The sequence below is a fragment of the Pelodiscus sinensis genome, chromosome 28 (genome assembly GCF_049634645.1).
Source record: "Pelodiscus sinensis isolate JC-2024 chromosome 28, ASM4963464v1, whole genome shotgun sequence".
Classification (NCBI taxonomy): Eukaryota; Metazoa; Chordata; order Testudines; family Trionychidae; genus Pelodiscus; species Pelodiscus sinensis.
Genome location: NC_134738.1, coordinates 14,363,989 through 14,508,167, shown reverse-complemented (window position 1 = coordinate 14,508,167; position 144,179 = coordinate 14,363,989). Strand labels below are relative to the sequence as shown.

Below are 144,179 nucleotides of genomic sequence, written 5' to 3'. Positions count from 1 at the left end.
CCTCGTGGGAGAGGGAGATGGAGGATGCGGGGCCCAGCACTGACCGTTTTGACCCAGTCCTACGGGAACTCAGGTTACACAGTGTCCTGGGCTGGCTGCGATAAGAATAAATCTTCCATGCCGCAGCGGGCTAGGCAGTCCAGGGGGTGGGGGTGGGGGACAGCTTAACTCATTCACTGCTCGCCCATGGCTCACTCATATTCTAATTCTATAGAATTCCTCCTCCAGCCCATTTCTGACATCCGGGGAGTGCTGCCGGATCGGGACCGATGGAGTTGCTTGGGATTTACACTGGTGTAAGCAGCATAATCCGGCTCACTCTGCTCAAGTGAGTGTAGTGACCACCGATTTACACTGGGGGATTATTTTCTGGGAAGGGGGAGGCAGAAAAAGCTACAAGTTAGATTTACACCCCCTCCCCCCCCCCCCCCCCCCGTGTCCTTCCCTACTGTATAATGTCAGTATACAGGCCAAGGTTCTTCTGTTAAATGTTCATTCCGGTCAGCGGCCCGAGTAGCCCCTCTGGTACAGTTATTAATGTCCCTGTCAGAACCGCTTCCATAGGATTTTCATTACACTCCGGGCTCCCAACATGCAGAAGGGCCAAAAGCTCCATCTTGGCACATTCCCCCCTTGCCTCCCTAGCGGGATGCGTATTGCAAAGGGACAGAATCGGGAGGGGCCAGTTTCTGACTGTTTCATGTCAGGAATTTTAAAAAATGATGCAAAAGGAGGAGGAGAGAGGAAAGGGAAGAAAATTCCCAAGTCTGACCAGATACCTTTTGTATCCTAGAATCCCAGGGCTGGCAGAGACCTCAGGAGTCATCAAGTCCAGCCCCTGCCCAAAGAAGGACCAACCCCAACTCAATCAACCCCGCCGGGCTGTGTCAAGCCGAGATTTAAACACCTCTAGGGATGGAGATTCCACCCCCTCCCTAGGGAACCCATCCCAGTGCTTCCCCACCCGCCTAGGGAAAGAGTTTTTCCTAATATCCAACCTAATTCCCTCCCTCTTCCCTGTAACTTGAGACCATTGCTCCTCGTTCTGCCATCCATCACTACTGTGAACAGCCTCTCTCCAGCCTCTTTGGAACCTCCCTTCAGGAAGTTGAAGGCTGCTATCAAATCCCACCTCACTCTTCTCTTCTGCAGACTAAATAAGCCCAAATCCCTCAGTCTCTCCTCATAAGTCATGTTCTCCAGGCCCCTCAGCATTTTTGTTGTCCTCTGCTAGACCCTCTCCAATGCACCCACATCCTTTCTGTAGTGGGGGGTTCGGGTTGTAGTACAGGTTGAACGTCTCTAGTCCAGAACTCTCCGATCCAGAAACATCTATGGTCTGGCATGATTTTAGTTCTCTGGGTGTTCACTTATCATGGGTGTGGCCAAATTTCCCACAGTCCCATAAAGTTTTACAGCCACCAGGCCTAGATCTCAGTGTCCTGTGCTGTGATTTAGCTTTAATTTACCCCTAAGTATCTTCTAAGAGCGCAGCAAGCGGCAGTGTTGGTGATGCTGCTCGACAATATTGATCTCCCACGGTTCGGCAAATTCTCTGGTTCGGCACCTGCCGAGGGGGCCGGATTCGAGAGGTTCAGTCTGTAGTTACTCCTCGGTTGCTGTGTTCCCCACTGCTCTGCTCCCCAGCTGGGCCCTGCCCAGAAGCCTGAGAGAGGTTTTCCTGCTCTCTCATCTCCTTGCTGTTCTAAGTCACATCTAACTTGCACTTCACAGGCACCGCTCTGGTCCTGCACCTCCCATCTCAGCTTTGCCTTGCCCTGTTCTCCTATTGTCCCTCTGGGCTCTGCTCCCCCCCAGTTAGGCCGAGTCCTGACTTCCAGGAGCTCCCACTATGAACCCCCGTGCTCAGCACCGGCACTCCTGGAACTCGGCCTCACTCACAGTTCTTCTCCCATGCTGCCTTTCTGCCGGTCGCTGCTTCCCCACGTGCTTCTGGGATCGGTGGAACACAAGCAAAAGGAATCTGGAGAAAACAGGCCCCGGGCCTCCCGCTCCCATCACACCCATCTCAGCGCCCTGAAGGCTCGTTAAAACAAAGCAATTGTGCTATTTAATTGTATTTCCTTTATTTGCAGGCTGACCAGGTGCTGGTTCTGATTAGCAACCTCGAGCAGAAATAATAATGGTAAATAAAAAACACGTTGCTCTTTGGGGGAAAAACCTCCAGCAATAACCCTTAATCTTTGTCCATGAAAGGGAGAGGCCCTGGCCTCATGGAAAAGGCTGCGTTCACCTGAGCAGGATCTTTCTGTTTTAATCTCAGAACTGTGTCCAGCTTTGGAGGAGATCGACTCTCCATTTGTGGATCAAGTAAGTTGGCTGGACAGTTCTCAAGAAAGAAACGGGCCCCGTTGAAGTCAAGGACAAAACTCTCCTTGACGTCCGGGAGGAAGGATTTCTTCCAAATAATTGCTGGGAAATCCAAACACAGGTATCAATTCAGAGCAGAATCTAAACTGATGTAATCGATTCCTTCTTCTGACTCCCTCCACACCAAATTGTGTTGTTCCTGGGACCAGGATAAATCCGAAGTCACTGCACCAATGCAGCACACTGGGCTGTTTAAACCACCGTGCAGCCAAAGTTACTCCATTGGGGCTAATTCCCTGCTGGAGCAAATAAGGCATAAATTCCTGGTGGTCAGTGGAACTGTGCCAATTTATACTGAGGACCATTTATCACAGCGGCGTTACTCCAGATTTGCCCCAGGGTAAATGAGAGCAAAGTTTGGCCTAGCGCCTCTGCAATTATACCTCTATCTACGTGAGATTAGAGGCAGCCTTCGACTTAATTTGGATTCATTTCAACATATCTGCTTACACCTCTGAATTGGTCCCACCGAATCTAACTGAGTAGGTGTAACTGACAAACCCAGGATCTGGAAGAGAGAGATGGCAAAATAACTAAGATGGATCTACCCCCAGGATTGGTGGTGACTTAGCAATTGGGGGCCAGCAAGAGACATAACTGCACTTATGCCGATTCTTAAGTGTAGACAAGGGCTTTCAGGTCGGTGCAATGATTAATCCCCATTTAGCTCGGTCAGGGCAAACCCCGGATTGCTTTTATCGGTGTAGAAGTTCAGGATGCACTGGTGGGACATCCACACAGCAGGGCCAAAGTCAAATTAAGCGACGCAACTTCAGCTACCTGAATTGCGTAGCTGAAGTCGAAATAGCTTCATTCGACTTGTGGCGCTGTCTGCACTGCAGGAAGTCGAAGGAAGCTCGCTCTTCCATCAACTTCCCTTACTCCTTGTGAAATGAGGGGTGCCGGGGTGGGAGTAAGAAGTCCCCCACCTTGACATTATTTTGAAATAACGGCTTGCAGTGTAGACGCACATTTTGTTATTTTGAAATAACATCAGTTATTCCGAAATGCTGCTTCTGTGTAGACGTACCCTCAGTGATAATCAACGTTCAGCTGTGTTTGTCATACGCTCCCTCTATCTGTCATACCAGCTCTGCACAGATAGCTAGCATAATGGACTTCAAGAGAGCCCCCAAGGACCGCAGCTCAGAGAAGATATGAAGGCACCCGAGTCAGGTTGATGATCCAAAGAAATACAGTAATAGTTGTCAGCAGACAGAACTCCTAGGCGTATGTACCCCCTGACAATGGACCCAGCTGTCAATAGTATGGATTTCACTATTGCCCCTTAGTCTATAAATACTTGGGTACCTTAACTCTTTGGCTGGCCTGAGACAAAAACCTAGGATAAGAACATAAAATCGGCCAGACTGGGTCAGACCAAAGGTCCCTTCAGCTCAGTGTCCTGTCTGCCAACAGTGGCCAGTGTCTGATGCCTCAGACAGAGGGAACACAATGGGTAATCCTCACGTGATCCCTCTCCTGTCATCTATTTCCAGACAAACAGAGGCCAGGGACACCATTCCTTTCCATCCTGTCTAATAGCCATTGATGGACCTAACCTCCATGAATCCATTGAGCTCTTTTTAGAACCCTGCTAAAGTCCTGGTCTTCACAACATCCTCTGGCAAGGAGTTCCACAGGTTGGCTGCACGCTGCGTGAAGAAAAACGTCCTTTTGTTTGTTTTAAACCTTACATCTCATCTCGTGCCGCAGTGACCCTCTTGGTACCTCCCCTTGTACTTTGTCACACTATTGTATCGTGTGTGAGGCTGGGGTGTCCTTGTGCTGTCCCGGTGGAAGGAATGTACACCTCCCATGTGTTTTAGCCGAGCTAACAGTACTGGTGCTGAGTCCATGTCCCAGACACTGACTTGCAGGCAAACATCTGCTTTTGACAGGGCTTGTCTCTTATTCATGGTACAACTCTTGCTTACTGTGGTTCAGTCCTCGGGCCTTACACTAAGCCTTCAAGCTCTTTGTTTCTCCTACAGTCAGCACTCGAGCTATTCCTCACAGCCGACAAGGCCCGACAGTTGTGGTGCTCTCCTCCAGCCCCTTCAGTGCGTAAGTCGCACGCAATCGCCCCCGCTTCCTCCCGTTAACCGTGAGGTAATCGATACCCCGTTACACACCGCCTCTGAGTTTGCCCCACCGTACTGAAGCAAGACGAGATGTTGCGTCCCCTCTCTGCTCCCCCAGAAAACCGTTTCCTGTTGGGTGTCCCACGGGAATGCCACAGTTGTGAATGTAAGCGCTACCAGAGCGACACATTGATTGCTGGGACGTTGAACGAGTTTAAGTGGGTGGTAAATTTGGCTCACGTGGGCCAGATCCTCCGCTGGTGTAAGGACCCAGTGCCGGACCAAGCCATACTTGCGCCCCTTACCACTTCAATCAGGCGCCCCCCATAGGTTGGCGCCCTGGGCAGCTGCCTGGTTAGCTCCCTCCTTAATCCGGCCCTGGCCACACCAATTTACACCGACGGAGGAGCGCTCGTGCACTTTATGTGTGCTGCCCCCATGAAGGGTGCCACTTCTGCCTACATTCCGAGCGCTGTTGAGGGAAAGTTCAAGGTCGTATTTTAATCGGACTCAATTTGGGCCCCAAACCAGCGCAGCGTCCTAACAGCACTTCACCATTTAAAGCAGCAGCTTCCGTCTCCGCCGGTGACTCAGCGCTGCCCAGTTCAATCGTCATGCTCCTCTGTCACGCTCGGTTTTACTTCTCCCCCCTCCCACACCTCGACTCCTTCGAAGGCCTCAAGGCCAGGCTGGGGCGCCTGGGCTTCGGGAAGGAGGCGCTTTTCCCCGGAGTCCCCGCACGAGTCTGGAAGCGGCAAAGGCTAATCAGAGAAGAACCTAATCAAGCCATTAAAAGAAACAGGAGCCCTCTGCCCTGTTTGATTTCTTTCCATTAGGACGTAAAGTGCAGTTTAATGAAGTCAAAGTGGTCCTGGGCCGCTCTTGTGAAAGCCGCTTTGAATCGTGTGAAAGCTATCGAATCCCACGGCTCGTGTTCATTACCTCCTTTCAGCTCCCTCCTCTCCCGCATTGCCGGGCAGCCTTTCCGGCATAGTTCTCTGCTGCATTTTGTCTACATAAATTAGACCTCGCGAAGCATATTGGCTTGTCAAGGGACTAGGAAGAAACTGTATATTGTTTCTGGCATTCCCGGGCCCTTCTTGCCCCTGACATCTGCTGTGTTTGTGACAGGGAATACATTCCTGACTCATTATCTTGGCAAGCGGAATCCTTGACAGCACCATTAATCAGAATCAAGCAGTCCGGCAACTAAAAAAAAATAATAATAATAAGGAAAGAAAAGGAAAGAAAAGGAGAGACTTTCTAACTTTCACTTTTGTGTCATGCCTGCGTCCGGACATGTAGCAATCTATCTTTGGGAGTGACAGCCGTGATGGATGGCATTATTTATGCTTTTGTGTATTCAACGACAGCTCTGGCATGGGCTTGTCACTCTCCTGGAGGGCTGCAAAAAATTGAAATTTAATTTGGAGCCAAAGGTGGCAGAGGTCTGAGGACGCTGGCAAGAACACATCACCAGAAAGGGACAGGGATGGCCCGGTGGGTGGGCGGACATGATACTTACATGGGCAGCTGCCCTTATGGTATGGAGATTTACATGAATCACTGGGTACCTCTTTGGGTGTCTTGTATGGGGGGAGGTGCAGATTTTGAAACAGAGAGGTGTGGTCTTTGAAGGGGGGAAATCAGTTAAATTCTGAACTAATTTACATACGGGTGTGTGCATGCGTGTGGAATTGTATGTGTGCCTCTCTATACACACACACATAAATAGACAAAGTATGATTGCATATTAGGGTGTGTCTAGACTACAGGGTTTTTTCCGAAAAAAGTAGCCTTTTGTCTAGACTGCAGCCGCAAGTAAATTGAAAGAACGTGGCAGTTTTTTCGATCGTGGTAAACCTCATTTTACGAGGAATAACGCCTTTTTTTGAAAGTACTCTTTCGAAAAAAGGCGCTATTGAATGCAAACTGTGCTTTTTCAAAAGAGCATCTAGCCTCTCTTTCAAAAAAGTGGCTTGCTTTTTCGAAAAATCTGCTTGTAGTCTAGATGCTCTTTTTCGAAAGAGGCTTGTAGTCTAGATGTACCTTTAGTGTTCCTATGTGTGTATGTAAATATGAGAGTGAATGTTTACATCTCCCGATGATTACATATGCACGTGTATTCATACACATATGCAAACTAACGCAGATGTAAAAAAGTCTTGAGGGGGTTGCCGTGTTAGTCGGTAACTTTAAAAACAATGAGTGGTCCTGTGGTACTTTAGAGACGAACAAAATACGTAAATAGGATCGCAAGCTTTCATGGGTAAGACCCACTTCATCAGATGCAGTGGGGTGGAAATAACAGAATCCAAGATATATATGAAGCTAATTAGGTGGGCTGGATGTGTCCTATTCATAGCTTTTGATGTGAAAATGCAAATGTCAAAGGGAGGGGAAGTTGGCTTTGTAATGTGTTAACATCTTTATTGAAGCCCAGGTTAACTGGTTAATGCACGACAAAGCCATTTCCCCTGTCTTTGACATCCGCACTTTCACATCAAAAGCTCTGAATGGGATACATCCAGCTGGCTTTTAGCTCAAACGAAGAGGCTCCTACACTAAGCTCCAGAGGTCCTAGGTTCAAGTCTGCCCCATGGCGGTTACACCTGGGTCTGGAGATATCTTGATGAAGGCTTGTGGCTCTCTGTAGAGTGTGAATTACAGCCCAGCAAGTTTGCGTGCATGTTTGTTTGAACAGGACCTGTCTCACGCCATGAGCCTTTCCAGTACTGGATGACACATGGCTCTGATCCGCGTAACATATATTTATTACCCTCATTATTTAGAACTTCATGCTCTTGGCTATTTTTACTAACATCTGCTTCAGAATTCACCAGCCAACAGGCAACATTTGTTTTTAATTAATCCAAAGTTTCTTCAGCTCTGAGTCCTGGTGATTTTTCTGCCTCCCAAACCCTGACTTCACCACCACAGTGACCATAACACCTTTAGAAGCTGTGACAACACCCAATCGTGGGACTATAAATCCCAGGGCACAATCCTAAAACTGCCAAAGCGTGATAATTGAGCCTTCAATAACGCCGAGTCTTGGGCCCAAATGGCTTGTAATCTGCCTTCTGAAGACTTTTTCCTTCCAGAAAATAAAACGTTTATAGAATACCTATCTTTTCCTTATCTACTGGGATTTTCCAAGTTGTTACAATTCTCTGGTGGGACAGCAGATTTCCAGCTCGTGACTTGAATGTCCATGTGACAAACAGACACGATAGTCATCCGTCCGCAGGAGCGCCCCCTGCTGGCATTCTGAACAAGGCTGGTCTCAAAAGCACTCCCCGCTTTTGCGTGTGGACCTCGCCCTAAGTAGCTGCCCATCTGGGGTGACATCACAGAATCACCAGCCAATCAGCAGTCTCTTTGTGCTGTCAGTTCATTTAGGAATTGGAGTTAAAACGTGAGTGGGAATTGGTTGCTTCACTCCCTTCAACTTCTTGGCCTACGTTCTTGGAGAAGAAGTCCTTTCCTTCACCCACCGCCTCACACGGTAGAAGACTCCTGATTGGTGAATGCTTCTGTGATGTCATGCATCAGAAGTTGGCTGGCATGTTGGGCAGGAGGCATGTCGGGAGGGACGGGGGAGGTCCTTCCCCCTGGTCCCTAGCAAAAGAAGTTTGCTGCCTAACGAATGTGAAACCAGAAATGCAACAATATTCCCAGCAAGAGAGAACAGTCAAAGATGGAACAGAGATAAATAGATAAATGCCACAAAAAACATTCTCGCCCATTTTGTCTAACCTTCTGCAACAGACGCAGCTACAGCCACACTGCCTAAAGACCAAACGGGGCAGAGACATCCTGGGGATGGGAGCAGGGAAAAGAGAATGAAGACAGTTAGCGAGCTAGAGCGTGCCAGTGGTCACGGGTGGGAAAGATTCTTACCTCTTAAACTAACCCTGTCAAATCCCACTTTATCTCATTTCTCAGTCTCATTATATCTGACTTCTTTCCGCTGTCCTCTGCGCCAGCTGTACCGGGTATGAAATAGGATAGGTCCACAGAAAACGGTGTGCTTGGTTAAGGCTCTGCGCCGTGATTTCAAAGCCCAGGGAAAATGGGCTCTTGCTTTTAAGCATGGTAGTTGGAATGTTTCATTCTCTGCAGTCATCCCTCTGAACTGCACTGGGGTCATGTGGAAACCAGGGTACAATGAGGAACGCAATTAAAACTTTGCATCTGGACATAAACCAGGGTAACAGAGAAATATGCAAAAAATCAGGCTTGGTTTTCAATACTGAAAACACCAGGCCCCTCTTGGCAGCCTGCAGAGGGGATATTACTCAGCTCCAGACAAGCCTTTCGTTGTTTTATTGAAAGATAAATACTGAGGTGCTGAGATGTTCCAGACCCATGCTAGCACTGGGTGGATAGGAAGGACTTAGCCTCGTTCCCAGTGAAGGGTGGGGGAACTCGGCGAAGATCTGGATGTTCACATCTTAGAGCCATCCAAATGTATCTGACACTCACATGTTTGGAAACTAAACCTCGCAAGAACATAAGGACACAAGAACGGCCGTACTGGGTCAGACCAAAGGTCCATCCAGCCCAGTATCCTGTCTGCGACAGTGGCCAGCACCAGGTGCCCCAGAGAGGGTGGACCGAAGATAATGATCAAGCCATTTGTCTCCTGCCATCCCTCTCCAGCCTCTGACAAACAGAGGCCAGGGACACCAATTCTATCCCCTGGCTAATAGCCTTTTATGGACCTAACCTCCAGGAAATTATCTAGCTTCTCTTTAAACTTCCGTGACAGTGCTGGGATTGAAGCCTAGCACATTACTCCAACATGTGTCCTGTGTTTCGCTTTCGTGGCTGGGACACATATAAGGATAATAGCCTACTCATGCTTCCAGCTCAAGAAGTGGCTCTAAGCTTCAATAGATGAGACTCCTGCTTTTAGTTCTTTCAAGATTTAGTCCATTGGCTATGTCTAGACTACGTTCTATTTTCAAAAGAGGATATGCAAATTCCATAGGAATTCGCATATCTTCCGTGGGAATTTGCATATCTTCTTCTGATCTCACTTGTGAAAGAGGATCTTTCAAAAATGAAAGTAGTCTGGATGCAGGTTTTTTCAGAAAAAAACCCTTTTTTGAAAAAAAAAAAAAAAAGCTCTTTCTTGAAAAATGAGGTTTACATTTTTTTTCAAAAAGGGTTTTTTTCCCCCCAAAAAATGTGTCCAGACTACTTGCACTTTTGAAAGATCCTCTTTCAAAAGTGAGATCAGAAGAAGATATGCAAATTCCCACGGAGGTGCACGAAAAATTAGGCGTAAACTGACTCTCGGGTGAAATGTTGACCATGCTAATTCACACAGCAAACCTCAGGGCAGGTTTTGCGTCTGATTCAAATTTGGGGCCAGTTCTAATTGTGAAAGGCTCATGAGCGTTCTTACGCCACCTGAAATAGAAGCGGCCGAATGAGCAGCAGTGTTGACCCACGGGTCCTGCCAAAGCCATTGCAACCTCGAGGTGTTCAGCACCTCTGGGAATGCGCCCGCTTCTTTAAGAGTTTAAGGTAAGTTGAGGCACCGAGGATTGGAAATGTTACTTGGCCCAAAATGACACAAGCTTTGGGCTCCACTAATCAGGTTACAAGGTTGCGTTAGGAGGCTCATGGTGTTGCCACCATTATTTCTGCGGGCAACAGGGGAGCGGTGGCTATAATGCTGCCCAGCTCGGAATGCAGCTGCCAACCAGCAGCAGTGCAGACGTCAGGGTGGCTGCTGAGCGAGGGCCCGGTGCATCAGGCAGCAGCACAGAAAGAAGGGAGGCAACATCATACCAGGACACCTTTCATCTGCACTGCTGCTGGCAGTAGCTTTACCTTCAGAGCTGGGCTCCCAGCCAGCAGCCGCTGCTCTCCAGGGGTACGTCTACACTGCATCGCTAGTTTGGACTAGGGATGCAAATGGAGACGACCGAAGTAGTTAATGAAGCGGGGATTTAAATATCCCGCACTTCATTAACATGATCTCGCCGACGCGCTAGTTCGAATCACAGTCTGAACTAACGCGTCCCGGCGCGCACTTCCTGGTTCGAATCAGCTGTGATTCAAACTAGCGCGCCGGCGAGATCATGTTAGTGACGCACGGGATATTTAAATCCCCGCTTTATTAACTACTTCGGTCGTCTCCATTTGCATGCCTAGTCCGAACTAGGGATGCCGTGTAGACGTACCCCAGCTGCCCAGCTCTGAAGACAATGCTGCTGCCAGCAGCTGTGCACAAGTCAGGGCAGCAATACCGCAACCCCCCTACAATAACCTTGCAACCACCCCTCCCACAGCTCCTTTTTGGGCAGGACCCCGACTGTTACACCACCGTGCAATTTCAGATTTAAGTAGCTGAAATCATAAAATTTCCCAATTAAGAAATCCGATGACAGTGAAATTGACCAGAACGGACCGTGAGTTTGGCAGGGCCCTAATAAGTGGTGAACCAGAAACATCGTACGCCATTCAGAAGCCTAATCTTAGCTAAGACGTTCAGCGAGCCTCCCGCCCCTCGCCGTGGGGGTGGAATCAACCGATCTCCTGTGCAGCGGGCTGGCATGCTGCGTGTGCACACTTGATCAGTCTCACGCTGATTGCATAGCCCTTTAATTTGCTCTCCTGCCAATGGCTGTTCAGGGTAAATGCTCTTCCGGCCAAAAACTCAGATAACTCGTAGCCCTGACTCAGTCTTCAATATATTTTTCAGCTAGAGACCATAATTCTGGCTCTGGGTTACTGGAAAATGCTCCGTTTTTCTTGGCTCTCTCTAGTTAACATGAAAAATTTAAGAAAGAGCAAGCGAGAGAAGGTCCTACCTAGATTAAACTGTTTGTCTTAAGCTCTCCCAGTGGACGGCACAGAAATCCCAACAGCAATATTGCGCTAATTTTGTCTGGACTAACGAACAGCCCCGGTGTCATAGCACGTGGTTAGAGAGAAAACATAAGGCCGCAGCCCCGTCCCATTTCTATCGCACGATTGTTACTCCCATTGGAATTGTGACCCTCGTTTTCTTGTGCGTTTGGACCACACGTCCTTAGGTTGTATGGGGCCCTACGCAGGCCTATTAAGCTGCTGCCCTTATGCCCGATGGCAGCCGGAAAGGGGATCCTGATTTTATCATCTTCTGCCACACACCGCTGAAAACGTTTTAAAGCAAATTTTAAACGAAGGCCCTGTTGACTCACACTGTCCACTCACAAAGCGATAGGGCGGCTGCAGCCCTGGAGCCGGGTGCACCAAAGCCAGGTGACTGGGGAAGGAACCCAGAAGGGAGGCGGGCCATGCCTGGTCCAGTGAACTCCCTCCTCCGAGGCCAGTCAGGTCCCGAGGGTGCCGGACCAGGGAGGCCCAACCTGTACCCCATTATCCTTGCTATTGACACTGTAAAGGGCAGCACCAGAATGGAACCACAGCCATGGCCCTCAGGGAGACAGAGGATGAGGAGACACTAATGCAGGCAGGCAGGCTACATATTGCAGGATGGCAATGGGCTTGGGTGAGTGGCTCTGACGTCTAGAACGCGAGCCAGATGTCCCCTTTCTTACCCATGGGAGGTAAACGAGAGATTTGAATTAATGTGTGTAGAAATGACGGCTGTTTGGTTATTGCGGGAACTCCGGGTAGCAAGCAGGGGGACAGTAGTTGAGGTCGGCTTTTTTTTCCCCTCAAAAGATTCTAGCTACAAACCTCCCCAGGTCTGTTGCTAACCAGTCTCTCCTCACGCCCAGCTTCACCCGCACTACTCCCCAGGAAATATTCTATTTCCTGGGACTTTTTAGGTTAGAAAACAGTAGACTAAGGGGGGGATACGATAGAGGGATATAAAATCATGACAGGTGTGGAGAAACAAGAGCTAAGGGGGGGTGTCAACAAATGAAATCAATAGGTAGCAGGTTTAAAACAAACAAAAGAAAGTTTTTCTTCATGCAGCGCACAGTCAACCCGTGGAACTCCTTGCCAGAGGATTTTGTGAAGATCAGGACTTTAACAGGGTTCAAAAAAGAGCTAGATAAATTAACGGAGGATAGGTCCAACAATGGCTTTTAGCAAGGCTAGGCAGGAATGGTGCCTCTGGCCTTTGTTTGCCAGAGGCTGGGAATGGGCGGAGGGATGACTTGATGATTCCCTGTTCTGTTCAGTCCCTCTGGGGCCCCTGGCATTGGCCACTGTGGGAAGACAGGACACTGGGCGAGATGGACTTTGGTCTGGCCGCTCTTATGTTCTTGTGATATTTAATTCTGCAGAATAACAAAGGGTGGAAAAATGTTATTTTCATTTTCACTGAACCTTTCCACACACATTTTCAGGTTTTCGTTGAGGCTTTGGTTTTCCAAAAGGCATCACGTTTTAGTTGTCAATAAACTGGCCAATGTGTGCGTGTGGTTGTTACAATGTAAACGCAAAAACTGCAGATGAAGACAGATTCTGTTTCATGCCAATTTTTTTTTGTCAACACTTTTAGCCATAATCCATCCAAAAAAAGTGTTCATAATTTTTTTTGACTATTCGATGGGGGAAACAACTAGGTCTAATGCTAGAGAAGAGGATGAAGAATCAGAGCTCCTGAATCTTACCTAGCCTTTGGCACTGACTCACCATGTGACCTTGAATAAATCACATCCCTTCTCTGAATCTCAATTTCCTGATGTGTAAAATGAGGATAACAAGATGTTAGGAAGGAAGGAAGATGACAAAGAATTATTATATTCTTGGCAGTTATGGTAGCACAAAGGATGAGGGATTTGGGGTCGATAAATGTTCATCGTGTCATGATTACCCATAATGCACTCCCTGCTGGCTTCTGAGCTCTAGAATAATTCCAGTGAGTGTGTTTGAGGTGGGATCCGTGGGATCTTCGCTGCTTTTCACGGTGAGACAAGTGACATTTTTTAACCGTGTGTGAGTGTCACAGACAGAGGGAGAGAGTTGCCGATTCTATGACATTAAGATGTTTTGCTAATTTTTGTGGACTGCATGGAGTTGTGTAATTTAACAAAAAGTAACCCCCCTCACGAAACTCTACAAAAAGTGTTTTATTTGAACATTTTTTTAAATCAAATAGTTAGATTTTTGGATGTGAAGTGACTTTGTCAATTTGGATTATTATTGTTGGAAACATTTTTCCATTGGTTTATGGGCTATGGTGAAATTGCCATTTACCAATAAAAATGTGATCATTTCAAGAAATAAACCAAAATGTTTGTTTGATCTGGAACATTTGTTTAATTCTAAATTTAAGGAAGCAAATTTCAAAACAGAGAGGCAAACAAGAAAAATGCGGCTTGAAAATGGTTTAGAATTCAGTTTATGGCTATTTATTTTGACAAGTGATGTTGACAATTTGGCTACGTTTAGACTGGCATGATTTTCCGCAAATGCTTTTAACGAAAAAGTTTTTCCGTTAAAAGCATTTGCGGAAAAGGGCGTCTAGATTGGCACGGACGCTTTTCCGCAAAAGCACTTTTTGCGGAAAAGCGTCCGTGCCAATCTAGACGCGGTTTTGCGCAAGAAAGCCCCGATCACCATTTTCGCCATTGGGGCTTTTTTGCGCAAAACAACACCGCATTGTCTACACTGGCCCTTTTGCGCAAAAGCATTTGCGCAAGAGGGCTTTTGCCCTAACGGGAGCAGCATAGTATTTCCGCAAGAACACTGACAATCTTACATGAGGTCGTCAGTGTTCTTGCGGAAATTCAAGCGGCCAGTGTAGACAGCTGCAAGTTTTTCTGCAAAAGCAGCTGCTTTAGCGGAAAAACTTGCCAGTCTAGACGCAGCCTTTGTGTTTTAGCTGTTATAAAGCTTTAATTTTTTGAATCTCAATGTCTACCATCATGAAATAATTATTGTCTGAGCCCTCAAATTCCCACAATTGTGAAAATTTAAATTGCAAAAAAAAGTTTTAAAACAATATTATAAACACATAAAATTAATTTTCCAACTAAGTATCCAGGACCAGAGGGAAAAAAAGCATCTCAGTCATTCAGCCTCTGCTCAGTCACATTTAGAGATGGTTGCAATTTCTTGACTTTTGAAATTCAAACTTTTCTTATTTTCTTTTAAATTTGATTTTTTTGGTTGGGGAGAAACCTCCCCATGAAATATCATTTAAAAAAATACCACAACTTCTTCCAGCCACTGAAAGAACTGGATGAAATTTTTTCACCCTTTTAAAAATATTGACATGATTCTGAAATTTAAAATGAGACAGGAAACATTTTTCAAAAAGTTGCGATGACATGGTTAATTCCTCTCACCTCCCCCAACTTGCTCTAGCACCCCCTTCCCCAAAGCACAGATATTTGGGGGGGCTGACTTTATTATCTGAATTCTAGTAGTGCCCAGAACCCAACCCCGGATCTCTAGCGCATTGTGTGAAGGCCTGTACATTAAAGAGCCTACAATCTAGACAGACCAAGGTTATGAAAAGTGTGATCATCCCTTATTTCATAAAGGAAATGCGTAGGCACTGTGTGTCACATCCAGGGCCTGTGGTCGGAGCAGGCATCAGAGAGGAGCTGGCAGAGCTGGCGTTGGAAGTCAGAGACCAGGGCAGGGAGGAAGAACAAGGTAGGAAACAAGACAAGGTGAAGAAGGCAGGAGGAAGGCAAGAAAGAAGAGTCCAATGAAGCAGCCAGCCAGGGACTCACCTAGTTCTAAGACAACTTCCTGTATCACCTCCTGCCTTTAATAGCGCAGCAGGACCAATTGCGGGTGCCAGGTGCTCCTCCAGTCAGGACACCCTCGGGTGATGCCTCTATGGGGCTGGGTTCCATTAGCCAGTAGGCCTACTAGTTACTGGCCAGCTGCTGGATGGCAGCTCGGATGTAACCATGGCCAGGAGACCTGCCAACCCCAGCACAAGACCTTGAGAGATTAAGTGACTTGCCAAAGGTGACAAATGGATTCTGGGAAACCAGAGCTCCTGAGGCCTACACTGGTTCCTTAGTTACGAGCCCATTCCGCCTTCTTTTGTAGGGACACGGTGGCTTTGGGGCACCACTCCAGCAACTTGCTTAGCTCCCCCGGATCCCCACGGACACTGGTGGGAACGGAGGGTGCTTAGCACTCGGCAGCATTGAGCCTTACACAGAAAGCACAAATGCCTCTTGCACGGGACAGCTCGCCAAGGCATTCTGGGCACCACCCCCCACGGAGCCCAGGCGACCACGGTCCGAAGACAACGTGGTCCACAGGATGCGGCCTGCTCTCTCGCCCTTCCCTTCCCCCTCACACAGCTGTTTTCCAGCACCTTCCCTGTGCCACGTGGCTTCCGTTGAACCCTCCATCGCCTGCCGTATCAAGTAGCCAACATTCGCTTTCGGTGCCGGCGCGGCAGGAGCAATGACGGGGTATGGAGGAAGAGAGGCCGGTGGGGAGACGCCTGCCCAAGACAGCACCCCGCCCAAGCACAAGCATTTTTTGCTTGAGCAGGCGGGGCCTGGCTGTGCTGAAGCCTCCATCACCGGGTAGCAGGCCCAAAGCCTCTCTGAATATGTACACAGAGCATTCCCGTGTACTGTCGCCAGCGTGACCAATTCGTCAGGCTTCTCCGAGGCCTGGAACTGGGCGTGCAGTGCTAAGCCAGCTTTTTAGCTAAGCGCACATACCTCCCTCTTCCTCCCCTGTGGAGGAGTGTTCTCCTTCCCCACCATTTCCCCTCCCCAACCCGAATGAGCCCTTCTTTCCATAATGGGTTTTTTCCACCTGGTTGGCTCGATGAAAGGTTTATGAGTTGACATTATGTGCGAGAAGAACAAAGCGAGCATGGGGACGCGGGCCGGCGCGGGGAGGGAGGGCTCGACAGAGCTGCTGAAAACTTTATTACAAACCAAGAGACGTTAGGAGCAATAAATCCGTCAGAGACTCGCTATTAGCCGGCAGAAAAAGCCGCTGCGGAATTGGATGGAAACTATGCAGGATCTTGAGTACACCAAAATTTCCATGGACTTAACGTACATCACCACCAGACAGTGCTAAGCTCCAGAGGTCCCAAGTTTGGTTCTGCCTGTCGGTGTTACGTTAGCGCCACGGAAGACGGGACCTATGTCACTGCAGGGTAGAGAGTCACCGGGCCTTGTCCCACATCTGCAGACGTGACTGTCAGCCAGCAGGTAGAATGGAAGGTTTATGAGATACAGTGTAGAACAGGAACCAGAAGCAATCATCATCCTCCATCTTGCAGAGAGGGGCTCAAAGCCCAGGGCCCTGCCCCCCATCTCTGCCCCCTCCCCTCAGCTAGTGAGACTGACACACCCAGCACACCCCCGCCTTGCGCCTTTGTCCAGCTTTCCGGGCAAAAGGTGTCACCTGGTCCCCCGCCCCTGCCTCCGTCCCTGCCGAAAGCATCAGCCATTGCGTATGTGGGGAAGGCTGTCACACTGAAATTCCCATGCCAGGGAAACTGAGGCACACACACACGGGGTTACTAGAGGCCGGTAGAAATCACCTGCACCAGGACAAAGCGAACAGAGCGAATACAATCCCCACTTCCGGTGAGATACAAGGTAAGGAGCAGAAACTGCTCAGCAGCCCTCCCTGGAAAGCAGAGCCTTTAAAGCCTCTGAACTGGCATATCCAGAATTGAGCCAACCAGAACCCCATTGCTGACTCCCGTTTGAAGATGTTAGGGTCCATATACCACAGTGGCAGGGGAGATCTTCAGAGCCCCCAACTGAAATTAAGCATCCGGCTCCTGCTGACTTTCAATGGGAGCTGAGCATTTATCTGCACTTTGAAAAACTTCCTGTCTCTCTCCATAGGAGTCTGGAACCAACCCTGCTTAGGAGCGTCCGGGACCCTTTTAAAGCTTGTTGTTAATGTTCATGTCTTTTGCTAGTTGCTCCTCAATTTGTTTTTTTGGCCGGGCTAATTGTCATAGAATCATAGAACCACAGAGCTGGAAGAGACCTCAGAAGGTCATCGAGTCCAACCCCCTGCTCTAGGCAGGACCAGTCCCAACTAAATCCACCCAGCCAGGGCTTTGTCAAGCCAAGACTTAAACACCTCTAGGGATGGAGACTCCACTACTTCCCTAGGGAACCCATCCCAGAGCTTCACCACCCTCCTAGGGAAATAGTTTTTCCTAATATCCAGCCTGGACCTCTCCCACCGCAACTTGAAACCATTGCTCCTTGTTCTGCATCTGTCACCACTGAGAACAGCCTCTCTCCAGCCTCTTTGGAACCTCCCTTCAGGAAGTTGCAGGCTGCTCTCAAATCCCCCCTCACTCTTCTCCTCTGCAGACTAAACAGACCCAACTCCCTTTGCCTCTCCTCGTAGGTCATGTGCTCCAGCCCCCTCATCATTTTGGTCGCCCTCCGCTGGACCCTCTCCAATGTGTCCACATCCTTTTTGTAGTGGGGGGCCCAGAACTGGACAATACTCCAGATGTGGCCTCACCAGAGCCGAATAAAGGGGAATAATCACTTCTCTGGATCTGCTGGCAATGCTCCTCCTAATGCACCCTAATATGCCATTAGCCTTCTTGGCTACAAGGGCGCCCTGTTGACTCATCTCCAGCTTCTCATCCACTGTAACCCCCAGGTCCTTTTCTGCAGAACTACTACTTAGCCAAAAAATTATATTTTTACACTTCGCTTGGCAGTGCGCATCTTCCTTTCTATTTTCCTCCATCGGGTTTGCCTGCCCATTTTTAAAACACGTCTTTTTGTCTTCAACCACCTCTTTTACTCTGTTGTTTAATGGGTGGCTTTTTTTGATCCTGTGCCTAGTTTTCTGAATTGGTGATATAGATTTAGTCTGAGTCTCTTTCAGGTTTCGAATGTTTCCATGCAGCTTACAGGTACTTCTCTCTAGTTGGTGATACTGTGGTGGGCTTCTGGAGCATTTAGCTGCGATTGGTCCTGCTTTGGATAAGGGGTTGGACTCGATGACTCCTGAGGTCTCTTCCAACCCTAGGATTCGATGATTTCCACCTTAAAAAATGTTAAATTTAGTTACATGGTGGTCGCTATTACCCAACAGTTCAGCTATGATCCACTCTTGGACCAGAGCCTATTCTCCAAGTAGGTCTAAATCGAGAATCGCTCCTCCCCTTGTGGGTTCCAGGAAGTGATCATGAACGGTGTGTAGAAACTGCATCTCTGCCTCTCATCCTGAGATGACATGCCCAAGAGCTTACAGTGATAACCTAAGACCAGCCCTTCTAACTCAAGCCCGACTGAACATCCACTGGAGGGACAGCTTGGAGATGGCTTGGAAGGTGTTGCCAGAGTCATATTGGCAAGCAAGGGAGGCTCCAGCTGGTAAAAATGTTCTGTTATTAGTTAAGGAGAAAGAATTGGCAGAAGACTGGGGGTGGGGAGGACCGTGCTTTGTTTCTCCTGCCTCGTGGCTGGGCTCTTTTGTCACAACTGAGCAAGGATCACCTGGCTTTGTGTTATGATCAAAATTAGAGCCTCAATCCAGTTTCCAGCCTTGCCGAGTAATTGTGATTAGCGAGTTTGTAAACTCTATAGGCCTGGCTCTGGTCTCTCTGTTGCTGTTGAGGGCTAACTCTAGGGAAGCCAATGGAGTTGAACTGGTGGGAGGAGGAGGATAGAAAGGGTCCTGGTGTCATGTCAATTACTCTGAACGTTCTCCTGTGAGAAGCAGAGTGGCTACTGTCTCTTCTTCCCACAATCTCCTGCGATGTGTAAAACGGCCAAGCCGTGTTCCCTGTAAGATGTGCACTTCTTCCCAGCTAGTAAGCAGAGCACCCGCAGTGAGGTCTTTTGTTTCTACTGGTGGTGCACATCTGCACATTAAACATTGTTCTGCACATGGATGGAAAAGCGAGGAGGGAACGTTGCCGCCACATTCCATTCCATGCCATTCTAGGTGGGCTTGTTGTTCTCTCTCCCGAGCAATTGTTTGCTCTGCGCAAAGACAAACACGTTTCTGTGTGACACTCTAATCCAGGGCTGCGTCGTGCCTTTTGGAGAGCGGGCGTCCTGGAAATGTCACCGCAGAGTGCCACGCTTCAGGAATCAGAGGGGTTCCACTTTGCAAATGACACGGCACCGTCGCAGCTGGGACTCTGGCCCGAACAGCAAGAGCCGCGGCGCAGGCCAGAGTCTGAATTAAAACCAACACAGACCAGGTGCTGAGACTTCCCAAATTCCCCTGGCTTGGCGTTGTAGGCGCTAATCCCTCGAAGGCTTCGGCCCCAAGTAAATGAAGCCGAATTCCTCTAGGGCAGCGGTCAGCAACCACTAGATTGGGATCGACTGGTCGATCTTGGAGCCTCTGACAAGTGATCCTGACTGGTTTTAGTCCCATTTAGTCCTCATTCCACGAGGAGTACAGCTAGTTCGGATTAGGAAGCCTAATCCAAACTAGCTACTCCATGCTGCGTGTAGCCGCGCGGCACGGGGATCGAACTGCCGGCATTTAAAAATGGCGCCGGCCGGCTTTATGCAAATGAAGCCCGGGAAATTCAAATCCCGGGCTTCATTTGCAATTGTGGTATGACTACATTACCCTCCTATTTCGAATTAGGAGGGTAGTGTAGACATACCCTTAGTGGTTCTCAACTCGTTTCAGTCCACAGACCAGCAGGCCAATCAAAAAATGTTGGTGGCTCACCTCCTTTCTGAGACATGATAAAAAAGAGCAGACAACCAACAGTTTGGTTTGAAATGTATTTCTTATTAACAGATTTTTGGTGCCTGCCCGTGCCGTGTGACTTTGGACAGTGTTCCTGTGGACCACCAAAAAAGTCACCATGGATCACCAGCTGAGAACCACAGCCCTAAGTGAAGTGTTTGGCCCATTCTTTGTAAGCGCTTTATTTGCAGTTTGGGGGCCGATTCCCAGCTGTTTTCCAGACCACGCAACAGCACCTGGAGCCAGAACAAATTTTTGGCCAGTGGATTGCAGCCCGTTTTATTGGATGCACACCTGGCTTCTGTGAGCCATGGATGGAAGGAAAAGCGCTTGACACTGGTAATCACTCCAGATTCACTCCTGTTTAACAGAGAGCAGGTTAGTCCTAGGATTCTAGGATAAAAAAGATTTCCTAACTATTCCAGTGTTTCACCACCCGGAGAAATAGCCCAGAGAGGCTGTGGAATCTCTACCACTGGAGATATTGACGAGCAGGTTGGACAGACACATGTCAGGGATGATCTAAGCGGTGCTTGGTCCTGCCAGGAGGGCAGGGGACAGGACTTGATCACCTCTCGAGGTCCCTTCCAGTTCTAGTGTTCTGGGATAGTTTCTTTCACACCCCTGAGCTATTATGGAGCCATGCACCTGACGGGGCTGAGACTATAAAGAATGTTTATAACCCAACTGCCTGATTCACTATATTTCCAATCCCCGCCAGTAAATAAATGAAAGGAGTTCTCTTCCTCCCTCCACACTACAGCATGTATACATGAGTGTTATTGAGTCTATCAGATCCCTGTACAAAAGACACTGCCGGACTATTAATAATCTCGAGGAACACCTTGAAACTTGACTCAATGAGGGCACATTGCAAATGGGCGCTAATGGCTTGTATTTCTCATCCCTGTCAGCTATGATCTAATCGGCCACTTTCCCATTTTTTAGCCCATCCGCTCCCTTCTACAGTCGCCCGAGCACCAGGGGAGTGAGGGAGGAGGTTAGCGATCTTTTATTCACAAAGAAAGGCCAGGTGTATCATGTGGCAGGGAGCAGAATCCCAGAGATTCTGAAGGGGTTGGATGTGAGGGGGTTGCATCATGGTGGGGGCCAGAAACAAAGGGAGGTTGTTTTACGAGGCAAATATCATGCTATGGCACAGAAGGGCTTCTCCTCTGGAAATAACAGCTCTTCCTCCTTCTGTGGCCCATGAGAAAAGGTTTCCTGGAGAATAAGAGGCCACAAGAATGGGCTCTTATCAGCCACAGCTGGGTTTCAGCCCAGATATGGAGTCTACAAAGAGGTCTAAATAAACACCCCATTAGGTAATTTCTTGTTCAGGTTCTCTAGTCTTCTCACCGCTTTTGGAGATGAGCCACGTCCATTCTGATTTAATTAGTACAGATCTCTCTCTCTCTCTCTCTCTCTCTCTCTCTCTCTCTCTCTCTGATAAACTGAGTTGCAGCTCACAAAAGCTCTAATACCTACCTGGTCATGCAATCATGGCTTTAAAAGTTGCCGTTCTTCTACAAAGGAATTTTACCAGCCAGTTACAGAGAGAGAGATTGCTGAACTGGAATTCATATACAAAATTGACACTGTTACCTTGAATATAGACATTAACTGGTTAACGCACTACAAAGCCAGTTTCTGCTGCCTTTGACATTCACATTTTCACATCAAAATGTATGAATGGGCACATCCAGCCCACTTAATTGTAGGACCCGTGTTAATGAAGCTAATTAACAGGCACTTCTTTTGCTGTTATATATACATGTTAGGTTCTGTTATTTCCCCTCCAACTCATCTGATGAAGTGGGTCTTACTCACGAAAGCTCATGATCCTATATATTTTTGTCAGGCTCAGAGGGTATGTCTACACTACCGCGCTAGTTCGAACTAGGGGGGTAATGTAGGCATACCGCACTTGCAAATGAAGCCTGGGATTTGAATTTCCCGGGCTTCATTTGCATAAGCGGGGAGCCGCCATTTTTAAAACCCCGCTGGTTCGAACCCCATGCAGCGCGGCTACACGGGGCTCGAACTAGGTAGTTCGGACTAGGATTCCTATTCCGAACTACCGGTACACCTCGTTCCACGGTACTACCTAGTTCGAGCCCCGTGTAGCCGCGCTGCACGGGGTTCGAACCAGCGGGGTTTTAAAAATGGCGGCTCCCTGCTTATGCAAATGAAGCCCGGGAAATTCAAATCCCGGGCTTCATTTGCAAGTGCGGTATGCCTACATTACCCTCCTAGTTCGAAGTAGGAGAGTAGTGTAGACATACCCTAAGAGACCACAGGATAACCTAATACATTTGTTAGTCTTTATGTTGCCACTGAACTTCTTGTTGTTTTTGCTGAGATTTAAGGTGCTTCTCCATTTCTGAGCTGAACCAAGCCCTTTCTCCACACATCCCTGACCTTTGCAGGAAGGAATGGTTCAAAAGCTGGCACCTACTCGCCTTTATGCAGCTTGGGCACCAGCCTACACATTAAAAACAATGCTCAGAGTTCACATTATAGCTCTTCTCATCTGCTGAATGCTTAGCAAATATTAATTAGTTGTTTAATTAAGTCTCGCTTGCCTCTAGACACACCTGGTTTGAATTCCAAGTGTGAAATCAAACACAAAGCCAGACTATTGGCTTGTGGGTTTGGGTTTCACTTAGAACATTTCACATGGCTCTAGTAATTACTTTAATTGGATGTAGGCCAGAGGACTGGGGTTAGCACCTCTAGGCTTACAAAGGGATAATTAATAACCTTAAACAGGCCAGGCTTTGGTTCTCTCTCTCAAAGCCACAAGCTTTGTAGACTTTTTTTTGAGAAAACAAAGCGATGGTTATTTAGTTCTCTTTCCTCTGGAAAAAATTAATCGAAAGAAGACACTCCCCGTCCTTTAAGAAGATACTGATATCCAGAGTTGTTGTTTCGAGTCCCATAACTTGTACTCGAGTCCGATTTAAGTCGTCTAGGTGACTCGACTTGAGACTCAACTTGGGTTCATTGTTTGAGACTTGAGACTCGACTTGAGACTTGCTAATTTTGTTACATCGACTTACTGAAAAAATTGTCCAAAAATGCTGATGTTGATGGCTTGTACAAAAGTGACTTGACGTTTTTTAAATTAAGACTTGAGATTCGACTTGGGACTTGACTCGAAAGTGACTTTAGTAACTCGAGACTCGACTTGAACCTTGAACTGTAGTGACTTGAGACAACTTGGACTTGACAATGACGAACTGAAGACAACACTGTTGATATCATTCCCATATCTGAATTGGATCCTGGATAACAACATGACAGATAGATCCAGAGGAGAGCTGGGAAGCAGCCACCTGAGATGTATAAATTCAACAGCCTGTGCTCCTGGAGAGAGATCTTAAGCCCTTCCCATCTTTGTCTCTTACCCCAATGTTACGATCTGTTCAGAGGCCCCATCATTTCTGTTTTATATGGTTCCCCTAACATTGACTTCAGAACTATTTCCCAAACCTCCCATGGGAATCCAGCCTGGTTTTCATAGACAATGTGTGCGCAAAAATGACTAATGCTCCTCTTTCAAGTGAGTAGGAGAGAGAAGACTTTTGACTCAAGGTTGTTGGGTTTTTTTTTCTTTCCACTCCTTCTTCTAAGTATCTCTTTACTCATCACTTTAATTACCTAATCGTCAATTTCATTAGGGCGTTGCTCAGAAAGAAAATTAGCATCAAAGCCTGGCAGCAAATTCAGGGGCTTTTGGAGCTGGTCCAAGCCGTTTCACCTGTGATTAATTAGATGATTTTTTTTCTTTAAGTGCCAGAGGGCTGTTGAGGTCTTTAAACAGTTACATGACTGCTGGCAGCTGAGGAAATATGATTGATGTGTCAGTCTGATGTTAAGGGTTGCAGCTTCTTTTTGGCGTGTGTCCGCAGGCAAGGCAACACGCGCCTTTCTAACATGAACTGTTGTTATAAAGACGCCACCAACATTTTCAGAACTGGGCCCCTAAATCCACTTTGAACGCCTGTAAAAATGTCCCGATTTTCGGAAATGCTGGGCCCGCAACCCATCTTGTTCTAATGGAAAGCTCTGGATGCTTAGCAATTCTAGAAATCAGGTAATTTATTCTGGCCCATAAATATGAGCCAAAGGCCAAGAATTTTCCAACATTCTTTGGAAACTAGGGGCTACCAAATGAAATTAATGGGTAGCAGGTTTAAAACAAATAAAAGGAAGTTCTTCTTCACACAGCGCACAGTCCATCTGTGGAACTCCTTGCCTGAGGAGGTTGTGAAGGCTAGGCCTATAACAGGGTTTAAAAGAGAACAAGATAAATTCATGGCGGTTAAGTCCATTAATGGCTGTTAGCCAGAATGGGTAAGGAATGGTGTCCCTAGCTTCTGTTTGGGAGATGATGGGGATGGATAGCAGGAGATGGCCTGTTTGGTTTACTGTTACTCTCTGTGGCACCTGGCATTGGCCACTGTTGGCAGACAGGATACTGGGTTAGATGGACCTTTGGTCTCACCCCGTATGTCCATTCTTATGTTCTTAAAAGGCCTAGAAGGCCCAATTTCAGACAGCTTAAGGGGGCTTGATTTTCAGAGAGTGGCTCTCAGTAATGAACAATGGAGCCACCTCCCAAGTGACCAGCCATTCTTAAATAACATGGCCAAACTTCACACAGCTATTTCTGAACTTTCATGCTCTTGTGTCGGCAGCATGGGGAGGGAGTCGTGGACATATGTTTTCAAAGGCAGGACAGATTTCAAGACCCCAGCCAGCATCTGCTCTACCCAACATCCTTGTGTACAAACACAAACATCAACAGTAGCGCACACAGGGGTTGCTGGCAAAGGGTCTTGGCTGGAGAAGGAGAATTGGCCACAAGTCGGTAGAGTTTAAGTCCCCAAACAATAACACGGCTAAGTCATGGCTGCACTGTTATTCTGAAGCCTCCCGTTGAGTGAGTCTGTTAGGGGAAGAATAGGAGGGAAAACAAACAGCAAGAATAAAAAAATCCCATCACCTGAGCACCAAACCTCCTGTAAAAATTTGGGGCTTTTCCTCTCTGATAGCACATCTTGACTTGCTCCATATCTGCACTGGAGCAAGGACCCTCCAGGTCTGTGTCTCAGACGCATGGCAGAAGGACTTTAATAGCCCCTACTCAGGCTCTGTGCTGGAATTAGTTATCAGGGGCTATCCATGTAGACCAGAGGCTGAGGACTGAGTGGCAGAGAGATAGCATGGCCTAGTGGATAGAGCACTAGGCTGGGAAGTTGAGGGTTCTTTTGGGCAGCCCTGACAAATCAAATCACATGCGTTTCCTCTCCCACCTTGTCTCTGCCTTCTGGGGAGGGACTGACTCTCACAAGGTACATGCCTAGTTCCTATATAAAACGAGTTCCGATCTCACTGGCACCCCTTGACGTCCTAGAGTACGACTAAAAACAAGTGGTCTTTTACCTGCACCAATGACCTTTGCCGCTTAGGACGGAGGCAGATCAGCAGACCAAAGTATGGGGGAAATTGGACATCTATTGTCCGTCCTGTGCCTGCTTTATAGAATTCACTCACCAGGGCTTCTCATCACTGGCTCTAAACCCCATAAAACCCATAAAATACACAGAAATCAAACGAATACATAGAATCCTAGAATTGGGAGGAACCTCGAAAGGTCAAGTCTAGTCCCCTGCCCTTACGGCAGGACCAAGCACCATCTATATCATCCCTGATAGATGTTTATCCAACCAGCTCTTAATGATGGGGATTCCACAACCTCCCTTGGGAATTTATTCTTCTAGGCTGTGTCTAGACTGCATCCCTTTTCCGTGAAAGGGATGCAAATTAGACATATCACAATTGCAAATGAAGGGGGGATTTAACCCCCCCCTTCATTAGCATAAAAATCGTTGCTGCTTTTTTCCGGCTCAGAGCTTTGCCGGAAAAAAGCACCAGTCTAGACGCGGATCTTTCGGAAAATAAAGCCTTTTCTGAAAGATCCCTTATCCCTCTTAAAATAACGGATAAGGAATCTTTCGGAAAAGGCTTTATTTTCCAAGAGATCCGCATCTAGACTGGCACTTTTTTCTGGCATAGTTCTGAGCCGGAAAAAAGCGGCAGCCATTTTTATGCTAATGAAGAGGGGGGGAGATTTAAATCGCTGCTTCATTTGCGATTGCGATATGTCTAATTTGCATCCCTTTTATGGAAAAGGGATGCAGTCTAGACACAGCCCTAGCGTGTAGCCACTGTGAGAGGTAGGAACGTTTTCCTAATGTCCTATCTAAACCTCCCTTGCTGCAGTTTAAAGCCCATTGCCTCTTGCCCTGTCCTCAGAGGTTTAGAAGAACAACTTTTCTCCCTCCTCCTTGTAGCAACTTTTTAGACCCTTGAAAGTTATCACGTCCCCTCTCAATCTTCTCTACTCCACACTAAACACACCCAAGTCAGTAGAATATCTTAAAGCTGAAGATTCACAGCTTCAGAGAACACACACACACACACACACACACACACCCCCCGCTGCTCTCTGGCACCTTTGCTTCTTGCAGTTTGTGACAACAGAGATTATTTCTCACCGGGAAAAGGCAGCATTGTTGACATAAAAAAAAAAAGCCCTTTGCTTTGCTTGAACAGCACATGCCGTCTTGATGGGCTGTCTCCGGTGCCTCAGCTGTACAAAGCATTTAAACCTGCCTAACATCAAAAGCAAGGTAAGACAAGTCACTTTGATACTCCACAGAACATGCCTAACATGATTACTGCAGAATATTCCTGGTGATAATAGACTTATGCAAAGGAGGCCTTGACCCATTAACGCTTTTACCTTTCTTAGAGTCCCTCCCCCCTTCTTTCTCTCCTGCAAAGCAGAGATAAATTTGTGCATAAATGCCAACCAAACACAACAGAATAAATAACAGGGAAAGCATCCAGTCCCCCCTCCTAGACCCCCTCCTCACAACCTATGAGGTTTAAAAAGTAGGGGGTGTCAGGTAAGATGAGTGGAAACACGCCATCGAGGGAAAGCTTCCTTGCTTATTCCTTTTTCACTTCCCATATCACCCCTCTCTCTTCCAGAAACCTTGTGAACATACGAAACAAGAGCATCTGTCACCAGTCATCAGCCATGCTGATGACTGACAGTCACTGGAATGCAACTGACAGTTTCACATCTAAGGAGCCCTTGGAGGCAAAGTACATGAACAAATACAAAAAGCCAGCTTCAAGCTGCTCTTGTAGCTGGAAAGAAAAAGGGCTCGATTCCCTCTGTGGCGCCAGGCCATGTGACCTTGTTGTGAGTTGGGACAAGAATGTTTAACGTATCTGGCAGCTGGATAAAACAGAACTCGGAGAACTATAGCGAGCACAATAATACAGATGCCCCCCCCCCCCCCCCAATGTTTACCCGTTTATTCTGGGGCTGATTCGGAACAAGGGAAAGGTTGAAATTCATCAAGCAATAAATAAATACAACTAAATTTCCCACTTGCTTTCTGACCTGGAGGAACCTAGGAATGTCAGATTTGGATGTGCATCAGAGTTCTCTTGGTTGAAATCTCTTCTCAGGCTAGGTCTACACTAAACCAGCAGCTCTGCTTAAGGTATGCGACTCCAGCCATGTAGAATATGTAGCTGGAGTAGGCTTACCTTAAGCCAAGCTTGCTGGCATCCCCACAGTGGGATGCTGATGGGAGCAAATACACCCATTGGCTTCTCTTACTCCTGGAAAGAGCAGGAATACTGCATGCCAAAAGGGGCGCACTCTGAGTTTGATTTAGCAAGTCTTAACTAGACTCGCTAAATCAAACTCTGGAAGATCGATCACAGCAGCGTCGATCTTTGTGGAGTGAAGATGTGGTCTAAGTGTGTAGGAGTGTGTTGGAAAGGCAAATAAGATACCTGTGTGATCTAATAAATGTTAGTCTCCAAGGTGCCACTGGACTACTTATTGTTTTTACATCTACAGACTGACATGGCCTCTCCTCTGAATCAATGTAGGTGGTTATCAGTGAGCCCTAAGTTTGAGGAGTCCACGGGCTCCATGTAGGATCAGAATTTATTGTCCTGTTCCCTTCCCTTCTCCCGCAAAGTTTGACTTTATTAATAAAGACAATGCAAACTCCTGTCCAAGACTTCTCTCCAGTCTAAGCGGGTCTGTGTGTTCAAGCTCATGGCTACTCAGCCTGCTCCTTAGATCTTCTCTCTCACAGATATAAACTACAAATTTAAAGTACTTACATGGCCCTGTTACCATAGTATCTGAGAGCCTCACAATTTTTAATGTACTTACCCTCACAACAGTGCAGTGAGGCAGGGAAGTGCAACTATCCCCGTATTGTAGAAGGAGAACTGAGGCACAGAGAGGCTAAGTGATGTGCTCAAGGCCATACAGGAAGTGTGTCCCAGAGAAAGGAATTCAGCACTTCTCTCTCAAATCCCAGGAAAGGGCCTTAATCACTGGACCATCCTTGTTCTTTAAAACCCAGGACCTCTCTCTCATTCAGGGTCGCTCAGCTCTGAGACCTACTTTCATCTGTTGCATTCTTATCCAGGCTTTAGATTGCAGGGAGGTGTTTCAGAGAAGGGCAAGCTGTCTCCAGGACAGAGTATTAAACACTTCCTTCTCTGATACAGTGTCAAGTTTGTCCAGCCCACCTCAGCAAACAATACAGCTCATGAGTGAACTTGAGGACAGTACTACTCAATTAGGCCATTGAGAAGCCTGCAAATTGTATTGATATCCTTAGGCCATGTCTCTACTTACCAGAGGATCGATGCTCTAGCGATCGATCTTCCAGGGTTTGATTTAGCAGGTCTAGTAAAGACCCACTAAATCGAACGCTGAGCATAAGTGGTACTACTCACTGTCACAAGGAGTAAGGAATGTCGATGGGAGAGTTTCTCCCATCAACCTCCCACAATGGGGCCATCCCAGAAAATCAATGCAAGGTACATGGACTCCAGCTACTCAGTTCACGTAGCTGGAGTTGCGCATATTGCATCAATTTTTTTCACCTAATACTGTTCTGTGTTCCTGCTTGTGACTGAAAGGCAAAAGGCCTCATCACCATCCATGTTCCTTGGTTTGGATTCTTTTTGCATATTTACTTCTCTCCGACTCCTGCATGAGCCATAATAGAAATCAATGTGAAATCAATTGACCATGTTAAAGAGTAACTAAAGCATTAAGCCAATCACCTTTTGCACTTGGAAATAATTGGGCTGCGCTTGTCAGTTGTGGAAGAAAGCAGAGTCCAGTAGTGAATTTTCTTCTTTTCTCTATATAAGAAGTGGCTGTCCGGTTCTATCTCCATCAAAGGAACCCCTGCTGTGCAGTGACAAGCTTACAAAGTTTCTCTTCAGGTTACCGCTCTGGAACGTGTGTTTATTTTTAAAAGGAGCATCATTGACAATCTACAACCCATCCTGGAAAAGGATTCCTCACTCTCCTAGGCCTTAAATGGACACATCAGACATAAGCAAAGGTAACATACAAAACCCAATAGGGGAACCTGTTAGCTTCCCTGGACACAAAAGTAGCCATTCTGCTACAAAAAAAAAAAAAAAAAAAAAAAATCTTCAAAACCAGAATACAGGGAGAAAGAGCGGAGCGGCAATTCAGTTGCAAATTAAACAAGATTGAATTAGGACGGAATAAGATTTAGAGTGGGTCTCTCACTACAAAGGCAGTTTTCCCTCCCTTGTTATTCATAGCACTCCATCAGCTGCATCCATGTCTACACTGCAGAATTTTTTCGGAAAAACGGCCAATTTTCCAAAAAAACTTCACTTACATCCACACGGCCATCGCATTCTTTCGGAGAAAAAAAATCAAAAGAACAAAAGGGTTTTTTCAACCATAAGTAAACCTCTTTCTATGAAGAAGCAGCCTTTTTCCAAAAGAGCTGTTTCAGAAAAAGGTGTGTGTGGATTGGGAAGAGGGAGTTCTTTTGAAAGAAGAGGAAAGAGGAAAAAGCACAGGTGCCCTGGTGGCCACTCCGCCCATAGTAATCACAACTGAATGCGAGAGAGCGTCCATTCAGTGTGGACACGATCTTCTGAAAGAGCAAATCGCTCTTTCAATGCGCTTGGGCAGTGTGGATGTTCACTTGCGGAAGAAGTTTTTTCAGAAGATCTCTTCCAGAAAAGCTTCTTCTGAAAGAAGTCTGCAGTCTAGACATAGCCTGGCTAAATTGGCCTTGTTAACACTGGGCCTTCACTTGATGATTAACTCCCTCTTTTTGATATACTAGTACAGGCAGTCCCCGACTTACGCGGATCCGACTTATGTCGGATCCGCACTTACGAACGGGGCTTTCTCGCCCCGGAGGTCGAGGTAGCGGATTGCTACCTGCGAGCTCCGGGGCGAGACAGCCCCATTTGTAAGCTGCTCCTGTGCCCCTGGTCTGCTGGAGACCGTCTCCAGCAGACCAGGGGCACCGGGCGGGTTCCCGCGCTTCTGAGGCTTTGCCAGAGCAAAGCCTCAGAAGCGCGGGAACCGCCGCTGCTGCCGCTTGAGACCCGGTGCCTGTGGTCTGCTGGGGACGGTCCCCAGCAGACCACAGGCACCGGGACTGAAGCTGCAGCCACGGGGGGGGGGGGGTCCCGCGCCTCTGAGACTTTGCCAGAGCAAAGCCTCAGAGGAGCGGCACCCCGCTGCCGCTGCTGCTCTGCTCCCTGTGTCCCTGGTCTGCTGGGGGGGGGGGGGGCGCGGATAGTGTGCCCCCCCCAGCAGACCAGGCTTTTGTTTTGGACCCTGGAGCAGAGCAGCTGGGGCGCTGCGGATTGGTCCTGCAGCACCTGCTCTGGGCACTACTGGACCAACCCGGCAGCACCCCAGCTGCTCTGCCCCAGGTCCTGATTCAGCCGCTGCTGGTCAGTTTCAGCAGTGGCTGAATCAGGACGCCTGGGGCAGAGCAGCTGGGGTGCTGCTGGGTTGATCCAGTAGCGCCGAGGAGCGGTGCTACTGGAGCAACCCAGCAGCACCCCAGCTGCTCTGCCGCAGGCGTCCCCAAGTCAGCCGCTGCTGAAACTGACCAGCGCTGACTACAGGAAGCCCGAGGCAGAGTTGCTCTGCCCCAGGCTTCCTGGAATCAGCGCTGGTCAGTTTCAGCAGCAGCTGACTTGGGGAAGCTTGGGGTTCTTAAGTTGAATCTGTATGTAAGTCAGAACTGGCGGTCAGTTTCAGCAGCGGCTGAATCTGGACGCCAGTTCCGACTTACATACAGATTCAACTTAAGAACAAACCTACAGTCCCTATCTTGTACGTAACCCGGGGACTGCCTGTACAGTGGTTCGCAACCTATTCGAGCATACGGACCCCTTTTCAATCTATTCAAATTTCACAGACCCCCCCACCCTGGGGGAGGAAAAAAAAAGGAAAAAAAAGGAAGGAAGGATCAGGCCCACCATGGAGGGCTCACTCCTTATTTGTAAACTTTCCATGGACCCCCGGCAGTACCATCACGGACCACACGGGGTCCATGGACCATAGGTTGGGAACCCCTGTACTGGTATATATCTATTTCTCTATCACCCTCCCTCTGTCCTTTCCACTCCAATGCATCTGACACACAGTGTTTTTTACCCACGCAAGCTGATGCCCAAACACATCTGTGAGTCTCTAAGGTTTTTGCAGACACAGACTAACCCAGCTCCCTTTCTGAGACTAAAATTTTAGTTACGTGCCCAAAAGTTAGACGGCTTCTCCAATCTAAGGGTATGTCCACACTTGCCCCCTAGTTCAAACTAGGGAGGCAAATGAAGCATACCGAAGTTGCAAATCAAGTGCGGGATTTAAATATCCCGCGCTTGATTAGCATATTCGCGGCTGGTTGTCATTTCAAAATGCCGGTCGCCTGATTTAACTTGCCGCTTGTAGACGCGGTAGTTCGATTTAAAACCCTTCCCTTGAAATAACTGGTACTCCTCATGAGGGAGGAGGTTAGGGTTAAATCGGGCGACCGGAATTTTAAAATGGCGACTGGCCGTGAATATGCTAATCAAGCACGGGATATTTAAATCCCACGTTTGATTTGCAACTTCAGTATGCTTCATTTACCTCCCTAGTTTGAATTAGGGGGCAAGCATACACATACCCTAAGTGAAGCTTTGGATGCTAGGCAAAAAAATCAGGGTAGTTCTCATTCCTCTTTGATCCCCTGGTGTGGTCCTCCGTTGCAGCAGGGCTGATTTCGGCCTGCACAAAAAGTTTGTGGGTGGAGGAGCTCCTGAGAAACTGGCTGGCATGACCACGGACATCACGGAGTGAAATTCTCAGGCGTGTGTTATGCAGGACAGACAAGAGGCTCACAGTGCTCTTCTGGCATTAAAAATTTATGAATGGCTCCAGCAAAACACACCCTAAAACACCCCCTCCAGCAAAGCCACCCACCTAGGCTGAACACAGCGATGGAAATTCCCCGGGTGTGTGCTGGGGAACTGCTGAGCTGAAATCACCGATGACAGATTATCTGGGTTTGCCTGTGAGTTCCCTCCCACCCTCCCTCCCAGAGGTTAGATCTGTTAGTCATGAACCCTTTCAAAAAACCTTTTACATTTCATTTCTGTCAGCACTTTATTCTCATTTGCCGCAGGTGAGACTCCACCTCCGAGTCTGTTACTTCCGCAGTCATTAGGGCCATCTCGTCGGATGTGTGGGGGCATGTGTACAGCTGGTTTTCTTACCGAGCCCTTCTTCCGAGAGGGATTGTCTGCCAACTTTTCTATGGAAACATCATGAGCCACAACAGCTCCAAAAGCACACCCCACTAGAACAGATGGAAGGAGTTTATAAAAGAAGTGATTTCATTGGTGCTGGCCAAAATACTACACGTGTACCTTGAGGAATGCTGTAGATGGATGATCACGTGGTTAAGAAACTGGACTGAGAGTCAGGAGACTTAAGACTGAGTCTTGGCTCTGCCACAGACTCACTGGGTGACCATTGGCACATCCATTAATCTCTGTGGTTTCATTCCTCCTTCCAATTATCTTGCCTTTTTGGACCGTAAACTCTTTGGGGCCAGGAACTGAGTTACTTTTGGTCTGTACGACGCCCAGTGCAATGGCCTCTGAGCTCACTTGTCTTTTAAGGTGTTTCTGCAAACAGTAAATAAAATAATCAGAATAAGGAACCTTACGATTCTAACTTTGAAATCCAAAGGCCCCCAAATGTGTTTCTTTGGAATTAATTCCATGTTCTGTACTAGCTCACAACACTTTTTATTGGGGGGCAGGACTCTGGACTAGATGCAGTACTGATTCGGAGGCAGAGCAACGTCTATAGCCGTAGGAACATGTGTAAGTTCCAGTGTACAAATTTGCCTATAATTGGTGGGTTCCTCCCCTAAAAAATACCCCTTACCACCTCAAAAATCCCACAATGGTCCTGTAGCAATGTAAGAAAAGAATGGTCTGCCTAGCCCAGTAGCCTGCCTTCTGACAGTGACCAATACCAGATGCTTCAGAGGGAGTGATCAAACCGGAGAAATGATTAAATCATCCATCCCCTACCATCCAATCCCAGCCTCTATTACTCAGATGTGACAGGACACCCAGAGCACGGGGCCACCTCCCTGACGGCCTTGGCTATTAGCCACTGATGGGTCTGTCCCTTGAGCAACTCATCCAATTCTTTTTTTGAATCAAGTTACATGTTCAGCCCTTACAAAATCCCTTGGCAACGGGTTCCAATGCTTGATTGGGCGTGATGTGAAGAAACATGCCCCGATGTGGGTATTAAACCGGTTGCCTCTTCCTTTTACTGGGTAAGCCCCTGGTTCATGTGTTACGCGATGGGGCAAAACTTCTTTATTCACTCCTCCACACCCTCAGTGAGTTTACAGCCCTCTGCAATAGCCCGGTCAGTCGTCTCTTCGCCATGCGGAACTATCCCACCCTTGTTAATCTCTCGTCATCCGGAAGCTGTGCCATACCCTTAATCCTTTTCGTGGTTCTTCTCTGCACTTCGGTCCAATTCTAATCTCTCCCTTTTGGGATTGAAGGTGACCACAATTGCACGCATGATTTAAACTGCGAAGTGCACCATGGATTTATATTGCAGCACTATGGTATTTTCTGTCTGGGGGTATTTCTTGGTCATCGGGGGCGATGGAACAAGCCTGTCTCTAGATGCTGACTATTAATATTTGTCATTGGGCCTGCTGATGGAGGGAGTGGTGAAATTGATACTGGGGCAGCATGCAGTGTGCACCTAGCATCTCTTAAGATTGTCTGGACAGGTGGAAGGGCTCCGAGGTACGCTCCAGACAGCACTGGGAGGGGGTGCTGCAAACTGGACGGCACAGAGAGTCTGCTGCCTTTAGCCCCGCCCCTTCTTCCTAAGGCCCCACCCCTTCCTCCCGAGGCCACGCCCATGCCAGGAGCATGGAGCCAGCCACTGCATCTTGCCCAAGGGCCCAGCCTGGCTGTCGGCTCCCCATTGGTCATGGTTGCACTTGAATCCTAGATCAGGATCGTATTGGGCTAGGTGACACACACAGTAATTAACAGCCGCGGTCCTAAATTGCATTCAGTCTTAACAGGCACAGGGTGAGTCATCAGCCTTAATTTGCCCAGATCACTCAGGCTGTTTGTGGCAGACCTGGGAAAGGAACCCAGAGTGCCTTCGGTTCTTTAAGCTGCCTCTCACTCATGGTGTAATCTTGGATTTGCCAATTACATGGGCCCGAAAGGACTTTTAATCCAACCTTTTTTCCTCCCCGTTCCCCTTCAAAGTAGAAAAAGGACTTAGACTCTCTTCCTGAGCTCCAGGGCTCCATTAATTGGCTCCCTAGTAAAATTACATGGCATCGGCTGCCTGATCGTGATTGTAAATGACAGCGACGATCAGGTTTACCTTGTGACTTCCCTGGGGAGCTTGCAGTTAGTTTAGTCTGAACTCTGCTGCAGCTGTTCGGGTTCCTTTCTTCACGGCATGCGATGGCTGGACGCAAGCTGCCATCTTTCAAACCTCATTAGCATTAAGGGAAGAGGGAAAAAAACCAACATCCTTTTCTCCTTCCCTTGGCTGACTTTGCAATGTAAGGACAGAGCCTAATTTATGGCACACGTTCCTATTGGCCGTGTCTACACTGCACCCATTTTCCGGAAAAGGGATGCAGATTAGACAAGTCGGAATTGCAAATGCAGTGGGGATTTAAATTTTCCCCGCTGCATTTGCATGAACATGGCTGCCGCTTTTTTTTCCTCTTAAAATCAGGAATAAGGGACCTTTCGGAAAAGGCTTTATTTTCTGAAAGATCCCCGTCTAGACTGGCGCTTTTTTCCGGCAAAGCCCCAAGCCGGAAAAAAGCGGCAGCCATGTTCATGCAAATGAAGCGGGGAAGATTTAAATCCCTGCTGCATTTGCAATTCCGACTTGTCTAATCTGCATCCCTTTTCTGGAAAAGGGGTGCAGTGTAGACACAGCCTTTGAGTTTTATACGTCAGACCAATCCCTTCAGTTGTGTTTGCATGAAAAGAGGATTTGAGAGTACAGGTTGATCCTCTCTAGTCCAGCACGCTCTGGTCCAGCAACATCCATGGTCTGACATGACTTTAGTGAGCTGCACGTCCACTTATCATGGGTTTGGCCAAGCTGCTCACGGTCCCATCAAGTTTGTTTACAGTCACCAGGCCTGGCTCAGTGTTCTGTGCTGTTATTTAGCTCTAATTTACCCCTAGATACTCTCTAAGATCCCAGCAAGCAATGGAAGCATTGGTCAAGCTGCTAGACAACAGTGACCTCCCATGGTTCAGCAAATTCTGTGGTTCGGCACCAGTCAGGTTCCAAGGGTGCTGGAGCAAAGAGGTTCAGCCTGTACTCGGGTTTGTGAACATGAGGTCCTCTCTCCCTCACCATGGTAAAGGAGCAACTAATCCCCCCAAAATAGTTAATTATAGCTGATCCATGCATTGCTCAGCAGAGTTTGAAGCATCTTCTACTTCCCATGGGAGAAAAGGCATCCACAGGTCCATCACACTGGTTTGATATTAACCTTTGAGCCGGTCAACATCTTAAAACATCAATGACATTTTAATTTTCAAAAGTCCATCTCTCCTCCAAAGCCAAGCCAAACAGAAATGACAAAAATTCCCACCCCGTGCCTCTATTTGGATCAGCTCTAGAGTGGATTGGCTTTTTGTTCAATTTTTTTAAAAATCACATTTTGAAATTTCAGAGTTTGAGAAACCGGGAATATTTTCAGGGAGGAAAGACACGATCCTCCAAGCCTTTCTTCTGAGCATCTCAGGCAGGCAGGGGTGTTTCGATCCTCTTCATTCAACGTTCCTTGGCCCAGATCCTTAGCCCTCCAGCTGACCCACAGGTTATTGTTTCACACTTGAAAAAAGGAGCTAAGCGAGGAAGATTCTCTCACTTGGCACAACGGGCACCTATAAGATACAGGAGGGAATTTCCTTCTCTGAAGTGTTATTGACCATAGGCAGAGCACTGTGCTAGAAGGACAGATGATCTAACCCCACATAGCATGTGTCCAATAATCTATAGTGAGAGAAGGCTCAAAAACAAAGGGAAAGAGTAAAAAGATGGTAAACGATTGATTAGAGGGGAAGACGGCGTGGAAGAGAGACCAATCTGAAGAAGTGCGTCGTGCCCACAAAAGCTCATGAGAGCCACCACTATTTTACTGCCTAGCCAAGCCTTATACCCACCTACTTCTGAGACCATATTTGATTAAGACTTGACCTCTTGTCTATACTGGGCATTTTATTTGGGGCATTCTGAGCATGGTTGTAAGGGTTTGCATAGATAGAAGATTCTTCAGTCCCTCAAAGGAAATCTGGCTAAATACAGCCTTTGCATGCTAACAAGAGACTTATTGCTAAATCTTCTAACTGAAGGTAAGTCATGTATGCAAACTGATATGAGGTCTAATGTGGCCTCATTCTAACTATTACTACTACCAGGATCAAGCTGCAGAGCCGATTCAAATAATCATGAAATTTCTTTGATTACTCCTGCTTTGCATAAGAAGTTGAGTTTCATCGGTTTTCCTGTAGAAAGAGTTCAGGCGCTTGCTAAGACATGAATGATTATTGACTTGATCATCGGAACTCAAGTCATGGGTCAAAGGTTAATGTGAGTGCTACGGAAAAAGCCACACAGATGCACACATCCATGTTTACGCCTTTCAAACTGCCTGTTCCAATGACCAAGAAACCTCACTGTGCGGTCTTAATAATCAATCACTACATTATATTTTATTTCCAGGGAATACATCACAGGCTAGGTTCTTGCTGCTCTCTGGAGCTGTTGGTGTGGCTCTCCTGCCACCGTGGTGTGCAAGTTCCTCCTCACAAATGGACAGATCCATCGTTGCTGTGGTGCTGAACGGGACAACACAAAACAGCAGATCCGTAGGTAGCATCTTGAAGTCACTGGGGGGCCGAGCAATCACACACCTGGAAAAGCACCAGAACATGAGAATCCAACAGCTCTGTAAACTCCTTCCACCTTTGCTAAGCAATGCTTCGGGGAGATAGAGTACATCAGCTTTTTGCAATGTCTAATTGCATCTGAAATGTCCTTGTGAATAATTACTGTACCATCCGGAGAGGCCTACTTCTATCCTTCCTTATAACTAGGGACAAGAGACATTATTCTAACAGTGAAGTTAATGGATCATGGGAAGAGATTACCAAGGGATGGGGTAAGTTACAGTGGATGTCTTTCTAAGAGAATTGCTCTAGTTACACCAGCATTCTTGGCTCCTTGCAGGAATCAATGAGTGCGATTCTCTGGCCTTGTTTCTACTGGAGATCAGATTAGAGTATTATTGTGCTCTGTTCAGAGTGTAAAATTGATGCGATCTATGAGCTTGAACTGCCCCACTGCAGCAAGTAGTCACAAGCATTATGATCTCTCATGGTGGCCTCTAGGTAGGCCCCGTAACAACCACAGAGCTAGCTTTATCTAATGGTCTCTGTTCAGGGGATACCCAGAGACATAACAAGGGTGTGTAGCTTCACTCAAACCTGGGGAGCGACCCAAGACTAGATTATCATAGAGATACAACACTGGAACAGATGGGGCTTCTCTAGTTGAAGGTGAAGGTTCTCATCAGAGCTGCAAGTCCAGACTGAGGTGTTTTGTTAGAGCATGTCGTTAGAGAATACTGTCACTCCTTCGTTTCCATGAGCACTCCCAAAAATCGATTGTCTCTCCTTGCCCGGCTCTACAATAATTGCTGCATTATGATCATGATTGATTAAACTGATCTTTCTGGAGACCTTTCTTGCTCGGCTCAAATTGAGGTACAGAGATCTCAAAATTTCAAAGGAAGAACACTCCCCTATTCTTGTATGGATTGGGCTCTTCTTCCAGACGGTGAAGACCAAAGCAAAGGATTCCAAACCAATCTAGTGCTTTGCAGTAAATGGCTCCAAAGGTATCCTGCAATGAGAGAACAAAAAAAGTGCGCTCAGCTGGAAGGGTTGTTCAGCTCTCTGGTGAGAACAGTTGATAAGTGGAATTTATTATTGGCATTTCTGTAGTATCGAGGAACCACAGTCAGGGACCAGAAACCTACAGTGCTCGGTGCTGTAGAAGCACAGACTAAAAAAGGAGCTTGCCCCATAGAGTTTACACTCTGGCCGTGTCTAGACTGGCCAGTTTTTCCGGAAAATCAGCTGCCTACACTGGCCGCTTGAATTTCCTCAAAAGCACTGACTTTCTACTGTAAGAAATCAGTGCTTCTTGCGGAAATACTATGCTGCTCCCATTCAGGCAAAAGTCCCTTTGTGCAAAACTTTTGCGCAAAAGGGCCAGTGTAGACAGCTGAGATTTGTTTTCTGCAAAAAACCCCGATTGCGAAAATGGCGATCGGGGCTTTTTTGCGGAAAAGCGCGTCTAGATTGGCACGGACACTTTTCCGCAAAAAGTGCTTTTGCGGAAAAGCGTCCGTGCCAATCTAGATGCTCTGTTCCGAAAATGCTTTTAACGGAAAACTTTTCCGTTAAAAGCATTTCCGGAAAATCATGCCAGCGTAGACGTAGCCTCCCAGTATATTAAGTGAGGATACTAAGTGGGGATATTGAAAACCCTTGGCCATATATTCAGATCAGATTTAATTAACTTGAATTTTACATATGCCACCTCATCTTCTGTCTCCAAGGAAAAGGTTGAGTTTCAGAACCAGCCAGTAGAGCAGAGGCAGGCAGTAAGAAAGTGCTGGCCCTTCAGCGTTAATCCCTGGCGGCCCGCCGCTATGTTTAGCTGCACCTCTGCAAGTATCGGGGCCATCGCAGCTCTGGTTGGCCTCAGATTGCCAGTCGCAGCTAATGGGAGTGGCGGGAAGTAGTACAAAGCAGGACACCACGTCCCACTGCTCCTATGGGCTGCGAACGGCGATCCGCCTCGTGAGGGTGTGGAATCTCCATCATGGGGGATACTTAAAAGCAAGTTGGACAAACACCTGTCAGGGATGATCTAGATGGTGCTTGGTCCTACCGAGGGATGGGACTTGACGACCTCTCGTGGTCCCCCTCCAGTTCTAGCGTTCTATGATGTGCTCTATTAGGGCAGTCCCATGAGCATCTGAATTTGAGTCTTGATCCCACCTCACTGTGAGCCTGAGCTATTTCTTGGGTTAGCAACGTTGTGTCACAGGAGTGGAAATGGTGCTTGTTTCATTGCGTGGCTGTGTAACCCTCAGGACACTTTGCACTTGTGTGCACATGACTTAATACAAAAGGCTGAAGAAGCAGAGCGATTTATTCCGTTGCGCAGGCGTGGTCCAGACCAAGAGCCCTTGCATCTTAGTGGTTCTGGAGCAGGTCTTTGGCTGATGTGAACTGGACAGTTGACAGCCAGCTGAGGATCCGACCACCTGTTGCCAAGCAGTAATGGGAGCTGGCGTCAGACTGCAGTAGGTGATGAGGTTGGATAAGGGAGGAGGTATTTATTGACTGCACTTGTTGACCAACTCGCTTTTCAGTGTGAGCTCATGGAATATTTACCCCTTAAAACACTGAGATATAGGACAAGGAATGGGTTCTCTGGGGAGGGAGTTAAATCTCCATCCCTAGAGGTGTTTAAGTCCCGGCTTGACAAAGCCCTGGCTGGGATGATTGAGTTGGGGTTGGTCCTGCCTTGGGCAGGGGGTTGGACTCAGCCCACCTTGTGATTCTATAACAAGCCACATACATGGTTTAATCTAAAAAAGAACGAGTAGAACACTAGGACTGGAAGGGACCTCGAGAGGTCATCGAGTCCAGTCCCCTGCCCTCACGGCAGCACCATGGACGTAGTCCTGTGGTACCTTAGAGACCAACAACCCCTCCCCTTCCACACACACACCAGTTTAATCTGTTTACACTGCTGCACTGAACAGTAATCTGGGACCCAACTCAGTACTGGGTTTCCATTGACTTGCGGGGAGTTACTTCAAACCGACACGAGCGTGAAGTCATGGCCAAGCCCACAGAGGGCTCCACTCCCAAGATCCGGCAATAACTCACCTGGGAGTCCATTAACAGTCTGTTGGACAGGGGCAGAAGGCCGAGTTTGCACCTTCCTCTGGGTGCCACGAAGCCTATGTTGTTGAAATTGCCACTCAGCATATTCTTCTCTGCCAGCTGTTCCTCCAATTCCGGGCTTGTCCCACCCGTCACCAGAGTCTGGAGCAGAGCCAAGATGTGATGGTTACGGTAGGTCTGGAAAGGAAGGCCCAGCAGACAGGAAAACGGCCAGTTTGTATCAGGCTGACAAAAGCAATCACCCTGTCACTTTAAGAAGGCACTGAACTATGGATCACCTCTAGTACGGAGCAGGCAGGGTTGGCCCGAGCCATTTTGGTGCCCTGCGGCCCAGGCTCGCAGCCCCGCCTCCGGGCGCACGGTGCATGCACGGGTCCCCCCCGGGGTGCATGGGCGGACACATGCGTATATGCTGCCTGGGTTGGGCTGCGCCTGGCTGTGCAGGGCCCTGCGGCCGCGGGGGAAGGGCGCTGCTGGCCGGTGCTGCACGGATTAACACGGCTCCCGCCCTGGGCGGCCACTGCAGCCCGCCGGGAGCCGAGCGCCCCCCCCGTAGGTTGGCGCCCTGGGCAGCTGCCCAGCTAGCCCACCGCTTAGTGCGGCTCTGGGCGCAGGATTATTCTCCACAGCAAATGCTCCAGTGTTTACACTGGACCTGGTCAGAAAGTCTACGTCTACACACCAGTGCTATTTCGGGATACTGGAGGTATCCCTAAACAGCTACTCTGTGTCTTTTGAGCGAGCCCGTTATTTCGAAATATAACAGGCTCACTATTCCGACGTCCCTGTAAACCTCATTGCACAAGGAGTAAGGGACATTTTGGAATAGTGATTTATTTTGAAATAAGTAATGTGCAGACAGCACCAAATTTCAAACTAAGCGATTTTGAAGTCACATCAAAAGAAGATACAAAATCTGCATAGCTCAAATTGAGTATCTTACTTCGACCCATGGTGCAGTATAGACGCACCCAAAAGGAGACTTCTCTCCTCCTTTCCCCATCCCAGAAAAATTAGATGAGAAATTCACTGAATCATGACCAAAAATGAAACCAGCTGAATGAACCAGAAATGGGAAGGAGGGATGGGCAAAATTGAACTGGGTCAACAGAAAATGTTTCATCTTGATTAGGAGCTTTTTTATTTGCTTAAATGCTTGTTGCATTTAAATGATCTTAAAAAAATGTCTAAAGAAAAAGTTGTTTGGAGCCAAAAAAATGGAACTTTTTACTTAAGAAATGTCAAAAAGGGAGCCCATGGGAAAATTTGGAAAATTCTTTTTTCAAAGGTTTTTCAAAACAAGAAATTAATTTGAAAACAACCCTTTTTTGAGAGAAGTTTTGGTTTTGAGGAATCTGTGTTTTCCAATGAAAAAATACTTAGTTGAAAATTTCCCCTCTATCTCTAATTACAGTCTAAATCAGGGGTTGCAAACTCACAGCCCGTGGGGGGTGCAGGGAAGCCTGATCACTTCCCAGCACTAGGTCCCCCTCGTAATCCCCGAGGCTGTATCCCTGGGGGGACTGGGTGCCATGCAGGGGATTGGTTGGGATGGTGACGGGTAGGGGTGGGACTTAGGTGATGGGTTCAGACTTTCCCCCCAGGCTGCCAGGTCTCCTGGGCTGGATTGCAAATATGCTCTGGCCGTAGACGGCCCACGGGCTGTGAGTTCGAGAGCCTTGGTCCAAACAGACAAGTCAGACAAGGGGTGAAACAGAAAACAGGCAGGGGAGTAATGAAAAGACTTGCCTAAAGTCACACTGAGGTCAGTGAGCGACGGAAAGAAAGCGCAAGTCTTCTGATGCCAAGCCCAGTGCCTTAATTATGTGGCTTTTCTTTTTAAGATACGCAGGGCACTTTTGGCACACGGGTGCTCTGTTTTAGAAGAAGCCTGGTGAAAATGAAACTAGCATCTGGAGCTTTCAAAACACCCTACTGACAGAATGATTCATTTACACCAATACACAGTGGGCAAAAAATGCTACCAACTCAGATCCACAAGTTCTGAAACAACACTCTTCACAACATAAGTAACTCCACAAGGAAAAAAACAACAAATGGTCTGGTAGCACTTTATAGACTAACAAAACATACAGATGGTATGAGCTTTCTTGGGCACAGCTGTGCCCACGAAAGCTCATGATACCATCTCCATGTTTTGTTAGTCTATAAAGTGCTACCAGACCATTTGTTGATTTTTTCTGTAAGGGTCCTGGGTGGGGGAGGGATAGGTCCACGGGTCCAGGGTTATTCTGAAGTGAGACTGCTCCTGAGGAATCAGCATTTCCCACATTTCACGAAAGCACGCTGAGCGGTTTCACATATTGTTGGTGCACGTTTTGACATCAAACGGATTCGGTTAGCATACATGGGCGAATGAATAGGATTTGTGTGTCACCCTCGTTCTGTACTTTCTTTGCTCAGCTACACTGTAGGAGCTTGAAAACAAGTTGCGAGATGTGCAAGAGCATACTCACGCAGGCGCGTTTCGGTGTGCGTAACACGGGGCTCCGAGCTCACTGTGAAGGAGCCATGTTCGTGTGAGGAAAGTCAATACTGACTTCTCCAGCTGGTATTTGGTTACAGCCTGCACAGAGCGGATTCCCTTGGAAAGCACTTTACAGGACAGGGCAGACGGTGATCTTTTTTCTTACGTGACTGAACAGTTAGCCAGTCGGCCCATTGACTCCATGCTGGGCACGAGCATTATGGAGAATCCAGAGTAATTGTTGTAGGGGCTGAGCATTTGCAAATCTGGCCCTGCATGAGTTGCCTCCCATCACGCAGGAAGCCTGCGGTAGAGCTGTTCATTGGACTCTTTTCAGTGCCTTATCTGCAAGACCATCCTGTCTCTCGTCTGCCCAGCCCTCAAGTATCAGGTTAGCGCGAGAGCCATTTCTGCGTCACACTTCTGGGAGGGGGTGTATCACTTGACAGAACCAACTGTAGTTGCTTTTCCCACACTGGCTTCGCTAGCACCATCCTTTTCAGTTACAGGAAAACAACAAGCCAGCTCTTTGGCAGTCCCCACCCCCTAGCAACAACGAGTAGTCCTGTGGCACCTTAGAGGCTAACCAAAATATATATTACCATGAGCTTTCATAGGTACGAGCCACTTCCTCCGATGAGTTGGAAGTGGGTTTTGCCCATGAAAGCTCATGATCCTATATATTTTGGTTAGTCTCGAAGGGTGCGCCTACACAGCGCCCTAAACTCGAAATAAGACACGCAATTTGCTCTACACAAATTGTGTATCTTATTTCGAATCTATTTCGAAATAGCTTATTTTGAAAATTGGCACATCTACATTACACCAAATTTTGAAATAATGTGCCATTTCGAGCCATCCCTTATCTCTTGTGCAACAAGGTTTACTGGGATGGCAAAATAGTTCGCCGGTTATTTTGAAATATTTTTCGAAATAATGAGCAGCTTGTGAAGACACGGGGTAGCTATTTTGGGATATCTCCGGTATCCCGAAATAGCTGTGCAATGTAGATGTGCAGGACTACTTGTTTTTAAAGTTTCAGACTAACAGCTACGCCCCCCCTCAACTCAAAAACCCAGGAACGTTCAGCAGCTCTTCACAAAGATGGGAAAGCGACGGTGATATTTCACTGGAGTGCTTTCCTTTATTCTTTGTTCTCGTTCCCGTGCTTCGCTTTTCCCAGCCCTCTGCCTGACACTGAAGCTGCCAAAGAACAATCATGTCTCTTTTCCTTTCCCCCTCCACGTAAGAGCCAGCCGCATTGAACCAAAGACGCTCTCCTGCTGAAAATAAGAGTTGAGTGTTGATCATTCCTGGACTAACTTGGGATCTGAAGCCAGAATGAAATTTTATCCTTTAAGACAGGTCATGCTAGATCTCCAGTTGCTTTTACACTTGACACCAGCAATCCTTAATTACAGTCAGGCTGACTGACATATCAGTGACTCGCAGGAACATAATACTTTCCCTAACACTGGAACCTTCTTGTGGAAGCATAACTGGCCTTGACACGTTTTTTTTTTTTTTGTTGGACTGATTATCCCTTCAAGATTTTCACTGTGTATTTATTCAATGTCTCTAAAACTGCTGCCCAAGCAGGATCTTGTTACACCTGCATCCCGGGCAAGTCACGTGTAACATGACTGCGGCACAGAAGGGAGTGGGGGAGGGGATGCGGCACAGTTAAAGGGCAGCCAGTTTGGGAGGTTGCTTATTACGAATCGAGCGGCTGTTTTGCTGACAAACTGTTGGCTTCGCTGCCCCAACCCTTTCCGTCATCCCTGTCACCACCAGGAGTATCACTCACTTCTGTCAGCGATCTGACATGAAACCATCACAGGGGTGGGGACCTGCCATGGTGTCTCTGCTCACCCCATCCTATGTACCATGCTAAACATGCTCGTACAGATACACACGTCCCACAGAGCCACTGCTAATCATTTTTGCAAGTTCAAAACGTCACCACTTTTGTAAGGGTCCTAATCGGGTGTGACTTGCAGTCATCTGGACCACACAGGGACCAAGATGGAGGCAACATGTGTAGAAATACAAGCTGAACGTCTCTAATCCGGCACCCTCGGGACTGGACTAGTTTCGACCAAGAGAATTTGCCGGACCATGGGAGGTCAATATTGTCTAGGAGTATTATCAACACTTCCACTGCTTTCTGGGCTGTTAGGACTTTTAGGAGTAAATTAGAGCTAAATAACAGGACTAGTGACTGTAACCAAACTTTATGGGACTGTGGGAAACTTGGCTACACCCATGAAAAGTGGACATCTGGCTAAATAGAATCGTACCGGACGATGGATGTTTCCGGACCAGAGAGTTCTGGATTAAAGAGATTCAACCTGTAGTTGTACACCTAAATCCCTTTGTAGATTATATACTACTGCTGTGATGCAAAACCCTCTAAAGTCAACAGGACAACTTCTCTTGACTTCACAATCCAGCCCAGTTAATGTCAATGCGGGTGCAAGATGGCCATCCCAATAGAATCAAATGTTCTGTTTGCCCCACCACCATTATTGCATGGTGGTGGTCATGCAAACATCCCCACACTTCAGCTCAAGAAGGCTCTGCATGCCAGGCTTGGAGGTACCTCCTCCAGGGATGAGCAAGAAGTTTGAGTCTTACTAGGCCATTCTCTTTTTGGCACTACTATTGTGATTTCCAACAAAGGGGCCAAGTGGCATTAAAGGTAGCAATGGTTTGAATTAATCCTTTTCCCTTCATACTTACAGCTGATCTAAACTGTAGTCAAAGAAAATCAGACTCCCAACTATCTTTTACAGCAAGTAAGGATTCTCAGAAAAACAAACTCTTATGAAAACACTATAAATTAACTGCAGGCAATTTGTATTTATATAGTGTCAAAATGGAGAGTACTAGTAACGGTGCACTCTGAATGAGACGTCTTGGAATTCATGGTTCTCTGGATTCCCATTATCCTGTGGCAATGAGTTCCACAAGGTATCAAGGCCAAAAGCAGCATTCAAAAGGGAGTAAGCATTTCTCTGGATTGCAAGACTATCTAGAGCTATAAAAGTTAAAGGATTAAAAATAGACAAGAGCATTGGAAGAGCTATAAACCCAGGGCATAAACCAACCTCCAACTCATCCCACCACTGCCAACAGCAGGGTTTTTTGTGCCTTGCTCTGAAACAGCTGGTGGTGGCTGTTTGCGGAGACAGGATGGGAGCCTTGTTAGATGTAACCCATGTGGCAATTGCTATGTGCCTTGATCAACTGTTCCTGCCCTAGTGAGTGGTTGTTTAGGAGGCAACCAGTCCTAGAGGTCAGTGACGTACTTACAGTGGACAAGAGAGAATCCAAAAAGCTATCGGAGAATATAGTTTCACTAGGAAAGGTGGTGGTAAGATCCAGCTCCTGTCCTGGGGTTTGAGAGTGTCTGCTCGTGTGTTGATCAATGAACTGCACATTTGATGTAGCCTCTGTGGAATGAAGCATCAATCCATCAATCAAAGAAGGAATGCGAAAGTTCTCAGAAACATAGTAGTTACGAAGCAGAATGGGAACAGAATTAGGATTCATGTCGCTCATTGTCCTGTCTCCTGCACCAGCCAGATCCTATTGCTTAAGAAGAAGGGAGGGGGGGAGAAGTGTTTAATGAAGAACCCAAGCGTTAGTGATGTAGCATAAAGGTTCCCAAAGCACTTAAGTGACTTAGGAACTAAAAGGGAGAGGATGAAATCCAATCGCCATGGCAAGTAACATTGAAACTCCCCTAGTTTTTCATTGGCCCAAGATTTCACCCCGAGATATTAAGGGTCTAAGATATTAAGATGCTTTTTCGGGCAGGTTTTGAGTGGTGTGCGACTGGTACCCAGAGGTTGCCTTTGGTAGAGGATAACATTGGTAACGGGCATCCTATTGCTGAGATTGTCAAGTGGCACCCAGCAGTGACCAGAAGTGACCACAGACTTGATCCAACAAAGCCTTTGTGCTAACTTGAAGGCCCTGCCATAAACGCTTCACTGGAACGGGGTGGGGAGTCTAGGCACGGGACAGTTTGTTAGAGGTCGTCCATCACAAGAAAGCCCCCAGCTTTTGTGTGGGTCTCTGGGTCATGAGAGCATTTGCCTTCCTCCCTTGCCCGAGCCGGCAGGTTCCTATTCTATTCTAGGCCACTGAACAGAGACTTGGCACCCTGACGGTCCATTGCCGGTCTGAAACGGTCAGCTCAGCAGTACGTTTTCTCCTCGGCGGGGCAGTATCACAACAGGCAGCTCACAATACATTCTGAGGTGCTGAGCAAATATCAACACATGACTACAGGAAATCCAGGTGTCCGAGTGGCCCATATGTCTGAGATGCTGGTAGGGGCACGTGTTATTATCTGCGTATTATTTTTACTGCAGTATTGGCTAGGAATCCCAGTCATGGATGAGTACTCAGTTCTGGGCACCACATTTCAGGAAAGATGGGGACAAATTGGAGAGGGTCCAGAGAAGAGCAGCAAAAATGATTCAAGATCAAGAAAACATGAGCTAGGAGGGAAAATTGAAATAATTGGATTTGTTTAGTTTAGAAAAGAGATGACAGAAAGGAGACACGATAACAGTTTTCAACCCCCTAAAAGGTTGTTACAAAGAGAAGGGAGAAAATTATTCTTCTTAACCTCTGATGACAGGACAAGAAGCAATGGGCTTAAATTGCAGCCAGTGAGGTTTAGGTTGGACATTAGGAAAAACTTACTAACTATCAGGATGGTTAAGCACTGGAATAAATTGCCAGGGAGGTTGTGGAATCTCCATCACTGGAGATATTGAAGAGCAGATTAGGTAGACATCTATCAGGGATGGTCTAGATGGTGCTTGGTCCTGCTTGAGAGTAGGAAATTGGGCTTGATGACCTCTCGAGGTCCCTTCCAGTTCTAGTGTTCTAAGAGCAGATTAGATACACGGCTGTCTACCTAGGGAAGTAGTGGAGTCTCCATCCCTAGAGGTGTTTAAGTCTCGGCTTGACAAGGCCCTGGCCGGGTTGATTTAGTTGGGATTGGTCCTGCCTAGAGCAGGGGGCTGGACTTGATGACCTTCTAAGGTCTCTTCCAGCTCTATGGTTCTATGATTGGATGGTCTAGGTGGTGCTTGGTCCTGCCGCGAGGGCAGGGGATGGGACATGATGGCCTCTCAGTCTCTTCCAGTTCTCTGATTCTATGATTGTCCCTCCAACTACAATAACTACTAGGTTACAAGCTACACCCCTACAGCCATCTTTGAAGTTTTTCAGTACTTCCTGCGCCAGCCAGATCTGGGAAGCACAAAGGGTCATGGAAATAAGAGAACCAACCAATCAATAAAATAACATTATTGTCAAACCTCAGACCAAACAACCAAGCCTGACCCGGAGCACTCAGTTCCCATTGCCAAAGACGAAGGAACCAGGGTCCGGGCATAACGCTCAGCGCCACACGATGCAAATGTGCCTCGTGTCAGCACTCTGAGTGGAACTCAACATCTGCCCCCAGGAGCCGAGCAGCCAGCCCTACCGCTGTGGGGGTCACACTGCCTGTTGGAATAAAAAACAGGACTGTGTAGCACTTTAAAGACTAACAAGATGGTTTAGGTGATGAGCTTTCGTGGGCCAGACCCACTTCCTCAGATCAAATAGTGGAAGAAAATTGTCACAACCATATATACCAAAGGATACAAATAAAAAAAAATGAACATATGAAAAGGACAAATCGAATTTCAGAACAGAAGGGGTATGGAGGGGAGGCAAGAGGGGAAGGTAAATGTCCGTGAGCTAATGATATTAGAGGTGATAATTGGGGAAGCTATCTTTGTAATGGGTAAGGTAATTAGCGTCTTTATTCAAATTTGAGTGTAAAGTGTCGAATTTAAGCATGAATGACAGTTCAGAGGATTCTCTTTGAAGTGAAGTCTTGAAAGGTGTTTGAAGCAGGATGCAGGTAATCAAGTCGTTGAGACAATGTCCTGGTTTTTGTTTTGCTACACAGTCCTGCACCAGACTAACACGGCTACATTTCTACCACTGCCTGTTTGGTTTCTCATAATCGGTTAATCACTGCACAGGTGTGTAATTAATGGATTTAGTACGTCATCACCGGGGGATGAAGGTGAGACAGCCACAAGGAGCAGGAAAGAGGGTGGTGGGCTGACTGTGTTATGAATGGAATCCAGAGTGGCTGAACAATGCGGGATGTGATGCACAGATGCCTCCGCTGAGCTGGCTACTACAATGCCCTGAGCTCTCCCGTGTCTCCACATGCACAGGGACCCCATCACATGCGTGGCTGAATCCCTCACAGTCATTGTGAGTGAGCTCCGCAGCCCGACCCCGAAAGGCAGGTGGTACTTGGACCGCAGGCTCATTGGTACAGGGACTGGCTTTCTGGAGAGTGGCCTGAGGCCTATTGGTGACAGAGTTGTACAAGGAAAATGAAGTATGAATAGCCCTAATTTTACATATGGGGAACTGAGGCAGAGATAAATTAAGTGATGTGCCCAAGTCCCAGAGTGAGTCTGTGGCAGAACCAGGAATCGAACACATCTCTCTTGAGGTGCAGGTCAGTTGCAGAGCCACAAGGTCATCTTGTTTCTCTCAGACTCACAACACACCGGGGATTTTGTAACAGTCTCTTATAGATTCACCCCCCACCCCCTCCGACTTCTTCAAAGCCACCAAATTAACATTGATGTCGACCCTTTTAATGCTCCTTGGACATGCAGCGCTTGTTGTTTTCAGTCTGTGAATTTTAAAGAGGCCCGGGGTAAATAAATAATGCAGCATGCCTATCGCCTCTGTGAAATGTGTTTCCAGAGAATAACTTACTCAGCTCCGTGATGACGGGGATCCTTTTATAACTCGGCACTGATTCATTCTCCGGCGTTCTCCCTCGGACAGCTGCCTCTGCAGAAAGAATCAACAACAACATGGGAAGGGTAAAAGTAGGACCTGCAATGGTTCAGAGACTGACAGGGGCAGAGAGCCCCTTACCTGAGCCTTAAATTTTTTTTAAATGGCATTGTCATGTAAAAATTCCAAAGCACTTCCTGCACATATAAAGTTTCTTGCCTGGCTTTGGTTTTCCAAGGTGCATTTTATTCACTCAGAGTTTCAAAGGATTAAAAAAGAACAGCTCTCCTGGGAGCTGCTTATTGACATCATAACTAAAATATAATTACCCTCTGCGGAGCAGCAGGGCTGGTAATAGTGTTGTTAGGTACAAAACCCCTAGTAAGCCAATTTGCACTCCAAGGGTTTTTTTTTTCCCACTTAAGGAAGGCTGTAAATAAATGGATTGCATATGCACCGCAAAAGTGAAGGGGAAAGCAAAAAGGCCTGTGTCTTGCAACTCAAGATTCAAGTCGGTGATTTAAGAGAGATCTTCTAAGGCCTTCTGGAAATCATTGCTCCTGATTCTCCTCTGACTTTACCCTCTCTGGGGCCAGGTCCACACTAAAGGGGAAAGACGACTTAAAAGATGCAACTCCAGCGACGTTAATTACGCAGCTGGAGTCGACGTATCTGAAATCATGTTTTTACACCATCCATACACCGGGAGGCTGAGGGGAGCACATACAGCCATTGGCTTGCAGGAGTACCAGCACTGACGGGGGTGCCCTCTGAGTTTGATTTAGCGGGTCTTCACTAGACTCCCTAAATCGAACCCTGGAAGATTGACCGCTGCAGTATTGATCTTCTGTGTAGCGTCCACATGGGAGCCTTCATGGAGTTCTCTCTGACTTACATCACTGGAAATGAGAAGAAAACCAAACCCATTTTATTTAAAGACAGCTTTCAGAGCCTGCACCAGATTGTCTGCTTTCCCCATCTCTTGTTTTGATAAGGTCTGAGTCCATCTCCCTTACTTATGTTCTATCAATCAACCTCTAAGTGCTTATTTGAGTGCCCGTCACTGTAATATCTGAGTAGGTGACTATTCACTGAGTAAGGCATTATTGACAGGAAAGATGGCAGAATCCATGTTATGCTAGGGACTCCGTACAAAGCAGGATCTTGTCTCAATCAGAGTGTGTATTAGATAGTCTAACAAACCCTATATAAAGTGGCTGAAAAACAGGGAGAACAGACGTATTCTCTGGGTCTGGAAGTAAAATGCATCAAACCTCCCCTCTGACTCAACACTGATATGGTGGTAGCTAGGCCACAGGTCTAATCTAGTGTGACAATTCCTAAATTCAGGTGACAAAACTGCCAAAAGACATTTGAAATGTGGAGCACAGAAGCACTCTTCATGCAGCATCGAAAACACCTCCTGGGCGTGCATTGGCATTTCTGAACATCTGCTGGTGACATCAACTAAATGCCTGAAAATGAATTATTTCCTTTATTCCACCTTTCCCCGTACTGTAGCAGCTGATTTGAATGTATGTCAGATCATTGCCTGGATACATTTTCCTTATGTCAATATTTTTGCTACCAAACGGTACACTGCTCTGTACCTGAAATTTTACACACTGGCAGGGTGCTATTACAAAAGATTACTTAATTGTAGATTACTACTGTACATTTGAATTTCAATAGCGTATTAAGTTGTCAGACTTAATTACTGTTATATATTTAGATTATGCCACAGATTATTTAGTTCAGTACCTAGGTTTGCCAACCTGTTCTCGTTGTGACATGACAGAGTGATAATTACAGCATTACTGGAAAACCCAACATTTTCTGTGGGAAAGACTAGAAGTCCTTGGCGTTTCAGCTGACCCTAATAAGTTGCAGGTATTAATACAATTTACTTCCATGGGAGGGTCTTGCTCCACTAAGAATTTTCCTGTTGCATACTCCTTGGGACAGGTAATGTGTGGGAGAGTTGGGCTAGGCTCGGATGGAGCTCTGCTACATGTTCATGATGAAAGCCAAACCCACAAGAAACACTGGTTGAAGCGTAGTTACAAATCCTCAAGCTCAGACCAGGTAGCTGCAATGTTAACTTCACTTTTCAAAGAAGTGAGGACTTCTGCATTAAGTCATGACCCACATCCAACTTTTGCAAGGTTGGGGACATAGAATGGGGCGGGAGGAGATTTTATTTACAAGGTGCAAAGTTTAAAGTGATGGAGAATCAGGATTAGGCAGGTGACTTGATGGCAAGCCAAGTAATTGAAAGGTCCATCAGCAACTGATACAAATTGCACAGCAAAGTCCAGGTCTTAATTCTGTTTTTAAACCAGGTCAGCTGTTTCATAACCAGGCATTTACATCTGTCCCATCTGGATTTGCTAGCTGCTCAGCTTATTAGGATGTTAAAGACCTTCCTAGTCCATCCTCTCTCTTATTTCCCAGACCAAGTGACTGTCAGCCAATGCTTTCTGCTCCTGATTCCTAGGATCAGTCTGGGTGCTATCAAGAGCAGGTCTCCATCAGTCACTGGATCTCTGGTATGAACCCCACAGACCCTAAAGCAGGGACCCAGTGGTCATGTTTTGTGCTGCAATCTCACTTAGTTCAGAAGGACTCTTTGGACTATTTATCAGTTCCCCTTCCCTTGCTTCAGTTCTGGCTCCTGAGTTAGTTTACAAGTTTGCTCCCCAGTCCCAATTCTGGGACCAGTCGGGCTCGGTCTCCACTGGGAGGTTTTTGTTTGTTTTTTTTGTCTTGTGATGATCTTAAGGCTGCACCAGTGTAAACCCCCCGTGCAGCTGTGCTGCACTGGTGCAAAAGGAGCTGCTGCGGTCTGGTGCAATTCACTGCCAATGAGGTACTAGGGTGGCTTGCAACAGCACAAGCCGTGATGGGCTTCTACAGGGAATCGGGTCTGCCTTGCTTTTTTTTTATCTCTGGTTTCCAAAAATATAAGGATGGATGGATGTCTATCCTGTGCTCTGGGCACCTCCTCCACCCATTCAAGTCGCCAACTATGCAAAGAGTTGACTCTCAGTGCACCCACTCCTTCCCCCAAAGCCTTATGAAAGAAAAGAGGGAGGCTCTATTAGGGGTTTGCAGCAGAGCAATTGTATACACTGGTGCAAGTTTCCCTATTCAAGGCCAGGTGCCTCTTTCACTCTACGCACAAGCTTGGTTCCCACAAAATCTATTTGCATGTGCCTGAGTGCCTGAGAGCAGGGACCTTTTGAGACAGAGCCCTGGCATAAATAGCTTTGCTAGCCTCACCCCTGCTGAGCTGGGTGTATTGGGCAGTCTCTGGCTCTGTGCTCTCTTTCTCCTCTGCTTTGGCTTGGCTCAAGTCTGCTCCCTTGCTTTTATCCCTCCCCCCTTCTCAAAATAGAGACACAGAGCAGAGCCCCTCCCGGCCTTATTTATAGCTGAGTCATCAGCTGACCTCAGCAGGCTCAGCTGTCTCATCCCGAGGCCTTCCCCTCCATTAGTGCCACCTGGGCTCAGCTCAGCAGCAGAGCTGCTCCCTGTATTGCAGGAGACTTTTAGCCTCCTGTCCTACCACACACAGAGCCCCTGCTGGAGCAGTCATAGAAGCAGGAAGGATCAGTTGTAATCTGCCCTTGGGGCCAGGTGTTCAAAGGTATTTAGGGATCTAAGCCTGAAAATTGGCACCTCCTGGGAATTTCAAAAGCAGCTGAGAAGGCTCCATGGCAGCACCTAACTCTTAAGTGCCTAGAGAATCGCAGGAACAGCACCATGAGCCATAATGCCAGGTTACTGGGCTCCATAAAGTCCACACAATGCACAGGGGGGAAAAAGTGCCTGACAATGCAGCCCACAAAACAAAGGTGCTATGGGGGGCAGTAGACCCCCCTAAAGTTTCAACTCCTGGATTTCATACTTGAGGTCTGCTTAAAGCTACAGGCCCTGGCTCCAGAGGCAGCTGTTAATTGCAGTAGAGTTTGAGCTGCTGCCAGGTTTACCTTTGGGGCTGGGAGTTTGTTGTAAAAAAGAAGGAGGCGGGTGATTAAAATCATCATGAAAACATTGCTGGGTGCTCCCCTTAAAAGATAAGGGGGGGGGGGGGGGGAGGAGTGGGAATGATTGATGTGCTGTTGAGATCTGCATTTGGACCAGGACTGTGAAACTGATCAATGGTCTTGAAAAAGGGCGAGACAGTGAGATGGCAAAATGTGCAGACACCACAATTACTCAACATGGAGAAAGCCAAAGCTGACTGCAAATCGTGGCAAAGGGATCTCACAACACTGGGTGACTGGGCAACACAAGGGCAGCTGCAATTCAGTGTTGAGAAATGCAAAGTCATGCCCATGGCAAAATATAATCCCAGCTATTCATACAACAATGCTGGGGTCTAAAATAGCTGTTCCCACTCAAGGAAGAGATCTTGGAATCATTGTGGCTAGTTTCCTGAAAACACCCGCTCAGTGTGCAGTAGCCATCTAAAAACTAAAAAGTGAACAGAATATTGGGAATTATTAGGAAATGAATAGATAATAAGACAGAAAATATCATATTGCCTCTATAGAGAGTCATGCTATGCCCACCTCTTGAATACTGCACGCAGATCTGGTCACCCCATCTAAAAAAAGACACTTCTAAGAGAGATTAACAAGATGGGGACTTTTCAGCTTCACTAGAGGGTGGGGGGATGTTAGAAATCTAGAAAATCATGAATGGCATGGGAAAATAGAATAAGGAAATGTTATATAGTCCTTCACTTACATAACACAAGAATCGGGCCCAATTACATTGATAGGCAGCAGAGGAAAAAGTGAATCAAGTGGTTGTTGAAATAGGAGCTGAAACACCTGGATTCTACTCCAACTTCTCACCACTTTTGTTCAAAACCTCCTGGCTCACCACATGCACTTGCTGGGACTTGATTTATCCATGTGCAAAAAGGGTGTAATGATAATTTACTTCTTCCCAAGAGCTGCATGTTTGTAAGATGGTTTTGAGATCTTCCTATGAAAAGCCCCAGAGGCATGTAAAATATGGGTTCAAGCTTTGGTTGGATCGGCAGGGGCTTCCTACACGTGGACCTAGACTTCCAGGCTCTGGGCCCGTAATTATAAATAATGACAGCTGCAAAGAAAGGGGGCTGGTTATTTTAACATGAATGAACCTAGAAAGAGGAAAGAGCTGATTTGTACTCAGAAGGTGACTTGCTAAACAGATTTACTGGCTGGCTCGGGGAAGAGGAAATGCTGGTGTTGTAGCCTTATTCGCAAATTTATCTTTATTTACTGATGAGCATGTCCTGTAAGTGAAGACGACTTTTCTGTCCCCAGAAAACAGTGTAAATCTGAGAAATGGCCTTAATGGAGTAGCCCAGGACTTATGAGACTGGGATTGGAGTAGGGATCCAGCACTCACTAAAAAGTGAGTTCAGAGGCACCTTATAAATACCTGTGTGACAAACCTAGAATGCAACAAGAGGGACTGTATGGAGGAACGCTGGCTTTCGCCAGAAGATGTCCAAGCAGTTAGAGTGGCGGGGGACAGAAGCTCTTTCCTTTTATTCAAATCATTCTTTTAGAAAACAAACAAACCAATCCTGATCACAGTCGGGAGTAATAGAAACAAGACTAATTTCTATTTCCACTTTGCCCCTCGGGCTGAAGATCTCAAAGCACGCTGCAAACTTTAATTAATTCAGCTTCACAACACTCCTGTGCCTATTACTACAAGGCTACATCTACACTGGCATGATCTCCCCGGAAATGCTTTTAACGGAAAAGTTTTTCCGTTAAAAGCATTTTTGGAAAAGCGCATCTAGATTGGCAGGATGCTTTTCCGCAAAAGCACTTTTTGCGGAAAAGCATCCATGGCCAATCTAGATGTGCTTTTCCACAAAAAAGCCACGATCGCCATTTTCGCGATCGGGGCTTTTTTGTGGAAAAGAAATCTCTGCTGTCTACACTGGCCCTTTTGCGCAAAAGTCTTTCGGAAAAAGACTTTTGCCCGAACGGGAGCAGCATAGTATTTCCGCAAAAGCACTGACAATCTTACATGAGATCATCAGTGCTTTTGCGGAAATTCAAGTGGCCAGTGTAGGCAGCTGGCAAGTTTTTCCAGAAAAGCAGATGATTTTTCGGAAAAACTTGCCAGTCTAGACACAGCCCAAAGGTATAAAACTGGGCTGCAGATTGGCTAGGTTGTGGCCCAAGGGCACACAGCAGGTCAGTGGTAAGGATAAGAACAGACCTAGTGCCAAGATTCTTGCTCTACATTGTAGACACCGCTTCTTCCTGAATTCAGAAGCCCTGACTCGCAGTTCCTTGCTCTAACTACTAGGCAACACTCTGTTCATGAGTCAGAAAGAGAACCCTTGATTTTTAATCAGTCATCCCATCTCCAACCAGTACACTAGACTCCTTCATTGAAACAGAGTCTAGGTGCATGTCTACACAGCAACGTTATTTTGAAATAATCGACTTTATTCCAAAATAACACAGCACGCGTCTACACAGAAAGCCATTATTTCATAATAATGTCGAGCTGGAGGACTTCTTACTCTGACTCCTGTAACCCTCCTTGTACGAGGAGTAAGGGAAGTCAAAGGAAGAGGGCTCTTCCTTTGACTTCCTGCTGTGTAGACCGCACCAAAAGCCGAATTAAGCGATTTTGACTACAGCTACGCGATTGACGTAGCTGCAGTGGTGTAGCTTAATTTGACTTTTGCCCTGCAGTGTAGACATGCCTGGCTCTCACTCTGATGCTCTAACTACTAGTCTTTTTTTTTTTTTTGCCATTTTTCCTTCTCCAGCGAAGCAATCTGGGTATGTCTACACTACCACCCTAGTTCGAACTAGGGTGGTTAATGTAGGCAGCCGGAGTTGCAAATGACGCCCGGGATATGAATTTCCCGGGTTTCATTTGCATGTTGCCGGGCGCCGCCATTTTTAAATGTCCGCTAGTTCGGACTCCGTGCCCGCGGCTACACGCGGCACGAACTAGGTAGTTCGGATTAGGCTTCCTATTCCGAACTACCGGTACACCTCGTTCCACTAATCTGAACTACCTAGTTCGTGCCGCATGTAGCCGCGGGCATGGAGTCCGAACTAGCGGACATTTAAAAATGGCGGCGCCCGGCAACATGCAAATGAAGCCCGGGAAATTCAAATCCCGGGCTTCATTTGCAACTCCGGTTGCCTACATTAACCACCCTAGTTCGAACTAGGGTGGTAGTGTAGACATACCCTCTGATTCCTCATCGTCTGGTCAGTGTCCCTGCATCTCCTACAGTGGGGCTGACTGGGCTTTTCCATTGCCCATGACATACGATTTTTTTTCTCCGTCCCTCTGGGTCATTTCAATGAATGAGGAAACCAGAGGCATTGTATTCTACATACTCTGCTTCCATGAAACAAATCATCTTGTCATCTGTGGTTCTCCCCACAGAATTGCTAGAAGGAGACCTGGTGTGAGAAAGGAGGGTCTTGTAATTCTGCTGGGCTACTCGTATATTGATGTTGTTTTTTCAAGGTATTGTTTAAAAATGTGTCGCTGCCTTACTCTAATTTTTTCTCCAGCCCAGCCATTGTTTTAAAAGCCTGGTGAATGACAATAAAGTGCGGGGAAAACACTTAGGAGAGCCATATATTTCTCGACCCATTCTCCGTTAATTAATACTTCTCCTTTCCCCAGAGGAGGACAAATCTTGGCTGCTTTGCCAAATGAAGGGAGGAAGAGAGATGCAATAAATATTCGGCTGGACTGGAGTCGTGTTGTTTCCCTGGCAGTTCTGTGTCACCACCGCTGGTTAGCTGAAAACAGCAGGGTTCACCTGCCCCACCCGCTGTGGGGAAACACACACATCTGTGTGCCCTCTAGTCCTGGCCATTAGCTCCACTCGAAACAGGAGCTACTAAAGCTTCAGCAGGAAACATGGATCCCTCCCCTTTCCCCTCCGTTACCCATCCTCAGAGGGTGGTAACCCAAAGTATTGCTGTGAACTGGCAAGAGTTACGGGGGTATTTATCTTTGGGAGGGATTGGCCAAGTATCAGAGCTGTGAGCGGGCCGTGTCCAGGGGGTGGTGGAGAGAGACAGACAGACACAGATTCCTCATAACATTTTTCGATGTGACTCAGTCGTGTTTTGCTCGGGCACCCTGGGTGGTTCTCTGAGAACGTGGAGAACAGGTCTCATCGACCCATTAGTTTTCTATCCAATGAAACACCTGCTTATCAAGCAAAAAAGTCTCCCCCCCCAATTCCTGGTCTCACCTCATTACTTAAGCTTTCTCTGTATTTCAATTTTTCCCCCCAGTTATTTTAGACCAGAGGTTTCCTAGCAACCGAAGATGGCCTGAGGAACACCCAGGCCCCTACGGTTGTTCCTGGCAGTGGTAGCGGGTATATCTCCCAAAACACGCTTCTCACTGTTTCTTCTCATTGGTGAGAGTAACCGGCTTCCTGGCTCTACCGGCCCCTTGCCAAGGGGTTACTCCTACTTGCTGCCCCTCATCTCAAAGCTACAAGATGGTGGGAGCTGCCCCCTTGTAGCCCCTGATTTCTACCAACCTGACACCAGTACTGAAGCAGACAGAGAGCCGAGGCAGCCTTGTCTTTAAAAACTTTTTCCAGTTGGACAAGCAGGGCAGGGATTGTAGCAAGAGTTTCCACGTGCAGTCCATCGCTGGAGAAAGTCCAGCGGAGGGCAACAAAAATGACGAGGGCCCTGGAGTGCATGATGTATGAGGAAAGGCAGAGGGATTTGGGTTTGTTTAGTCTGCGGAAGAGAAGAGTGAGGGGGGGTTGAGAGCAGCCTTCAACTTCCTGAAGTGAGGTTCCAGAGAGGCTGGTCTCAGTGGTGGCAAATGGCAGATTGAGGAGCAAAGGTCTCAAGTTGCAGTGGGGGAGGCCCAGGTTGGATTTTAGGACAAACGATTTCCCTCAGAGAGTGGGGAAGCGCTGGGATGGGTTCTCTAGGAAGGGGGCAGAATCTCCATCCCTGAGGTTTTGAAGTCCCAGCTTGACAAAGCCCTGGCTGGGATGATTGAGTTGGGGTTGGTCCTGCATTGGGCAGGGGGTTGGACTCGTTCAGGAGCAGCCCGAAGCCGGCTGTGGCAGCTGGCGCTCCAGGCGGAAGGCGCGATCGGCGTCCCCGTCTGCATGGCCGTCAATGGCTGTGACGTAATCATCGGGCACCCGGGCACCCTGTGACGTCATCATTGGGCGCCCCGGGCCGGCGGCACCCTAGGCGACCACTGAGTCTGCCTAGGCTCACAGGCCGCCCCTGGACTTGATGACTTCTGAGGTCTCTTCCAGCCCTAGGATTCTGGGATCCTACTGGTGGGCAGGGATGCTACATACCTACCAGCCCTTGGACAAGGCACAGGGCATGGCTTCATGCTTCCAAAAGGGGCCAGGCTAGAGGCAACCAGACCACGGTGCTGCCTGAAGTGCACCATGCCATTCCCACCCCCCAACCAGACCTCAGAGCCACCCGGAGGATGCCGTGCTGGGCTCCGGCTGCCACCGCGGCTGCAGTAGTGGCACCAGCGATCAGGAGCCTGGGGCCCTTTTGAATCGCCGGCCTTTGGGTCACTTGCTCTCTTTGCACCACCCCTGTCTTTGGGCCTGCTGGTGGGACCTTGAAAACCTCAAAATTGATGACCAAATCGGATACAACCCTCCTGGATGGTGTTGTCCACTCTCCATGAAAGATCAGATTCAATTTGTCCTCTGCCAAGGTGTGCGCAGAACTAAACTCCAGGATTCCTCTGCTAATGCCACTTCTCGAGAGAGGGGAGAGCATTGTATATCCCCTGCTTCTGCACACCAAGGTGCTCACGAGCATCCCTGTGAAGCTCTTACCTCCAGAAGCCGAACCGCTAGTAAACTGCATGGACTGGATGTTAAGAGTCGCTAAAATGCTTTCGGTGTCCATCAGAGTTGGATTAGTGGAAGTCCTTAGGTCAGAAGACAGGATGGTACACATGGTGCAATCCCTTATATTCACCGCGGTCAGGTCTGCACTAGAGAGTGCGCTGCCCTGGTGAAAAACGACAGAGAGTTTGAGTGTGAGAGCCAGAGAAGGGTGAACGCTAAAGGGCCATAGGTTTGGTTCAGTTAAAGGAAGACCATTTCAGAAACGTCTCCAGCGCTCCTCTCCTCAGCAAAGATCCAGACGTAGAAACCACAAAAGCTTTGGGCTTCTCTTGTGAAATTTTGGATACTTTCCGACTTCTTGTGGGGAGTTGGTTCCCAGGGCTTCTGCAGGAAACCAGACTGTACAGAGGCACCCATAAAAGAAAACAAACTTTGAAGAAGGGAAAATTTGCCAAGAAAGTTCAGGTTTAAGCTTGAGGCAGAAGCTCCGTTAAGTCCCTGTTGAATCTCAACCGATTTTCCATCCCCTGATGAGAAGACAGAATTGCCAAACCCAGCAGACGACAAAAGAAGCAAATTCTCATCATAAGGGAAAAGCATCATATTTGGAGGGTTGTACATGGGCACTAAAAACATCTTGATTTTTAAAACTATCTAAAACATGGACAGATAAGATGAAAACGAGGCTATGTTTAGACTTCAGGCTTCTTTTGGAAGAAGCTTTTCTGGAAGGCTGTGTCCAGACTCAGGGGTTTTTTCCGAAAAAGTAGCCTTTTTCCGAAAAAACTTCACCTGCATCTAGACTGCAGCCGCGTTCTTTCGAAATTAAATCGAAAGAACGCGGCTTTTCTTTCGACAGTGGTAAACCTCATTTTACGAGGAAGAACGCCTTTTTTCGAAAGTGCTCTTTCGAAAAAAGGCGTTCTTGAATGCAAACAGGGGTTTTTCAAAAGAGAGCATCCAGACTGCCTTTCGAATAAGCGGCTTGCTTTTTCGAAAGTTCCGCTTGCAGTCTAGACGCTCTTTTTCGAAAGAGGCTTTTTCAAAAGTATCTTTCGAAAAAGCCTCTTTCGAAAGAGACTTGCAGTCTAGACATAGCCAAAGAGATCTTCCGAAAAAACTTCTTCCAAAAAAGAGCGTCTATTCAGCAAAAGTGCATTAAAAAAGCGATCTGCTTTTCAAAAGATAGCGTCCACACTGAATGGACACAATCTTGCATTTAAGCTGTGATTACTATGGACAGAGTGGCCTCCAGAGCACCTGTGCTTTTTTCTCTTTCCTCTTCTTGCGAAAGAACTCCCTCTTCCTCGTCCACACATGCCTTTTTCTGAAAGAGTTCTTTTGGAAAAAGGCTTCTTCCTTGTAGAAAGAGATTTACTAATGTTGGAAAAACCGTTCTGTTCTTTTGATTTTTTTTTTCCGAAAGAACACAATTGCAGTGTGGACATAAGTGACATTTTTTCGGAAAAACTCTACAGTGTAGACATACCCTTTGAGAGACTGAACAAAGAAATTCTTACCGGGAACAACAGCAGTTTTGGGAAATTCTGGATAAATTTCCACTCTCTTTTCAAATATTTCAGAGACCCGACAAAGACGATGTCTTTCAGCTCCTGATAAGTGAAGTTACTGGCTCGTAAAGGCATGACAAAGTTCCGGAGCCCAATCAGGGTTGAGTTAGCGTTTCCAAAGACACAGACCACGATATGATCCCGCAAAGGTGAAATAGTTTGCCCCTGGCACGTCTGAAAACAGAACAGACACCAAACTGCTACTTTTTTACATTTTTCTTCAGTGTTAGGAGACCTTAGACCAATTCCTTCCTGGATAATACCCCTGTAATGGAATTAAACTTCCGTATAAAATTAAACAATTCCTCATAAGTCTTTTGAGTTCAAATTCACTCCGTTAAAGTTTCAGTAGTGGGAATACTACATGTCAGAGAAAATAGCATGTAAAGGTGAGGGGAGCTATATGATCCAATCCCAACAGGATCTGCTGAACCCTACAGTCTTCTCAGGCCATGTTGCCGCGATCGATCTTCTGGGCTTCGATGTAGCAGGTCTACTGCAGACCCGCTACATCGAACTCAGAGGGTGCCCCTGTTGGTGCCGGGACTCCTGCTCCTCATGAGGAGCAAAGGGAAGCCGACGGGAGCGTTTGCTTCTCCCGCTGCCCCCGTCCTAGCATAATCTTGCAGCTCTCATTGATTAGGCTTGCAGCAGTTCACAGACCCACATGGCCCCGCAGCGGATGCAGGGGCATGGAAGGCAGGGAGCCTGCCTGAGAAACCTGCTGGGCCGCTGGGTGGGAGTCACCCAGGTAGGTCTCTTGACCAGTGCCTGGCTCTGTTCCCCTAGTCCCTTCCTTCCCCACAACCCTCTGCCCCCCCACTCCTGGCCCTCTACCCCTCATAAACCAAACCCTGTTCCCCTTCCTGCACCCAGGCCCCCTCCAGATTTTGCACCACAATCCCCTACCTCAGGCCACAACCCCTTCCTGCCATAGGACAGAACCCAAACCTCTGCACCTCTTCATCCCCCGAAATCACCTGTCCCAGGTCACCAGGGCTCGCTGAACTGCAGCGCGCCCTGCTCACCAGCTGCACTGTCCGGCGATCTGCGCATGCACAGATCGTTCTGCGCATGCACAGATTGCCCGAACCCGGCTCTTCCGGGTTACAATCTACTTGCCACGGGTGAGTAGATTGTATAATTTGTCGAGCCCTGCAGGTCACAACCCCCTCTGAAGCCCCCTCCCAGATCCCACACCCCCTCCTGCACCCCAATCTCCATCCCCACACTCTCTTCTCCACCCCACCTGTCTCCCAGGCCCGGCACCTCCCTTGTTAATATCGTGGAAGAAGGAGGCCCTTGACCACTTCCCAAATTCTTGGAGTGGCCCCCTACCAAAGATGATTGCCCACCCTGCTCTAAAGACACAGGGTATCCTACGTGAACCCGGAGGAACACGAGTAAAGGGAGGGAGGAAGTGAATGGGGCCAGCCCTCGCTACACCGCCCGAAAGCCTCGCCGATCACACCGCACCTACCAGGACAGCCTGTTCCAGCGCCACCGCCTCACACCAGTGAAACATTCCCGTGGCATCCAGCAAGCTACTGCTATGTTTTCTCATGGTTGCCGCACTCCTAAACAGACAGAGCAACGCATCAGCTGCAGCACAGCCCCATCGCAATGATCCTGTTGCCAAGATCCCCTCTTGGTCCGTCTGTCCCAGAGCGGCCGAGAAGATCACGTGTGTGACGCCTATAAGGGGCTTATTTCAAGGAACTCCGTTTGTATGGGTGTGCAGAGCCAGGCAAAGGCAGGAAAACCATATTCAGCAATGCACCGGGTGAACTCGTGGTCGCTTGTGCTCGCTCCCCCCCGACTGCTCTCACCGCCGCCCTCAGCAGCTAAGATGCTGGTGGAAAAAGTAGTTTAAATGCAGCCCTGGGCTGGCCCCCAATCTCTGGGACACTTGGCGTTGGCCACTGTGGGCAGACAGGACACTGGCCTGGATGGACCTTCGCTCTTATGGTCTTAAAAAGGATGGACAACGATTTGCTGCCTTCACAAAATAGGTTGATAGAAGGGCTAGAATCGGACGCCAGATTTCCTAACAATCGGTCTACTACAGCATCCATGAGCTGCAGGTTCAGAGGTGCTTTTGTAACCCACACACCAGCTGGGCACGGTGTGCTGTCCCTTGGGGTGACACTTGTACCACTTACAGAGACAGAGAATGAGTTTGCTCTACGGCAAGGGTGGGCAATAATTTTTGACTGGGGGCCACTTTAGAAATTTTTGAAGTGGCCCTGAGCCACCCCGGAAGGGGCGGGGCCAGGACACTTCCATCCTTCCCCTCCCACAGATCCTGGTTGGTCTGGGGAATAAACACTGGAATGAATTGCCTCGGGTGGTTGTGGAATCTCCATTTCTGGAGATATTTAAGAGTAGGTTAGATCAGCCATTCTAAAACTTTTTGGCTCCAGAGCCCTTTACATGCGTAAAAATGTATGCGGAGCCCCAGTGGTCCACTGATTGTACGTGTTGTACCTATCGATGTTTCTAGTTTGTCAACCTCGCGGAGCCCCTGGAGATGTCTCACGGAGCCCTGGGGCCCCACGGAGCACAGTTTGAGAAACACTGGGCTAGATAAATGCCTATCAGGAATGGTCTAGACAGTGCTGGGTCCTGCCGTGAGGGCAGGGGACTGGACTCGATGACCTCTCAAGGTCCCTTCCAGTTCTAGTGATCTAGGACTCTGATTATTTTGCAAGTGAGGGATGGTTGAAAATTGCAAACCACTCACTTATGTTTGCATCAGTGCTAGGTCTCTGGTAGCCCCTAACTATGGCAATTTGGGGGCACATCTCCACTGGAGCGTTATTTCACGTTACTTTGAAACAACAGAGTGCACATCTACACAGCAAGCCTGTTATTCTGAAATAATTTCGAAATAACGGGCTTCTTATTCCAGTTCTGTAACCCTCATTTCACGAGGAGTAAGGGAAGTTGAAGGAAGAGTGTTCTTCCTTTGACTTCCTGCTATGTAGACAGCGCCTAAAGCCGAGTTAAGCTACTTCGACTTCAGCTGTACAATTAACTCGACTTTAGCCCGCAGTGTAGACATATCCTAGGAGACCTACCCCACCCTCGATTCACCAGCTGTGACATCACCAGGACATCATGATAAATTGTGTCAAAACTAGTTACCTCTCGTGGTCCTGCTCGTGTTTCTACATATTTCACGTCACTTCACTACTGGAGAACAGTCACTGTTTTCACTGAGGCGTGGGAAAAAAACGCCTTTCGCTCACAGCACAAACTTCTGAAGGGGGGCACCGGGGAAGAAGGGATGAGGTTTGCCTCCTGGTGGAAATTGGTGCAAAGTCCACAAGTGGTGTGTTTTGCTTGAGTATGGATGACTGAATTTGGCCCCTTAATTATTTGATCAAAACCTCAGAGCACATGATGAGTGTGAAGGAACAATATTGAATTGGGCAAACAGGGGAAAACAAATCTGATCATAAAGATGAGTAATGGCCAATGACAACCATGCCATTTTCTGTGAGTTTTTCCACAGTGCCCTCTTCCTCCCCCCCCTTTTGGTTGCTGCTTATCAGAATTTGCATGGCTAGTTAGCAGGTTAATTTAATTATCAGCAGTGCTTCTCAACCGCCTGATTGGATAAATGGATGGCAATAGAATCTGTTCTTAAATGATGAAACTGCACAGTCTCACACATCTGGGGGCCATCGTGGGACACGTCGCTGTCTTGCAAACAGGCCTCTAATCTTACAATATTGTGCGAGACGCTTCCAATCAGTCCATGCTTGCAGGAGGATGGTGACGGGGAAGGGTTGGGATAATTCATGACTCAGTGCCACCAGCCACTTCCCCCCACTCCTCGTGACACCATTGCAAACTCATCTAAAGAACAGAACTTGGGTTAGTCAAAACCTTCATGGGGGGGGGGTGAATTTTCACTAAGGCTGGTAGCCAGCGAAAGCTGGGACTCAGCTATGCAGCAGCTCAGGCCTGCCAACAGACGTGGCAAATAAGGCAATTTCCCCAGGTCCTGGTGCTTCAAAGGGGCCTGGAGCAATGCGGCCAGAGCCCCGGCCCTTTTATATCCCTGCTGGAGTGCCACGTGGTATGGTCTGGACAGCACCAACGGTTGGGAAGGGGGGCACGACACTCTTCCACTGCCACTAAGGGCTGCCGAGCCTTAGCTCCGCCTCTTCCGCCGGAGGTCCCGCCCCTTCCGAGAGTATGGAGTAGGGCCCACCCTGCCTTGCCCTGGTTGCCGGCCCTGCCGCAGCCGGATACCACGTTGAACTAATACTCTAGCAAAAAAGGACGACTCCAAGTCCTCCTTCCTTAAAGCGAGACTCCCCCGGGAGCGTCAGTGCTGTGTGAGGTGAGGGTGGAAATTCACTACTCCAGGAGCTGCCCAGGGAGGAAATCCAGGAATGTAAAGTTTTTCTTTAATTAAAGATGATGTGATTCAGTCTCCAGGAAGACATCCAACCGTAACAGGCGACCCCTGTCCCACTCACCTAGGTGGAGGTGCAGGGAAACCCTGCAGGGCAGCAAGGTAGCTTGTGGGGGGAGAACTAATTTCCCTCAGTCACAGGTTGAGCTATTGTCGGGCCTTTACCATGTCCTCAGTCCGTACACACAGGTAGCTCCCACTAACGGCACAGTCCTTACACCCCGGTGGAGAGGCTCCGCATGGGCACCATGCACCTCGTAAGCCTTCAAATTCAGAGTAAAGTCGGTTATTATTGCTGGTGGGCCTAGAGGCACTCAATCAACAGGAGGGCCCTAATGCCCTAGGCAGTGGTCTCCAACCTTTTTACACCCAAGATCACTTTTTAAATGACAGACCAAGCCAAGCTCTACCGCTCTGCCCCTTCCTTGAAGCCCCGCCCTCTCTATTCTCCTCTCCATCACTTGCTATCCCCAATCCTTATACTGCTACTTTTAAAAAAAATTCCCACCATTTCTCGCAGCTACTCACCTGTGCTGTTGCTCGGTGAGTAGCTGCTCCTCAAATGAGGAAATCTAATGTAAATGTACTGCACAGGCACGCAGTTCAGAGAGGGCTCAAGAGCTACTCTTAGAGCCTCCGAGATCTACCGGTAGATCACGATCTACTGGTTGGTGACCATGGCCCTAGGGGCTGTACACAGGCCTACCAAGAGAGAGCTTCTGCCACAAACAATTCACAATTTGATACACAGAGGAGCCTGGTGCACAGTAGAAAATTAGCTTCAGGGGGTAGCTGAGTTGGTCTATTATAGAAAAAAACAACCAATGGTCTGGTAGCATTTTATGGACTAACAAAACATGCAGATGGTATCATGAGCTTTCGTGGGTACAGCCCACTTCGTCAGATGACCAGAGTTATCAGCAGGGGATATGAAAACTGGAAATAAATAGGAGGGGGAAGAGAAAGTAAAAAGGAAGGGGGGTAGAGGGGGGACAAGGCATCATTAAGTATCTGGAGAATGGGTACTTAAACCTAAGCAGATAAAGATCAAAGTCAATAGATTGCTGAGACAGGAAGGATACCACTCAGAAAGCTGTTAGAGTCCCCACCAGCCTATATCTTGATTGAGTCCATTAGCATGTGGAAAATTAGGTCAATTTAAATTAGGTGTAGGGATTGAAGAATCCATCTTCCCAAGTGGCTTAGCACTGCTAACTTCGGTCTCCACAGAGCCTATGTCTACACTGCGGGTGTTTTCCAGGATACCAGAGGTGTACTCCGCCCTGTCCAAGAAATGCGTTTGCTCTTCCATTTTTTTTTTTTTTTGCTCTTTCAGGGAGCCCTGTTTGCCTTGTGCTATGAGGGATAAGGGTTCCACCGAAAGAAAAAGCTTTTCCACCATTTGGTCCTATCTAGACTGGGCCAAATGGCGGAAAAGCCTCTTCTGGAACAGCGATTGGAAAAAGGAACGCAAATGGCAGAGTGCAATTTGCGTAGCTTTTTCCGACAAAGAACTGTAGTGTGGACCTAGCCAGAGATAGTATTAGGTCAATGGAAGAATTCTTCCACTGACCCAGCTACTGTTTTGAGAGGAGGGGGGCTACCTCCACTCAGAACGTAACGTAAGTGTGGGTCGGTAGCTGTGCCGCTGTCACATTATTAAGTGCAGACACCCTGCCCAAAAATTATTATCCCCCTTTTACGGAAAAGGAGCACAGAGATCAAGTAACTAGCCAACAGTCATGGTTTGTGGCAGCCATGAGACTGTCCTTCCACTGCCTTACCCACAAGCCCATCTTTCCTTTAAACATGGCATATTGCTCTGGGGCTGGCTTCCTGCTAGAAAGCATGCTAGAGCACCAGCTTCACCAACAAAATATGGCTGGCTTGTATTCCAAGGAGCTCAGGATCTTTGCTAATCCACAGCATACCTGTTTAACTCAAATCCCCGAGCAGTAATTAAATAGTTTTTAATGGATCATTACAGTGTGATTTATGACTTTTGTGTAATTGTCAGAATTACTGTAGGTAATTAAAATACAAAGTGCACACTGCCAGAGACTTCAGTCACTCTGCACCTCATTAAAAATCAGGGGCTGACCAAACGAGAAATAAATTAGTTTGCACAAGTTCTCAGGGAAAGCTAATTATGAAACTTATCCTGCTGCATTCAGCATTCACAGTGTCATGCAAATTCTTAAAGTGATTATCCTATTGTAGAATGTGAAATGGAGTTAGTAATATATGGGTGGGAACAACTCTCATTCGCTATGCAATGCAACTTTTTTTTGCAGAGTAAGTGTATGCCCCAAAGTCTTTAGCAAGCTTGATAGTGGGCATGAAGGAAGGGAATGAACAGTTTCAGGGAGAGAGAAAGATTGGAAAGTGCAGGGTATAGCAAGAAGTTGCAGAGAAGAAGGTTTTCTCACCAACAGCAGCAAGCTGGAAAGAGAAAGAGAGAGAGAAAGAGAGAGAGAGACCAAAGCACAGAGAATGGCAGGTGAAGTTGAAGTCTGTGAGGCTGGCTGATATGCTTCCACTGACATCCTTAAAAACAAGGAAGGGAGATTTGTACTGGACTGTGAAATGCATGAATAAACAAGGAACTCAGCAGATGGCAGGGGCTGAAATGGCACAAAAGCTGGCTAGGAGTTCTCTGGAAAACTGTTTTCCCAACAAAATATGTTGATTCATCAAACCTGAAACTTTGCAGAAAAGGGCTTGTTTCAATTAAGTACCTGCCTAGAAAAAATAGGGAAAACAAGATGAAAAATTGTTGAAACAAAAAGTTTCAACTTCATAGCTCACGATGACTTTTCCTTTTGAAATTAGTGCTATGAGAATTTTTAAATTGTATTATTAAATTGAAATAAAATGTCCCTCAGTTACTTAAATAAAATGACTAAATAACCCAAACCATTTTTTCACTTTTTCACAGGTTTGTGAAAATTTGAGATTTTGACTGTTTCTCCTGCTTTGGGATATGAATTTTTTTTCTACGTTTTTAATATTTTCCCAATGCGGATAAAACATTTTCCCCATCGATGGAGTTGATGATCTTGGGGCATGACATTCTACATGTTCTACTGTCTGGAGAGTAGAGACGAGAGGATACGGAGACCAACATGCTGACTTCAGCTGAATTTAAGTAAAAAAATAAATTGGTGAAATCATAGTCCTATTGCCCGTCAATGGCAAAACTCCCAATGCAGACAGGATTTCACTTCTAGAGGCAAATGGAGATTTTCTTATAGGTGCTATGTAAAAATGTAGTACTTGTGTTTTGGTACCAGTAAGGGTACATCTACACTGCGGTGCTATTGTGGGATATTTCTGATATCCCGAAATAGAGTTTTCAGCATCTTGACAGCACGCCCGTTATTTCTAAATGTAATTGAAATAATGGGTGCACTATTCTGATGTCCCGGTAAACCTCATTCCATAAGGATCAAGGGACTTGTTGGAATAGCAGTCTATTTTGAAATAAACTCGAAAAAAGGTACGCAAATTGAGGAGCTCAACTTGCGTAGCTTATTTCGAACTAGCGCCACAGTGTAGACGCACCCTACATGAATCACATTTATATGTAAACAGATTTATGATAAGTCATTTATATGTAAACAGATTTATGATAAGTCATTTAGCCAGGCATCTGGAGTATGTCTAGACTACATGCCTCTGGCGACAGAAGCGGGGATTATTTAAACCCCGTAAACCTCGTTTCACAAGGCATAAGGGATTGGTCGGCAAAGGCTTCCCCAGACAACCAATCCGCATCTAGACTACCACGCTGTGCCAGATCAGCTGATCGTCAGCACAGTATGACGGCCATGTTTATTTTAATGAAGCGGGGATTAAATTATAAAATCCCCGCTGCTTTGCCTATGCCAGGTAACCTAATCTACATTCCTCTGTCACCAGAGGCATGTAGTCTAGACATACTGTAGACAGTTTTTGCACTCTTTCCACAGCTGTTGTCTCTTATACCAGTGTTTCACAACCAGTTGTATAAGTACCCTTAGGGGTACTCGAGAGAAGTCTGGGGGTACGTCCACACAACTGAAATTTAGAGAAAACTGAATTTTTGTTTTAAGTTTTACAGTATTTTATTATTGTTGTACTTTTTACACCCAAAAATTTCATCCCCCACCCAACTATGATTAAGTTATTTAAACAAATGTGTTGCAATGGTAGAAAAAAAATTGTGTCTGAAAACTGTAGATCCTGGGGGTACTTATAATTTTTCTTTTTAAAGGGGTATTTTATAAAAAAAGGTTGAGAAACACTGTCTTATGCCATAAAACCACAAAAACCCTGGTTACAGACACTTGAGGCTTATTGGTTGAGTTATCCTTACATTGAAAAAGACATGAGAGGTCCAAGATCAAGATCTGTCTGGTGCTGTGTTAGATAATTAATAAGGGTGTTTCAAAAATTCACTTACAAAGGAAAAGAGGAACCAATATAATGATGCTGGAGTGGAGTTGGGTTCCCATACCGGACTCTGGAGGCTAGGGGTTGTGGAGAGTGAGAGAACGTATTCAGTGCTGGATTAAGACATGCTAACACCCTAAAATATGTCAAATTTAAGAGGCCCCGTGGCATTAGCAGTTAAAAAAAAAAGAAATTTAGTAATTTTTAAAAATAATCCGAGGCCCTAAAATGTAGCTTATTTATCTTGTGGGCAGATCTGGCACTGACTATATCCCACTTGATTTGCCCAGTGTAGATAAACCCAACAAACTGCATAAACTTTTATCTACTGAATTTATCTATCAATGGGTATGTCTACACTACCCCGCTAGTTCGAACTAGCGGGGTAATGTAGGCATACTGCACTTGCAAATGAAGCCCGGGATTTGAATTTCCCGGGCTTCATTTGCATAAGCGGGGAGCCGCCATTTTTAAAACCCCGCTGGTTCGAACCCCGTGCAGCGCGGCTACACGGGGCTCGAACTAGGTAGTTCGAACTAGGCTTCCTATTCCGAACTACCGGTACACCTCGTGGAAATTCAAATCCCGGGCTTCATTTGCAAGTGCGGTATGCCTACATTACCCCGCTAGTTCGAACTAGGAGGGTAGTGTAGACATACCCAAATCTCTCTAATCTGTCATCTTGACACAGACAGGGCTTTTTACTAATAACAACAGGAAGCATAGGACTTCACTGTAGGGCAAAGAGTAGAATGCAAAATAAGACCCTCGCTTTCCAGAATGAAAAAGCAAAACTTTGCCTTGGAACAGATTCACCTATCTTCAAAAAACAAAACAAAATGCTCATTTCATGAGTTTACTCTCCACCCTTCACAATCTTGCCCCCAGCTCTGCCCCGCTCTATGTTTAAGGTCATATGGAGTCCGAACAAGATTTGGGAAAATGTGGACAAAATAAGAAATGGCCTGCTAAACATTTCCCAAAAGCCCAGTCAGACGGATTAACTTTGTTTCTCATTCCTTGCCCCTCTTAAAATGTCTATTTCCAAATGACATTGGAAGGCCCCAAATTTCCTAGACAAAAGGGGCACAGAGAAACCTCTGAACTTCTCACATTAATGCAGGTTGTGTGATGGCTTTAAACACCCATTGACATTTCCAGCAAGAGAAAAACAAAGGGAAAGTGAAACTTGTATTTCTTGTAAATTAAGTTTCCCCCACCCCCACTCAAATAGAGGCAGCTTAACTTTCCTAGAACCCCTATCCCTCTGGGTAAATGCCAGGTTGGGAGCAAAGCCACACAGTTCATGCTGACAAAAAGGATCTTGCGTATCGTAACAACACTTTCTCCACCTCTATCTATCTCCCTTTTCTTGAGAACACAGTTTTACACTTGTCCTTCATACAAATAACCCGAGGGTGAGAATTATTCAGAAGGCTCATGTTTGACACCCCATCTGTTCACTTCTGACAGCGATATATAATGTAAGGCTATAAAAACTTGAAAAATAATGCAACATAAAAAGGGATTGACTTGGCTCCAAGAGGCCATAAACGGTAACAAATACCATTGTATGATTTATTTCATGCTGTAATCTTTACAGTAAGTCATCTTTCAGACATTTCCATGTGACAGGTTTTAATAATATTAATGCCCAGAGCAATCCAAATCATCGCCAATAGACATATTTATCAAGCTGCCAATCCAAGTAAATGAAATTCTATAAGCAATAATGTAACATGTTTAAAGGAAGCTAATAAAACAAGTCAGCAGAGAAATATTACTTCAAAGTCTTCTCTCTCTAATCCGGCCCTGGATGTTAGACAGCCAAAATGCAAATCTTTCCCTATGTGATTTATGGCTCCAAAAATAACGGTGACCTTTTCTCGAGCTTCTGCATAGCCCCTCACACACATTCATAAAGACCGCGATGCATTCCGCCAGATTAGCTGTGTGCTGGAGTGCTTAGCATTATTGCTTTGTTTTGCTTTGCCTTTGGATTGAGATGTGATGGGTAGCATCAAAGAATAAGTTCTTACATCTTCACGATTTATTAAAAACTGACAAGCCCTAACGTCAGGTTCACAATTCCGCAGGTATTTATGACCAATTATCCAGATGCTAGATAAGTTTCAATTAAAGAGGAACTAAAATTGGGTTCTTTATAACCTGGTTTTCCCTTTCATCTAATTCAGGTTTTGATGAATCCTTTGTTTTGCTAAACAATCAGGACAAAAAGGAATCTGTCAAGAAGCAATATGGGATCTTATGCACACACATTCTTTAGTACCGATCTAGAAACAGAGCAGAAAGGAAAAACAAGAGTCAAGAACTCAGCAAAAAATACACCATTAAATATGTCATGCCCATAGGCAAGAACATGTGGAAAACCCATGTCTAATAAAGGAAGTGTATTGATGGAAGGACTCATAAGTATCTCAGGTCCTAACAGGCTCATATATTCACTGACAGCCAGCTTTAAGAATCCCTTTTGTTAAATGCTATCACTTAAGTTAATTTCCTGGGTAGAAAGACCCACTTCTGGGAGATCTAATTTGGGGGAAAGAATGTGTATGGGTGTATCTGACGCTATGTCTAGACTGCAAGCCTCTTTCGAAAGAGAGCGTCTAGACTGCACGTTGAACTTTCGAAAAAGCGGCTTGCTTTTTCGAAAGAAAGCATCCAGTGAGTCTGGATGCTCTATTTCGAAGAAGCCCTATTTACATTGAAGAACGCCTTCTTTCGAAAGAGGAACTTTCGAAAGAAGGCGTTCTTCCTCATGAAATGAGGTTTACCGCCATCGAAAGAAAAGCCACGTTCTTTCGATTTAATTTCGAAAGAACGCGGCTGCAGTTTAGACGCAGGTGAGGTTTTTTCGAAAAAAGGCTACTTTTTTTGAAAAAACCCCTGAGTCTGGACACAGCCTGAGTTGTGTGTGTGTATGTCTGAGTTGTTTGTGTGTGTGGTTTGAGAGAAGGCATCTTTAATCTGAGATCTGCAAGCAACCAAATATCTGTGCAAGACTGGGCCCGATGCATATTTGAGGGCATGAAACCCTATTCCCTCCAATGGGACACCTGAAATTCTGAAAATGCAATTCTGTCGAAGAACCCCCCTCCTGACAAATGTAGACACAAGAGTTCTGTCTAAGAGGTTTTGACTACATAGGGAGCTAGTGAAAACTTTTTGAGCAGTAGAAAAAATGTGTTGGTTTTTGACCTTCGAAAAGTTCTGACATGCCATCAAAGCATTTTGAAAATTCCTGATGTTTTTAATTTTGTTTTTTGTTGGGGCTTTTTGTACCTACTCTGCCTCGTTTCTTGTTCCTTTGATGGAGTCTGTGTCAGTGGTATTTAAACATTTTGCTTCTCCATGGGTCATTCCCTTTGGGCCTGTCTGTACTACAGAACCATAAAAACATAAGAACGGCCATACTGGATCAGACCAAAGGTCCATCCAGCCCAGCGTCCTGTCTGCCGACAGTGGCCAATACTAGATGCCCCAGAGGGAGGGAACACAACAGGGAATCCTCATATGATCCCTCCCCTGTCCCCCATTTCCAGAGAAACAGAGGCTAGGGGCACCATTCCTACCCATCCTGGCTAATAGCCATTGATGGACCTAACTTCCATGAATCTATCTAGCTCTTTTTTGAAACCTGTTAAAGTTCTAGCCTTCACCGCATCCTCTGGCAAGGAGTTCCACAGGTTGACTGTCTTCATTGGCACAGCTATGCCAACAGATCCTGCTAGTGGAGAAGCAGGTTAAGTGGACAGCAGTTCTTCTCCCAGCATAGCTATATCACCTCCCCAAAGGACATTTGCGAACATAATAGAAGCAATCTCCTATTAACATAGCTATGGCTATACCAGTGATTTTGCCCAGATAGCTACCTTGGCTAGGGGGTATGATTTTTTCACATTCACAGATGACACAGCTATGCCAGTAAAACTTTGTCACATAGTCTGAGGCTTTGTCTGCCGTCTCTATTTAGACTGTGTGCTAGTTTAAAAAGGGACAGTCTCTTACCGTACGTACATATAGTACCTAATATAACAAGATCCTGATCTCAATAGGAGCTGATAAATACTACATGTTGAACCTTTCTAGTCCGGCACTCTGTGATCTGACAACATCTGTAGTCCAGAATGATTTTAGTTAGCCAGATGCACACTTATCATGGGTGTGGCCAAGTTTCCAATGGTTCATAAAGTTTGTTTAAAGCCACCAGTCCTGATGCTCAGTGTTCTGTGCTGTTATTTAGCTCTAACTTACGCTTCAATGTCCTCTAAGGGCCCAGCAAGCAGTGGCCGTGTTGGTCATGCTGCTAGTCCATATTGACCTTCCATGATCCAGCAAATTCTCTGGTTTGGCACCAGTCTGGTCCCTAGGGTGCCGGACTAGAGAGGTTCAATGTGTACTACTGTTACTCCCTGAAATACTGTAAAACGTCCTCCCATGAGAAGTGGTGGAACTCCAATCCCTGCTGAAATTTAAGCCTATACATCAGGACACTTAATGTAAATGACAATGATGCCTTGTGTCTTTTTGTGATTTGTTGGCGAGGGACAATCTTGATGGGAAAGGGAATTAGGCCTTTGCAGACTCGGCTGATCCTTCAGGGAATCACAGAACATCTAGTAAAATTGATGTTCCTTTTAGTAAGCGGCAGCAAAGAGCTCAGGGATAAAATAAATAATTAAATAAATAAATACCTAATCCCTAAGGTGTAATGCCAGAGTATGGAAACTCACTTCCCAGGAATACCTCCCTCTGGCATAATTGACTTTTCATGCACATTTTAATAATGATATTTCAGCAGGTTGTGAGGGCTCTCTCTCTCTCTCTTTTTTTTTTTTTTTTTTTTTTTTTGATAAATTATGTTGGGGAATGTTGGGGGAAAAGAAACGTGTTATAAATTAATTGTGTTTTCCCTTCCATGTAACGAGTTGGCACAATGTAAAGGCGCATGCGGACGGGTTTACTAGGCCATTCCAATATTTACAACTGACCGATCTGGTTGTAGGGCAGGCACAATGAACAATGTTTCATTGTTTGGATGCTACATAAATGCTGGGGACAGCTGCTGAGCTGCAAAACGATCTGGAGGAGACCTGGGAGTTTTTGCTATGCCAGTACTCGCCTGGGCTGTCAACACAGAGGAAAGTTTTGGCGTGGGATTTATTTAAGAGGTGTACTCTTTGGGACTATGGTGTTCAAGAGCTGCTTTCAGACTTTGATCCTTGTGGAAGGAAGGTGACAAGCATTGGTCGTGTGTTCCTCCGAGCCAGGATCATGTGTACTTCCCTTAAGTCCTTGTATAATAACTCTGGTCAATATAAAATAAGGAGTCTGATGGCACCTTAAAGACTAACAGATTTATTTGGGCACAAGCGTTCATGGATTAAAACCACTTTTATGCTTCTGTTTAACCATGAAAGCTTATGCCCAAATAAGTCTCTGAGGGTACGTCTACACAGCAGCATTATTTCAGATTAACTGACGTTATCTGGAAATAACAAAATGCGTGTCTGCACAGAGAGTCGTTATTTCAAAATAAAGTCCAGCTGGAGGACTTCTTACTCTGACTCCTGCAACCCTCATTTCACGAGAAGTAAGGAAAGTCTGGGAAAGAGCGCTCTTCCTCTGACTCCCTGCTGACAGAAAGAGCACCAAAAGCCAAATGAAGATATTTCGACATCAGCCACACAATCGACATAGCTGAAGTTGCGTCACATAATTCGACTTTAGCCCTGCTGTGTAGACGTACCCTAAGGTGCCACAGGTCTCCTCATTGTTTTTGCAGATACAGACAGACTCACACGGCGACCCCTCTGTGATCCAGTATGTGCTTCATCTCCTTTACCGTCTGGTTCATTAAATTGTAACAGACTACTACTGCTGATAGCTAAGTATGCAGGCCCACTGATGGTGAATAGGACTCCTTGGGGGTAAGCATTATTCAGCGCGAGAAAGATTGTGATACTCTAAGCTGACTGGAGTCTGGGGCATCTGGCAAAGTGGGTTCCAGCCCACGAAAGCTGATACCTCTCCCTGCCTGTCTCTCCTATTTATTTTAGGTCTGTACATCCTAAAATCAAAACTCTGGTCATCTGAAGAAGTGAGCTGTGCCCATGAAAGCTCATGATCCCATCGACATGTTTTCTTAGTCTATAAAGTGCTAGCAGACCATTTGTTGTTTTTTCCTGTACAAACTAACTAGCTTCCAAATAAGCTACCACGAGATTCCCCATTGCTTGTGCTGAAATAGACTAACCTAGCTATCCCTCTGACACTTGACTGGAGCGACTCCTTTAGGCCCTGCAGGAGAGGTCTTTGGTGCAGTACCCAGGTTCATCCTCTTCCTTAGCGCAGCCGACAGCTTCCGCAGGCTCTCGCGCAAGGTGCAGGAAGGGGTAGGACTTCAGGCAGAAGAGGCGGGACTAGGAGCAGGCAGAAGAGGCGGGACGTGGACCGCGGCTGGCTCCCCCAACCCTAAGAGCTGCGTAGTGCGTGCGGAGTGGCACTACAGTAGTGATTTAGCAGCACTGGTGGCCAGAAGCCCTGGGTCTCTTTGCAATTGCCCCCTTAACCCCCTCCATTGGGGGGGGCGGCTTTCTTTCTCATGATCTTAAATCCAGGGCACACACGGCAGAAGGAATTGAGACTGTGAAACCTGGAAAAGTCTCCCCTCGGAGTTACTGCCCCACTAGGGTCAGCAGTGTGATTCACACCAGTGCTTCAGCTAGACAAGTCAGGCTACCGGCAAGGGGTTCTCTGGAGTTCAACTCAGCTTCCTAACACGCTTCTCCCATGCCTTCCCACAGTCCAGATTTGCTAACCTTCCAGGTGTGCCTGGTGCTGAGTTCAGCACACCTTAGCACGCTGCAGAGCATTGCCCTTGCAGGAGGGCAAGGCTTGGTGGCCCAAGAAGCTGGATGTGCAGGGTTGAATTGAACTTCTCCAAGGCCACTGAATGAACCGAGGCAGGGAGGAGCCGTTAAACCCACCCACTGCAATCGGAACCCGGAGCAATGCCACAAGGAGTGGGAGCCAAGGGTTTTAATTTCATCCAAGGAAACACCCGGCCGTTCTCCTCTTACTCACAAATACTCGCTGCAGCCAGGAGACCGCGAGGAGTCCTGAAAATCTTACCTGGCTGCGATACCTGAAGCAGGAAGGATCCCAAGAGACCTTGACTTCACCAGCACTCGGTCTGAAACATGCAGAGAACTATGGGGAATCCTCAGCTTGTCTGAAAGAAAGATGACGAGAAGGAACTTGGCTCGATCTATCCCTCGCTTGTAGTTATATGCTGGTTGCAAAACGGGGCTTTGGGTGATTGCTTAGCCAAACGACCATACCACTAATACACAGTGGCAACATATTATGGTGCATAGGTATAGTGTGTATATGACACCCTTCTGTCCGACTAATGTGACTGAGCTACAGAACTCCTGGGTTCGTTCCAAAGGCCCTATTCAAATGCATCTTTTTGTTTGTAGTGTTTAGGGGACTGATGCATCCCAAAATGCAAACTTGAAGCTGCCAAGTTTTGCCCTCCAAAACAGATGACCCGCCCATGAGTCCTTTAGTAACAAGAACTCCAGACCATCTCTGACAGGTGTCTGTCTAACCTGCTCTTAAATATCTCCAGTGATGGAGATTTCACAACCTCCCTAGGCAACTTATTCCAGTGTTTCACTACTCTGACAGGAAGTTTTTCCTAATGTCCAGTATAAACCTCTCTTGCTGCAATTTAAGCCCATTGCTTCTTGACCTATCCTTAGAGTTCAAGGAGAATAATTTTTATCCCTCCTCTTGTAACACCCTTTAAGTACTTGAAAGCTGCTGTCATGTCCCCTCTCAATCTTCTCAGAACTAAACAAACCCAATTCTTCCCGTCTTCCTGCATAGGTCATGTTTTCTAGCCCTTTTATCATTTTAGTTGCTCTTCTCTGGATTTTCTACAACATGTCCACATCTTCCCTGAGAGGTGGCGCCCAGAACTGGACACAACACTCCAGCTGAGGCCTAATCAGAAGGAAAAAATTGCTTCTTGTGTCTTACTCACAACACTCCTGCAGTGTCACATTGTGGACTCATGTAGCTTGTGGTCCACTAGATCTCTTTCTGCTGTACTCCTCCCTAGACAGTCCCTTCCCATTTGGCATATGTGAAACTGATTGTCCCTCTTTAAGTGGAACACTTGGCATTTCTCCTTATTGAATTTCACCCTATTTACACCAGTTGTGGATCTGGCTCGCGATTTTTTAACTCACATCAGCTGACTGTCATTGGTACTGATTAAGCTACATTACTTCTATTGTCACAGACTAACACAGTGATTTTGATGCAGTGTTTTGTTGTGATACATCCAAATTCCTAGGGGACAATTATTGCTTAGCAAGTGTCACTTGCACTAAAATCCCACCTTGTCATTTCATCCAGCCCTCTAAAATTGTACAAGAAAGAAAAGGAAAAGCCTTCAGGTGTGAGCACTCTTATAGCGTCACTATCTGTCCGTCTGTCTCTAGACGACTTTTCTGGAAACGCCTCTGTATTTCACGGAAACCCCTGTTCTGGGAGGCATGTGACTTTCGGGGACCGTAGTTGCATCTATTTTAATATGTATGTGGAACTGAAAAAACGAGCTACGGTTTCTCTTTGTAAATGACATTCCTACATGGAATCCTCCAGGGGTCAGCATGCTTGTGTTTGTTCACATGGCTTGTTTTGTGGAGCGCTCTCTATGAATGAGTTTTTCCTTTCTCTCAGCCCAGTACACTTCAGATATTTAATAACGAGGCTTGGCTGCCATCTACTGCTGAAAGGAGATTTACTTTAAAATACGGATTTTGTGTTTGTGTGAATGTGCTGGCTACTGAGGAAAGATACCTGACTGACAGCTCTGTATGGCAAAAGTCCAGTATACCCAAGGCACTGCCACAATGGCTGAGAAATTTAAAACAGTCTAGGAGATTGACAGACGCATTCTTCACTAAAGCTAGAGGATTTAGACACAGCTCTTCCGTTAGGGTATGTCTGCACCGCAACATTATTTCGAAATAACTAGTGTTATTCTGAAATAACTTAGTTCACGTCTACACAGCAGGCTGTTATTTCGAAATAATGTTGAAATACTGTCAAGCTGGAGGACTTCTTACTCGAACTCCTGTAACTCTCATTGTACAAGGAGTAAGGGAAGTCGGAAGAAGAGGGCTCTATTTCAAAATAAGTGCCGTGTAGATGCTTCCAATTTCGAAATAAGCTATTTCAAAAGAAGCTACACAATTGACGTAGCTCAATTTGCATAGCTTATTTCGAGTTAAGCTCTGCTGTGTAGACGCACCCCCAGGCAGCTTCTGAAAATTTCGTAGCTGCAGTGCATGGCGCTGCATACAGACGCTGCAAGAGAGCTCAACATTAGTCTGCAAACATTATTGGGATTAAGAGGGTATCACAGTTTCTTGGCCCGTCTAGGCATGCTGGTTATAATACACGTTGTGCTCTAATCAAACACAAGTTGTGAATTTTAATGGCCTGTTATACACAGAAGGTCAGATTAGGTGATGCAATGTTATTTACTAGCCTTGAGCTCCATCAATCTATGAAGCAAGTGGGGTGTTAATTAGTAATGAACCAAGTGGCGTGGACATGTGTCCAGTAAGGAATGGACTGAGATCCATCAAGTCACTATCTGGGTGAGGTGGTTGACTTAGTACTGAAAAAGGTGTAGGTCCCATTTTTTATCTCAGGGAAATTTGGGTGGGATTGGAAGAGCTATTCCACTGTTGCATTGGCATTGTCATGAATAGGAGTTGTCCCCTCCAGTCTATACTTTCCCAGTTTTTAACTCCCTAAATCTGATCATACATCCTTGCTCCACCTCAAACACGTTTTCATTTTTATTACTTCCTAGTCTTACGGTGAGGATAACATAGAGAGCCATTTCCTGACATCCTTACTCATTGTCATACTCAGCATGAGTTAGGACAGGCTCAGAGGGGAAGCCGTGTTAGTCTGTCACTGAAAAAACTTACAAAACAACAAATAGTTCTGCAGCACCTTAGAGTACCTCTACACTGTACGGCTATTTCGAAATAAGCTATTCCGGAATAGTTACCGAAATAGTTAATTTTGAAATAGCATGTCTACACTGTAGGGAAGCCTCAAAATGAGTCTGAGGCAGGTTTCCCCAATGTAGATGTGCTATCTCGATTTAGAGCACCAGGAGGAATAACTTAGAATGGCCATAGTGAGGGGCTATCTTGAAATAGCAGTGTCTACGCGTACCTTATTTGTAAATAGCTATTTCGGAAGAGGTGTTATTCCTTGTAGAATGAGGCTTACAGAATTTGGAATAAGCCATCCATTATTGCAAAATGATTTCTAAATAATGGAACGGCTGTGTAGATGCTCACATTGTTAATTCAAAATAACGCTTGTTATCTCCAAATAACGGTGCAATGTAGACACACCCTTAGAAACTAACAAAAGATGTAGATGGTCTCATAGGACAATTCCTAGCAACTTTAATGAGAACTTTGCTTGAGCAGGAATTGAGTACAACATGAGAATGGCCACACTATGTCAGACCAACTAGCCCAGTAACCTGTCTGCCGACAGTGGCCAATGCCCGATGCCCCAGAGGGACCGAGGTCAACTGAGTAAGGACCTCTGCGATGATCCTGTAGAATCTTTCATGTCAAAGCACCTTACAAATTATATGTATATTGCACCAATAAGATGCCATTGTCCACTCTCCAGGAATTAAAGAGCAACCCAGGCAAAGCATGACCATGAGGGTAGGGGAAATTCTGTCCAAGGAGATGTGGTTCTTAAAAGAAAATGCAACAGGAAACTTTAATGTCCAATCAGAGTAGATGGAATCTAAAGGTCTTCTGAGAACTCCAGTGGAAGATCTACACAGGCAGAGGAAATAGGACGTAGTTAGGTAATTCATACCTGAGTCATAGGTTACTGGACCATCCTCTTCTTTATTGTAACTGAAACCTAGTCTGAACAGAACATTACCTGGTAGGGATTGTCTCCGAGATTTGTTTTTACAGTGACATTTTTTAATTAGCTCCGGATTATCAATATCGCTGTGGCAGACTTTACAGTAAAAATGAGCCCTGGGTGACAAAAGCAAATGGGGAGATACTGTATTAACTATAGGGGAGTGGAGGAATATGTCCAAATGCATTTGTTAACTCTTGAAAGCTCTACTTGTCCAGACGTTTTTTGCCGGAGGATAATATGGGACGTTACCTTCTGATTTCTGCCTTGGATCTGGCAATAAAAAAGCCCATTGTGTTTTGGTGGAGCTTGATCTCAGCAGATGGGTTGACCAGGATGCTATTGGAAAACAAATGAACAAAGTCAAGTACCCATTTGCAGATTCAAAGGCCAAAAGAAATCCTGGTGAGTCTTTAATCTGCCTTTCTATGTCACTCTGGCCACAGAACTTCCCAAAATAATTCCTAGAGCTGATTTTCTGGAACTAAAAACCATCTAATCTTTGTTTTCAAAGGCTCTGTGACAGAGACTCTACCATGATGCTTGGTAAATTGCTCCAATCATGTGCAATTTGGCCTGTGTCCTGCAAGAGGTCAGAGCAGATGCTCATAATGGTCCCTTCTTGCCTTACAGTCTACAACGCGCTTATACATTTCTCCACTCACACTGTCCTAGTCGAGGTTCACAATGTGCCCACAATTAAGGGAAATGGTATTCATCCCATTTTACAGATGGGGAAGTGAGGCAGAGAGACTGACTTCTTTATGGACACATGGGGGCTGTGTCTACACTGGGCCACTTATTCCGGAAAAGCAGCCGCTTTTCCGGAATAAGCTGCGAGCTGTCTACACTGGCCCCTTGAATTTCCGGAAAAGCAGTGACGATTTACTGTAAGAAATCAGCTGCTTTTCCGGAAAAACTATGCTGCTCCCGCTCGGGCAAAAGTCCTTTTTCCGGAAAACTGTTCCGGAAAAGGGCTAGTGTAGACAGCACAGTAGTCTTTTCCGCAAAAAAGCCCCGATCGCGAAAATGACGATCGGGGCTTTTTTCCGGAAAAGCATCCTGCCAATGTAGACGCTCTTTTCCCGGAAATACTTATAACGGAAAACTGTTCTGTTTTAAGCATTTCCGGAAAAAGGTGCCAGTGTAGACACAGCTGGGGAGTTTGTGAAAGAGGTCCAACTCAAACTCTAATCTTCTGAGTCCCAATCTAGTATTGTAACAAAACCAACTTTCATGTCATTATCAAAATGTAGTAAAGTTTGGGTTTTAAAAAAAATGTTTGTTATATTGTTAAGTTTATAGGAAACTGACTCTTTTCATTCTCAGAAACTATTTAAAACCTTTAAATTCACAGTTTAGCTGCAGGTGTTGAATATCCCAGATAGATCCAGGTGTCTTGCAGAAGATGCCAACTGCTTCCATTAAAGCTTACCTGTGGTGCTTCTCAATGTATTAGGGATGAACAGGTTCCATACACCTGCTGCTCTGCTAAACATACTCCTACTTCCACCTGAACAGTCCAGGCCCATTCTGGAGCATGTCCCTGCCATGTTGCTATAAGTACTAGGTAGAAACCCCCAGCGGTGTTACTAAATTTATCAGCTGCAGTTAGGCAGAGCTGTGCAGCTGCCTAGATGTACCAGTCACATCCTACTGATTTCAACCCAGTCTTAATGGGTCTTGGCAGGACAGCTGAAGTAGGAAAGAGCCACCTAAGGATTTATCTTTTCAATTCTCATCCAGAAAGGAATAGGATACCTCCCCTCAACTCCTCCTCCTCCACAGCTGCTTGGTTACTAATGAACAAGACAGCAGAGGCAGAAGCAAGAATTATTCATTAATTATTATTGTCAACACAAAAGACTTTGGCCAGACTGGGTCAGACCAAAGGTCCATCTTGCCCATTGTCCTGTCTTCCAACAGTGACCAATGCCAGGTGCCCCAGAGGGATTGAACAGAACAGGGAAACATCAAGTGACCCATCCCCTGTCATCCATCCCCAGCTTCTGACAAACAGAGGCTAGGGACATCATCCCTACCCATCCTGGCTAAGAGCCATTGATGGGCTTATCCTTCATGAACTTATCTAGTTCTTTTTTTGACCCTGTTAAATCCCTGGTCTTCACAACATCCTCTGGCAAGGAGTTCCACAGATTGGCTGTGTGTTGTGTGAAGAAATGCTTCCTTTGGTTTGCTTGCTTCCTTTTGCCACCATCTTGGCAGCCCCTAGAGGACTCATCATTGGACCAAGACCCCATTGTGGTCGGTTCTGTACGAATACAGAACACAAAGATGAATTCCCCGCCTCCCTTGTTATCCACATATTTCCCTACAAAGGCCAGAAGCACCAGATTCTCCCAGGAGCTAATCACCCCATGACTTTCACTGAATTCATGGTCGTGAGCTTTCACCACCTCTGGAAATCAGCCCTGTGGGATCTTTAGCAGTTTTCTCTCTCTTCTCTTCCTTTGTTTTGTTAGTTTTCCTTTTCAGGTTCTCAGTTTTCTCCCCAAGGCAGGCAGACACTTCATTTACAAAGGCAGAAAAAAATAACTGCTCTCAGTAAAGTGCTGGTTTCTGGATAATTTTGCAGCGTTTTCTAAAATCTATAGCACCAGGTCTCGGGTGTCTTACATTTCATCATTAGAGAAGTTAGGGACTATTATTTGCCTTGGGCTCAGATCAGCTTCAGATTTTAGCAACGTCTGCTGTCCGCACTGACGGATTAGACCTTTGTGACCACATGTTGTGGCATTTAGGAGCCGTTAACTCCTGAGGGTAAAGCCTAGGGAAGGGTTCCTATTCGTCACGGAGAGAACCAGGCTCAGCTTGAGCTGGGTCATCCCAAATCGAGGTGAGACGTTTGCAGTTTGCACAGGAGATTGCAGTTAAGACCATGAAGTGAGGCCTAAACCAGGGAAGTTAAATAGGGGTTCATTGAATAGTCGATTAACCTCCTGAATTCTTATTGGTTACTGGACTATTTTATAGTCCCCGGGGGCGGGGCCGCAGCCAGTTCACTCTGTTTCCATGCGCAGGGAGCCCCCTGCCACTCTGAACTGCTGCCTCGGTATCAGAGGCAGCAGTGTGTGGTGCTGGGAGGAGCTTGTCCACGAGTTTCAAAACCAGCTCCCCTCAGGGGCTGGCTTCTTATCACCCTGCACTGCTGCCTCTGATACAGTGGCAGCAGCCCCTGTCCAGGGCAGGAAGGTCTTTGCTCCAGGACCTGGCATGAGCCAGAACTGAGCCGGGCTGCCTGCCCACCTGGCTCCTAATACACTTTCAATACAAAGCGGCAGCAGGGATAGGTCCTGGACCAGGTGCAAGCTGGGACTGAGCCAAGCTGCTGGCCAGCCTGCTAAGAATGTACTAGCGAGGGTAGGGGGAAATGCGTGTAGTCGATAACATTAACCGATAAGCTTTTGCTACTCAGTTAATCGGTTAATCAACTACATGTTTACATCCCTAGCCTAAATGGCTGAGCACTTCCGGTTTTCATGTGCCTTCCTCTCTCTGTGGTCACATCCATGGTGCCAGGGTCTTGTACTGGCTGGAGAAAGGACCTTTATGTCAAGCAAGAGTGGGCTACACTGATGCAGGGGATTGTTCTTCCCCTGCAATGTTAAAAAAATCCCTTGGCTCCCTGGGATGGGGTGGTCTAGGATGCAGGGGATCTCTGGTCCAGGGGCTCTCTGGTTCAGCAACATCCATGGTTCTGCTGGACCCTGGATGGTATCGAACCAGGGCGTCTCGGATCAGAGAAGTTCAACCTGTAGTCAGGGCTGGCCTGAGCCATTCGTGCGCCCCGGGCCCCGGCAGTGCGGCACTGTCCCCAGGAGTGCAGCACATGCACAGCCCCACCCCCGGGCGCCCGGTGCATGTGCGGCCCTACCCCCGCCCGGTCCGGCAGCCCCGCGCGGTGCCCCCTACAATGGGGCATCCCAAGTGGTAGCCCGGTGAGCCCGTAGCTTGGGCCGGCTCTGCCTGGAGTAGCTTGAGTACAAGATGGTGAGATCTGGGATCCATTCCCAACTCTGCCTCTGCATGAGCTGGGGTGTGCCACGGCACATCGCTGCCTCAGTTTACCCATCCATAAAAAGACAGGTAATGATCCTGACCTCCCTGGTAAAGAGCTTTGAGATCTATCTGGAAGATTTGAGAGGGCTATGGGGAAAAGAATTGCCCAGATTCATTCTTCTCTGGGGAATGGACAGTCCCTGCAGTACTGGGGTGCACACTGAAATCTAGCTCATTTGCCATTCCAGTGATCATCTTGGAGGTGAAAAGGGAATGGAGGAAACTAATCCTTTGTGGTGAAATTAATTCCTTTTCATTCACTCATCTCAAAGCCGTATCTCACATAGGTCTTCAACCCAGGCTGAAGCCAGAGGTATGCCGTGCTGTGCTAGCGCTCTGTCCCGGGATGAATTCCATCCAAGGCGGTGTAGGAGTGGTAGCTGCCTTGAGAAATGGATCAGCAGCTTCACTGCTCACCTGTTTCCATGGATGCCTGATCTGAATTCAACGGCCAGCAGTACAAGGTCCAGCTTCACAAAGCACAACCTAGAGAAAGGAAAGTGTTAAATTGCAGCACGTCCCTGCGTAGGCTCCTTTATTCTGATTTAAAGCGACCTTCAATCACACTGTTAATTCACTTTGGAAATGAATTAAGCAAAATCATATGAAGGTCCTAATAGCTTGTCTACACTGGGAATTATTACAGAATTGCTATTCCTAATTAACTCTAGAGCTGACACTTTTGTTCTGGAATAAGAGCTTCCAACGTACGAAGTTGATAGGAACAGTTAATTCACAGCCTCCCGTACTCTGGATTAAACTGCATGTGTAGACAAACCCGACAAGAGAAGGAGGCGAGAAACAGGGATTTCTGTTCTACCCACCGGCAAACCTCTGGAAAAGTCATGTCCACAAAATCATTGGAGAGCCAATGCGTCAGCAGTTTATAATCTTTGCCTTCAAAAGCGTTCCGGCGCCGTACGCCTTTTCTCTTCTCCTAAAAGAAATAACCATGAAGCAAAGGCTGTTTTGCAAAAAGGGGCCCCGGAACAGTGGGCTGCCTCTGGCCACGTGTTTATACATTAGTGCGGCAACCTTGAGAAGGCAGCCACGTAAAAGGCAGCCCCTAGAAGAATGGGTCGAATTATTCCATAAATCATCTGGATGCGTCACACGTATACGCTCATTGTGGCTGGTTGTTTATTCAGACGAAAAATGGGGCAAGTCACACGGTGAGGGAAAAACACAAAGAAGTCCCAGGGTCAGACAAATCTAAGTGAACTTTCCTTTCCTTTGCAATGACAATTCGGGCATGTCTACGTTTAAAGCACCAACAAGACCCTATTTTTGCACAAAAGCCACGGTTGCTCCTCCACTCGCTTTCTGGGCTGAAAGTCAGAGGTTTCACTGCAAAAAGAAGACCCGCCCCCACAAGAGGCATACAACTATTACTGGTGATGTGTTAGTGAAGATGCTTCCTGCTTACAGAGCGTTTAGCCTTTGCAGAATATCCCATAGTACCAAGCTGACCACTCTGGCCAGTAGATCTGCTTGCTTCATGCCAGGTCTGCCTCCCCCTCCCTGTAAAACCCTGGCAACTTTGAAACTCCTCTTCCTGTTTTCTTTGCAAGCGCTCGCCCAGTCAGGTGACAATGGCTGCTCCATGGGGGCAAAAGATCCCTTGTGTGGAGCAATGCTGAGCTACTGGAGCTGATCAGTGTTAGAGGAGACGAGGGCTGTGTGGTGACCCAGGATCGCACATCCCCTTCTCACAAGTTCTGTCATCAAAATGGAGAGAGATGGGCTGTTGGATAGCTGCCTGCAAGTGCTCCAAGATAACCACTCTCTGACACCTGTTGAAGTAGGTACCCAAACCAGAGCTTGTTTTACACCACCTCCCTATCACCAGTGAAGCACAATGCAAAAATTCTGCAAGTGTAGACATAGCTGGATCTGTCTACCTACCAATAGCAGGGCTGGTCTTCTCTTAAAAGCTTTAGTTTGTTGGCTAGGGGTCAGACATTTTGCTGGCATAGTTATACTGGTAAAAGTCATAGTGTAGGAGAAATTATACTGGGGTAAAGGCACTTTACATCTGTGTTGCTTATTTTAGTTCCTCAGTTGGAATAAGCGGTACCAATATAGTCCCCTTTAACTATGTATAAATGTGTGTGCATATATACAAGTATATATACAAGTGTATATATATTCAAGTGTGTATATATACAAGTATATATGTGTGTATCCTAGAGGCATTGCTGCTTTAACTATACGTCTACATCTACACTGCAGGCTTTTTGCACAAGAACTGTTTTGCAGAAGAGTTCTTGTTCAAAAAATCTTCCACAAGAGCGTGTCCACATTGCCATGTGCGTTTGCACAAGAGATGTGGTTTTGCGCAAGACCATCCATGGCAGTGTAGGTGCTCTCTTCCGCAAGAAAGCTCTGGTGGCCATTTTAACCATAGGGGCTTCTTGTGCAAGAAATTCATGTTGCCTGTCTACACTGCCCTCTTGTGGAAGCGCTCTTGCACAAGAGGGCTTATTCCTCATGGGGAGAGGAATAACTCTTCCGGAAGAAGCCCTGTTTTCCTACGCTATACTGTAAATTTACTTGCACAAGAACGTGCATGCGGTGTAGACAGTTTTTGCGCAAGAACAGCTGTTCTTGAACAAGAAGCATACAATGTAGACACAGCCTACTAGTATAGTTAAAATAGCAAAATTATCTAGTGCAGAGAAATCCTTCTGGTTTTACACTGTTCCCCACTCCCGCCCATCGTCCCGCCAATCACCGTGGTATCTTTATGCCTTTTACGATAAACAATTCATGGAGCTGTTTATGGGAAATTTTCTGACATGATTTTGTGTTTTGCATTTAAATGGGAAATGGCTTTATTGATAACATGGACATGTGGGGATGGGGGAGAAATGGCCATTGTCCAAAATTTTCAGGTTTAAAAAAAAGAAAACCGTTTTTTGTTTGCTTCTTTATTATGTTTTTTGTCAACTTAAACAAAACAGAGATTTTGGTTGAAAAATAAACACCTGAAAAATTTTGCGAGAAAAAAATTCCTCACCAGCTCAAATAATTATTAATAATTAAATAGTTTTGTGGGCAAATTTAGTCCATTGCCATAATTACTGTTTGATAATGGATCAGTTCTGAATTCCATTGTCACTCAACAATCACATACACAAATATTTTGGGGGGAGGATAAAATAAAAATCAAGAAGTGACCAATAGAAAAGATACATGTATTACATCCAGGCACAATGAACTAAAATATTTTTTCTAATGCAATTCATCAGGTTTTCCATTTGGGTCTCTTTTTTTCTCTGGCCAGCTGAGAACTCAGCACACAAAAACCTTCGTGTCAAAAGTCAACACATTTCTTCAAAATATTTTGGCTTTGATGACACAGTATAGTTTGATGAAAATATATTTCGTCAAACACGTTCCGACAAGTTTTAGGTGGAACTTTTGTATATGAACGAGACTGTATTAATTTCAGATTCCAGTCACTTAATCTGGATAAACAAAACTGTGAATAAAAAGTGTCAGAAGTAAAAAACACTAGCGTAATTCTCTTGTCACTAAAATATAGGGAAATTCAGCCAGCATGGAAGTCACTACAGAAGGCATCTCAAATGGCCACTAGGTGATAGTAAAAACATATCCATTGCACAACACAAGGAAACACGAGGCTTCTCCAAACAACTTAATGCTTGACCGTTATTTCCTTTAATCTTTTTATTACATCTTCCAGCATTGGCTGGAGGAATTGCAGAGCAATTTTGTCTATTGAAAAGATGGTATCTTGCTTATTAATTTTTTTTCTTTAATAGGAACAGATCAGGAAAGGGCAAGTAAATTAGTATTCAGTCTTTTGCCGAAGGACATTACCTAAGTCCTGTGAATCACTTAAGTCCCAATTAAATTCCATTTGGAGGCTAAGTGGCTGAGTAGCCTTGTTCTGTCCCTGTGTAAAGGCTGAACAGAAGGCTGTGTCTAGACTATCTGGAAGTTCAGACTGTAGGGCTGTGAACTGCCGTGTGCACCAAAGCATTGCACTGTATCTCCGATATGTGGGTGCTGTGCGCATGAACTAAAAGGTTCCTGATTCATGTGACTGTTGCCCTGTTTACCTTTGAGTTCACTCCCCTAGTGTGCAAGCCGGGGGAGTTACACCGGAGCGCTTTGGTGCGCACGGCTTTTCACTCCCCGGTAGTACAACCTGAAGGGCTGTGGAGACAAGCCGTGGTCAACATAAAGTTAGGCTGACAGAACTCCGGTGCTCATGGGCATGCAAAGTTCGCATGCCTGGGCACCACAATCCGCTGTGTAAACATAACTAGGATTCTTCTAGCTCCCTTCACTTGGAGAGAATGACCCCCTAGAGCAAGGCTACTCAACCTTGTAAGTCCTGGGGCCCACAATGATATTCATAGCACATGTCGAGGGCCGCAACTTAAGTTTGGTTTCCTATACATGCAAATATATATGCAAATATATGCAAATAGCTTCTTTCACACTGACAGGCGTGAATACGCATGGAGGGTAGGTCCATAAAAGGCTATTAGCCAGGGGATAAAATGGTGTCCTTGGCCTCTGTTTGTCAGAGGCTGGAGAGGGATGGTAGGAAACAAATCACTTGATCATTGTCTTCGGTCCACCCTCTCTGGGGCACCTGGTGCTGGCCACTGTCGGCAGACAGGATACTGGGCTGGATGGACCTTTGGTCTGACCCAGTACGGCTGTTCTTATGTAATACAAAGCACTTCCCACAATGCCCCAGCACTTCCAGCACCTCTTCCCTGGGGCTACAAACACCAACACCCTGTACCCGTCTGCTCTAGCCATCCTGTCCGTTTGCTTTTTTCAGTGCTCACCCCACCTGGGAGACACCTCGCCGTTGTAGAGCGTGTTCCCAGTGGAGGCCGTGTCCAAAGGATCCCACCCACTGGCCGCATGTTGAGCCCCACGTAACACCAAACTGCTCCTGGGCCACAAAGAAACGAGCCACAGGCCACGTGTTGAGTAGCCCTGACCTAGAGCAATGGAAAAACCCCTTCCCTTGCTGCGGGGAAGTAGACCCTGGCATAGCTACAGGCCCAGGAGCACACTGGCAATTAAAATAGGCCCGGGAAACGGGTTGAGAACAGCCCTCCCCATGACGTCACCTCTGCGTGCCCCTCAAGCCCCGCCCCTGCGTCATGTCTGGCACACGGTGCAGGCGGCGGGTCAGGCTCTGCATGCCGCATACAGCATGGATGAGGAGCCGCTTGGTGTGAGGGGCAACGGCGTGCGGACACGACGGCCCACCGGACAACGGCCTACCAGGAAATTCCCGATATCCTGCCGGGCCAGTCCTCCCCTGTACAGGCCCAAAGCCCACCATGTAGACATGACTTAACTCTGTCAGGTTAAAACAGACAGGAAATCGATTCACGCAGGGAGATCCAAAAGGGTGTGAACTAATACAAAGCACGGACAAGCTATCCCGGGACTAACCCTCCCCTCATTGACCTCAATCAGGTCACATCAGGAGTAATTCCAGTAATTCCAATTGAGAGCAGAATCGGGACCCCTTCATGCAGCAAAGCATCATTGCAAACAGATGGCGTTACATAAAAATCGCCCGTTCCGCGAGCTAGTCTCCCCTGCCAGATTAAGTCCCGGTTTGCTCAAGCAGAGTCTGAAAATAGACAGACCCATAGTCTCCTATAGACAACCACCTAACCTCAAGGTGATTCTTACCAACAACCACAGGACATACCACACTAATACCAACCCTGATACCTTTCCTTGCAACAAACGCCGTTGCCAGCTTTGTCCACATATTCACTCTGCTGATACCATTATTGGACCCAACCAAGTGAGTTATAAGATCAAGAACACATATTCCTGTGCATCCAGAAATATAATTTATGCAATCATGTGCCGAAAGTGTCCGTCTGCTATGTACATTGGACAAACGTCTCAGACACTTCGCCAAAGGATCAATGCCCACAAAACAGACATCAGACAGGATCACAAAGAAAAAAAAGTTTCTTGCCATTTCAGCCAGAAAGGACATTGTCTCAACGACTTGATTACCTGCATCCTTCTTCAAAGACCTTGTAAGACTTCACTTCAAAGAGAATCCTCTGAACTGTCATTCATGCTTAAATTCGACACTTTATGCTCAAATTTGAATAAAGACGCTAATTATCTTACCCATTACAAAGATAGCTTCCCCAATTATCACCTCTAATATCATTAGCTCACAGACATTTACCTCCTCCCCTTCCCCCCCTCCATCCCCCTTCTGTTCTGAAATTTGATTTGTCCTTTTCATATGTGTTCATTTTATTATTTGTATCCTTTGGTATATACGGTTGTGACAATTTTCTTCCACTATTTGATCTGAGAAAGTGGGTCTGGCCCATGAAAGCTCATCATCTAATAAACCATCTTGTTAGTTTTTAAAGTGCTACACAGTCCTGTTTTTTGTTTCAGCAGCATCAGACTAACACGGCTACATTTCTACCACTATTCTGAAAATACCCAGGCATCGCTTCCACTCATAGGACGGACACACACTGGCCAGATAAGGTCCCCATTCACAGGGCTGGGAAAAGGTGAGGGCTTACCTTGGAGCTCTTTTTCCTAATGAACAGGCTCCTGAGGAGCGTGGACAGGCCTGGGACCAAGCAACTCTGTGCTATGAAGCCGAGTTTTAGTTCCGCAAAACAGATGATGCTGTCTCCTCTCCTCCAGTCCCAGTGGGGGATTTTGGACAGGTAGGCCTGTCTCGGGATAAGACAGTGAATACACATGAGAATAAAGGCAGGCAGGTCCTTTGGTCTGACCCACTATGGCCGTTCTTATGTTCTAAAATAGAATGATGTCCCTTTCAAGGCAGACAATGTGACTGAGGGAAGACATTTAGTAACAGTAAGGGTGTATCTACACTGCATGGGTAGCTCGAAGTAAGATACGCAATTTGAGCTACACAAGCTGCATATTTTATTTTGATCTTATTTAAAAAAGCTTATTTCATCATTTCAAATTAACCCGCTATTCCAAAACGTCCCTTACTCCTCGTGGAATGAGGTTTACAGGCACATCGGAATAACGAGCCCGTTGTATTTTGAAATAATGTCCTTACTGTGAAGATGCAGGATAACTATTTCGGGATACTCCAGTACCCTGAAATAGCATTGCAGTGTAGACGTAGCCTAAGTGACACACTTGATGTGGCAGTAATAGAAGGGTGAAATCCTCTTTTTATTGAGTCGATCAGAATTTAGCCCATTGATTTCAGTGGGGCCAGACTTTCACCCAGGATGATCAGCACTAAATGAATAAAACCAGACTGACAAAGCTACTGGGCTACCTTGTTATGAGACTGGATTATCTGTATGATGACTCTTGTCTTTGGATAGTGGTTCTTGACAGACAGCACCCTGTGTGAAAACATGCCTGTTTTATGATAGGTTAACCAGCTTTGCTTATCTTCAATTCCCTATTGACATCTAAAGCTAAAAATGGGACAATTCCCGCCCACTCAATTAGCCTCATTAGCACCTGGACTACAATTGACAGGTATTTTTTCCCCTCCCTCTCTCTTCTTATTCTGAGGGGCCACCTTTTTTTTCCTCCACTGAAGATCATCTCCTCTGAGGAAGTGGGTTTTGCCCATGAAAGCTCATGAGACTCTCTCTATATTTCTTAGTCCCGAAAGTACCCCGGGACCACTTGTTGTTTGCAAAGTTACAGACTAATCCAGTGACCCCCCTGAGACTTTTAAACACACGTAGCATGTCAGAGCTAATGTCATCAATGGGGTCTAGTTAGATGGCATGGCTGTTTCCTCAGGATAAAGGAACCTGCCCACTTGAGGGCAGCAACATTATTCACGAGGGTGAGAAAGCAGAAACATCCACTGCAAGGCTCGGGAGGTTAGAGCGCTGCCCTCTTCCTTGGTCCTCTTACACCATAGCGATGCTATTCAAATGAAGGAGCGGTCAGAGAAATACATTTCCCCTCTCCTTGTGTCTGCTCGTGGCATTTGCAGGTGTTAACGTCAATCGCATACAGAACGCTGGAGGAGCTCAACCTACCTCATGATATTAGAAGTGTCTTCAATATAAGCGTCTGAGGAGCAAGTATCGGCTAGGATCAGACAAGCATCTGCAGAGCCCATCTGTTTCCCAGGAGAGAAAAGCAAACATAGGGCTTGATTCCACATAAAATGCAATATCCCCCTGGGCATAGCTGGTTTATTTATTATCTAGAGTCTTTACTTTCCAAAAAAGGCCACATTTTATAGAACCATTTCACCTGCTTCTCCTAAGACCAATTGGTCACAATTCCGTTTAAACAACGAGGAGACCTGTGGCAGTGTGAAGGCTAACAGATTTATTTGGGCACCAGCTTTCGTGGATCTAAACCCCTTCGTCAAATGCAGTTGTTTATTTTCATTCTCCATCTTTACAAATCTGAGTCTATCAGGCTCCAGTATCTTGCATTACATTCTTGGTTCACATGCTGTTGGACCTTACTCTGCAAACTGCTCCTTTGGAATACATGGGCATACTTGAAGTAACTATTCAAAATCGTGACTTAAATTTTGATTCAGTCAAAATTGTGGCAACAAAAATGATAAGGGGTTTGGAATGGGTCCCATATGAAGAGAGATTTAAAAGATTTACACTATCAGATTAGAAAAGAGGAGACTAAGGGGGGACATGATAAAGGTCTATAAAATCATGAGTGGTGTGGAAAAAGTGAATAAGGAAAAGTTATTTACTTATTCCTAGAATATAAGAACTAGGGGTCACCAAATGAAATTAATAGACAGCAGGTTTAAAACAAACAAAAGGAAATTTTTCTTCACTCAGTGCATAGTCAACCTGTGGAACTCCTTGCCAGATGATGTTATGAAGATTAGGACTATAACAGGGTTCAAAAAAGAGCTAGAAAGGTTAATGGAGGATAGGTCCATCAATGGCTGTTAGCCAGTGTGGAGACAGGAAAAGGAAATAAGGGAATTTGTGTGCAGCCATCTTGGTCTTGTTAACAAGAGAGCAAGAATCAGGCTAAGTCTGTGGCCTGACAACGCGAGATCTGTAATTAGACGCTGCCTTTGCCTCTCGCCTCCATACGGAGATAAGGATAGAACGCTGACTCTGGCAGGGACTTTGAGATAAGGAGCATCTGGGTGGAACTAAAATAACTGTTAGCCATTGGTGTTTGTAATGGGAAGGAGACTAATTGTTATGGAAACTGCTTCATAATTGCTTGTATTCGAAGATCTGCCTCGGAGGAGGGGAGGCTTTCTCTTCCCCCTGTCCGAACCAGTTTTTCCCTTGCTGCAGCTCATAATAAAACTGCCTCTGGCTACTTGTTTTCTTCCACACCAGGATAGGTAGAAATGGTGTCCCTTAGGGTATGTCTACACTACCCCGCTAGTTCGAACTAGGAGGGTAATGTAGGCATACTGCACTTGCAAATGAAGCCTGGGATTTGAATTTCCCGGGCTTCATTTGCATAAGCGGGGAGCCGCCATTTTTAAAACCCCGCTGGTTCGAACCCCGTGCAGCGCGGCTACACGGGGCTCGAACTAGGTAGTTCGAACTAGGATTCCTATTCCGAACTACCGATACACCTCATGTTCGAACTAGCGGGGTAGTGTAGACATACCCTAGCTCTGTTTCTCTGGAAGTGGGAGATGGCGGAGGGATCACAGGAGGATGTATCTGTTGTGTTCCCTCTCTCTGGGGCATCTGGCCATGGCCACTGTGGGCAGACAGGACACTGGGCTAGAAGGGCCTTTGGTCTGACCCAGTCTGGCCGCTCTTATGTTCTTATGTTCTTACGACTCATGGAATGGAAAAAAAGGGGGGAGTTACCTTCACTCTCTTCAGATCTTCATCATTCAGTACAGAGCCGTGGAGGAAAGTGGTGTAGGCAGAATAGCATTTGAATACAGTTTCTAGCTCCAGACTGGGAAGAGTTCTACATGATAAAAAATCCAGAACAGAAGGAAAATGCCGATGAGCCCCTAGTAACGATGCCCTTGACTTTTCCCCTCTCCCCAAAATATGCCGCATTTAAGTGCTTGAAAGGGACACAGTGGATCAGTTAAAGCACATCATTTAGGTTTCATAAAGCCCAAAGAGCCAGAGTTTACATTGCAGTGAAAAGAGTGGCTGTTGAATGAAATATAGTTCTGCTAAAATGAGTGCACTCTGAAAGTGCGTGAGACGCAGAAAGCCAAGATCCCATACTCTGCCACCAGATGGAGCCCACAGGGTCTGTTTCCTTCTTCCTCTTAAATTTGGTTATTTTACTAACTTATTTCCACACCCTCGTTTACTCTTACTCCAAACGCAAGAGCTATGATCCACCGTCCCCTCATAGAATAATACATTTTAAGACCCAAAGGGAAGTTGAGGACATTTTGACGATCCTATGGAACACAAGCCAGGGAATTTCACCCCATTTCCTCCTTATTCAGCCCAATAATTTATGTTTGGCTTAAAGCGAAGAAAGGCAGCCAGTCTTGATTTGAAAACAAGGGATGAAAAATCCTCCACTTCCTTTAGTCGTTTGTTCCAGTGGTTAATCACCCTCACTGGTAAAAAATGATACCTCATTTCTAATTGGAAAATGTCTGGCTTTATATTCCATTCACTGGTTCTTATTATGCCTTTCTCCACTAGATTAAAGACCCCAATAGTACATGGTATTTTCTCCCGATGAAGATAGATGTATACGTATCGAATCACCTCTCAATCTTCTTTTTGATAAGCTACACAGATTGGGCTCTTTAAGTCTTTCACTGTAAGGAATTTTCTCCAGTCCGCTCCTCATTTCTCTGCTTCTTCTGTACACCCAGTTCAGTTCTTCAGCATCCCCCTCAAAATGTGGGTCCCAGGACTGCATGCATTACCCCGGCACCGGACCCAACGGTGCTGCATACAGAGGTAAAATCAACCCACCCCCCCGCCAACTGCTCATTTTTCTCAGACTGTAAGTAGGCGTCTATTACAATAATTAATGTGCACATGGCCAACCAGAGAGAGAGAAATGTCTCTTCCCCCAACATGACAGGAGCAGATGGATCAATATTTGGTGACCTGCCTTAACTAACAGCCCTAGAGAACACCTGTTTATGGTATAGATGTCACTCCTCACACATTTTCTATTGGTGTGTCAATGATTATGCTGAGAAATGTGACACAGGCTTTCACTAGCAAAATGAAATTATATTCTCTGACAGGAAGTAGATGCCAGAACTAGGGGATGCTGGTACCGTTATTTAACCCAGGACCTCTGCCACATAGCTCCAAGAGATCTTTGGGCAGGGGCAGCCCGTGACTATAGGCCGACTCGGCTGTTGCCTATGGCTCCGCCTTATGATATCACAGGGTGCCCGATTATGATATCACAGGGTGCCCGGGGCGCCCGATGATGATGTCACTCCATTGACAGCCGTGCAGGTGGGGGCGCTGATCACACGTTCCGCCTGGGGTTTCCAGCCCCCCACCCTCAAGGCAGAACCAAGACTCCTGTCTTTGGGTCAACAGTTTCAGATAGTCAGGCCTACCGACAGGGGTGGGGAGGAAAAGGGGAGTTGCCCCGTGCACTCCTGGCAGTGCTAAGGTCTAGGGGCAGCACGCTGTGCTCCGGGTAGTGCTGCAGGTTGCCTGAGGACTGGCGTGGTGCATTCTGGGCAACGCTCAAAGATGGCTGGCCCCGCCCCTTCTGCCCAAGATGGGCCCTTTTCAGGAGAGGGAGCCAGGCCCCCCATACGTTGCTGAGTGGTATACAGAGGCTGTTGGCACCCCTGGATAGAGTGAGTCTAAAATGCAAGATACAATTGAAAAGGAAAAAATTTAAAATTTTCATTAAAGATTTAGCACAGAGACCATTTTATCACAAGGTGGGAAGGTCTCATAAGTGTCTCTGCAGTTTACCATTTCCCTTTACTTAGTTATACAAGATAAGCCAATATAAGTTAACCAATATTGTCCGGTTCTCAAAAGCCACCGGACAATAAAAGTATCCTCTAGCTCCCCCCAACAACTGTATTTAGAAAGTGACTTTGAAATGTCTCATGGGGATACTTACTCTCCCAAAAAGACAATCTCAGTGCAAATATCTCCTGTGTCCTGGGCCAGGAAGTTTGTTAAGAAAGCCGTCACGCTGTCCAGAGTGATATCGCCACAGACAACAATGAACCTACAGAAAGAGATTCAGATAATTCTATCATGTTTGGGACATAGAGAGTGCTTATTATAAACATGGCATTGTTAATTAGTCACTAGATGTCTCTGTATGCTATACAGAGCTCTAGATAGGCTGAAGTCCTTGATAAATATGGCCAACAAAGTTGGAACTCGAGCTGTGCGGAAGCTTTTTTGTTTGAACCTGCAGTTGTGCTTATGATTCCATATATCACACCTCCGTAGTTTGAAGGGTTATTTTGTAAACGGTAGAGCTATACAAGTACAGACAGTCCCTGGGTTACGTACAAGATAGGGACTGTAGGTTTGTTCTTAAGTTGAATTAAGTCGGAACTGGTACATATTGTAGGGGAAACTCTAGCCAAACATTTCTCCAGAGCTCAGTTTTATTCTCCCACACCTCACTTCCCACAGTCCTTTATTCTCAAGCTGAGGTGTCTGCTGAGAAAAGCCACTCCGCGTCTCCCTGGTCTGCTGGGGGGAAGCAGCTAGTGCGGGGTTGCCTCACCCCGTTTGTAAGTAGGGATCCGATGTAAGTCGGATCCATGTAACCCGGGGACTGCCTGTATTATAATGGTGGAGACACCAAAGGGAAAAAGGACTCATTTAGGAGAGGGAGAGGGATACTGAAGAAATTCGGTTCCCTAAATGAAGAATGGATGTCTTTCTAAAGGAGATAATCTAACTCAACCACAAGTTATGGATTTGAGGCAAGATTACTGGGTAAAATGTTATGCAGAAGGTTAAAATAGAGCATCATCCAGGTCCCTTTTAGCATTAAAGCACCCACTCTATGAACCTATAACTAGGAGTGATGAGATAACATTAAGACAAGGGCAATGTAGAAGGAATATCAGCGAGAAAATGCTACAAGCGATTTCTTCAATACTGCGGGATAGTCCCCCAAGGAAATGATGGCAGACCTATCACTTGAGTCATTGAAAAATAGAGCTGGTTAACCAACAGGTCAAGGCAAATTAACACGTCTGTTTTCCTTTATTTTGAATTCAAAATTTAGAAAAATTAAACTGTGAAAAACGTTGACTCCAAACATTCCTCCTTCCCCTTGTTTTGTTTGATATTTTTAATGTCAGTGGCATGTTTCACTGAAATTTTTTATTTTGAAAAAAACAACAACCAGTTTTACTAAAAAATGGAATGGACGAAGCACTGAAGAATATACCGGAATGGTCTTTCTTGGCTTGAAAGGGAAAAGCTAGCAATGAGAGGCGTCTTCTATCTCTAATTTATACTTTCTTCCCTCTTAGGCTGTATCTATGCTACAGCCTATGTTGGCCTAGCTTACCTCACTCAGGGATGTGAACGGAACATAAGTCACACTGACCTAAGTCCTCGTACGCAAAGCATCATGTTGGTGGGAGAGTTTCTCCTGGAAACTTTGCTTCCACCGTTTCCAGAGATGATATTTTTATGCCAATTGGAAAGCTCTCTCCCATTGGTTCAGAGCTCCTTCCCCTGATGCGCTGCAGCAGAAAAACTGCATCGATGCCCTGTACATATAGACTTACCTCTAGAAATAAAACTCATACTGAAGAGAGCTATTTTCATCTACGTATGCACTCAGATACCTTGGTGAGGAGGGCCAAGATGGATGGGGGGAGGGGTAGACAGAAAGTTTCACAAGTATCCCTTATTATTTTCTCTGAACTAATTTGTAGCCTGTCAGTGAAGCTGTTCTTTGTTTGGAAAAGACAATATAAAGAATCACACTTACTTCCTCCCTCTCACCACCTCATAGGAGTCTTTGTATTGTTGATTGCCCCCAACGATATCCACAATTTCAGGGATAAAATTTGCAAACAGAACCTAAAGAGTCAAGAAACACAGTCCTGCTTAGAGCCATCTCTGCTGTTCCCAGCGTTGGTTGGGGGTGCCCCCTTGTGTCTGTGTCTGGGGAAGAGCTCTCTCCAGTATGATCCCCCACCTCCTTTGGTCATTCACACGGGGACCACTCTTACTCTCAAGGCATTTAACTGCTTCCACTTCCTGGCCAGGGCACTGCACCGTTTTCCCTTTCTAGGGTAACAAAGTCTACCCCATTGGCTGTCCACGTGCCATTCCAGGCCCTCTCCTGATTCCACACTGTGCCACTTTCCTGGTGGCTAGGAGACTCAGGCCCTCCCTCTGAAGACTTTCTTCTTTTTCTGCGCTCTCTGGGTTTCCTCCTTCTCTCCTCACTAGGCTCAGAAAATGCCTGCAGACTGCCCCTCCACATCCCCTTTTTCCAAGCACTTCCTGGCTTTTTACAAGCTCCACCTACCGCTGCCCAGATGGGCGCCATCTTCCATAAGCGCTTGTCAATGAAGCCTGAGTCTCCTCCTAGTTGCAGCCTACTAAGTTAATTCGCCCACTCTGAGCTACATTAACCCCTTCATGTGTGGCGTGAACACTCCATCCTGTCCACCCATGTTAAATTTCAGAGCCTACATGGTGAGTGCAACTGAGAAGCAAGAAATCCTGCGGTAGGTAGTTATGAGAGGGGGCAGTTTTCCCTTCCCAGCTGTCCACTGTAGTGGTGGAAGGATGATTTAGAAGATATAGTACTTAAGTGAGCCTCAGAAAATCTGTGTTCTAGTCTCACCTCATTCATAACCTCCCTATGTATCCTTGAGCAAACCACTTAATCTACCATTATACCTCAATTCCTCATCTTTAAAATGGGGCTAATTTATCCCTCCTGCATAGGGCTCTTGCCTGATACAATTCATTAACGATTTTCTAATGCACAGATAAGATTTTTTTCCTAACTGATTAATCAAAGATTGGCTTGTGCTTTCAAGCATGAGGGCTTATACATTAAATACTTGGATTTTTTTTTTACAAAAATACTTGCCATTAAAATCCTGAATATTCTTGTTAATAGAAATCTAGCCAATCCTTTTTTGAATCATCCTAAGCTCGTGGCCTCTATGGTATCTTGTGGAAGTGAGTTTCACAGATTAACTGTGTTTTGCTCAGAAAAAAAATACTTATTTTTAGCTGTTTTATATTTGCAACCTTTGGGTTTCATTGGAAGTCAGCTGGTCTACTGCTAGTCAGGCCATCATCTGGGAGTGAGGAACCCAGAGCTTCGGGGGCTGGCATTCAACTCAACTAACATCTGGTCCTTGCGTTCAACTCAAGACAATCAGCCAGTGGTAGAAAGGAGATAAAGGTTTCTTACCAAACCAAAGATGATGAAGAAAATCATGAAAATACGACCCAAGCACGTTTTAGTCACCACATCTCCAAAGCCAACTGTTGACATGGTCACCATGATCAAGTATAAACAGTCAAAGTAGCTCAGGGACTGGGTATTTTGATGGTCAAGCCAAGGATCTCCTGTATTCTCCACCTGTCGGAATTATAAAAGGGAAGGGAAGATTTGGAAGGAAACATCCTGTGGATGTTGCAGCCCATTTTGAAAGTGTCAAGACCACTTGGAATGGTTTCGTTGAATGATCAGTCTTACTATTGTCTCCCGGTCTCTCTCGATTTTCCCATGGCTGAAAGATGCGTTTTTTGTTGCTAAATAATCTACTACTTATTTCCTAGCAAGCGTCAAAGTAATCCTTTCCTACCAATGTCCAGTGGCCCTGTTCAAATATTTAAACATACAATATCACTTTCCTCCCTCACCTACCCCTGATTTAGGTGTGGGGAACCTCTTTGCCAGAAAACATAAATATAACCCCCTAATGTAGACACGTGACACCAAAGGGGGTCGGTACCAATCCAGATTCACCTGCTAACATAACCAAGTACGCTGCGCTGGGGTAAACTCTCCCTTACTCTTTTGGATGTTGAAAATCTGAAGCCACCTCATCCTTGTTCCCCTGTCCCCGTGCAGCTAAGAAGCAACTGCTCCTCCATTTGTCCTATTTTATAGTTGAGATAACTTGCTAATTCTAGGCCCAGGCGTGAAAAATACATCCCATTGACTAACATAACTTTGCTGACTTCCTGCCATGTATAGATCCACCTACGTCCATGGAAGAAGACATCCATCAACGTTGATACCAGCATTTGGGGCAGGGGAGCTCTTTACCCGTCCATGGATGGAGGCTGAGTCTATCCCACAGGGTTGTGCTGGCATAGATAAGACTATGTAGTACTGACATACCCTTACAGTGGTCTTTCAGATCAATATGTATCCCATCCCATATCGCCTTAGTAAAAGGTTACATTCCCCAAACGAAACATTTACAGAGAATATTCAGGTTAAAAGTTTCCCCTCCAGGTTTATGATCAGGAATGGTAACACACATAAAGCTGTAGGGGAACCTATGGTCACTCAAACATGGATTTAAAAGTCGCTATTCTCCTGCAAAGGAAATTCTCTAGCCAATTACAGAGGGTCTGCAGAACCAAAATTTATCTACAGATTTGACACTGTTACCCTGGGTCTAAACAAAGACATAATCTGGCTGGCGCATTACAAAGCCAATTTCTCCTGCCTTTAACATCTGCATTTTCACATCAAAAGCTATGAATGGGATAAAACCAGTCCACTTAATTAGTCTCATTAACACAGATCCTGCAATTGACAGGTACTTTTTCTGCTGTTATATAGCTCTCTTTGGTTTCTGTTATTTCTGCTCTAATTCATCTGATGAAGTGGATTTTGCCCACAAAAGCTCATGAGTCTATATATTTTGGTAAGTCTCTAAGGGTGCGTCTACACTGCACCATAACACAAACTAAGATGCACAATTTGAGCTACACAAATTCCGTCTCTTATTTTGATGCCATTTCAAAATAGCTTATTTCGTCATTTGGCGCTGTCTACACAGTGCCAACTTTTGAAACGAAGCGCTATTCCAAAAAGTCCCTTATTCCTCACGGAATGAGGTTTACAGGGATGTCAGAATAGTGAGCCTGAAATAACAGGCTTGCTGTGAAGATAAGGGATAGCCATTTCAGGATACGCCACTATTCCGAAATAGCGTTGCAATATAAATATACGCTAAGGGTATGTCTAGACTACATGGCTCCATCGACGGAGCCGTGTAGATGAGTTTTCTAGACATAGGGAAATGACGCAGCAATTTAAATAATCACTGCTTCATTTACATCAAAATGGCTGCCGTGCTGTGCCGATCAGCTGTTTGGTGGCACAGCGCGGCAGTCTGGATGCTCCACGGTCAACAAGGGAAGCCCTTGTCGACTGTGGAGCATCCAGACTACCGCGCTGTGCTGCCAAACAGCTGATCAGCACAGCGAGGCAGCCATTTTGATGTAAATGAAGTGGCAATTATTTAAATCGCCACTTCATTTCCCTTCATTTCGAGTACACTAATCTACATGGCTCCGTCAATGGAGCCATGTAGTCTAGACATACCCTAAGATGCCCCAGGAACAAACGTTGTTTTTAAAGTTACAGACTAACCCAGCAACCCCTCATACACTTAGCACTGTTTTAGGGCTCCCCAGGAAGGAAGTGGAAATGATTGTACATACCAAGTGTATAAATCCTGCAGCTGTCAGCCAGGTGGTGAGGACTACAGCTAACAATCTGGTCAGCTTGATGGAGTTACTGGGGACAGAAAGGGGAAAAGCTTGTTAAAGACTTTGCATAAGTTATGTCATAGTTATAACTGCCCACATGACCCTCTCTGCCGACTGCACCTGGGCTCTAGCCAGGAAGCTCCTACTGGGCAGAATAACATTGATCTTCTTTCTTCCTTCTGAGTAGATCATCCAGAGCCATGAAGATGGCTACGGATAAGTTTGCACAGCTCAGACTCAGGGTCAAGGGCCAGATGCGACATGTAGATCCACGTGGAATCCTGGATCCGAATTTTCCAGCAGTGTATTACACCCACTTCCTCCATATCTTAAGCCAGCCAAAATACCAGGAGGTAACAATACATGGAAGCCATCACTTGACCACGCTTTGACTTACCTTGTCCTGGTAATCTTCAGAAACTGAAATATTTTGGGAAGTTCTAACAATCTCAGTGCTCGCAAAAACCGCAAACCTGCAGGAAAACAGCAATGGAAGAGGACAGAGAAAAGCTACGTAGAGCAACAAGACTCTCTCTCTCTCTCTCTCTCTCTCTCTGTGTGTATGTGTGTGTGTCTTGTGAAGGCCTAAGTGAGGCATAAATGAGGACCAGACCTTGAGAATTACATCAGAATGTCCATACAGCATCAGACCAAAGGTCCATCTAGCCCATTATCCTGTCTTCTGATAGTGGCCAATGCCAGGTGCCCCAGAGGGAATGAACAGAACAGGGAAACATCAAGTGATCCCTCCTCTGTCATCCATTCCCAGCTTTCAACAAACATAGTCTAGAGACACCATCCCTGCCCATACTGCATAATAGCCATTGCTATAGCTTCTCTGTGAATTTATTTAGTTCTTTCTTGAACCCTGTTATAGTCTTGGACTTCATAACATCCTCTGGCAAGGAGTTCCACAGGTTGACTATGCACTCTGTGAAGTAGTACTTCCGTTGTTTGCTTTAAACCTGCTACCTGTTAATTTCATTTGGTGACCCCTAGTTCTTATGTTATGGGAAGGAGTAAATAACTCTTATTTATTCATATCAAAATGTCAAGGAAGCCTGCCCATAGTACTCTTCCATTTGAATTCCTCATGGGAGTAACACCTCATCCACAGGGTTAGATGCCTGATGGGCATGGCATTAAAAGCTAGGCAGACAGATAAATATAGCGGAAGCAGAACTTAAACTGTGTGTTGGACTTGTGCCAATTTTCTTCCCAGAGGAGGTAAGGGCTGCACTACCCTCAGAGCCTAATTCTGTCCCAGGCAAACACACACACAAGAACAGTTTCCATAGTGCAGGAAAGTCAAGGCCATCTTTACACTAAATGAACAATCAATGCTCCTGCAATTGATCTTCTGGAGTTTGATTTAGCAGGTCTAGTTAAGACCTGCTAAATCAAACTCAGAGGGTGTCTCTGTTGGTGGCTGGTGCGCTTACTCCTGTGAAGAGTAAGACAGGCATCTCACTGTGGGGATGGTGGGGAAACTCAGAACAAGGTATGTTGACTCCAGCTACGTCATTCACATAGCTGGAGATGTGTACCTTGATTCAACCTTTCCTTTTAGTGTAGACCTGGCCTAGAATAAGGAGGCACCTTCACCTCTGTGAAGTAAAAGAAGGGGGCCTCGGAGTAAGACATGAAACAACAATGGTCCCCACGTGCCACTTACCAAGCCAGTACTTCTTTAAATAGAAGGAAACACAGACTGGAGGGATGGTGAAGAAATCCACAATGGAGTTGAGCTCAAACCAGAATCTCAGCTTATTGCCCGCTGCCACAAACTACAGAAAACAGGCATGTCAAGGACCGTTAGGACACTATGGGTGTGTCTATACTACAGGGTTTTTTCAACAAAAGTGGACTTTTGTCGACAAAACTATACCTGCATCTACACTGCCGCTGAGTTCTGTCGACAGAACTCAGCAGTTTTGTCAACAGCGGTAAACCTCATTCTACAAAGAATAACGCCTTTTGTCGACAGAGTTCTGTTGACAGAAGGCGTTATTGCATCTACACTGTCCTTTGCGTCTACACCGCCATGTCGACAAAACGGCTTGCTTTGTCGACAGAACTGGCTGTAGTCTAGATGCTCTTTGTCAACAGAAGCTTTGTCGACAGTATCTGTCAACAAAACTTCTGTAGACAAAAGCCTGTAGTCTAGATGTACCCTATGAGAGTGAAGCACGTGGGAGCAGGGAGACAGGTGAGTAAACCCGGAATGGGGCTTCTTTTGCTGAATGCAGCTAGCTCCGCTCTTGCTCTCTCATTTGCCCCTCTTTGCACCCAGTGACCTCTTCCGAGCTTGTTTTAAAGCAGGGCAGCTTGGGGCAAAGTCATCCCTAGCTTAGCCGGACACACTGACTTCAGTGGAGAATGGGATTTCAATGCCAGGTACCCCAGAGGAAGTGAACAGAAGAGCTTGATAAGTTCATGGACGTTAGGTCCAGCAATGGCTGTTAGCCAGGCAGGGCAGGGATGGTGTCCCTGCTCTCTGTTTGTCAGAGGCTGGGAATGGGTGACAGGGGAGGGATCGCTGGATGATGCCCTGTTCTGTTCTCTCCCTCTGGGGAACCTGGCATTGTCCCCTTGTTGTAACTCCACCATCTCATTGTCAAAGGCTTTGTCTATCCTGCAGTCACGTAAATAACACAGAGCGCATCTAGACTACAAGCCTTTTTGTCAAAATAATGTCGAGCTGGAGGGCTTCCTACTCCGACTCCTGTAACTCTCATTTCATGAGGAGTAAGGGACATCAAAGGGAGAGTGTTCTTCCTTCGACTTTCTGCGGTGCCAAAAGCCAAATTAAGCTATTTCGACGTCAGTGGCGTAGCTCAATGCGAGTTTGGCCCTGCTGTGTAGACGTACTCCCAGTGTTGTAAATAAACCACCTCCAGGAGAGGAGCAGCTAACAGCGTCACTGGGAGCCTGTTTACCCTGGCGCTTTACAGTGCCGTGACTTGCTAGGGGCTTTTATCCCCCCGTACTCGTGAGCGAGAAAGTTACAGCGCAGTAAAGTAGCAGAGCAGACAAGCTCATTGTGATGAACACTGATATTAGTTACTCATTTTCCCCTCTAAGGCACCTCTTATGGTATCTAAGTGCGACTGACACTGAAAACCCAATGACTGGCAAAACCCAGTCATAATTACCCAAATCTGTCATGAAGAAAATCCTCTTTTCTAAAGACTGCGCCAGAGTTCTAATGCCAAAAACGACGAGAAAAGGGCATTTCACATCAGAGCAGTCAATGATCTGCTAACAGATGCACACTGTGATCCACTCCATGCGAGGGAGAGTGGGAGTGAAATCTAGCTAATTGACTAGATGATGTGAACACATCATTCATGGCGGGAGCAGCAAACGAGTTTAAGAATGTACCTGGCTGCGGGAAAAGACAGATGAAAAGCCAGAAGGACAGGAAGTTGTTGTGAGCCATGGTGGCATTTGTACCCTGGCTTCAAAAGCTAAATAATGGCAACTGGATGTTGTTTTTCAAAGGGCAGACATGACTATTAGGGACAGGGGGAAGTTTCCCTCCACAAAAATCAGTGCATCAATCCGCGTTAAGAAGCTACGCACTTTCATCTGAAGCATCTAATTTTGCTCATTAGAATCAACAGTCTGAACCAATAGGGCCAGTCTTATGTTCTTAATTGGCAACAACTTGCTTCATAAAGAGTATACACCTATCTCACTACTGTTATGCCCCCCCATCACCATGTCACTTGAACCTCACTAACTCTACAGATGTTTGCACTAGGGACAATGTCAAACTGAAGTACGCAACTCCATCTACATGAATAGCATAGCTGGAGTCGATGTACCTTAGTTCCAGTTATCATAACACCCCCGGTGCGGGGTAGTCGATGGGAGAAACTCTCTTGTTGACTCCCTTTATCCCTCATGACCTGGTGGAGTACCAGATTTGACAAGAGTGCAATCAGCGGTCAATTTAGTGGGTCTTTACTAGACCCGCTAAATCAATCCCCTGGAGATTGATCCCTGCAGTGCTGATCTGGCAGTAAGCGTAGGCAAGGCCTTAGTTTGCAACACTAAGGGGGCAGAGAAGTATTTTTATCCCCATCTTACAGAATACACCTTGTCTAAGTTCACCGAGGGGGTCTGCGACAAAGTTGGGAATTGACTCCAGATCCTGAGACCCAGTATGCTAACATAACCATTGTTCCACCATAGCTGCTGCTTCTGGAGAGCGATTCTGATGACTTTGCTCATGGTGAACAAAACCTTATGTCACTATTGGGATTGGGGTGGAATGAAGTGCTATGTAATATGAGGGAGGATCATAGAATCATAGAATACTAGGACTGGAAGGGCCCTCGATAGGTCATCGAGTCCAGTCCCTGCCCTCATGGCAGGACCAAATACTGTCTAGACCATCCCTGGTAGACATTTATCTAACCTACTCTTAAATATCTCCTCAGATGAAGATTCCACAACCTCCTTGGGCAATTTATTTCAGTGTTTAACCTCCCTGACAGTTAGGAACTTTTTCCTAATGTCCAACCTAAACCTCCCTTGCTGCAGTTTAAGCCCATTGCTTCTTGTTCTGTGCTCAGAGGCCAAGATGAACAAGTTTTCTCCCTCCTCATGACACCCTTTTGGATACCTGAAAACTGCTATCATGTCCCCCCTCAATCTTCTCTTTCCTAAACTAAACAAACCCAATTCCTTCTGCCTTCCCTCATAGGTCATGTTCTCTAGACCTTCCATCATTATCAAAAGCTAGCCCTTTATAATGATGCCCCTTGGTCTGAGGGCTTATTCCCTCTTGCTACCAGGAATGTCAAGTCTCTCTTACACCTTCGGATCTGAGACATGACTATAATCTCATGTGAGTGCCATAGTGGTGTAAACCCATTGGTTTCAGTGGAGTGAATTCCTGCTTCTTGTTGTGATGGGAGGAGAAATGTTCCTATCCTGTTCCCTTGTGCTGTTACATTATCCCTCCCGTCCTTATTATTTTACCTGAGTTTGTGAAGTCTCCTTACCCGTAATCCGAAATAGAAGAGGAAGAATACGTTGAAGCCCATATCTACGGAAAGGGTCTCGTCCGTGAAAGTCTCATAGTGCTCCACTGGGCTAAGGGAGGAAAAGTCACCATAATTTAAACTGACATTGTTCTTTTCATGCAAGAGTCTTGAAATACTTGACTCACTCGTTTATTAAACTCTTGCAATCTGACTATGAATTAGGGATTATTCCTCCAAATATTTTTCATGATTAACTGCCTGATCCAAAGCATATTAAAGTCACTGGGCATCTTGCCATTCGCTTCAGTGGGCTTTGGATCAGACCCCAAATGAAATGAGAAACAGTAAGGTTAAGTGATTTGCCCAAATGCACACATAGAATCAGTAGCAGAGCTGTGAATGGGACTCCAGATTCGGAGCCCCTATTCTAATTCATATACCTCCACTGTGTTTAGCCTGGTGTAGTGCCATGTTACAGCGGCACTGGCAGGGTCTAACACAAACAAAATTTAAGTGTGTTTGTACCTGCATGATGTCATGGTCTCATTTACACACGTACACCCTGATCTGACATCCATTATAGCCATTGCAGAAACTTTCAACGGCCACTAGTCAGGCTTTTAGTTTGATTGTGGAATTTTCCCCAAACCATCGGCTAAGAACACACCAAACAATTTTAATCGCTGCTTTCTCAGCCCTAATCTACACTAGGGAATTATTTGGAAGTAACCCCCCTTATTTCAAAATAACAAGTGGAGTGTCTGCACTACGCAGCACGTTATTTTGAAATAACATGCTGGCTATTTAAAAATCTGTACTCCTCCTTTCATCAGGGAATAACGCTAACTTTGAAATTGTTATTTCGAAATAGCGGTAGTGTGGATGCTCTACTGCTGCTATTTTGAAATAATGACTCCCCAGAGTAATCTGAAGTAATTACTCCCCAGTGCTTCCTGGGGCTCTAAATCAAGGGAGCATGCCCACACAGTGGGGTTACACTATTTTGATTTTGTTATTTCATATTGAGTTATTTCGAAATAGTTTCCAAGTGTAGACATGCCCTCGGTGAGTTAAGGTGTGAAAACTAATATCAGTTTGCTTTAAACTTCGTAAGTTAGCTAAAAGATCACCTGACTCAAAAAACAAAGAACGTTTATCGGAAATCTTATATCAGAGGGGTAGCCGTGTTAGTCTGAATCTGCAAAAGCGACGAGGAGTCCGGTGGCACCTTATAGACTAACTGCATCTGACGAAGTGGGTCTTTGCCCACGAAAGCTTATGCTTCTACACTTCAGTTAGTCTATAAGGTGCCACAGGACTCCTCGTCGCTTTTATCGGAAATCTTAATTTTCATCTAGTCACATAAGCATTTTATTAGATACTACATTGTAGGGAATGGTGACACAGGAAGCAAAGGTATCCCTATACTAGCTTTAATCAAGTTAGTGTGGATAACAAGATAACTAGTTCTTGTTATCCACACTAACTAGAAGGTATGAATACTGTGTACAGATGTGTCTTCTCATCTCAAAAAAGATATACTGGCATTAAAAAAGGTTCAGAGAAGGGCAACTAAAATGATTAGGGGTTTGGAATTAGTCCCATATGAGGAGAGATTAAAGAGACTAGAACTTTTCACCTTGGAAAAGAGGAGACTAAGGGGGAATATAATAGAGGTCTATAAAATCATGAGTGGTGTGGAGAAAGTGAATAAGGAAAAGTTATTTACTTATTCCCATAATATAAGAACTAGGGGCCGCTAAATGAAACTAATGGGCAGCAGGTTTAAAACAAATGAAAGGAAGTTCTTCTTCACACAGCGCATAGTCAATCTGTGGAACTCCTTGCCTGAGGAGGTTGTGAAGGCTAGGACTATAACAGGGTTTAAAAGAGAACTAGATAAATTCAAGGAGGTTAAGTCCATAAATGGCTACTAGCCAGTATGGGTAGGGAATGGTGTCCCTAGCCTCTGTTTGTCAGAGGGTGGAGATGGATGGCAGGAGAGAGATCGCTTGATCATTACCTGTTTGATTCACTCCCTCTGGGACACCTGGCATTGCTCACCATTGGCAGACAGGGTACTGGGCTGGCTGGCCCTTTGGTCTGACCCAGTATGGCCATTTTTATGTCCCCCCTTATGTTCTTATGGAGATACAGACTTCAGGGTGAGCTAGTAAGCCAAGTATCGGCTCCTGGGAAGACTTGCTGACGCTTGCATTGTTACATCTTCGCTGCAATTATTCCTCACGCTAGCTAGCTTACAGCTGGCCATGGGCATGGATACCTATGATAAGATCAACATGTCCACATGCATTCTAAACATACCCTGAGCATGAAATCTTGGCCCAGCTGAAATCAGGAGCAAAGTGGCTATTGACTTCACTGGGCCAAGATTTCACCCTGAGAAAGTGCTAGATTCTCACACTTGCTATCTCTGGAATGCCACCTATGCCCGGTTGATTTTGCTGACCAGCTGAAGCCTCTGCCATATCAGGGGCATTCTTAGCGGGAGAGATCTGGCCAGCTCGCCATACCCGAGAGGTCAATCAGTTTAAAAATGTAGTTTCATTTCTAGCACGCCGTCCTATTCGTGGAGAGAATAGGGTGCAAATAAGTGTAAGCACTTGTTTGTTTCTTGAAAAGAAAACTCTTTTCCCCTCTGTAGCTACTCCTACTTCAGCAGGTTTCTGATGTCTTGGGACCGACCACAAAATCATATCGTGCGTGATGTATAATTCAGCTTCAGAGGTTTCCCCTTTTTGTTTGAACTCCCTTCAGTTTGTTCCAAAGCTTTTATATTTTATTTATTTTGCTTTAACATTCCATTTATTCTCCCAGCGTTATGCGCCAGTCCAAATAAAATGCTAGGGAAAGAAAGCCGGCTGCAGCATAGTCAATTGATCACCTGGCTTTAAATACTAATATCTTTTTCACCTCTGCTCACTTCCTGTAAAATATATGTATTTGGGTGAAAGATGGCTGGAGGCCACAGGACTGCTTCCTACTCACTCTAGTTATTTTACATCTGTCAAATTGGTTTGCAAAGGCTGTTTTTTCAAAAAGACCTCAAACCCCATTTAGGCACTCTAACAGGATGGCACACACCTCCCGCGAGTGCCCCCATCTGGTTGAGTGTGTTTGTCTGCTCCTTTTGTAGGCCTCCCTGGCCTCTGATTGGCCATTTCCTCCAGAGCTTCTCTAGCTTCCTGGAGGACTTATCTATGGCTCTTTCTGGGATCAGGGCCTTGTCCATTCTGTCACAGGCACCAAAATAAGAGGACAGATTTTTAAAAGAGTGCACACTCTCGGGTGAAGAGTTCTTCTAAAAATCTGGCGTCAATTGTGCGTGCATATAGGGATTGAGATCCAAGGTAGCTTGAAAATGTAGCTGCATGAGGGGAAAAGAAAAAAGAATTAAGTTTAATGAAATCTGAGCAGAAGAATGATCATGGGAACTTTTCCTTTTCTGACTACATGATATAATTCAGTGACTGTAAAGATATGGCTATTACAGTATAATTACATTTTAGTTATGCTTTTTTACACCTATTATTAGCCCTAAATTTGCAAAACTGGAAGTTTAACTATATGGCCAAGTAGGTGATTATAATGTAAATACAATGCAACTAATGTATCTGAAAGCTAAAAATCCGCATATAGTGTATGCAATCTAAACAGATGATAAAATGTAATTCTGTAACATAACTTCTCATCCCATGAATAAATGGTAAATACTTAATGTAACTACAGTATAATTACAATGCAATCACACAAAGTTTTTTCCCCTTCTCAAAGGCTACGTCTACACCGCAAGCCTTTTTCGAAAAAGAGCATCTAGACTACAGCCAGGACTTTCGAAAAAGCAAGCTGCTTTTTTGAAAGCGAGCACACAGGCAGTCCGGATGCTCTCTTTCGAAAAAGCACAGTTTGCATTACATAGCGTCTTTTTTCGAAAGAGCACTTTCGAAAAAAGGCGTTATTCCTCGTAAAACGAGGTTTTCCATGGTCGAAAAAACTGTCGCATTCTTTCAATTTACTTTCAAAAGAATGCAGCAGCAGTCTAGATGCAGGTAAAGATTTTTTGAAAAAAGGCCACTTTTTTCGAAAAATCCCTGGAGTCTAGACACACCCAAAGAATACAATTACATTTCTAGAGTTTCTTGTGCTCAGGACAGCAACTACACATAAAAATAGTCTCTTTTTTTTCTCAGCACCAGATCTGTGGATATTTTTGGCCACACACAGGGATTCACTCTTGTTGGCAATTCCAATCAAGTGCATCTGTGCAGGAACTCTATGGATTCTGGTCTGCCTCACGCATCATCCGTAGAATCATCAGTCATCGTCTTTATGGCTGTGGATGATGTGAGAAGCAGCTGGATTTTGTCAGCTAGATATTATCTCACTTGGCTGCCCCAGCAGCTGGAAAAAAAAAAAAGATCATTTACCTCTAAATCGGAGCCAACTTGATTTGGAGGCTGCAACAAGAGATATTTATATGGCCCCCTCATCACCTTCACATCTGAGCACTTCACAGTTGGTAATGAATTTATTCCTACCTCTAGTCTGGGAGGCCGGGCAAGATCACAAACCTGTTCTACAGCAGGGGGACTAAGGCCTGAAAAGTTTCAGGGTCACAGGCTCAAAAATGCTCCGTCCGCAAAAATGAGGTCAGATAATGAAAAGTGATTTCCAGAAGCCCAGGTGGGAACTCGCAGATGCCGCGTGGTGTGTACCTGAGACTCTGGCCACATTCCTTAGGTGGGCACTGATTTGAAAACCTGGCCCTAAGTGAACCAGTGAAGGACACAAAGTGGCAGAAGAGGCAACTGAACCCAGAAATCCTGGGTTCCATTTTGGGGTTTGAACTGTTAGGTCACTTCCTCCAGAGAATATGGCTGCCATTTTCAAATGAACATAAGGGAGTTAGGCACCCACCTTCAAGTGAAATTTAACAGGGGGTGCAACTCTCTGAGGGCACATCTACACCCCGCAGAAGATTGACGCTGCCGCGATCGATCTTCCGGGGTTCGCTTTAGTGGGTCTAGTATAGACTCGCTAAATCGAATGCAGAGGGGGCCTCGTTGGTGCTGAGACTCCTACTCCTTATGAGGAGTGAGGGAAGCTGACAGGAGCGTTTGCTCCCATCGACCTCCCGCTGTGGGGACGGTGCAGAAACTCGATTTAAGATACGTCGACTCTGGCTACGTAATTAATGTAGCTGTAGTTGAGTATCTTAATTTGACCTTCTGCTGTAGTGTCGACCAGGCCTGAGGCTCCTTGTGCCTGGTCGCATTGCCACAAGACCACCCTTTAAGAACACATATCATGTGGGGCTTCTACAGCTTGTTCCCATGTATGAGGAAGCAATGCATCTTTGGGATAAGCATCTAGATTCTACTTACAAGACACAGTTGATGAAGTAAATGATGAGGGATCCAATGCTCAGCAGGAACACCAGTATCATCTACAAAACACAAGCATCACGCAGGAGGTATGTTACTTGCCTGTCTGAAATGGACTCTGTCAGTACCTCTGCAGCATCCCCTGTGGCATTTGTAGGTGATTTGGGGCAGAAAGGCAAGAAAAAAACCAGTTATCTGTGCTGTGTGACAAAGGTGGGAAACGGGCTTTAATCTGGATTAGCCACTGAGGATATTCAGATGGTGTAAATCGGTGACAGGGCTGCATGCAGCCCATTGTGGGTCCGTGTGTAGCCCACGAGACACTCCATTTACCGTTGTCCATGCATAGAGTTGCCAGAGTCCACTGGTTTCCATCCATGTCGTTTTTTTGCTTCCTGGTATTATGAGAGTGACTCACACGTAACGCAAAGGCCTGTGAAGTGAGGAGTGGGCTGACTGCATCCAGTGCCGACTGTGAGAGCCGCACGCTTCCCCTGCAGCTGTTCAAAGGGCCGCTACCGTTCGGTCGACACATCCCACAAATTCTAGGTACGCAAGTCAATGAGCAAAACTGCCCTATCATGGGAGACGGTCTTGGTTAGGACAGTCTTATGGCTCACTGGGATGAAGAGCCACCCATGTGGCCCTAGGGAAGTCTCTGCTATGAAGTCCCCGGTACACCTAGGGAACCAAGTACACTGAAGAACTGGGGATTGTCCGGGTCTCTGCATTGATTTGGAATAACTTTTAGACCACTTCATGTCTAGGCCTTTCTACTGTCATGAGCATTGTCATCTGCATTATGTCAGGTAGCAAACAGAGATTATTACCCTTTGGAAGGTGTTTGATGGAAGGAGCAGGTACACTCAGTCTAATAGAAAGACATTAAATAAAGAGCTATCACAGTCGGCCCCTGTATCGCTGTTAAGAAGGCAAGCACCAAATGGGTCCTGAGGACTAAGTCCTTTTGATTATCCACAGGATGAAGTTACTATGGGTATGTCTACACTAGCTCATTAATTCAAGCTAGGTAGGTAAATGAGGTGACTGGAGTTGAAACTGAAGCCCAGGAATTAAATATCTCGGGCTTTATTTTCATGTTCCCATCCGGTCACCATTTTGAAATTTCACTAGCCCAAACTCACTTAGTTACTTCGAACTAAGTCCTTCTGGAATGAGGAGTAACAGTTAATTCAAACTAAGAACTTAGTTCGAAGTAACGTTTCACTGCCACGTATAGCTGCGTGGCAGTGAGTTCAGGCTAGTGAAATTTCAAAATGGCGACCGGACAGAAAAATGCAAATGAAGCCCGGGATATTTAAATCCCGGGCTTCATTTGCAACTCCGGTTGCCTCATTTGCCAACCTAGCTCGAATTAATGAGCTAGTGTAGACATTCCCTATGACAAGAAGCAATGGGCTTAAACTGCCACAAGGGAGGTTTAGGTTGGGCATTAGGAAAAACTTGCTCACTGTCAGGGTGATTAAACACTGGAATAAATTGCCTTGGGTGGTGGTGGAGTCTCCATCTCTGGAGATATTTAAGAGCAGGTTAGGTTAGACACCTGTCAGGAATGATCTAGATCAGGGATAATCAACATGAGACCCATGGCCCGTTTGTTTGCGGCCCACGGGGCGGTTTGGGTTTATGTGGGGCTCAACATGGCCTCCACTGAGAACACGTTCCACAACGATGAGGCATCTCCCAGGTGGGTTGAGCATTGAAAGACGCAAGCGAATGGGCTGGCTGGAACAGACGGGTACAGGGTGTCAGCTTTTCTAGCCCCCAGTGAGGAGGTGCCGGGAGCGGTGGAGCATTGTGTGAAAGAATCTATTCGCATATATTTGCATACATATTTGCATGTATATTCAATCACACTTAAGGAGTAGCTCTCGGCATGTGCTGTGAGTATCATTGTGGCCCCTGGGGCTTCCCAAGTTGAGTAGCTCTACTCTAGATGGAGCTTGGTCCTGTGCCGAGGGCAGGGCACTGGACTTGATGACCTCTTGAGGGCTCTTCCCATTCCTCTGTACTAGGATTCTATACAACCTGACCCCATCTTGACCAGAGTGACCATAGGGCTGTGAAGATCAATCATTTCATGGGTGTTCCTTCTGCTCAAGGAGACTCTTCCAATCCCTCACCCCAACCCAATAATGTTTGTTTGGAGGAACCGAGGTGAACTGTGGTGTAGGGCTCCCTGGAGCACCACCGACAGACTTTCACTTTGCTACAGGAAGACCCTGCCAACCCATCCACTTACCAGCACACGCCCCATGTAAGTCTGAGCTGACAGCATCATCTCCACCGACTCTAGGAAGGCTCCATCCCAGCGAACTGACGTTTGCCTCGTCTTGGGCAGCCACTGAGCCTGCGGGGTGTATCTGCCCTACGAGCAACACAAAGCGTTTGGGACTGAGGGAAGTACCAGAGTTTATACAGCTTGCTAGGAGAGCAACAGCCGCCGCAAGGGATCCTGCGACATGCCTCCCAACACATCACGTCACTGTAAGCAGAGTGGAAAGGAAACCGACTTGGGTTCCTCGTCTTCAGCTCTCCCAGGTGAGCCAATGGGAAGAATTCTCCTGGAGGAGCTGGCAGGGGTGGTGGACAACGGACCCCAATGGTCACAGCGCCACAACAGGGAGGTTAATTTTGCATCTGCCGCATGGAAGTCACAGAGCCAATTAATAAGGGGTTGGAATCTACAGACCTGCTGGAGAGGGAAAGGGGAGCAAAGGGGACCCTGTGATTCTAAGGGGCCCGGCAGCTGGAGCCCCCGGCCCTTTAAATCACCGCTGGAGTGCACACAGTGTGCTCCGCACGGCTTTGAGGGCTGGGGGTGGCGGGACGGTGCACTGTGGGCGGCACTGAGGGCTGGCTGCCCCCAGCCCTGCCTCTTCCACCCGAGATCACCCCTTCTGGAGCATGGAGCCTCCCCCCACACCTCTTTTCTAGGGGCCCATGGAAACTGTTGGCCCCCCTAAAGCACACACACACACACACACCTACTCCTATGCCCACCCTGCATTCTGAAAAAGAAAATAGTGAATGTGGTTTTCTTGCAGCCAGCCACGGAGCTTTCTCACCATCAGCGAGCGGCAAAACTGCACCACTGAAAGGGAAGTTCTGCAGGACTCCAGAGTAACCCAACCTCGTGAGTCAAGGTGTCAGGGGGCTGACTGCTGGAAAAGGCATGTTATGCCCATGAACAGCACTGTGCATTTGAGCTGGTCCATGACGTGAGGGTTGCTTGTCTTCCTCAAAAGCATCATGAGAAGATCACTGCTTTAGATAGGAGACAGGACTACCTGGGCCTGCCTGAAGGTGTTGTGCTGTCATGGATGATGTATGTCACACATCTATCCAAGGCGACACCATCACAGGACCTAACCACATCAGCCATGACAGCAGGGGCTCATACAACGGCACATCTTCATTGTGATCTAGGCCATCAAGTGCCAGCAATGCCCCTCTGCCATGTATGTTGACCAAGCTGGACAGTCTCTGCGACAAAGGAGAAATGGACACACACCAGACATCAGGAACGGAAACACGCAGAAGCCTCTGGGGGAACATTTCAACCTGCCTGGGCACGCCGTCATGGCTTTAAAATTCGCTGTTCTTCTACAAAGGAATTTCACCGGCCAATTATAGAGGGAGAGTGCAGAGCTAGAATTATTTTTGCAAATTTAACACTGTTACCTTGGACTTGAATAGAGACATTAAGTGGTTAACGCACTACAAAGTCAATTCCCCCTGACTTTTACATTCCCATTTCCACATCAAATCTACAAATGGGACACATCGCACCCACATAGAATCATAGAATCATAGAATCATAGGACTGGAAGGGACCTCGAGAGGTCATCGAGTCCAGCCCCCCGCCCTCAAGGCAGGACCAAGCTCCACCTACACCATCCCTGACAGATGTCTATCTAACCTGTTCTTAAATATCTCCAGAGAGGGAGATTCCACCACCTCCCTTGGCAATTTATTCCAATATTTGACCACCCTGACAGTTAGGAATTTTTTCCTAATGTCCAATCTAAACCTCCCCTGCTGCACTTTAAGCCCATTACTCCTTGTCCTGTCCTCAGAAACCAAGAGGAACAAATTTTCGCCTTCCTCCTTGTGACACCCTTTTAGATATTTGAAAACCGCTATCATGTCCCCCCTTAATCTTCTTTTTTCCAAACTAAACAAGCCCAGTTCATGAAGCCTGGCTTCATAGGTCATGTTCTCTAGACCTTTAATCATTCTTGTCGCTCTTCTCTGTACCCTTTCCAATTTCTCCACATCTTTCTTGAAATGTGGCGCCCAGAACTGGACACAGTACTCCAGCTGAGGCCTAACTAGTGCAGAGTAGAGCGGCAGAATGACTTCACGAGTTTTGCTTACAACACACCTGTTGATACAACCTAGAATCATATTTGCTTTTTTTGCAACAGCATCACACTGTTGACTCATATTCAACTTGTGGTCCACTATGACCCCTAGATCCCTTTCCGCCATGCTCCTTCCTAGACAGTCGCTTCCCATCTTGTATGTATGGAACTGATTGTTCCTTCCTAAGTGGAGCACTTTGCATTTCTCTTTATTAAACCTCATCCTGTTTACCTCTGACCATTTCTCTAACTTGCTAAGGTCATTTTGAATTATGTCCCTATCCTCCAAAGAAGTCGCAACCCCACCCAGTTTGGTATCATCTGCAAACTTAATAAGAGTACTCTCTATCCCAATATCTACATCATTGATGAAGATATTGAATAGTACGGGTCCCAAAACAGACCCTTGAGGAACTCCACTTGTTATCCCTTTCCAGCAGGATTTAGAACCGTTAACAACAACTCTCTGACTACGGTTATCCAGCCAATTATGCACCCACCTTATCGTGGCCCTATCTAAGTTATATTTGCCTAGTTTATCAATAAGAATATCATGCGAGACCGTATCAAATGCCTTACTAAAGTCTAGGTATATGACATCCACCGCTTCTCCCTTATCCACAAGGCTCGTTATCTTATCAAAGAAAGCTATCAGATTAGTTTGGCATGACTTGTTCTTCACAAACCCATGCTGGCTATTCCCTATCACTTTATTACTTTCCAAGTGTTTGCATACGATTTCCTTAATTACCTGCTCCATTATCTTCCCTGGGACAGACGTTAAACTGACCGGTCTATAATTTCCTGGGTTGTTCTTATTCCCCTTTTTATAGATGGGCACAATATTTGCCCTTTTCCAGTCTTCTGGAATCTCCCCTGTATGCCATGATTTTTCAAAGATCATAGCTAAAGGCTCAGATACCTCCTCTATCAGCTCCTTGAGTATCCTGGGATGCATTTCATCAGGACCTGGTGACTTGCTGACATCTAACTTTCCTAAGTGATTTTTAACTTGTTCTTTGTGTATCCTATCTTCTAAACTTACCCTCTCTCTGCTTGTATTCACTACGTTAGGCACACCTCCAGACTTCTCGGTGAAGACCGAAACAAAGAAGTCATTGAGCATCTCCGCCATTTCCAAGTTCCCTGTTACTGCTTCTCCCTCCTCACTAAGCAGTGGGCCTACCCTGTCCTTGGTCTTCCTCTTGCTTTTAATGTATTTATAAAAGGTCTTCTTGTTTCCCTTTATGCCTGTAGCTAGTTTGATCTCATTTTGTGCCTTTGCCTTTCTAATCTTGCCCCTGCATTCCCGTGTTGCTTGCCTATATTCATCCTTTGTTATTTGTCCTAGTTTCCATTTTTTATAGGACTCCTTTTTTATTTTGAGATCATGCAAGATCTCCTTGTTAAGCCAAGCTGGTCTTTTGCCATATTTTCTATCTTTCCTACACAGCGGAATTGTTTGCTTTTGGGCCCTTAACAACGTCCCTTTGAAATACTTCCAACTCTCCTCAGTTGTTTTTCCCTTCAGTCTTGCTTCCCATGGGACCTTACCTACAAGTTCTCTGAGCTTATCAAAATCTGCCTTCCTGAAATCCATAACCTCAATTGTGCTGGTCTCCCTTCTACCTTTCCTTAAGATCATGAACTCTATTATTTCGTGATCACTGTCCCCTATACTGTCTTCCACTTTCAAGTTCTCAACTAGTTCCTCCCTATTTGTTAAAACCAAATCCAGAACAGCTTCTCCTCTGGTAGCTTTTTCAACCTTCTGAAACAGAAAGTTGTCTCCAATGCAGTCCAGAAACTTATTGGATAGCCTGTGCCTCGCTGTGTTAGTTTCCCAACATATGTCTGGATAGTTGAAGTCTCCCATCACCACCAAATCTTGGGCTTTGGATAGTTTTGTTAATTGTTTAAAAAAGGCCTCATCCACCTCTTCCACCTGGCTAGGTGGCCTGTAGTAGACTCCTAGCATGATATCACCTTTGTTTTTTACCCCTTTTAGCTTAACCCAGAGACTCTCTACACAGCTATCTCCTACGTTCATCTCCACTTCAGTCCAAGTGTGTACATTTTTAATATACAAGGCAACCCCTCCTCCCTTTTTTCCCTGTCTGTCCTTCCTGAGCAAGCCGTACCCTTCCATACCAATATTCCAATCATGCGTCCCATCCCACCAGGTTTCTGTAATACCAATGATATCATAGTTGTATTTATTGGTTAGCAATTCCAGTTCTTCCTGCTTATTACCCATACTTCTCGCATTTGTATATAGGCATCTAAGATACTGATTTGATCTTGCCTCCCTGTTGTGCCCTGACCCTCCTTTCTCCTTGCCATTATAGGCCGTAGTCCCCCCCATTTCCAACCCATCTCCCAGTCCCGCACATTCAGCACTTACCTGTGGGCTTTGCTCACCTGCCCCACTTAATTAGCTTTATTAACACGGACCCTACAACTGATGGGTAGTTGCTTTTTGCTGTTATATAGATCTTGGATTCAGTTATTTCCACTCCAACTCATCTGAGGAAGTTGGTTTTGCCCATGGAAGCTCATGGTCCTAGATTTTTGTTAGTCTCTAAGGTGCCACAGGACTGCTTGTTGTTTTTGAAGTTACAGACTGAGCCGGTGACCCCTCTGAGACTTTTTAACAATCCTTATGTTAGGGCTTTTTTTAACCCGGGGCTGGAGGAAAACACTTTGGGCCAAATTCACCCTGGAGTAAGCTAGCGCATCTTTTAAGGGGTCTGTCGCTCCTGCTTGCACCAGGAATGAATTCAATCCATGAGCTTTGGCTCACTTAAACAATCAATGCCGGCATGTAAGCCTAGGAATAGCCCAGCTCTCGAGGTTCTTTTAATGCAGCCTGTAGGATTCACATTGTTTTTTTCCCTTATAGGTGACCCCAACATGTCCCAGGTCTGGGGCTTTCCATTGTCCTTGTAGCATCAGTTCACGGTGATTAGTTTCTCACATTAGCAGGTGTGTTTCTTGTCCTAGAGGTCTGGCTATGAATTAGTGCAACAAATCCTCAATGCAGGTTTATTCTATGGCTAGGAAACGGTAAGCGCCGCTATCCTCAGCCGTCTGCATTTTAGAGCTGATTGTCTATTGGCTTCCTTGCTCTTATAACCTATTTCCGGAGCGCCTGTTCTCTGTGCATTGCAGAAGAAATCATGCTGAGCCCAGTTTCTTTACACGCCGTTTTTCAGGCTCTCGCAGCCAAAGGCACCAGATCATCCAAAATTAATTCAACTCCTTGGCAAATGGGAATCCTTTCTGCCTTGCCAGTAACCCATATGCTCCCTTCATTTTCTGCCCACGCCATCCAGGTGGGTTGATCATGTCAAGTCATTTCTCTACGATGGAAAGAGGTGGCAAGCCACAGTGGTAGCACAACGGAATGTAAGGAAGATGCAACAGCATCATTTGAAATCATGTCGTGAAGCAACCACTCCAGACTTATTCTTTCGATGCATTCACACCTTCTGTGAGCCACTGTGTCAGTGTTGTTGAGAGAGCTAGGAGCTGGGCTTTCGAAAGGGGATCAAGAGCCCAAACCTCACAGAAATTCATTGGGAATTAGACACCTAATTTTCCTTATCTGACCTGGTGTGCACACATGTTTGAGAGAGACAAATTTCCTTATCTGACCTGGTGTGCACGCGCACACGCGCCTGTGTGTTTAATCATCAAGTAAAATCCAGAATCTTTCATGCCAAATGACCACATTTTCCCTGGACACCTGCTCTGTTCAGCACAACAGAGCAGAAGATCGAGTCAGAGATGGAATTTCCAATCCGGAGCATAGCTAAGAATACTAAGATCTTCTGTAACAAAATTAAAAAGGCCCCCGACTTCCAAAATGTAGATTTTCCTATGTCAGCACCCAAACATGCACCACTTCAAGAAGACTTTGTATTTACCTTTGTGCTCCGAACGCACTTTGAGACGACCCTGTAAGCATATCGGGCTATCCTGGCAGCTAATATGAGAAACAGGCCTCCTAAGAAAATTGACAAAGAGGAAAGGATAAAAGCTACTTGGACAGATTTTACACACTGAATTCTATTCATGTCCCTCTGCCTGCTTCTTTCTCGGTTTCCTCCCTGGCTCAGCTCTGGCATTCTAAGAACACGATGCTTTTGTGGCACCGTTGTGACCTCATTATCAACACGCAGCACTGTGAGATCACCTCTGGTACAGGAAGTGAAGAGGTGGAGCTGCAATAAAGATGTTATCTGGATACAGGGCTTCTTGAATATGAGTCATCTCTCATAAGTAGGGATATTGATGCATTCATTTTTGCTGTGGTGGCACATTGTATTACTGTTAACTTCATAAACAGCAATTTTCATCTCATAAAATCTGATCTTCTTTGGTTCATAAATAATAGTATTAGAGAGAGAAACAATGGTTTTGTGGTTAAAAACTGGATCTCAGTAACTCAGGATCCAACAGCTGGTTTTGCCCAGACTTTGATTATTCTGAGAAAAGGGCATCTCACTTAGTCTATGGGCCTCAGTTTCTGATCTGAAAAACTGGGAGAACAATTCTGCTCTGCTTCCATTCCTAGTTCATCTCGCTTATTTAGATTGTAAATCCATAGGACAAAGGCTGGTTCTCTGTCTAGCACCGTCTCAGTTTGGACCTCAGGCACAGCTGCAATATAAATAATGATGCCACAAACATTGGGTTTTTTTGCAAAAATGTGGGTCCAGAACTGCTTCCGCTTTTGAGCATCCATGACGGAGAGATGTGGGTGGGAGGGTGGATCAGCTAAGAGTTCTTGGCTGAATCCATCTGTTCAAAGAGAAATACAAAAACGGGACATTTATATTTGAAAACAAAAGGTGATGAAAAGGGCTCAGATAGCCAAAATTGAACAAGGAAACTCTCTTCCTATTCTGTCTGAATGCTGAGTTATTGATCCTCTTCATCAACATATTTTAAGGAAAAACTAAGCTCTTCTTTAAACTTCAGTTTCACAACCATCCAGAAACGAATGGGTGGTATACTTAAATGATACTAAGAACATAAGAACAGCCAGATTAGGTCAGACCAAAGGTCCATCTAGCCCAGTGTCCTGTCTGCTGACACTGGCCAATGCCAGATGCCCCAGAGGGAGTGAACAGAACAGGGAATCATCAAGTGATCCCTCGCCTGTCACCTATTTCCAGCCTCTGACAGAGGCTAGGGACACTGTTCCTACCCATCCTGGCTGATAAGTATTGATGGACGTATCCTCTGTAAATGTATCCAGTTCTTTTTTAAATTCTGTTAAAGTCCTCGTCTTCACAACATCCTCTGGCAAGGAGTTCCACAGGTTGTGCGTTGTATGAAGCAGTACTTCCTTTTGTTTGTTGTAAACCTGTAACCTATTAATTCCACTTGGTGACTCCTAGTTCTCATGTTATGGGAACAAGTAAATAACTTTTCCTTATTCACTTTCTCCACACCAGTCATGATTTTATAGACCTCTCTCGTATCTGCCCTTAGTCTCCTCTTTCCCACACTGAAAGGTCTCAGTGTTTTTCAGGTCTCTTCATATGGGACCCGGTCCAGACCCCTCATCATTTTTGTTGCCCTTTTCTGAACCTTTTCCCATGCCACTAGAGAAGTTCTTGCAGCATTCTTGCAGCTGGCTTGGTGCCACGATATGAGCGAGGCAAGGCGGAAGAGATAACACACACATCTTTTATTAGACCATCTTTTGCTGGTCTTGACAAGAGCATGTGATCCACCTTTTAGCCCGTGGGTGGCAGCATTTCCTCAGTGATTGGCCAACATGCTACTGAAGGGGATACCAGAAAGATTTTTTGAACTGCTGCTCCCACAGCCAGCCTCTGCCCCAAGAGGTGAACAATAGAAGAGGAGCAGCACATTACGCCATATTCAATAAATTGCTCCATAAAAAAAACAACCACCCGTCTTCTTCCACCGCCACCACGTCTGCAGCTGCAGAGGCAGTTGGGTTCAGATGCAACCAGTTAACTCGGCTTTTTTTTTTTTGTATTTTTTTTTTTTACCCCATTGAAATCTAATTTCATCAAAAGCTTTAGGTCTCCTCCCCGGTTTTTTTTAAAGTCTTTTTATGAAGCTTTCAGATGAATAATGCAATCAGACTCTTTATGCAATCAGGCCAGCTGAGTGTGCAAGTGATGATTTCTCCTCAATGAGGGGATGCGTGCACATGAAAACCGAATGGCAAAATAACAGGCTTGCGGCTGGTTGTCGGGTGGGCGCAGAGCGGTTCATTGTGGCCTTTCAATACGGTCATTATTTAATACCCCAAAGGGGGCTGCGAGTGATTGGAACGAAGGGGACGTGTCTCGAATGGGGAAGACTGGAATTGGACAGTTTGTCCTCTGGCAGAATTGTTATTTGTGTCTCTGCCGCTCAATGTTGACACGCCACGGTTACAATCAGCCAGGGCCGGATTAAGGGGGGGGCTAGCCGGGCAGTTGCCCGGGGCGCCAACCTATGGGGGGTGCCTGATGGCAGCTGTAAGGGGTGCCACGCGCCCGATTGCAGCTGTAAGGTGTGAAGCGCGCCGGGGGGTGGGACTGCGCATGCACCGTGCGCCCAGGGGCGGAGCCGCGCGAGCGTGGCACGCCCGCTGCCCGGGGCACAGGAATGTCTCGAGATGGCCCTGCAATCAGCTTCCCATTGGGGGGGCCAAAGGGCTCGAGCCAGGAATCGGAAGTTGTTGGAACAAGTTCCCGGTGGGAGATAAAAAGGCCATTGTCCTACGTGGAGTAACTTTCCGCCGGCTTTGTGCCTTTTGTGCACACGCCCTGAATTTGGCTGCCTCCCTCCGTGCCCGGCATTTCCAGAAGAGTTTGGAGGGCGTCTGTGTCCGGGAGCAAGTTGTCCGAAGTTCTGACGCTGCTTGGGAAGTGCCAGGTGTGGAGACTAGAACTCTTCATGGGGATCACCCCAACGGGTAAACACATCTGGCGGCCAGCTGTGCTGTGTAGAGCCCCCTGAGTATTACTGCTGCTAAGTTTCAATGCAGACACCTCCAGCACTGTAGTACCTCCCCTCTGCTGAGCAAGACCATCCACGTGGGAGGATGGATGTTCTTGATAAAGCGGGGGGGGGGGCCCCTCCAAGATTTTGGTAGGTGATCAAGGGCTGCACTTCTCTTAGGAAGGGGTGGGGATCTGGGACAGAGGTTGGGTGCAGAAGGGAGCTCGGGGTATGGAATTGGGGTGCAGGAGAGGGGGTGGGGGCTGAGAAGGAGTTTGGGTGAAGGAGGGCAGGGGTTTGGGGTGCAAGGTCCGGGAGGGGATATGGGTGCAGGAGAGGATTCTGGCCTGGGGGAGGAGGTGCAGGGGGAGGGCAGGGGGTGCAGAGTCAGATCCAGGCTTACCTAAGCAGTTCCCGGCCAGCAGCTCTTTCAGATAGGCCTCCCTGCCTGCCAGCAGCCCCTGGCTAGCTGGTCCATGTGGCTGTCTGCAAATGGGAGCTGAGAATTTGTCCTGCACTGACCCCACCTCTCACAAAATCTCTCTGCTCCCATTGGCCGGTTTCAATAGGCGCTGAGAATTTTTGCTGGGGTCAGAGGCAGCCTGGAGGAAGCCCCTTCCCCCACCCCAGCAGAGCCACATGGAGCAGCCTGGGACTGGAGCCAACAGGCAGGGCGCCTGGCTCAGATTCCTGCAGGGCTGCTGGCTGGGACCCGCCTTGGTAAGCACCTCCCAGCCAGAGCCTGACATCCCATCCCCTCTGTCCCCCCAACTACCAGTCCCAGGTCGCCACCCAAACCCTTTGCACCCCCCTCTCCCCACCTCCTCCCGGTCACAACTTCCTCCCAGACCCTGTACCCCGTCCTATACCCCTCCCCCAAGCCGAAATCCTCTCCTGCACCCCTCCCCCAACCCTACACCCTATTCCCCTGCACAGATCACACCTGCTCTTTCACCCCCTCTTAGACTCCACACCTTCTCCTGCTCTCCAGTCCCCTATCCCAAGCTCCCTTCTGCACCCAAACTCTATCCCAGACCCCACGCCCCCTCCATAAAAGTGCGGCCCTTGTCCACTTACCAACAGCTTGAATGCCTCCTCCCCCATTAAAAATTACTTTCCACTCTGGCTCTGCAGCCTTAGCTGAGATAGCTGGCTTTTAGCTAAAGCTGTAGAGGCTCCTGCCCCTAAACTCAAGGGCTGTGTCTACACTGGTGCGATCTTGCGCAAAAGCAGCCGCTTTTGCGCCAAAACTTGCTGCCTGTCTACACTGGCCGCGAGTCCTTACGCAAGAACACGGACGTTCTAATGTATGAAACCAGTGAGTCTTGCGCAAGTAATATGATGCTCCCGCTCAGGAATAAGCCCTTTTGTGCAACTGTTCTTGTGCAAGAGGCCAGTGTAGACAGGCAACATGAATTTCTTGCGCAAGAAAGCCCGATGATTAAAATGGCCATCAGAGCTTTCTTGCACAGGACAGCGTCTACACTGGTACGGATGCTCTTGCGCAAAAGCACATCTCTTGTGCAAAGGCACATGCCAGTGCAAACGCTCTCTTCTGGAAGAGTTTTTGCACAAGAACTCTTCCGCAAAACAGTGCCAGTGTAGACGTAGCCTAGAGGTCCCCGGTTTGGTTCCGCCTACCGACGTTAGGAATGTACGGTACCTGCCAACATTAGAGGAGTGTCTCTCTCCCTTCAGAGGCTGTGCCGCCGTATGGACGTTTTGCCTCTGGGTGGCAGCATGGGCATGTTTTTGCAACCAGTCAGGGAAGGGCTGGTCAAACAACGCCAGCTCCTGTCTCAGTTTGGTGTCCCCAGAGCAGAAAGGAGAGATTCACAAATCACAATCGCTCCGCGAGAGGCCAGAGCTGCAGAAGGAAATGTGCAAAAGTGATTTATTAACATGCCACGGTGCAGTATCCTGTCGTCGCAATGACAGAGACGGGACCCAGGAACAGGAGAGCACGGGGAAGCAGATTTGTAATGTTAAGCTCACGGTGACTGTATGTTTCACTGATGTGTGCACACAGAGAGTTAAATACAGAGTGGAAATGCACCGGGAGATGTCACACTGCAGAAGGGAGGGAATGAGATGTGTGTGCAAAAGTGCTGTATACAACATCTTCCAAGTTCCATACCCACCTAGGCTGGGAAATAGCTCGGTAGGATGATTGTTTTTCAGATGGGGAAACTGAGGAAAAAAGTGACTCGAAGCCTCATAAGAAGTCAGTGGGGGAGCTGGGATCAATTGCTGGGAGGAGACTGAATGGCAAATGGTTTCCCTTTCCCACAAAACTTATTTGAGAGATCGAAAAAAAAAAGTCCCATCCCACCTTGAGATGCAGAGTCAAATTCTCGAAAACTTTCGCAAAACCAAAAATTGTTTCCACTCAAAACGTTTGCTCTCGATTTGGCTCAAATTCAGATTGCTCAAATTGACCATTCCCACAAAAAGCGTCAGTTTCGACAAATTGGCATTTTCCAATGGGCATTTTTATTTTTTTAATTCCTGAGTTAGATCTCAGGAGTTCCTGGCTCCCAGGCCTGAGTTTTCAGATCATCAGTTGCAGGGCAGTGAGCAAAACTGTCACCCGGTAACTTCTGTAGCAATCCCATAATTTCTGTTTTATGATACTGCATCCTGTCTTAATGTAGAGGCTTCTGGTGGTGGAGAATCCACCACGTCCCTTGGTAAATTGTTCCAATGTCTAATTACCCTTAAAATGTGCCCCTTATATGTGGTCTAAGTTTATTTAGCTTCAGCTTTTGGCCATTGGCTCTTCTTTTACCTTTGCTAGATCGAAGAGCCCTCTACCATCAGAATTCTTTTCCCCGTGTAGGTTCTTGCAGAACCTGATCAAGACACTTCGCAAGCCGATCCATTGCACAGATCGATCTCCTTAGATCTCTCACTGTAAAAAACCTGATTCATTCATCTGGCTTTTTTCTGAACCCTTTCCAACAGTTCAATATCTTTCTTTGAAGCCTCACAAATGGTCACGGATGGATCTCTAAGGTAATTAACAAACCTGATCCTTAAAGGGGGAGATTTAAGTTTGGAATGTGTCCGTTGTCTGGTGTTGGACTGGGAAGAATGAAAGTTGAAGCGCTGGGGCCGATGGGAATGACCCCCCTACATGGGTGATGAGAACACTCACAATTACATTAGAGAGGATAAAAGAAAAAAAACGGGGATATAAATTCAGCGGTGCCAAGGGACACTCAAAGCACTAACTGATGGAGGCTGGGAAGGATCTTTTCCTATGGACAAGTTGCGGTTTTCTTGTTCATTCTCCTGTTAGAGAGAGGATGCTGGCCTACATGAACCCAGAGAATAACTCCTATGTTGCTATTTGGTCAAGAGCCAGGCACACCTAGGCAATGTCTACACTCGCGGCTTCTTGCGTGAGTAATATGCAAATGAGGCTAAGCGTGGAATATCGCTGAGCCTCATTTGCATACCTAATGAGCCACCATTTTTTTCAGAAGAGGCTCTTGCACAAGAAGGAGCATCTACACTGCCCCTTCTTGTGCAAGGAAAACCCTCTTGCGCAATGCTGTTACACCTCTTACTTTTCAGGAAGAACGGCATTGCACAAGAGGGCTTTTCTTGCACAAGAAGGGGCAGTGTAGACACTCCTTCTTGCGCAAGAGCCTCTTCTGAAAAAAATGGTGGCTCATTAGGTATGCAAATGAGGCTCGGCAATATTCCACGCTTAGCCTCATTTGCATATTACTCACGCAAGAAGCTGCGAGTGTAGACTTAGCCCTACGGTGTGTCTAGACTACCGGGTTTTGTCGACAAAACTATACCTGCGTCTACACTACTGCCACGTTTTGTCGACAGCAAGTAGACAGAACGCGGCAGTTTTGTTGACAGTGGTAAACCTCATTCTACAAGGAATAACTCCTTTTGTCGACAGAGTTCTGTCGACAAAAGGTGTTATTGCATCCACACTGTGCTTTTTCAAAAGAGAGCATCTACGCTCTCTGTCGAAAAAGCGCTTGCTTTGTCGACAGAACTGGCTGTAGTTTAGATGCTCTTTATCAACAGAGGCTTTGTCGACAGATACTGTCGACAAAGCTTCTGTCGACAAAAGCCTGTAGTCTAGACGAAGCCCTAGACAGCAGCAGCAGAACTAAAATAGGCTAAAATACCAATTCCTCATGTTGTCCCTGTCCCCTCCCTCCATTCCTGAATCTTTCCCGGGAGCTGCTGGGAAATTAAATGGGGCAACATGCTGTGCAGCTGCTTCGTGAAGAAGACACATCCAGGCGTGAACGTGCCACTTTTCCCGCCCCTGCTGGTGAACGGCGGCTGCTTTCGCTGTGCTACGAACCTTCCAGGCGCAAAATAAAATGGCTTGGCCTGGAATTTGGATGTGAATGAGTCTGGCTGCTTGCTCTGGGCTTCCAATTTCATAACCATGCATCTAATGAACAGGCTGTCACTTCCCTCTCCTAGAAATCACCTGCTCCCCTAATAATCATGAAACAAATGGAAAGTGCGATGGCCAGGACCTCTCCTCTTAATGCCACCTGCCCCAAAAGGAAATTAACTCGCTCCTGGTTTTTCAGAAGGGCCCTCATTCTGCTCCATATGAGAAACTCGCCAGCCCTGACAGAGGACCAAACGCATGTGCCGGGAGAATATTCACCGCACGGCATCATTTCTTCTTGTTTTCCCTTTATAAGAATAATCCTCCTTCATGTTCCTGCAGTTCTGCTCCTCTGCCAGCAACAGCTTTGTGGGCTCTTTCTCGGTGAGCAGGTGGCCAAGGCTGACAGCTGCCTCTGGGGCAGAACCCCGCACCGGACCCTGGCCAAGAAGAGTGGCTTCTAAGGAGGGATGGGATATCACTGTTGCAGAGTGGCCAGTGCATAAACAAGACGCTGCCCTCTGCAGGAAGGCATCTGAATTGCTCAATTGGATGCCATAAGCCCTATATTGCTACGTGCTAATGGAGGTTGTGGCTATGTCTACACTGTGGGGCGAGAGGAGGGGTTCAGAAAAAGATACACAAATTGCAAACCTCAATTTGCATATCTTTTTCCGCTTTTTTTTCAGAAGAGACTTTTCTGACATTTGGCCCGTTTGCACGGAGCCAAATGTCGGAAAAACCTCCACTTTCGGAACATCCCTTATTCATCATACAATGAGGAATACTGGGGTGCGGAAAGGACGCGTCCGCTTTTTCGGAAATTGTTCCGAAAAAGCGGAAACATTCTTTGGGCACAGCAGAGCTTTTCCGGGATACCGGAGGTTGCCCAGAAAAGCTCTGAAGTGTAGACATAGCCTTATTCTGAGTTTAGCTGGCTGAGGGCTTTGCTTTAAGGAACAGAAGGATCTAATTCCTCTTCAGGTTGTTATCACTGCCTGTTGCCCATGGAGACCACTGGTAGAGCCTATGATCTTTTCAAAGCCCTCTAACGGCTTTTCGCCTGATTATTTGCAATCACGTCCACGTTCCCAAGGTGGCGTCTGAAAGGTTCCCTTTTATATTTTGATTAGAAAAGCTGGGGGGGGGGGGGAGTAAACTCCCCACACTTTGCAGATGTAGCTCCACAACTCCTAGAATAAGGGTCAGGACCATGATCCTGTGTCTCATCCCCAATTTCCTATGGGCAATACTCGCCAGCGCATTTCATTCCACGTTCGGCTGTTGGGCCCTTCTTGATGTAAATTTGTTGGGCAGGAATTTTTTCCTCTAGTGAAGAGGAAATTCTGTCTCCATGCTGGCTTAGACCTCATCTGCCTCACGCTGAAAAATGGGGTAAATGGATACGCCTACACTGCACATTTTCAGTAAACCCTGAGTTATCTGGCACACTCGGGGATTAGGGCCAGTTGTCTAAAAATTCCAGTTATCTGAGGGTCCCATCAACCTAGGAAAAACCAATGGACAATAATAGGAAAACTCCAGTTTTTAATATGGGTAGTTTTGTAGTGTGAGGCAGTTGGTCTCACATTTATATTTTGAGTTAATCATAGAATCATACAATACTAGGACTGGGAGAGACCTCAAGAGGCCATCGAGTCCAGTCCCCTGCCCTCATGGCAGGGCCCAGTACTGTCTAGACCATGCCTGATAGACATTTATCTAACCTACTCTTAAGTATCTCCAGAGATGGAGATGCCACAACCTCCCTGGGCAATTTATTCCAGTGTTTCACCACCCCGACAGGAACTTTTTCCTAATGTCCAACCTAAACCTCCCTTGCTGCAGTTTAAGCCCATTGCTTCTTGTTCTATCCTCAGAGGCAAGGAGGAACAAGTTTTCTCCCTCCTCCTTATTACACCCTTTTAGATACCTGAAAACCGCTATCATGTCCCCCCTTAATCTTCTTTTCCAAACTAAACAAGCCCAATTCTTTCAGTCTTCCTTCATAGGTCATGTTCTCTAGACCTTTCATCATTCTTGTTGCTCTTCTCTGGATCTTCTCCGATTTGTCCACATCGTTCTTGAAGTGTGGCGCCCATAACTGGACACAATATTCCAACTGAGGCCTAATCAGCGCAGAGTAGAGCGGAAGAATGACTTCTCATGTAATGCATCCCAGAATCATGTTGGCTTTTTTTGCAACAGCGTCACACTGTTGACTTATATTTAGCTTTAGCTAATGATGATTAGTACTTCTTAAATAAAAAAGTATTAAGCCAATCATGATAAACCAAGCAAGTCCTGTGCGCCTGAAGAGGTGACAGTATTGTGGCTGGAGGCAATGCCAGTTAACAAAGTTTTCTGGTTAACAGAGTGCCGGATAACAAAGATTTCACTGTATTTTGAAATAAGCTATTCCATAAAAAATAGCTTATTTTGAAATAGCACGTCTACACTGCAGGGAAGCCTCAAAATTAGTCTGAGGCAGACTTCCCTAATGTGGACGTGCCACCTCGATATGGAGTTCCTGGAGGAACTGGGGAGCAATTACTCTGAACGGCCCTGGGGAAGAGCTATTTTGAAATAGCAGCAATGGAGCGTCCACACTACCGCTATTCCGAAATAGCTATTTCAGAAGAGGCGTTATTCCTTGTGCAATGAGGTTTACAGAAGTCGGCATAAGCTGTCCGTTATTTTGAATTTATTTTGAAATAAGAGAATTGCTGTGTAGACGCTCGCATTGTTATTTCGGAATAATGCCTGTTATTTCAAATTAACGCTGCTGTGTAGACGCACCCTAAGAGACAACTATCCACCGCAACACCGCCTGCTCCTGCCTCTGCTCCTGGATCTGTCCCTCAGATCCTAGTCGGTGTTAACGTTCCCCCGACCCTCCTATTGTCTCCCTGCCCTGCTGACTGTGGCTCCCCGCTCAGGACATGGTCTCTCCCGGTCTGGTTGGCTCACTCAGCCACAGGTGCTCCCACCCAGCACAGCCGGGGAGAGGGGGGGGGATCAGCAGCCCCAAACTCCCAAATCCCGAATCTCCAAAATGGCAGCTCCTGGAAACACCATCTGCTTGATTTTCCTGTGCTCTCAGTGGTTCATCCCAGGATGATCTTCCAGGAGCGTCTTACATCCTGTCTACTCATCTCCGGCCCTGGCAATCTCTTTTCAATTGGTCTGCAAAGCTTCCTCCGCTTCTGCTGTCATTACCCAGGGACACTTGAGGCTAATGAAGGGGTTTAACAGCTTTATGCAACCTGCTTGATTGGCTCAATCACACTGATTTGGAAATCATGTTTCACCTGATGGGCGCCTCTTAAAACTAATGAGGGCACAAAAAAAAAACAAAACCCCACCCCAACAACCCAACGTTGGGCTAATAGGAGACTGAGTGCGTAAGGGATGGTGACGGACACAGCTCGTAATTAGCAGCACTTTGCAGGCAGCAGGCAGAGGGGCTCACGAGGAAAGAAACTGGAACTGGGAGACGTGGCACTCTACAGACAGGTGCACAGCATCCCTAAAAGCAGGGAAACGGACAGGCTACCTGCCAGAGTGGGGTCGCATGAGGCGTGATTCCAGGAAACGGTCTTTCATTGTGCCAGTGTTCTAGCCCTGCATGTATGTGGCTTGGCTCCTGGGCGAGGAGCAGGGTTTGATGGGGAGTATCAACCCCACACTGGGCCTACAAGGGTTAACCCTGGCTATCAGGCTTGAAAGGCCCCACCCCACAGCCCTGCTGAGCATGCTCCAGTTGGAGGCCGGCTATAAAGACCGGTGGAGTGGCTTAGTTGGAGCTGTGGCCGCTAGGCTCTACTGCCTGGAGAGAAGGGAGTGTTGCTGTTGGCTCTAGGCACTAGACCCTACTGCCTGGAGAGAAGAGAGTGTTGCTGTTGACTCTAGCCACTAGGCCCTTCTGCCTGGAGATAAGAGAGTGTTGCTGTTGACTCTAGCCACTAGGCCCTCCTGCCTGGAGAGAAGGGAGTGTTGCTGTTGACTCTAGCCACTAGGCCTGACTGCCTACCAAAAAGGAGCGTGGCTATTGATGCTATGCCATTGAAACTGGGAGACACTCGAGGTGAGCACCATTTGGGGTTCCTCAGAGGCCTGATGGGCCACCCTTCGGGCTCGGGCATGCTTGCCCCATGACACAGGCATTGAAAACTCCCCCTTCCCCGCTCGGGGGAGGAGAGCCGAACCTTGTGCTGCCCCGTCCATACTCACCCTGTCCTGGGAGACATTCACCCCTATGTGGCCCCCCGGGCATAAAGCCAAACCCTCCTGCCCTGCCTCCGGCTCGGTGCTGCCTCCGTGACATCTCTGCTGCATGGAGGCTTTCCGGGGAAAAGAGGGGGGCTGGGTGCAATGGCCTTGCCCTGGGCCGTTCCTGCCTGCTGCAAGCCCCAGGAAACGTAGCCTGTGGGTAGCCACAGAGATGCCTGAGCCGGCCCCCGGAGAACGGGCGAGTTTCGAGAGAAGAAGCTTGCAAAGGACGAAACAGGCTCGAAGAGAAGCCTCTGGCTCGCCTTTTACAGAGCCCTTGTCCCCGCCTCCTGGCGCCTTCCAACCCCTCGGCTTCCCGGTACGCTAGGGAGGGGCCGTCTCTCCCATTTTACAGAGAGGGAATGGAGGCCCAGGGGGGGCCAACGTTGATTTTCCCGGTGTCACAAAGGAAGTCTCTGGGCGAGTGGGATTAAACACGGATCTCTTGAGTCCTGTCCTAGGCTGTGTCTAGACTGGCCAGTTTTTCCGGAAAATCAGCCGCTTTTCCGGAAAAACTTGCCAGCTGTCTACACTGGCCACTTGAATTTCTGCAAAAGCACTGACTTCCTACTGTAAGAAATCAGTGCTTCTTGCGGAAATACTATGCTGCTCCTGTCTGGGCAAAAGTCCTTTTTGCGCAAAACTTTTGTGCAAAAGGGCCAGCATAGACAGCTGAGATTTATTTTGCACAAAAAAGCCCCGATCGCGAAAATGGCGATCGGGGCTTTTTTGCGGAAAAGCACGTCTACATTGGCCACGGACGCTTTTCCGCAAAAAGGTGCTTTTGCCGAAAAGCGTCCGTGCCAATCTAGACGCTCTTTTCCGCAAATGCTTTTAACGGAAAACTTTTCCGTTAAAAGCATTTCCGGAAAATCATGCCAGTCTAGACACAGCCCTAGTGTTCTCTCCCCGGCCACCCTTACTGCCTTGTGCCTCTCCCTCTTCTCATTAAACCCATGCAACAGGCTTCTAACGGTAGCTACATTTTTGCCTTTGAGTTTTATGGGGCTTCTGCCTCCTGTGTCAGTGTCTGTCTCTGGATCCCTGCTTGCTTCATCACTGTCTTCCAGGGTGTCCCTTGCATGGGGCTGGTGTATACCCAGACAATCACATGCCGCATAGCCACTGAAGCACCGAAGCTGCAAATTAAACCTTGTGCAGCTCCTCAGCACAATCCCTCCTCCCACCCCCCCATGGCCTTTCCCAGGCCTTCGCAATGAGCTGGCAACAGAGGCAGGCACGGAACCGGCAAGTCCTAACTCCCAGAGCTCGGTTCTCCTCCACCTTGTACTTTGTGATGCTCTTGGCCTCTGGGCAGTGTCAACGCACGACCGCTCTGCTGCGGTCACAGCTGGCGCTCTCTGTGCACGGGTGTGAACGTGCAAACGGGGAGAAAGGCTAAGGGGGGGGGAGGTCAGGCCTCTGCTCTATTCGACCACCTCCTCTGCTTCTACCCTCCTCACGGCAGACTCACAATAGCACCACGCACACAGGGTATGTCCACCCTGCACACTTATTTCAAAATAAGCTATTCTGGAACAGTTGTTCCGAAAGAGCTTCTCTCGAAATAGCACGTCTACACTGCAGGGAAGCCTCAAAATGAGTCCGAGGCAGGCTCCCCTATTGTAGACGTGCTCTCTTGATGTAGAGTCCCAGAGGCACGGGGAAGGAATAACTTAGAATGGCCGTGGGGAGGGGCTATTTTGAAATAGCAGCAGTGGAGCCTCTGATCTCACCAAGCCAACTGGCAATCAGTTTGCTGTATAACATCAAGGCAGTACAGGCCTTTGGCTTCAGTGATGCTGATGGTCCAGTTCAGAAGAGGGGCTTGCTACTGTTTGGTCAAGTACTGGAATATCTGGAGAGGAATGCAGGAAACGTGCTTTGACTTTGACATACCTGAGTCTGCATTATTCAGTTGCAAAAATTTTGGCTAAGCAGGCTCCTGAGTCTTGGCCCAGGAGCATCTACGACAGTGCGGCAGGAAGCAAAGCTGCTAAATCAACATCAGTCCTCTCTCCGGACTCTCGGAGAATTCAGCAAGCAGGCTGGCTCTCGGCTGGTGTACATGGTACGGCGGGCGCCATTAATCTCAACAGAGCTACACCGGTGGAGCCAGATGGATTTATAGCCGCTGAGCTTCCAGCTTTGTAGCCCTGTTGTTGCAGAGAGGCCTGCAACTTTTAAAGCGCACAAATTGTACATCATGGACAGCTGGTGGTTGAGAATGACCATTTGAGTCAACCCTTCTTTTAAATCAAATTCCTTTCCTGACTCCAGAGATACTGGAGGGGGTCTCAAAGGTGTCCATTGCTCCTCTAAATTGCAATGGCAGTTAGCCTCCTAAATCACTTAGGGTATGTCTACACGACCACCCTAGTTCGAAATAGGGAGGTTAATGTAGTCAATCGAAGTTGCAAATGAAGCCTGGGATTTAAATATCCCGGGCTTCATTTGCATCTTGCCGGGCACCGCCATTTTTAAATGCCCGGTAGTTCGGACTCCGTGCCCGCAGCTACACGCGGCACGGAGTAGGTAGTTCAAATTAGGCTTTCTAATTCGAATTACAGTTACTCCTCATGGAGTTAAACTAGGGACCAGGAGTAACGGTAGTTCGAATTAGAAAGCCTAATTCGAACTACCTACTCCGTGCTGCGTGTAGCCGCGGGCATGGAGTCCGAACTACCGGGGATTTAAAAATGGCGGCGCCCAGCAAGATGCAAATGAAGCCTGGGATATTTAAATTCCAGGCTTCATTTGCAACTTCGATTGACTACATTAACCACCCTAGTTCGAACTAGGATGATAGTGTAGACATACCCTTAAGTTCCTTCTGGAAACCTCCTTCATATCGCTTTTGTTAGTCCTGTGGTTCATGTAGACCCATGGTTTGGAAGAACATCCATACATGTAATGGATTGTCATGCTATGTGTAAAGCTATGCTAAAGAAAAAAAAATTACCCTGGATATAGGTTAGTCTAACCAAACCGCATCAGACAGACAGAGATTAACAAGCCTAAATGATACATGTGTTCTAATTAGAGAAGGTAATCACCTCAGGCTGACTCATTATTGCTCCCTTTATGTTTATCATTTCAGCGGCGTTAGGAGGCCTGACAGATCTTTTATCTGACTTTTATATTCAAGGGCATCAGGTTTTTAATCATTAAACACCTTAAACTCTTGTTTCCCAGGGACTTCCGAAGAATAATAATTTTTTTCTAGTGTCAACTTTGTATCCCAGAAGTGTGGTGCGTATGCACACACACACACACACACAGTTTTCTCATAAGCAAATTTATCTTTTTGTGAAATTTCCAAAATTTCCAGCATCTGCCTCACCACATCAAAGTATCACAGCTGTAGGGATGTTCATGAGTCCATTTCCCCTCTTGGCTAACAAGGGCGTGCCTCAGTTTACCTTGTCTCTCAGCTCCTATCTCTTATTTCTCACTCCTATCTCTTGCAGAAGCGGTGAAGTCTTTGGGTCTTTTTGTCACCGCTGTATAGTGACCATAACCATCCTAATTTCCCCAGTGGAGCCCTTAGATGCTGCCATCATGCAATTAATATTTGTTATGCTGACAAATGTAAGACCTTGGTGTGCATAGTACTTGAAAGTGCCCACCTGGAACCTTCCACTAAGTTGACATTCGGTGAAGAATAAAAAGAACATTTTGGAAGAAGGAATGTGTCATCAAACAACAAATTATGGCTCATCTGATACCTGGTTCCTGTTTGGGAGCAATTTTTAGACTTGATTTCCCCAGAATTTGCCAGGTACTTGTAAACCACAGATTAAATCTTACACATTAATCCAGGTTTCATATACACGCCTCAGCTTCCTGTATTATTCAGAATCACTAGACAAGGCGAGAGGCTCTGGAGCATACAAAGTGAGGGCAAAACCGAGTTGCTGTTATTGCCTGGTTCAGGTGGTGGGTTGGATTTTTTTTTGAAGGATTGGAGGTTTTAAGAGTGATTTATATTCTGTCAATTTTATTCAAGAGAAATGATATTCTGCATTTCAGCCTTTTCTGATTAATGCCAAGGGAAGGAGAGAAACTTTTCCCTCTCTACATTGTGAAGCCTAATCTTATTTTTCTCTTTTTTGTATTTGGCACTAATGCTAGAGTTACTGACAGAGTTTGAAACTGGTCATGAAAAACAACTTATTTGTTCAAGACATCCCTCTCTCCGTTACTTTATATTCCATTGGGACATTCTCAGCCGACCAGTTTCAATGAATGTGTGAATATATATATAGAGAGAGATACTTATAAGAATATGTCTTATATATAAATATATAAATGCTTGTATATACACATGCATACGTTTTATGTTAATATAAATACTGATCTTTGTGCATGACTGTGTACACATTTGAGTATGTATATGTATATCTATAGAACATGAACTATGAAGGAAGGCTGAAAGAACTGGGCTTGTTTAGTTTGGAAAGGAGAAGACTGGGAGGAGACATGAGAGCCGTTTTCAGGTACCTAAAAGAGTGTCCCAAGGAGGAGGGAGAAAATTGTTTTCCTTGACCTCTGAGGATTGGACAAGAAGCAATGGGCTTACATTTCAGCAACGGAGGTTTAGGTTGGACATTAGGAAAAACTTCCTAACTGTCAGGGTGTTGAAACACTGGAATAAGTTGCCTAGGGAGGTTGTGGCATCTCCATCTCTGGAGATACTTAAGAGCAAGTTAGATAGACATCTATCAGGGATGGTCTAGACGGTGTTTGGTCCTGCTGTGAGGGCAGTGGACTGGACTCGATGACCTGGTGAGGTTCCTTCCAGTTATATATATATATATATATATATATATACAGCTTCAGAAGGGTAGCCAACTTAGTCTGTAACTGGAAAAACTTAAACAACAATGAATAGTCTAGCAGCACGTTAAAGACTAACAAATCATGTAGATGGTATCATGAGCTTTTGTGGGTACAACCCACTTCTTCAGATGGGTTGTTCCCATGAAAGCTCATGATACCATCTGCATATTTTGTAAATCTTTAAGGTGCTGCTAGACTATTCATTGTTGTATATATACATATATATGTGTGTGTATATAGATTGCTTGAGACATGATTTATTTCATACCTTCCTTATTCATGACACTGATGTCAACTGCCCTTTATGAGTTTAAGGATAATATATTAATATTCTGAAATATAAGAAATATATGTGGAAAGGCTCAGAAAAGACTTGGCATAACATTTCTCACATTCGTTAATACATGTTTTTATTATGTGGTTGGCTTTCTGCAGTTCTGAGGAATGCATAAATCTGGCTCAAAATATAAAAATAACCCACTATCCATCTTTCTGTAGCAGGAGATGCAGTTTCACTGGTGCAGGTAAGATGTGCACTAGGAAAAAAAAACTTTACAGCTGCTTGCATAAAGCTGTCAGCGGATGAAATGGGGAAGTTTTTAAGCTCAGGGAAAGAGAACCATTCTGATACCAACTCATATAGCAGGAATACTGATGAGACCCTGTATCTGTGTGTGTGTTGGGGGGGAGGAATTCTAAGTGTAAATTTCAGAACTGTGCATCAGTTTGACTCCAGCAAGTTGTAGAAAAACTCTGAAGAAGCCTATTTCGGTGAAATTTCTGCAGGCACGTTGCAAATGATTAGGATAGGCCCTGCTGCATTGTGGTCTCCGCATATTTTTGCTCACTGACAGCAAATGAGCCTTAAATAGGTAACCCTGACAATAGCTTGTTATCCCATTATACAGAGAGGGAAACTGAGGCACACGGTGGCGAAGCCAAGTACAAATGTCAGGGCCAGATCCAGAAATAGAATCTCTGGCATCCTCATTATCAGTCTCATGCTGCAGTAACAGCTCTTTCCATAACAATGGAAGGTTTCCCAGAGCTGGTTTGGGAAGAGACATAGTGGGGAGGGCATGATTAGGCTGTATAATTTTTCTGCAGTTTTGCACAAAGCCTTGTACTCAGACATAAGTAATAGGAGGCAATGTTCCCTCTAATTTTTTCCAGCTAGCTGCCGAGCTTTGCCATCCATGTGCGGAATATTTTTTTCTCATGTGCACCAGGACATGTGTGAATGCGCACCACCCGTAGAAACAAAACCTTGCTGTGGATGCGCTGCCAGTTAGCTGGTGACATCTGAATCTTTCCTGAGTGGTCACACAAGCACACCGCTTTCAGGGAATTCTGATTGGGGATGGTGCTCACAGAAAAAGTTCCGTCAGCAGCAACCAGATCTAAAAGCTGCGAGGATACATGTGGGTACCAGCAGTTGTTGGTGCAGAGCTGCTTGCTTCTTATATAACCAACGACATCAGTCAGACGCCACAGAACTCCACCGCCTAAACGCAACTCAGCACCCAAAGAGATTAGCCAGAGGCCCAGTGGCTCAGAGGACTTTTGTACAAAGTTTGGTTACTTGTATTAACATTTTGGTTGTTCCTAGGTCTGAACTTCTGATTTTAGCTAGGACATAAAGCCAATTATACCATATTGGGTCATCTGCTCTTGGGACATTCACCCTCCATGGATGACAGGCATATGTGCCCAAAGGGCTGACAGCCTCATTGGGTCTTGGGGCAAGGTATTATTCATTATTTCCCATAATATAAGGACTATAGGACACCAAATAAAATGAATGGGTAGCAGGTTAAAACTAATAAGCGAACGTTCTTGTTCACACAGCACATAGCCAACCTGTGGAACTCCTTGCCAGAGGAGGCTGTGAAGGCTAGAACTATAACAGAGTTTAAAGAGAAGCTAGATAAATGTATGGAGCTTAGGTCCATAAAAGGCTCTTAGCCAGGGGGTAGGAATGGTGTCCTGGCCTCTGTTTGTCAGAGGCTAGAGATGGATGGCACAAGACAAATCGCTGCTCATTGTCTGCGGGTCCGGGGCTCTTGGTGCTGGCCACTGTCGGCAGACAGGCTACTGGGCTAGATGGACCTTTGGTCTGACCCAGTATGGCCGTTCTTATGTTCTTGTGTTCTTAAGGTGGTGGTGGGAAACGTGTGCTGCACCCCTGGAAGGGGTGGGGTCTAAGGCACAAGGGGGTGGGGCTGGGCAGCCCTTGACGCCACTTTGAGGGTGGCATTTCAGCAGCAATTTGAAGAGCCCAGGGCTTTGGACACTGGCTCAACTGCGGTAGCGCCGGGCCGGGGCAATTTAGACAGTAGCTGGTAGCTCCAAGCACTTTTGTATCGCTGGTCCCTGGAGCAATTACCCCCTTCCTCACTCAACAATCCCACAGGCCTGTATTTGTCACCAGAGCCAAAATGTAATAGTATCTGCAGGAGATGGTTCTAGCTTTGATTTTTCAAGCTGGGATGTTCCATTGCTTTATAGAGACCCCATCCTGAGCAGATTGTGTCAGCTCATTGCTCTGGCTGATGTGTGAGAAGACTGACAACCTAAGTAGAGAACTTTATCGGAAGCCCATCCCGCATACTGCGGGTTGCTCTGAGAAGTGCGTAGAATCCTAGGGCTGGAAGAGACCTTAGGGGTACGTCTAGACTACAGGCTTTTGTCGACAGAGGCTTTGTTGACAGATACTGTCGACAAAGCTTCTGTCAACAAAGAGCATCTAGACTACAGCCAGTTCTGTCAACAAAGCAAGCCGCTTTGTCGACAGAGAGTCTAGATGCTCTTTTGAAAAAGCACAGTGTGGATGCAATAGCGCCTTTTGCTGACAGAACTTTATCGACAAAAGGCGCTATTCCTCGTAGAATGAGGTTTACCGCCGTCGACAAAACTGCCGTGTTCTGTCGACTTACTGTCGACAGAACTCGGCGGCAGTGTAGACGCAGGCATAGTTTTGTCGACAAAAGTCCACATTTGTCGACAAAACCCTGTAGTCTAAACACAGGAGTCATCGAGTTGGTCCCAAAGCAGGACCAACCTCAACTCAATCAGCCCAGCCAGGGCTTTGTCAAGGTGGAACTTAAACATCTCTAGGGATGAAGATTCCACCCCCTCACTAGGGAACCCATCCCAGCGCTTCATCATCGAAGGCTAAAATGATCAAGGGATGAAGAATGAGAGAGACCTTGCGAAGCTGCTGCAGAATCTCCACCCAGTCCGTGTCTCATAAGGCCCCCAAAAACAAGACTGTCAGATGTGTGTGTGTGGGGGGGGAGATGTTCTGGTCTCGAGGACTCCCCCACCTCAAAGGGTCCTACATTGAAAGGAAACAGCCCCTTAGCCCACGAGTCAGCTGGTACAGGCCAATGGCAGGTATCTAATTGCAATGCAGACATGCCCGTTAGATGCAGCTTTGTTGACAGCTGCCCCAAGGGGTGGCGGATATAAGCAGGAAGGGAAAGCAGTGCCTTCTCTGGGTCTTAGTGTTCAACCTCTCCACTCTTCCTGTCCCTGTTCTGAAGCATCCTGCAGCTCCCACCAGCTGGCTACTGAGTCCTCGATCAAGTACCTTAAAAGTGAAAAAACCCTTCCTCCCTGCCAGACCTCTTAGAGCCATTCAAGTGGCAATGAAACCATTTAACAGGCATTTGCCAACCCCTGCATAAATATCCTGTCAGTCTCTGAATGTGCTGATAAATGTGCATTACAGATTACTCCGAACGTATCAGTCTACGGGACCTTAGTTTAAAATGTGCTTTAAAATATTTCATTCGTGTGTTGCTGAAGATTATAAAAATCACAGCTCTAAAAAAAACAACAACCTTGCGGTGATATTCAGCTGCACAATCTGAGTACGCTTCCAATGCTTGGATCTTTGGACAAAGTTTGTTAAATAAATCCTTCAAAAAGACCACCATTATCGGAAATACAAATTTTAATTTTAATTACTATAATATAAAAAGCTTGCTTCCACAGACTCCTGTCTTTTCTGTCCACCTCTGTAAATTTAATCTTTCTCCTTTCATCCATACCCTACCCCCTCTTTAAGAATGCTTTTAAAGGGACAATACTCCTTTTCGTCCAGATAGTTTTCCTTTCTTTAGAATCATAGAACCATAGAGCTGGAAGAGACCTCAGGAGGTCATAAAGGCCAGCCCCCTGCCCAAAGCAGGACTGATCCCAACTAAATCAACCCAGCCACGGCTTTGTCAAGCCAAGATGAAGGAGATTCTACCACCTCCCTAGGTAACCCATTCTAGTACTTCACCACCCGCCTAGGGAAACAGTTTTTCCTAATATCCAATCTATCCCGTCTTTATGTCTGGCATGACTTCTGGCTATTTGGCTAATTAGTTTTAAGAGAATGCTCCAGCAAAATCAGTACCTTAGTAAGATATAAAGTCCTTGTTATGCTTATGTGGAAACATATGGGTTAAAGCTGGTGAAATTTCATAAACATGTCTTTTTTGAAGATTACACAAAGTAAATTAGTGTTATTTTTTTTAAAAGCAATGAACATTGTTATGAACACATTAAACCTCTGTGCCTGATTATTTTAAATGTCTTTGTTTCAGTGAGTTAAATATGTCGTAATCTGGACTGATTACTTTATGAAGGCTTAAGAGTACACGTAAAATATAAAATCACCTTAGAAATACTTAATAAGAACATGTAAAACAGAGGAGAGCTGCATAATGTATTCCGTAATGGTTACTGTTGTATTCAGCAGTACAGCTGATGTCCGCTATGCCAAAGTTTTTGCACATAAAACTCTGACAAATTTCAAGTTATACCAAAAAACCTGTGACTGATTTTTTTTATGCCCAAATTTAGTGCTTTTAAATAGTTACCTTCTTCAGGTCCAGTCCTCACCATCTGGCATGCAGTGGGAAACATGCTCCATTTTCCTTAGAAAGAAAATGCAGAAGTGTGGGTTTGTTCTTCAAATATCATTTGCTTCATTTGGGGTCTGGCATTTGGCTGGAAGGAGGGGAGTGGGTGGGGCTTAGGCAAAGTGGGTGGAGACATAAGCAGAAGAGTACAACCCCTCACAGTACAACCCAATTTGATGCCATGAATTGGCATTAAAGTGTTTGAATGCTTTCTCCTGGTCGTCTCCTTCTGAAACGTCATTGCCAGTTAATGACTCGGGATGACGGGAGTTGGTTCGTTTCATAATCAGCTTCCTGTCAGTGGCTGGGAATAAAAATGGGGGTTATAATGGAAGAAAGGAGGACTGTACATCTGTACTGAAGAGTCTGTCTCTGCTGAGGTTTGCTGTGTTACAGGAATTGAGTTATGCCCGGATGTTGCGAGTTGCGAGTACGCCCCTGCATAGAATCACTCGTGAAAACAAAATCCAAGGCTACGTCTTCACTGCAACACTATTTCAGGATGCTGGTGTATCCCAAAATCGCTATCTTGCATGTTCATAGCAAGCTGTCTATTTCAGGTTTGCTATTCTGGTGTCCCTGTAAACCTCATTCCATGAGGGGTAAGGGACATTTCGGAATAGCGCTTCATTTTGAAAGTTGACACTGTGTAGACTGCACCAAATGACGAAATAAGCTATTTTGAAATAGCATCCAAATCAGAGAGAGAATTTGTGTGGCTCAAATTGCACATCTTAGTTCGAGTTAGGGTGCAGTGTAGATGCACCCAAAGAGGCCAAATTCTGGGAGCCAATTGTCGTAGTCCAGCTGGAAAGGGAAGAAAATAGAATTCATGATTATTGTACCTACGGCCCCAAATAAAAGCAGGATCCGATGGCGCTAAGTTAAGGACATACAGCTATACGCCCCATCCCCATCCCCAATCCTGCAAATTGTTGTGTAGCCAAGTGGGAAGCCCAGCCCGGAGCCGAATGCAAGAATTCCAATTCCCA

The 144,179-nt window shown here is 46.4% G+C and overlaps 1 protein-coding gene across 1 annotated transcript; it reads right to left on the bottom strand.

Moving 5' to 3' along the window:
- Positions 1 to 37,287: 37,287 nt before the first annotated feature.
- Positions 37,288 to 121,931, bottom strand: KCNU1 (potassium calcium-activated channel subfamily U member 1). Its single transcript, XM_075910804.1, is given in 28 exon segments — positions 37,288 to 37,400; positions 37,403 to 37,516; positions 38,407 to 38,505; positions 40,572 to 40,766; positions 46,393 to 46,532; positions 49,897 to 49,974; positions 59,777 to 59,954; positions 61,312 to 61,536; positions 62,843 to 62,939; positions 77,381 to 77,480; positions 81,263 to 81,363; positions 81,500 to 81,586; positions 85,745 to 85,813; positions 86,152 to 86,264; positions 91,903 to 92,058; positions 92,649 to 92,718; positions 93,376 to 93,458; positions 95,167 to 95,272; positions 97,391 to 97,501; positions 99,242 to 99,333; positions 100,691 to 100,861; positions 102,967 to 103,042; positions 103,412 to 103,487; positions 104,690 to 104,801; positions 108,030 to 108,120; positions 113,417 to 113,478; positions 115,680 to 115,805; positions 121,734 to 121,931. Coding segments are annotated over 28 exon segments (3,147 nt in total). The 5' UTR covers positions 121,884 to 121,931; the 3' UTR covers positions 37,288 to 37,331.
- Positions 121,932 to 144,179: the final 22,248 nt, after the last annotated feature.